This window comes from Crotalus tigris, unplaced genomic scaffold, assembly GCF_016545835.1.
Source record: "Crotalus tigris isolate CLP2741 ecotype Arizona unplaced genomic scaffold, ASM1654583v1 scf7180000019011.417310, whole genome shotgun sequence".
Lineage (NCBI taxonomy): Eukaryota > Metazoa > Chordata > Lepidosauria > Squamata > Viperidae > Crotalus > Crotalus tigris.
The window spans coordinates 78,363-212,533 of record NW_024097325.1 but is presented as its reverse complement, the minus strand read 5'-3'; the positions used below and the strand labels follow the sequence as shown (position 1 = coordinate 212,533).

Sequence of the window (134,171 nt, the reverse complement as noted above, 5' to 3'; positions counted from 1 at the left end):
TGAGCAACAAATATGCCTGTTAAATCACGGGTGACAATGTGACATTCAGTAATACCTAGTGTCCTCAGAACTCCCCAATTAACTAAACAGAATGTTTTTTAATGGGTAAAATATAAATGCAAGACATTAGGAGTAAGACTGCCAAAACCATATGACAGTGAATTCAGGTCCTTTTTTAAAATGAACTCTCGTTGTCTGGTGTTGCGGCTTCCCAGAAGATCACATCACATTACTGCTAGCCTACTGTGATATTGTGTAACTGTAGCAACCCTTCCCCGCCCCCCCCCCTAATCAAGAGATAATTTCCTCTTAGCATGACATGTAATGTGTGGATAATGATCTCAGGCAAACCTGGATTTGCAAAACAGAATCTCTGCAAGGGGATTTATGTATTTATATTTTTAGTCCTTATTTCCATTTCTATGGCTGCCTATCTAAAGTTGCAGTTCTTGTCTGTTTGAACTGCAACTGAAAACACGCTTGCATTTCTGCAGCTAAATTCCAAGTGGGTCAACAAGACAGCTTTGCAAATCTTCCCTCCCCACACACACACACAAACTTGAATTTAGAAGTGCAGCTTTTATTCTTTAGGTATGCATTATTGTAAGGCTTTGTCACACAGACAGCTAAATATTCAGACTGGATGTGGTATTTTTGTCCAACTACTGAATCTTACCCAAGGACCTGGGATAGTCAGGTTTGATGGTAATATTATGGTTCATTGCATAATCAGACAGATGTTCAGACTGAATTTGGAATTTTTATCCATCTATCAAGTCCTTTTCAAAGGCCTGGGATAGGCAGATGTTGATGGTGTTAGAAGTATCCTTGCAGGATATAAACTGTTCCGATTAAAGCTGCCTTTTGCAATTGACTCATGGTGAATTTGTCAATCAGTCAATTGTAAAAGATAGCTTTACTGAGTGAGGGAAGGGCAGAGATTTTGAAAGTATTCAGCACATGCATTTAACCAGATCCAGTTTGGGACTCAGGAAGAAGTGAATCTTCGGTAAATCTGATTTTCTTTCCAAACAAAAGTTGTTATTATTATTATTTTAAACTAACTGCTAATGCAGGAGTGTCCAACTGCTGGCCTGCGGGCCGGATGCATCATAGTGAAACTGCACCCACCGCATTGTGGGCAATGGCAAAAAAGTAACAATATGTCATGACATGTCACGTGACGTTGCGAGTTTGACACCCCTGTGTTAATGTGAAGAATCATCAAACAATCTTTTGAAAGTGTGCAATGCCTGTACAACTGAGGGGATGTGCAAAAGAAAGGCTGCTGGGGAATCCAGGAGTCAAAAGGATTTGAAATCTGCTTTTCAGTGGTTCAGGAAAACAATAGGAAGGAAGCTGGTTTGAATTGCCTGCTTGGTTTTTTATGAGTCTGGCCACCAATAAGTGTCCAGTGTCCATTACCCTGCTGTTCTCTTTTATAGCTAGGGGCTGGTTGCTGTCCTTGTGTTTGCTGGCAGATAGTGTGGGCCGATGTGTGGTATCAGTGCATCACAGCACAAGTGTCATCTTTCCCTCTCCAAGGGTCTTACATATCAGGTTTTAAGGCCCTGGGGAAGAAGAGGAAGGAAATGGAAAAAGCACTTGACTTCTGGAATATCTACACCAGCCAAGACCCACAACTTGGTCCTTCAGACAGGAAAGTAGTCATTGTTTCAATGGTTTGACCCAGCTACTGGGGCAGCCAGCAGCTTGTGCTGGGTTGGTCCACAGGAAGGAAATGTGGAGCCTTTTGTCTGGGCAGTCCTAATCTTCTCCATAACAACACACCATGTGAAAGGGAGAGTTTTTGTCACCTCTGTTCAGTCTTTCCGGTCACAATGAGGAACACTGGCACAACAGTCATGACAACTGAACTTCCAGCCGAGAAATGAACTGCCTTGCAGGCAAGAATTCATCAGGAAAAATCCATCTGAGTTGAAAAGGGTTTCCTTACAAGGTCATTGCTTTCCTTATTTTCCCTTCCTCAATCAAGTCTAGCCAGCAGTGTGCTGAGCTGCCAAAAAGGCCAACACAGTGCTGGGCTGCATTAACAGAGGGATAGAATCAAGATTACATGAAGTATTAATACCACTTTACAATGCCTTGGTAAGGCCACACTTGGAATACTGCATCCAGTTTTGGTCACCACGATGTAAAAAAGATACTGAGACTCTAGAAAGAGTAGAGAGGAGAGCAACAAAGATGATTAGGGGGCTGGATGCTAAAACATATAAGAAACGGTTGCTGGAATTGGGTATGTCTAGTTTATTGAAGAGAAGGACGAGGGGGGACATGATAGCAGTGTTCCAATATCTCAGGGGCTGCCACAAAGAAGAGGGAGTAAATATATTCTCCAAAGCGTCTGAAGGCAGGACAAGAAGCAACGGATGGAAACTAATCAAGGAGAGAAGCAACATAGAACTAAGGAGAAACTTCCTGACAGTTAGAACAATTAACCAGTGGAACAACCTGCCTCCAGAAGCGGTGAATGCTCCAACATTGGGAATTTTTAAGAAGAAACTGGACAGCCATTTGTCCGAAATGGTATAATGTTTCCTGCCTGAGCAGGGGGTTGGACTAGATGACCTCCAAGGTCCCTTCCAACATTATTATTATTATTGTTGTTGTTGTTGTTATTGTCACTTTATTCTTCTAGAGACCCTGCAGATAAATAAGTCTGGTTTGTATGAGCTAGCAAGCTTTGCAGTTAAGGAGGGACTTGGATCTGTTTTTGATTTGTCCAAGGGGCTTAATATACACCTTTCCATGGCTAAAGAGATATCAATTGGTTTGTAGCTACAGCAAAACATTTATTACTATAGTTTTCTCCTCTGGCTATAGATCTGACTTTGGAAATGAGAGAAGGAGAAAACCATTAATGGGAGAGGGGGAACTTTTGGAAAAGGATGTGCAAGCCTATGAAAGACAAAAGCATGAGAAACAAACTCAGAATTATTCTGTCATGATTGGGTTTTCGTAAAAGGTACGAAAGGGAGAAACTCTCACAGTTCTGTTTTTCTGCCCCAGGACAGAAAAGGACAGTCACAGAATTTCTGCTCTGCCCGTTTCTTGACCTTGTCTACTTTGAAGGGATGTGTGTGGAGGGGTTGTCAATAGTGCCACAATTTCCCAAGGAAAAGACTCTCCTGTAAAAATAACTGGAACTTGAACTGGGGATCTATAGCACATTACAGGTAGTTCTCGACTTACAACCATTCATTTAGTCACTTTAATTTACAACCATTTTCACACTTAAGACCATTGCAGCATCCCCATGGTCACATGATCAGAATTCAGATGCTTGGAAACTGGCATGTATTTATGACAGTTGCAGGATCTCAGGGTCATGTGATCTCCTTTTGTGACCTTCCAACAAGCAAAGTCAATGGGGAAGCCAGATTCACTTAACAATCATGTGACTAACTGAACCACTGTAATGATTCACTTAACCACTGTGGCAAAAACAAAAGGTCATAAAACGAGTCAAAATTCACTTAACAACTGTCTTGTTTAGGAACACAAATTTGGGGCTCAGTTGTGGTTGTAAGTCAAGAACTACCCATAAATCCAACATTTTGTTGGGGGAAAGGGGACAGTACAAATCCATTTCTTTCGTATCTGTAAAACCATCCAAACTGGGGGTGTTGACTTGGGAGAATCCAAACAAAGTGTGATCTCTATTCCATTCCTTATTGGCAGCTAGGCCAGTCACTTGAAACATGACTGTGTGTGTGTATGTGCATGTATGTATTTGTGAGATTCATTACCTCAAGGAAAGGCCAGGCAAGATGATAGAAACCTCTGTGTGGGGAACAAGGAGGCTATGAATTCCACTCAGAGAGGTAGGCGATGGCTGGGAACTCAGAGCGTGGGTAGCTGAAGCAAGAATCAGACTGAAGGAGTTTGGAAGCCAAGAGAGATGCTTGTCACTTGCCCCTTCTTTATTGAGCAAGCTGGGAAAAATGTCTAGCCTACAATTAGCACACTGTTTCTTCCTCAAAACATGAACAACAACGTGGGCTGTCTTTGATCCCTTCCTTTCCCTAATGGAGAAGCCCAGATTTTGCTTATGAACTTTAGGGCTTTACCCAGAGGCTTGTGAACAGCTGCTTGTGAAGACCCAGTATCCTTCAGAAGAGGCCAGGGTGGGGTACATTACAGCCCACATCCAGAGCCTTGGTTTTTATCCTTTGGGCTCATGTGAAGGATGGATTCAGATGAGGAGAGGCAGGTTGGGAGAACTTGAATGGTATTTGGGGAGCGGGGAGCTTTCCAAGGGCAGTTACTTCATCTTGCTATGAGTGTATCACCCTCATGTGTTTTGGGTTCTAGATACAGCCAGAGATCTCCCCCAAATGCTGAAAATCATGAAAAAAAACCCCATATTTTTTGTTTGAAATATAGTCTGCAGCAGGGCTGCATGAATGTTCTGAGTTTCTATTGGGGAGCAGTTGTGACATTAACTATTCAGTGCAGGACATAATAGTTTTACCTAATACAGTCCTTGGTTGTATAAACAGAGGCATAGAATTTTGTTCAGTCTAGTTCCAAAGTACAGGTAATCCTGAACTTACAACCATTCATTAAGTTACAATGCCATTGAAAAAAGTGATTTATGACTGTTTTTTACACTTATGCCCTTTGTAGCATCCCCATGGTCATGTGATCAGAATTCATGTGCTTGGCAACTGGCATGTATTTATGATGGTTGCAGTGTCCCAGGGTCATCTGATAACCTTTTGTAACCTTCCAAGAAACAAAGTCAATGGGGAAGCCAGATTCATTTAACAACCATATTACTAATTTGGCAACTACAGTGATTCACCTGTGAATCAGAATCAGAATAGAGCTGGAAAAAGACCTTGGAGGTCATCTAGTCCAGCCCCCTGCTCAAGTAGGAGACCCTATACCATTTCAGACAAGTGACTGTCCAGTCTCTTCTTTAAAACCTCCAGTGATGAAGCAAGCTGTTCCACTGGTTAATTGTCCTCGCTGGTGGAAATTTCTCCTTCCTAACATAAGAATGCTTATAAAATAGGACACAAAAAAAAATAGCAAAAAAAAAGCTAATACAATCCTTGTTTGTATAAACAGAGGCATAGAATCAAAATCATGTGAAGTATTAGTATTGCTTTATAAAGCCTTAATAAGGCCACACCTGGAATACTGCATCCAGTTTTGGTCACCACATTATAAAAAAGATGTTAAGACTTAGGAAAAAGTGCAAACAAGAGCAACTAAGATGATTATAAAGGCCTGGAGACAAAAACATATGAAGAATGGTTGCAAGAATTGGGCGTGGCCAGTCTAGAGAAAAGAAGGATTAGAGGTGACACGACAACAGTATTCTAGCATACTAGAATGCCACAAAGAAGAGGGGGTCACCTTAAGTTCCAAAGCACCTGAAGGTAGGACAGGAAGCAATGGATGGATACTAATCAACGAGAGAACCAACCTAGAACTAAGGCAAAATTTCCTGACAGTCAGAACAATTAACCATTGGAACAACTTGTCTTCAGAGGTTGCTATTAAGCTAAGCAACTTTCATATAAAGAACAGTTGCTGGAATTGAGTGTGTCTAGTTTAATGAAAAGTACGACTGGGTGACATGATAGCAGTGTTCCAATATCTAAGGGGTTGCCACAAAGAAGAGGGGGGTCAATCTATTCTCCAAAGCACCTGAAAGTAGGACAGGAAGCAATGGAGGGTTACTAATCAAGGAGAGAACCAACCTAGACCTAAGGCGAAATTTCCTGACAGTCAGAACAATTAACCAGTGGAACAACTTGTCTTTAGAGGTTGTGGGTGGTTCATCACTGGAGGGTCTTGAAGAAGAGGTTGGACAGCCATTGGTCTGAAATGGTATAAGGTCCCTGCTCGAGCAGGGAGTTGGACTAGAAGACCTCCAAGGTTGCCTCCAGCTCTATTCTGGTTAACTATCTCACGTAGCAACAGAAATTTTGGGCTCAATTGCAGCCATAAGTTGAGGACTATTTCTACCTTCTCTTGGAAAACAAAGCTTTGAAAGGGGACTCTGACTGAAATGTGCTTTCGTATTAACTGCTTTCATTTCAAGGGGAATTCACAAGAAGGAGGTGAATTAGCAATCTTGCTAAATTACTTCTGAGTAAAACATAAGAACTGCAGATCAAGCATTTAACTTTCTTCTTCCTGAGCTCTTTCCTTTCCTTCCTTTTTTTTAAACAAACAAAACATCAAAAAAGGGAAGAAGAAAAATAGACCACACTTAAAAGCAAAAAGGAAAAGAAAGTTTTTTTCTTCATAATTTTGTTAAAGATAATATTACACAAATTAAACTAACACAACTACATGATGCAGAAATATATGTTTTTTTTTTTAAAAAAAATGTGTGTTTGCATATGGGCTTGTTACACACAATACACACACACACACACACATCGATTTAGAAATAAATGCAAATATTTTAAACATCCAAATTCAATATTTCTAATCACAACATATGTGCAGAAGGGGACAAATATTTAAAGTAAGAGTTAATCCTTATTGTTATTTTTTTTGTGAGCACACTGGTACACATTAAAGATGAAATTCTGTTGTCGGCTCTCAAAAGTATACACATACATAACACACATACAAACATGCTATATACACACATATGTATATACCTACACCCTTACACATAAATACATATAAATACATACTAGATAGGGGAACCAGATTTGCATATGTGTACCTTGATTGCAAGGGTGCTTAATAATAATAATAATAATAATAATAATAATAATAATAATAATAATAATAATAACACCAGTAATAATAATAATAATAATAATAATAATAATAATAATAATCCATCCTGTGACGATACCTGTAATACCATCAAACATCCACATCTGCCTATCCCAGATCCTGGGTAAGGACTCGATAGGTAGACAAAATGCCAAATCCAGTCTGAACATCTGGCTGGCTGTGCGATGATCAATAATAATAATAATAATAATAATAATAATAATAATAATAATAATAATAATAATAATAAGAAGAAGAAGAAGAAGAAGAAGAAGAAGAAGAAGAAGAAGAAGAAGAAGAAGTTGGAAGGAACCTTGAAGGTCATCTAATCCAACTCCCTGCTCAGGCAAAAAACACTATACCATTTCAGACAAATGGCTGTCCAGTCTCTTCTTAAAAGGTTCCAGTGTTGAAGCATTCACAACTTCTGGAAGCAGGTTGTTCCACTGATTATTTGTTCTAACTGTCAGAACATTTCTCCTTAGTTCTAGTTTGCTTCTCTCTTTGGTTAGTTTCCATCCATTGCTTCTTGTCCTGCCTTTAGGTGCTTTGGAGAATAGCTTGACTGCCTCTTCTTTGTGGCAGCCCCTGAGATATTGGAACACTGCTATCATGTCCCTCCTCGTCCTTCTCTTCATTAGACTAGACATACCCAATCCAGCAACCGTTCTCTGATGTTCTCTGATGTTATGCTATGTTTCATTCCAGCCAGAGGAATTTCCGACATTTTAAGTACTGTTGATCCAATATAAGATACATTTTAATTTTTGAATATCTTGCAATAAGAAACCTGGTCACTAACAACAGGAGTTCAATTGGTTTCTTAAGTTGTCTCACTTTGTACGTCTTCAGAAAATAAGTGCAGGAAACCAACCAAAAAAAAAAATATATAATATGCAAGCTTGTTGGATAATTTTCCTAGTTTGCTCAAAAATGTTCTGATCAACCCAAGTAATGGGACATTGCCACCAAAGTTGATGATATGTACCAACATGACTATCACTCTCCCAATACTTTCTATGGAGGTACAATTTATATAACTGTATTTTTAACTGAATGCAAGATCATCTATGAGTTATAGGTAGTCCTTGAGTTACAACCGTAATGGAGCCTGCCCATCATAATCATATCTCATGATGGTCATAAATGCAGACCAGTTGCAGGGAGCTCAGAGTACAGGCATGAGATCAATAGTCAGAACTTTGACTCTGGGATATAAGTACCTTTCAGGTAGGTCTACTGCAGTGGTTCTCAACCTGTGGGTCGGGACCCCATTTGGGGTCGAACGACCATTTCACGGGGGTCGCCAAACAATGCAGTCCGCCATTTTTTCCCCCTTTTCCTTAGCTGTGCTACTCCCTTTTATTCTATTGGCTTTTGAAAGCCAATAGAATAGACTCTCTTGAATAGAGTTTAATTCTGTGGGCTTTCAAAAGCCAATAGGAATTGTCCAGGCTGTCTCTGCCCTGCTGAGCCCGCCAAAAGTCCCATTCTGCAAACGGTGCTGCACCAGTTGAGTAGTCCTTGACTTACGACCGGTTGGGGGTTACGGCATTAAAAAGGTTGAGAACCACTGGCCTACTGGAACTTTGAACGATTGCTAAGGGACCAGTCATAAGACGAGGACTATTGTATTTCCATTCTTACACCATGGTATGCATAGCCATAGCCATAATTTTCCTGCACTCTATTTCAGGAATACTGAAAGTTTTAGTCTACCTAACTCATCTGAAAATCAGCAAGTCATAGGAAGGAAGTGGCCAAAAATGGCTGACAAGTTCAGCAATGGCGAGAGTTGCCTCGTCTTTTTTTTTTTATTAAAAGTTTTTTATTTTTTCCATGTAAACATTAAAAAAAAAATACAATACAATTGGCAAGCTGAGAAGCAATAATTGATGGACAAGCAAAAGCATGCTTCGAACCTGACATTATTCGTGAAAGAAATTACAAAAGAAGGGATTCAATCTGAAATCAAGAAGTGTGATAGAAACCATTACTGGAACTCCAGCTTGAATGTCAGAAGGTGAAACAAGGTATACCCATTTCTTGAAAGTTGGTATGCAACAAATAAACAAACCCCAATTTCTAGGCATGAATCTTACCATCCATTGGATGCTGAACCCAGATTTATCCTGTTCTTAAACCTCAGCTCACCTTTCCACACTTTTCCTTTTAAGGAGCTCAAGAGGAATATCAGCCTGGGCTTCCCATGACAGAAACCAGGTCCAGACCTGCTGATCTCCAGCAGAGCAGATGAATCACATGCCTTTCAGACATTGCCCTGGGACTAAATCACCCAACCAAATAACTTGGTGGGTGCATAGTTGTCATTGTTTCTCACTGAAAGAATCTTCTAGCCTTCTGATATCCTGCTTGGAACTAGTCAAACCAGTTCTCCAATTCTTCAGAACATCTTTAGATGATAGCTACTTCCTACCGCTGGGGGCAAAAATACCATAGGAATGCAGGTTATGAAAGAGACAAGTCTACCTCTGCTTTTTTACTCCTCCTTTGTCTAAATCTGTTTGTACTATCTAGGAAGGATGACTCCAGGGCAAGAATCAAGAAAGTAAGGGAAGGAAGGTGCAGAGAAGAGGCAAGAACGTTGCACTGAATGTTGCACAGATGAGATATATATAATATAATAATAATATCCAGATGAGATCTGCCCTGCAACGGGATGAGGAAACAGGCAGAGAATGATATTCAAAGGAAACAAGTTTTAACACAAAGAAGTCAATGACCCATTTAATGAAGAGAGAGAGGCTCTCTGTGCATGCTCAGGATCCTTTCTTCTTTTCCATTGCTGCAGGCACTTCAAGCTAAAGTTGAATAGGGTGCCTCAAGGGAAAACTCACAGGGAATTAATTCTCACAATGCACTGCTTTGGGAACAAGCCAGGCTCCCTGTGGCATAGGTGTGTCCCCAAAACTAATACAATAAAGTGGGTTTAATTGCAGAGTTAATGAAAATCATGTTCAATGAATTAAAGGTGGAGAAAATGATTCTCCCATTTCAATTAAAAAAAAGCTCCCCATTTGGCCTATAGACCCACATCAAGCTTGCAGGAGTTGGATGGCTGCTTGTTGTGATTCTCAGCTTTAGGACAAATGAAACTGGGAAAATGGAAAATGAATTTTTTTAAATTAAAGTACAAAATCTGAATTAAAGATGAAGAAAAGTGATAGAAAGTGTAAGAAAAAGTAGAAATAAAGGAAAGGAGAGGAAAGGAAGTTTCTTATCTTCTTGACAATGGTTATAGTTGTCTCAAAGTTTACACCATATTTTCTTTCTTTTCATAAACTACTTTTTAATCTTCAAACCTGTATATCACGTTTATTTTTCTCATTTTTTCAGCAAACAGTCCATAAGGGATTTCCAGGCACTAATAAATGTAGTTATTGATCTTTATCTAATCAAACAAGTTAATTTTGCCATTTCCTTTGTGGGATGTCAAAGTTTTTCCATTTTTTATGCATATAGTAGCTTCTTAGGGGTAATCTTCCGTGGCTCTTTTCTAATTGACTGCCCATTAATCCCAGCAAAAAAAAAAAATCTGATTTTAGTTGAATATTGATCATTATATGTATTTGAAACTAAAATTTTCTGGGTTTTTTTGAAGTCCACCAGGTGAGATAAAAATGTTCCCCACATTTCCAACATGAATTTGACAATATCTTTATACATTCTGGACAAGTTTTCTGGAGTCATATACTTCTCCCACACTGCCCACCTTCTCTCACAATCGGTGAACTTTTTCAGAGGTGTAGGCACAGGGCTGTAAGACTCCATCATGATTCTTTTACAATAGTACAGCTCCGATGGCCATATTGCTGGCATCAGCTTGAATCACAAAGGGTTTCCCTGGACAAGGATGCTTTAGGACTGGTTCAACCACAAATGGTCTTTTTAAATTCTCAAAAGCAGTTTGACAGTTCATAGTCCATGCTAGCGGCTGGCCCGATCGCAGCTTCCCCCTATCTTTGCCTGTTTTCAGAAAGTCTGTGAGGGGTAAAGCAATTTCAGCAAAGGAGGGGATGAACTATCAATAAAAGTTGGCAAATCCCAGAAAGCTCTGAGGCTGTTTGTGAGTCTTTGGGGATAGCCATTCTGTTACAGATTTCACTTTAGCCGGGTCCATCTCAATGCCCTCGCTGGAAATTCTGTAGCCAAGATAATCTAGTGGGTTCTGATGGAACTCACACTTTGATAATTTAACATAAAGTTTGGCATTCATCAGTTTCTTTAGCACTTCTCGCACTAGTTTTACGTGATCAGCCATATTTGTGCTGTATATCAGGATGTCATCAAGATGCACCAAAATTCCTTTGTATAAGTGGTCATGTAGTACCTGGTTGATCAGCTGCATGAAGACAGCTGGAGCCTCCTGTAGTACAAAACGGCATGACTTTAAATTGATAGGTCCCCATGGGACAGTTTAAAGCAGTTTTCCATTCATCTCCTTTTATTCTTACTGGGTAATATGCCTCTCTCAGGTCCAATTTAGTGAAGACACTCCCCTTCACCAGATGTCTTAGTAACTGCTTCTGTTCACAGCGTTTAACTCTTTATAGTCTACGCAGAGACAAAGCGACCCGTCTTTTTTCTCTTTAAATAACACTGGAGCTCCCACCTGAGATTTAGTCTGTTCAATAAATCCTCTCGCTAAGTTCTAGTTCACATACTGCTGCATTTCCTCCGTTTTGAGGGGGGTCATGGCATACATCCTCAGCCATGACATACATCCTTCCCCCTGATACAAAGTAACAAAGAGCAATTCCCACCCCCAATAAACTGTTATAAATCACATTCCCCAATTAGCTTAAAGGGCTTTCTCCTTAGCTCCACAGCCCTCCAAAATGTTATCAGCTTGTCCTCGGGTTCCCACTACAGTGTTATGTTATGGCTAGCTGAGCTTACATTCCAATCTCCCCCCTTCTCTGCTGCATCTAATTTCTAAAGCAAGGAAAAGCACGTTAAAGGAATAGAGAAAATGGCTGCATTTTCATCAGTTGTCAAAGCAGGAACATCCAATATTAGCAGTGTTGACAACAACAACAACAACAATAATAATGTTGGAAAGGACCTTGGAGATCATCTAGTCCAACCACCTACTTAGGCAGGAAACCTATACCATTTCAGACAAATGGCTGTCCAGTTTCTTCTTAAAAAATTCCAGTGTTGGAGCATTCACAGCTTCTGGAGGCAGGTTGTTCCACTGATTAATTATTCTAACTGTCAGGAAATTTCTCCTTAGTTCTAGATTGCTCCTCTCTTTGGTTAGTTTCTATCCATTGCTTCTTGTTCTGCCTTCAGGTGCTTTGGAGAATAGCTTGGCTCCCTCTTCTTTGTGGCAGCCCCTGAGATACTGGAACACTGCTATTATGTCATCCCCTAATCATCTTTGTTGCTCTTCTCTGTACTCTTTCTAGAGTCTCAACATCTTTTTTACATTGTGGTGACCAAAACTGGATGCAGTATTCCAAGTGTGGCCTTACCAAGACTTTGTAAACTGGTATTAACACTTCATGTGATCTTGATTCTATCTCTCTGTTAATGAAGCCTAGCACTGTGTTAGCTTTTTTGGCAGCTGCAGCATACTGCTGGCTCATATTTAAGTGATTGTCCACTAGGACTCCCAGATCCCTCTCACAGTTACTACTATTGAGCAAGGTACCACCTATACTATACTTGTGCATTTGATTTTTCTTGCCTAAATGTAGAACCTTACTTTTTTAGTTTCCATCTGTTGCTTTTTGTCCTGCCCTCAGGCGCTTTGGAAAATAGCTTGACTCCCTCTTCTTTGTGGCAACCCCTGAGATATTGGAACACTCCCATCATGTAACCCTTAGTCCTTCTTTTCATTAAACTAGACATACCCAATTCCAACAACCATCCTTTGTTGCTCTTCTCTGCACTCTTTCTAGAATCCCAACATCTTTTTTATATTGTGTTGACCAAAACTGGATGCGGTATTCGAAGTTTGGGGTTACCAAGGCATTATAAAGTGGTATTAACACTTCATGTGATAGAATTCACTAGTAGAATAGAATCATTAAAGAAAGGATGCAAAAGGAGGGACAGAATGAAATGTGAATGACAAAAATATTTATTTATTTTTAATATTTATTTATTTTATTTATTTATTTTTAAATTTTAAATAAATCAATGAAATGGTTAAATTGTCCCACAGCCAGTTGTCCTGTGGCAAATTGGCCATGGTGAATTGGTTGTGGTGGATTGGCTGCAGAGACTTGACTACAGAGAGTTAGCTGTGGTGAATTTTCCCTATTCCACCTGAGAATACCATGGGAAGTCATGAAAACAATAGGTTATTGAAAAAAATCAACCCAGATTTCTCACTCTAGGCACAAATGACCAGGCTCAAATTCTCCTACTTTAAATATATGATGTGAAGATCCATCTCTCTGGAGAGGGCAGTAGTGCTAGGAAAAGTGGAAAGAAAATAAGAAGAGGACACCAGCAGCAAGATTAATTGACTCAGTTAAAGTTGTGACCATTGAGAGACTTGAAATAACATGCCAGGGATAGATTGTAATAGAGAGAATCTACAGTATCTACATAGTCACTTGGAGTTGGAAACAACAATGTCACATTATGAATTATATCAAAATCTCCAACACAATCAAAGGAGGAGAGGTTAAGTGAAGATTGAATTAATTTGGGGGGAGAGGCTATCATTGCTCTAAAAAGGAAAACAGAGTAGAGGTAAACAGAACAGAGATGAGGAGATGGTAGAGGAGGTAAACAGAATAGATCTTGTAGCAATTGAGCCATATTCCTTACAAACAAATTTTTGCTAATCTCTTCTCTCCATTTGTACATTTTCCACCAAAAGGAACCAGTAGTTTTCTGTAATTATCTCTTGGAGCATGAGCAATTGACCTTAGGGAGGGTTTATTCAGTTCATCCTGTTGATCCAAACTACAGTGCACTAACAGATGAAAGGACTTTGTGTGTTTATGCATAGAGGAATGAAGGAGAATATTTGTAGAATCTTTGTAGTTCGGGGTTGAAATGAGGAGTCCTTGGTGCTCTCTGAGCTTGGCTGTTTTCTTGCAGATGTTTCATTATCCAAACTACAAAACATCATCAGTGCTGATAATGATGATGATGATATCTACTTTGAGTAATGAAATGTCTGCAGAAAAGCCAAGAACCAAGGACCACTCATGATCAAGAATGCTTCAACCCTCCAGGTCCATTGGAAGGAGAGCAAGGGGAAATGACACATCTTAATCCAGAACTTCCTGGATGAGGAGATTCCCATCATTTGCTCAACTTTGACTCCCACCTAGCCCATGTCTCGACAGGCTCAGAATGGCTCCATGCCGACAGTGTAATGAGTCTTTTGGTCCTTGGCCAAGCTCTTAATACAATTTGCTCAATGTTGTGTTTATTGACCAGGCTGAGTGTTGACGTACAGTATATGTATAGGCATGGCAGTGGAGAAAGGCAACATGCTGAATGTGGGAAAGGACTTTGGGAAAGGAAGAGGAAGTTGAGAAATAGAAAAGAAACGAGCAAAACTCAACCTAGAAATATAGATCCTTCCATTTCAATCAGGCAATGAAGCCATTCCCCATTTCAGCCTAGGGCTGCCTTAACATTTTGCTTTTTTCTAAACCATGGTGACCATAAGGGCATTGTGTTAAATTTTCAGCTCAAGCAACATCTTTTACAGAATATTGGAGAAAACACATCTGGTGGACTGCATATGGTGTTGTTGTACAACATGGTTTGATTATTTTTAAATTGAAAAATCCAAATAAAGCATGAAGAATGCTCTAAAGGTCAAAGACAGAATGGAAAACATAGATCTCTGCTATGTCTCTACAGTTCCTGGAGGTTGATTTGCTAGGTCCAAAATCAAGAATGTCACATCGTGATTCTTCCAACCTGAGTATAGGAGATGACCAGCCTAAGCCTGAGGGAGGGGTCAAATGTATCATCAGTCATGAGTTCCTTTGCGCCTACAAGAGATCTAAGTCCAGCCGACCTTGAATTCCTTTTGATTCTTATTTATCACCAATTTGCTTTGACTCCTTAGTAGTTCAGATTCTTGTAGAGAGTTTAAGCTTGCCATAAATCTTTATACCCATATGAACTGCCTGGATCTTCTGATTTCCCTGGTGCTTAATACTGAGTTATTTATTGTTTCACACCTATAGGCAAAATCTTGCCAGACTGAACATTCTACTATCTGCATTTACAATATACTCTATTAGGAAAGGGCTATCTTGACCATCTTTCTCTAATACATAATATCTGGGTGAGTTGTCTCTTACTCCTCTAGAAGGTATGCCCTTCCTCCTGAGAATTCACCTCCCCACTGCATTCCAATACAGATTTTTTTTATTAAACAGTATTTTCCCAGCTATCTATCTACCTATCTATCTACCTATTTATCTGTCTGTGTATATATATGAATGCACTGCCTTTACACCAAAGTGGGAGAATCTGTGGCTCTTCACTCAATCGTGAACTACAACTTCCAGCAATCTGGTGGTGAAAGACATTGGGAATTGTAGTTTGGAAAGATCTGGGGACTCAGAAAGATCTGGAAGCAGAGGCAGATATTTCCAAGGTCTACCTTCATTGGCATTGTGTCATGACTCAAAGGGAAGGGATCCTCATCCATTTTTGTGCGTGCTGGCTTTGGAACTTCAGTACCTTGGCGAGGAGTGTCCATCGTAACTTCAAAGTGACCAGTCAGTAAGCAAGGACTACTTATAGGAGTAGGAAGAAGACCAAGAAGTAATCCAGCATGACAGATACTGAAGCTGAAGCTCAAATACTTTGGCCACCAAATGAGAAGAGAGGACTCATTGGAAAAGACCCTGATGCAGTGAAAAATTGAAGGCAAAAGAAGAAGGCAATGGAGAGGATGAGATGCAATGGGCATGAATTTGGGCAAAGTCCAGGATACAGTGTAGGACAGGAGGGCATGGCATACTATGGTTCATGGGTTCATGAAGAGTCGGACATGACTTAGTGACCAAACAACAAATTCCAGCATGAACTGGGCCTTCAGTTAAATTTACAGCATCTGAAACAGCTTCCCTCCTGTCATCCTGGTGACCCCTAGATATATTCAGATTAAAACCTCCACAACTGCATACCAGTTGCAATTGGTACCAGGTTAGGGATGGATAACCTAAAGGAGTGGTGGCGAATCTATAGCATGCGTGCCAGAGGCGGCACTCCGAGCCCTCTCTGTGGGCACACACGCTCTGCCCCAGAGACGGCAACCGTCCCTCTTCAATCAGTCGCCCGCTCACTGGCTGATGTCCCACATGGCAGGATGCATCTCAGCACCCATGTGCTCGCTGGCCTCTGTGTGCAGGGGCCGATGGTGTCAGGCAGTAGTCGCCCCGGCTCCTGCCTCACCTTTGCCTGTGACAATGGCACCCCTGCCCTGCCTTGCCTTGCTTCGCCTTACCCCACAGGACGAGCCTCCTGCCCACCACCCCACCTGCCAGAGACCCCCTGGATCTCCCCCAACTCTGCCTGGCCCCCACAGATGTCCCTCCCCACAAGCAACATCGAGGTGATCACACCCACATTGGCCACACCCACCCAATCTGCCATGACCACCACAGCCATGCCCATCCAGTGGACCACGCCCACCTGGCACCCGGCGATAAATAAGTGGGTTTTGGGTTGCAGTTTGGGCACTCGGTCTCTAAAAGGTTCGCCATCACTGACCTAAAGGGCATACTTAATTAAATAACAAGATCAGATCAGGCAGAGCAATGAGCTCTCTGTATTAATGAGGTATCTCCCTGGACAGAACATAGGATGATTTTGATTTATAGAGGATGCACAATAAAATGCTTTTGTCAAGCTGCTGAGAAGGTTTGGCTGTTGGGACTCCTAGATTTCTTGATAAAATGAAAGGATAATTAAGTTCTTTTTAATTATAGCAATGTGTCTCCGAATAGCTTCATATGCCTCTTCTTCAGCCTGTGTAGCTCTTTGAACAGACAGTAAGAATGACTGATGGAGGTTTCCACTTTTTCATATCCAGCCCAAACTTTTTTTTTTCTTGATTCTTTCCTAACAAAGCTAAGGCTGAGATCCCATTCAGCACTATCCCACCAAGGATGCTTTCTATAGAACGTAGAATCGTGGGGCTGGAAGGGACCTTGGAGGTCTTCTAGTCCAGTGGTTCTCAACCTTTTTAATGCCTCAACCCCCAACCGGTCGTAAGTTGAGGACTACTCAACCGGTCGTAAGTCGAGGACTACTCAACTGGTGCAGCACCATTTGCAGAAAGGGACTTTTGGTGGGCTCAGCAGGGCAGAGACAGCCTGGACAATTCCTATTGGCTTTTGAAAGCCAATAGAATTAGACTCTATTCAAGAGAGTCTATTCTATTGGCTTTCAAAAGCCAATAGAATAAAAAGGAGTAGCACAGCCAGGGAAAAGGGGGAAAAAATGGCAGACTGCGTTGTTTGGCGACCTCCGTGAAATGGTCGTTTGACCCCAAATGGGGTCCCGACCCACGGGTTGAGAACCACTGTGCTAGTCCAACCCCCTGCTCAAAGCAGGAAACCTCATACCATTCCCGTCCAATGGTTGTCCAATCTGTTTTTGAAAACTTTCAGTTTTACTAAATAAATATATTTATTTATCACATTTCTACACTCCCCTCATTTTACCAAGGTGATTCTGGGTGGTTTGCAGCGAAAATAATAATTTTTAAAAAGCTAGATGAAGCATAAATCTCCAAAACCACTTTAGAACCAGAGGAGAGATCTGTGCAGTATCTCTGAGCATGGCCAGAATACTCCCCCCCATTGCTCAGCAATCACAAGGGAGGTTAGGAGCAGAGAATGGAATTTAGAAGCCCAGGAAAAACAAGAGCATCCTCTTCCTCTTTCGCTTGGTCCTTTGTAGATTGGCACTTTCAATTTTAACAGTCCAGAAGGATCAGCCAGAAGATAGCCAAAGTGGAAGAATGTTTTTTATTGTGATTGAACTGGGAAAGGGAGGGGCAGGAAACACACCACTTCCTTCTTTTTAATCTGGCAGTTTTGCAATGAGACGGGGTGGAGTAGGAAATTAGACTAGCAAAACCATGGTGGTGGGGGGAATAGCTAGGAGGGTTCATCCCTTTATCACAAAGGACCACATGAAGTCGAAAGTCCAGATGCAAATAAGATTGACCAGATGCAAAAGCAGGTGGGGCAGACTTGTTTGGTTCCTTATTAAGGAGAAAAGAAAAAAATTCCTTCAGGTTCAGTCTGGAGGCTGCTACAGTTTATTAATGTAAGGGTGGACAACAGTGCTGGTAAGATTGATAGGCTGATTCTCTGGATGTTTTTAAAGAGAGTTTCAAGTTTCTTGTCCTCAAGGTTGAAAAACAAAATAAGAAGGCAAGGAAATGCCTTCCGTTTCTAAATTTAATTTGCACGTAGGTATAGTTGCTTTTTCTGGACAAAGGAAACATGAATTTATAGGAGATTGAAATTACAGACCAAGTTGCCTTCGTGCCAAAGATTTTAATGCCAGATCTCCTTAATCCAAGTCCAATGTGTGTCTGTGTCTGTGTCTGTGTCTGTGTCTCTTTCTCTCTCTCTCTCTCTCTCTCTCTCTCTCTCTCTCTCTCTCTGTGTGTGTGTGTGTGTGTGTGTGTGTATGAATGACTTCAAGTTAGTTTTTTGACTCTTGGCAACTGCCTGGACAAGTCCCTGCAGTTTTCTTGGCAAGGTTTTTCAGACATGGTTTGCCATTGACTCTTTTCTAGAATGGAGAGTGAATGACTGGCCTAGAGTCACCCAGCTGGTTTTGTGCCTAAATCAGGACTAGAACTCAGGATCTCCCAGTTTCCAGCCTGGTGCCTTAACTGCTACACCAAACCGATTCATTCTTCTTAACCTGTCTCATTTTTTCTGCAGCTTTATCTTCCCCTCTCCTCTTAGGCCTCCTGGCTACTGAACTGGGGTAGCAAAAATACGTCTTGGATGTGTGCCCCTTTCTAGTGATGGTTATTGTCGGAGAATAGAAATTCTGGATCCAGAAATGCAGGCAAAGCTCTCAAATTCCTCTAGCCCTTTTTACAAAGCAAACCCTGGGGCACAAATCCAGCATCTTCTTGGAAACTTGAGAAAGTGCAAAAATCACTGTGCCCTTCCAACTGCAGTAAAAAAAAAATTGGCAATGGCTTTGGTGCATTGGAGAGCTGCTGTTGTCTGTACTGGGAATTAAACTGGGGGACAATTTAAGCAAACTGTGCTGTGAAGAAGGGATGACAAGTGTGAAATGACTTTAGATGTCCAGCTCATTAGAGGCTCTAAATTTTTCAAGAAGTTGCTGTCTCCTTTTGGTCTCATTACTTGCTTCTTCTTTAATGACTTCTAGCTGCTGACGCTCCTGTTACCTTCTCTGGATTGACCCTTTTCCTGCCAATGGATTCTCAGTGGAATTGCAGTCCATAATGATCCAGTAGCTTGTCTAGCCTAGATTGCATTTAGATTTTATTGACAGGAAAGAAGGAAGGCAGGAAAAGGAACTGCTGGCTTTGAAATTTTGCCTAAAAACAAACCAAGATCCAAATAGATCAAGAGGACTAGAATTCTGAGGAGAGGAATCAGGAATGGGAATTGTATTCCTGGTTCTCTAACTTGGCTGTGGAAAACGAAGTGGGAGATATGCATCTGCTGAGGGCACAAAAGACAAAATGGGAGAAGGTGTGCAAAGGTCAGCAGAATAGCGGAATAGTAGAATAATAGAATTGAAAGGGACCTTGAAGGTCTTCTAGTCCAACCCCCTCCTCAGGCAGGAAACTCTGTACCATTTCAGACAAATGGTTATCCAGTATCTTCTTTAAAATGTCCAGTGTTGGAGCACTCACAACTTCTGGAGGCAAGTCATTCCACAGATTAACTGTTCTAACTCTCAGGAAATTTGACCTTAGTTCCATGTTGCTTCTCTCCATGGTTAGTTTCTATCCACTGAATACAAGATACTTGAACACTGCTATCATGTCACCCCTAGTCATTGGCGGGATTCAAATATGTGAACAACTGGTTCTCTGTGAAGATGCCGCTTCCAGAAGTCCATTCTGGGCTTGGGCAACAAAAAATTAGCTACCGGTTCTGCCGAAGTGATGTGAACTGGCTGAATCCTACCACTGCCCCTAATCCTTCTTTTCATTAAACTAGTCATCCCAATTCCTATAACCATTCTTCATTTGTTTTAGCCTCCAGCCCCCTAATCATCTTTGTTAAAGCACTTTTCACCTATAAGATAATAAAAATGACACACTCATTCAGTCACTGTGATTTGCGTTATCATGGTGCTTGAGGGATGACATCACTGCAGGCATGTTGTCATTTTGGCATCACTCCTCTTGGCTGCAGACACCTCTGGCAACAATCTTGTTTAGAAAAATAAACACCGAACTTTCTTTATGTCTGTGTGCACTTATCTCATCCTGTACAGCCCTGGAAAAGAGAAAACAAATAGAATTGACAGACAAATAACTTTTAAATCATAACAATGTTTTTTCTAAAGTTATAATACTTCCATTTTTAAATTTGTTTATTTATTAAATTTTAATCCTGTTATTCTTTCAGCAGTTCAAGGCAATGTATGTGGTACTGTTTCCATTTTTCCCCACAACAACCCTATGAAGAAGGTTTAGCTGAGGGGGGTGGAATCAGAGAGAGAAAACAAATCTGTGTGGCTGGCAGTGAGATTTGACAGCTGACTGTGAATCAGTACCTGGCTCTCTCTATTTTATAGTTCAACATTTAACTTGAATCCATTATTCTGTCTCCTGCTCTCTGGAATGATGGCAAACTGGTCTTGATCTTCTTCTGGAGGTCTTGCTTCTGGGACATTGTCCCTCTTTCTTCTCAAGGGTCAACATTTAGTCTCATCTTTTCCAGTCCTGTTTCTAGCTCTGCTTTATTGTCCTTCTTTGGACATTGTAGGAATCTATTCTGTCCATATTGTCTGAACATATAAAAGGATCCCCACCACTGCTCTGAATTTTTGGTTCCACTATTGAACTGCTCCTATTTTTAGACAATTGTTTCCACTAGTCAATGGCATTTTGCTCTCTACAGAAAGAGGAGGAACAGGAGGATTGGGTATACATGGAGAAGGGGAAGGAGAAAGAAAGAGATAGTGAACAAGGAAAAGGAGAAAGGATAGAAGGAGAAAGAGAAGAAGAAGCAAATGGAGACAGTTTATGAGGACAAGGATAAGAAAAAGGAGAAGGAGAAGTTTTATGAGGAGAAGGAAAAGAAAAAGGAGAATGTATTCGAGAAGGTTTATGAGGAGGAGGAGAAGAAGAAGAAAATATACAAGGAGAAAGAGAAAGAGAAGGTGTACAAGGAGAAGAAGAAAGTATATGAAGAAAAGAAGAACAAAAAGGAGGAGATACTCCAAGGTGAAAGCAGTTTTCACCAATCACATATTAAAAATGACATGCTCATGGAAATATTTTGAAGAAGTTTTAAACTGAAGTCTTTGGGAGAAACACATTCATTCGCTTCAGAAGTTCCTTGGGTGACTTTGGATCGCTTACTCCCTTTTCATATGACGATCTCCAGAGATGAACTTGGAGAAGAAATAGGGCAATTAGCAAAAGATGATTTAAGTCTAAGAAAGGAAAAGAAATTTAGAGTGATTCTGCCTTTGCTCCAAGGCTAGGTTTTTGTTCTTAACAATCTATTTCAGTAAGTTCCACTATTTCTTGTGGAGTCTGTTTCCTGAGAAGGCCTACTTTGTAGGGCTGATGCTCCCCTCAACCTACCTCACAAGGTTATTGTTCTAGGGAAAAAATAGGAGGAGAGAGCACTATGAAAGAAGGGGAACGACATTATCTGAAGTCTGGTATGGCCAAGGATGACTTCAGTCTGTCATGCTCCTGGGTGGAGGATAAAATGAGGCAATGAAATGAGAATAGAAAAAAAACGAAGAAACTGTCAGGACATGTTTATAGAAAAGGACCTTTATTGGCTTATTTCTGTATATTCTTGTAAAATGCATGCAGAGACATTTCCAACGTGAAAAACAACAAAATATTCCTTTGGGCCATTTTGGGGGCTTTTTCTATCGCTTAGTAAGTGTTCTTTATTGTCCATTTTATAAATTGTCAAAGACATTTACACTGTGTAGAAGTAAGAACATATGAGAAAGAGAAAATAAGTTAGGTGGGGGGGTCTTAGAAATCAGATTGTAGACTAAGGCCAGATGAGACTTTAATTAGAATTTTCACCAACTTTTATTTTACTTTGCAGGGCTGTGGGAGGCTACAGCCCTGAAGGAAAGTGATTAAAAACATAATTAAAAATATGTGCTTATTTACAACACAATTAAATTTACCAAAGCAATCTTTTAAATCTTTCTGTTTATCTTACACCCACACACCCTCACTCAGGATGCTTCTAGGAATGGTAGCTTCCTTCCTTCCTACCTACCTACCTTCCTTCCTTCCTTCCTCCCTCCCTCCCCTTCCCTCCCTCTTAATTTAATGATGGGGAAATAATGGAAAATAGACTTTGGATATGATTTGTTTTTTGTTCAAAATGATTTCCTTCCTTCCTTCCCTTCCCTTCCCTTCCTTCCTTCCTTCCTTCCTTCCTTCCTTCCTTCCTTCCTTCCTTCCTTCCTTCCTTCCCTTCCCTCCCTCCCTCCCTTCCTTCCTTCCTCCCTTCCCTCCCTCTTAATTTAATGATGGGGAAATAATGGAAAATAGACTTTGGATATGATTTTTTTTTTGCTCAAAATGATTTCCTTCCTTCCTTCCTTCCTTCCTTCCTTCCTTCCTTCCTTCCTTCCCTTCCCTTCCCTTCCCTCCTTCCCTTCCTTCCTTCCTCCCCTTCCCTCCCTCTTAATTTAATGATGGGGAAATAATGGAAAATAGACTTTGGATATGATTTTTTTTGTTCAAAATGATTTCCTTCCTTCCTTCCTTCCTTCCTTCCTTCCTTCCCTTCCCTTCCCTTCCCTTCCCTTCCCTTCCCTCCCTCCTTTTCTTCCTTCCTCCCCTTCCCTCCCTCTTAATTTAATGATGGGGAAATAATGGAAAATAGACTTTGGATATGATTTGTTTTTTGCTCAAAATGATTTCCTTCCTTCCTTCCTTCCTTCCTTCCTTCCTTCCTTCCTTCCTTCCTTCCTTCCTTCCTTCCTTCCTTCCTTCCTTTCCTTCCTTCCTTTCCTTCCCTTCCCTCCCTCCTTTTCTTCCTTCCTCCCCTTCCCTCCCTCTTAATTTAATGATGGGGAAATAATGGAAAATTGACTTTGAATATGATTTTTTTTTGCTCAAAATAATTCCCTTCCTTCCCTCCCTCCCTCCCTGTCTGCTTTGGAAAAGTAGAGACTCGTGCTGAAAGGTTTGTTTTGGAGTCCTTCCCTTTCTCCCATGCCAGCTGTGGTTGGAGAGGAAAAGGTTAACATCGGCAGGCACTCTCAGATTCAGGGACTGGGCTGGGCTTTGGGGAAGGCAGAGTTCCTGCCAGGGCAGAAAGAGAGAAGAACCCACTGCTGAGTCAAAGAAGTATTCTGGCAGGCAGGCAGGCAGATGTGAGCATACCATGAGATCAGGTGAGGCATTGAGAAGTAAGTTTGGGCTTGTGAAACCTTTGTTGTGGCAAAGAAGAGAGGAGAATTCTTGACTTTGCCTGTTTCATTCTGGTGATGAGCAACCAGAGAATCCAATGGTAAGGTAAGGACCTCCTCTATGCAATAAGGGGCACAGGGCTGCTGCTGATATACCTATATTTGAGAGAGGGAGAACTGACCCAGGATTTTGTGATCAATATTTGCTTACCAGAATGACAAAGACTGAGTTTGGCTGAGTTTGTTTTGGCTTAGCAAGGAGCTTTGATCTTCAAGGGAATGAGAGGGGCAAAGGAGTGTCACAGTATTTTACGTTTGGTCAGTCCAGCTAAATGTGGGGATGTCTGAATTCAGGTCCTCATTCAGAGATAAAGGTCCCTAGACAATCTACCACATTGGGTTGTAAGAAGTTTTTAAAAGTTGTCTATGTGGGAAAATCTCAGAAGAAGGTAGGACAGAAATTCTGAAGTCTGTTAATTCGAGAGGTGGGGAAGGAATAAATATATAAGATTCCTACTTTTAGGGGGTATTGATTTATTTCACCTATGCAACATTTATCTCCTTGATATTGTTTTTTCCTCTCTTTTCTGGACTCTTTCTGCTTCTCTGATTTCCCTGACCATCTTTTCTGTAGTTTTTTCTCCCTTTCTGTGATTCTCTCCCAACAATTTTTGAATCTGATTTAAAACCTACTTTCTGTCCATTCCAGTCTGAGCAGACTTTCCTCCAGAGATCGATCAAGTTGGTGAGAAAACAGGAGACGATCCCTTTGTCATCTTCTTCATTCATGAAGTTTTAGAGATGAATTCACTAAGGAATATTTTACACCCTTAATCAATTCTAAAAATGAAAGAGGTTGTGTTCAGAAGTACTCATTGAGGTTTCTTAATCTTGGGGCATTGTAGTGTAGTTTCTAAAATAAGGGGGGGGGGGAACTTGTAGGGTATTTAACTTATTTTTTCCTTGATACCAGAAAAACAGAGTGGAGATTTACTAGAAAGCTGGTTAGATCTGCCTGCTAAGTCATTTGTGTTTTATCTCTCCCCCCCCCCCAAAAAAGAGGAAAACAAACATTTCTAAAACTGTTTTTCTGGTGAAGGAAGCTGTAGCCCACAAAAACCTATGCTTTTTAATAAATCTATTAGTTGGAAAAGGCCTATCAGGCTCCACCATAGATTAAAACATCTGTTTCACAATGTTCAAGATGTCTCCCCACCCCCCCAAAGAACTGAGGCTAAATCCCAGGAAAAAATCTTATGACTTGGGATGGAGAGAGAGAGAGAGAGAGAGAGAGAGAGAGAGAGAGAGAGAGAGAGAGAGAGAGACTGGGGGTGGGGGGAGAAAGTTATTGGATGCATCTGATACATCTCCCCTGAAACATCACTTAATGATGTTCAGGTGTGCTATGACTACAGCCCTTGTGGTTTGTTCAATAAACCACACTTAAGCAATATGTAAATCCAGCCTAAACTTCCTCGTATTACAGCTACTTCAGCTGCCTGTAGCTTCATCTTGAGCTGGCAGAAAGGCTTTGAGGTGGTAGCAATGATAAGCAAAAAGAAAACAAAACTTCAGAAGTACAGATTGGGCTGCTTAAGATAGCAAAAATATGCTAAACGCCTACAAGGCAAACACTTTGGACCACTTAAGTAAATGGTGAGATATACTCTGTAAGATTCATTCAAGTTCTAGGAAATAAATCTGAGTGTTTAGATCAACTTTTAAACAAGGAAAGAACTTCATATATATACATACATACATACATTCATACATACATACATACATACATACATACGTACAACAGAAAGACGAAAATGCAAAAAGGGGGGGGAGAAAAATAGAAAAGGAAAAAAATAGCACAAAAGATTTATAAAGAAGATCTGATCCTTATAGCAGTCATAAATACATTACAGGTAGTCCTTGACTTAAAATAGAACATTTAGTGACCGTTCAAAGTTATAGCAACACCGAAAAAAGTGACTTATGACCATTTATCATACTTACGACCATTGCAGCATCCCCATGGTCATGTGATCAAAATTTAGAAGCTTGGCAACTGACTCACATTTATGACGGTTGCAGTATCCTAGGGTCATGTGATCCCCTTTTGCGACCTTCTGACATGCAAAATCAATGGGGAAACCAGATTCACTTCACAACCGTGTTACTAACTTAACAACTGCAGCAATTCACTTACCAACTGTGACAAGAAAGGTCATAAAGTGGGGCAAAACTCATTTAACACTCAGCAACAGAAATTTTGGGCTCAATTATGGTCGTAAGTCGAGGACTGCCTGTATGAATTTACCTTTTATACCATGGTTACAACACAACTCTCTTCTTTCCATAATCAATCCTATCTAATCATCAAAACTATAAATCATTTTTTTTTCTCTTTCAGGCAAAAGTCTGTAAAGGAGTAGAATAGGAGAGAACTTTAAAGGCGGCCTCAATTAATCTTTAATCGCAGTCTCTCCGTCTGTTGTTTTCTTATCTAGTTCTTTCTGTTTTACATTTCCAGCACTGAAGCTACCAACGTGTTTTCTCACATTGGATTTTGCTGAAACTACTGTTGAAATTACTGCTACTTCTGGTGTTTTGACTGCCTTCTTATCATCTGGTTGAACTCCTCTGCTCTGTTGTGACTTTTCTTCTTCCTTGAGAGTTTCTGTTTCCCAGTTACTGGACACCATGGCCTCTAGTGGATGTTGGAATTTTTCATATCTAATGGGTCAAGAAGAGGATGCTTGCTCACCATGCTGACTCCTGTGGTTGAAGAGTAAGTGAGACCGTCTCCAAAGTGGGACTTCAGTGAGCCATGCCCTGCCAGCGTCGTCCACGGGCAGCCAGTGACACTCCTAGAGAAGACCTCTTCTATCAAACCTATTATTGCTTGAGCCAGCAGTACCCTCTGATTCTTCTTCTCTTGGTCATCGTACTGAGCATCTGTGTGGCTCTCATTGCTACCACCTTTTGCAGTGGTAGGGTAAGTTTGCAATTAAGAGAGCAGAGGAGGAGGGTCTGGTGTCTTTGGAAAGAAGGTCTGTAAGATCCAGTGTTTTAGGAGCAGAAAGAACAAAGAGAAGACCTTTCTGGAGGTGCAGTCATGTAGAAAGTCTGCATTTCCCTTTGATTCTTGGGAATCTCCACTGAAATGAGCAGGAAGCAAGTGATGATAAAAAAAATGCTTCCCTGCCTAGGAAATGGCTGCAAGTTTTTCCAGGCAATTGTGGGCTGGAAAAATAAATGAATAATGAATGAATAAATAGATCCAAGTCACTTTTCCCAGCTTTCCCACCTTCTTCCCCAGGAAAGAGATAAAAATAGAGGAAAAGAATAGAAACAGTTGGGACGACCATGAAAAAACTGCCCATCCAGGAAAATGCAGATATTAAGAACTGCAGAATTTGATCACGGTATCATAGAATTGTAGAGTTAGAGGGAACATAAAGATTATCTATTAGAGGTTTCTCTGCAATATGCTGGAAAACTACTTAAGTTATCAATGAAAGATGGTTGTCCACCTTCTTAAAAACATTCAGACATAGAGAGCCTACAATCTCCATGAGTAAACTGTTCCACCATTGTACAGAACTTAATTTCAGGTTTTTCCTTATATTCAAATGAAATTTAGGTGGCTGTAAGTTTTATCTTTAAATCCCTTAGTTTCTCTTTATGTACCTGAACATGGGTATCGTGTCTCTTCTCAGTCTTCTTTTCTCCAACTTGAACATCTCCAGTTCCTTCAGCCTGCCTTTTAGAGATTGTCAAAAGCCCCTGTAATATATTTGCTGCCCTCCTCTAAACCCTTTGGAAAGATGGCCCCCTAAGTGTGGGCTTTACTGGTGCTAGAGAGGAATAATGACTTCACATCTCTTTCATACAATGCAGCCCAGAATTATGATATCTCTTTTAGCAGCTCTTGATAAACATGGCAGAGAGGGATGTTTGCAAAATTATGAATGGCTAAGAGTCAGATATCCAGTAGAATGGGGGGGGGGGGGATCAGGAGTCTGATAACACATTTTCAGACTTTGTTAATCAGAAAAGGTGCTACCAGACTCTTTCTGATGTTTTTGTCACTGTAAACTAATTTGACTCTTCTATGATACCTTTAATGGAATGGCGTCATCATCCATTTAAGGATGATGTTTCTTGAGAGTTCCAGAATGGACAAAGAAAATCTAAAAGTGTCACTATTCACCATCCAAGCCTCATATATATAATGTCATTCCAGTCTTTGGCCTGAATTCAGACTAAAACAGATCTAGATAATGGTTTCTTACAGAACCCTTGGAGTGTTCTCCCATCAGTTTCTTGATAGGTTTCCACCCAAAGAAGAGATTGGAGATCAGGTTGAAGAAAAGGGATAGTCTCCTAGAAGAACTGGGTGAAAGAATGACTTCTTGGGGAAGAAGGTGCACTGATGCCTTCAAAAAGTAGGTCATCATCCACTCCTTCAGAGAAGCATCCATCACAGCTCAAAGCAGCCCCTGCTGATTTAATTAATTAAATTGTTGTTTTAAAATCTAATTTAAATTTAATCAAATTGAATTTCTTTGTCCTAAAATCTTCTATTTTGAGAAGATCTACACCAGTTGGCACCGCTATTGGAGAGATTTGGTCTTCAGATTTTATAAAAACTTGCTGGGGCAAGCCCCCTGCAGATTGATGGTTCTGACTAGAGACCTGAAAAAAGATTGTCAGTTATTGGTTGCTGGGTTGCCATCTGGAAATTTAAAGAGCCACTGTCCTAATTTCATTGCTCTGTGAATTATCATTTTTTTGAACTAAAAAAACCCCACCTGTCTTCATTGGACCACTAGTTCTTGGGTTGCTATAATCCATATATGTTTTTTGCAATCCCTGGTGAGGATTTTCTCTGCCTTTTTAATTCCCACAACACTGTCCTATGCCCTAGGATATCAAACCATGAAGTAGGGCTGTATTATATTGTCCTTCTCATCTTTCCTATAACCCATTCCTTTAGCATCTTATGACTATCACTTTGCTGTTTGTATCTTATGATTTATGTTCGTTGCTTTTATTTAGTATCTTATGACTATCACTGAATGTTGTATCTTACAATTTATGATAATTGTATTGTATGATTATGATCATGATTTATCACTTGTTGGTTGTATGTACACCGACAGCTTATGCATTGGGGACAAATTCTTGTGTGTCTAATCACACTGGGCCAATAAAGAATATTCTATTCTATACTATATGCTTCTCCCACCAGTGGTCCAGTGTTCCAGTGACACTCATTTCTCTGAAATGATATAGGGTCTCCTGCTCCAAGGTCCCATCCAACTCTGTTATTCTGTTATACATGAGGGTCGAGGATTGCAACCAGATTAACTGAGGCTGTTTTTCTTCTCTTCTCCAGGATTTCTCCTCCAACTTGGCTTTCCTGATTACATTATTCATCACTCTGCTTATCTTCAGCCTCATCTTGGTCTTTGTGTGCATGGAAAACATCTTCCAGAGATGCACCCGCCTCTTCTCAGCTGTCATTTGGACTTGCCTGATCACAATGGGTTATGTATTCATCTTTGTTGGTGGAGTGGTTTGTGCTTGGGACCAGGTGAGGCACCAAGGTTGGGTCGTCTGCTGCATAAATATAAAAATGGGGAATGAGCATTTACAGAAGAAAGCTTTTTTTTAGGATCAAAGCCAATATATTGGATGATCCCAGGGAAAGGCATCTGTGAAATTTGTGTCATGAAATAAGATATCACGATATCACGACATAAGATCTCCCTTTTTCTGTTTGGATCACAGTGAATACAGGAAGTCCTCAACTTACAACAGTTTGCTTAGTGATCACTCAAAGATACAACAGCCCTGGAAAAAAGTGATTTGTGACCATTTTTCACACTTATGATCATTGCTGCATCCCCCACAGTCACATGATTTGCATTTGGATGCTTGACAACTGACTCACATTTATGACAGCTGCAATGTCCTGGGGCATTTGATCCCCTTTTGCGACCTTCTGACAAGCAAAGTCAATGGGGAAGTCAGATTCACTTAACAACCGTGTTATTAATTTAACAACTGCAGTGATTCACTTAACAAATGTGGCAAGAAAAATCTTAAAATGGGACAAGACTTACTTAACAACTTTCTCACTTAGCAACATAAAGTTTGGGCTCAATTGTGGTTGTAGGTTGAGGACTACCTGTAGAAATGTAAGGGACATCATGCTTTTTTGTCCCTGGTGCCATGCCCACCTTGCTTCACTGTGTAGAGCTGACAACTCCAGTTGTTCTGCAAGGACCTGGCAGTGCTCCCCAAGTTCAATACATAAATTTACACCTCTTCCAAAATTTGAATTTTTCTGTGAATACAGTTTGTATCTAGATTTGATGGAATGACTAAGGCAGAGCAGATTCTCAGTTTTGACTCAGTCTATTATGAATAGACTATTATGAATGAATTATGATTTTATTTGGTGATTTATACTGTGTTAAACTCAGGTTTCTTGAGATTTTTCCTAGGTTCAGAGCTTAATAGTGAAGTTTGGTTGTTTAAAGTGATATATTTAATCATTCATAATTAATGAATAATATGGTAGAAAATTATAAGCTTGTTGACATTTTTAAATTCCTTGTTGATTCCTTGGTGCTTTATGCTTTTATTCTTTTGATCTGTTTTCTATTTGTGTTGTGTCTTCCTGAAAAAAAAGTTTAATGAAATAAATTAAAGGGCTGGCTAGAACCCACACCCACACAAACACGCAAACTGCCAGATGTTGGTGCTTCTTCGTTTTGGATTTGCTGCTCTAGAATGCAATTACACTTCTGTTTGTTTTGATGAACAGAATTATTTGTGTATAAAAAGGCAAAATGCCTCTGTTTAACAGTTCTAGCCAACATTTCCCCCTGATTTCAAGTTTTTCATTAGTTTTAAGCACAGAGAGTTTTTCAGAGAGAGTTTTATAGAGGGTTCCTTTCCTTTCCTTTCCTTTCCTTTCCTTTCCTTTCCCTTCCCTCCCCTTCCCTCTCCTCCCCTCCTCTCCTCTCGTCTCCTCTCCATATATGGAAGGGATTAGAAGGGAAACATTGAGATTTTCAGAAGGGAGAGAGAGAGAGAGAGATGAAGAACTGCCAAATTATTTAGGAAATTAGTGTTGTCCAGGGAAGAAATCAATTAAATATAATTCATGTATTGGGAGCTGGAAGATCTCTACTGCATTCCAAGCTAGAATCTTTGAAGAACCACTTCAATTTGCATTTATTCTACCTGTATGTTTTCTTGATATGACTTCTTATGGAAAGTTGACTGGGATGAAATGTTTTTCTCCAAGGTCTCCTTCTTCCTCTTCATAGTCTTCATTGTCTACACCATGTTGCCTGTTGGTATGAAAGATGCAGTAATTGCCGGTGTAGTAGCTTCTCTCTCACACATCATAGTTCTGAGTATCTACCTCTCAATGGGCCACAGTTCACATTCACAACTGGCTGTGCAGGTAAGCCTACCCATCCCATCTGGACAAATGGGTTATCTATGACATACCTTTTCAAACAGATTTTTCCTGATTTATCCCAGTATTGTCTGTTTCCTTCATTTGGATTTCTTGGGTTCTCTCCAGGAGATACCATGTTACATTAGCTTAATCACATGGTCTCCTTGTCAGCTCTGAATTACACAAGAACAAATCTCAAATTGAAGTTTGTATTCCACTGAATGGAAACTCAAAGGCATTTAACTGAAGTTTGTTCTAACTTTTGATACAATGATATCACAGTGCAGAAACATCCTAATCCGCCCATACCTTAGCCCAGTGCTTTTCAAACTTTTCACCCATTGTACCACTTTTAGCATACGGCAACATCCGAGTACCACCAGTTGCCTAGCAAGGTGTCAAAAACTTGATGACCCCCCCCCCCAAAAAGGAAAAAAGTGATAAAGTACAGATAGTCCTCGATTTACAACAGTTCGCTTAGTGACTGTTCAAAGTTACAATGGCACTGAAAAAAGTGGCCCCCCAAGCCATAGCCTGCCCGCTCGGCAGCGCTCTTCCTCCTGTCTGAGGTTTTCATCATTGTGAGCATTTCTGTTGAGGATTGGCCATGGGGGTGGGGTGGGGGGTGTTTGGTTTCTATTCCCACCGTCTGCTGAGTGGTTGCAGCAGGTTTTGGTCACTTCACATGACCCTGGGACACTGTGACCATCATAAATATGAATCAGTTGTCAAGTATCTGAATATAAATCATAAGACCCTGGAGATGCTGCAACATTCCAGCTGATCAGCACTTCTTCTGGGCTCAGTGGAAGCGCCAGGATCAATGCTGCTTTCCAGCTGATTGGTGCATCTTCAGGGCTCAGCAGAAGCACCAGGATCAGCACCGAGCTCCAGCTGGAGCCTGGCACTGATCCTGGTGCTTCCACTGAGCCCTGACAGCTCCGAAGAAGCGCCGATCAGCTGGAAAGCGGCACTGATCCTGGTGCTTCCCCTCAGCCCTGACAGCCCTGCAGCTGCAGCCATCTCTCGCTCAGGCTTGTGCAGTGCTGCCACTGGTTCAGCTCATTCCCCTCTCCCGCTACCACTTTTCTAGGATGGTCACGTACCATCTGCCAGGTGCCAATGTACCACAGGTGGTCCCTGTACCATTGGTTGAAAAGCCCTGCCTTAGCCAACTCCTTGTCCATTGTAGGAATCCAATCCTAGAGCTTCAGAGGGAAATGACTGACCAGGCTCCTGGGTGATTTATTCAGGAAGAACCTTAAAGTGCCCCAAGCTGTTGTTTTTATTTGGCAAATCACTGCTTCATCAATACGTTTCTTATAATGTTCATCCAAGTGGGTCTCTCTTCAAGTAAAGCCCATCTAATTTAACCTGCTGGATTTCTCTACACTTAAAAGCCCATCCAATTTAACTTGCTGTTTGGAGCAGCAGAGAAGATGAATAGTTCCTGGACTTTTTCCTATCTGCACTGCCATCCTCCCATCGCAGTCCTGATTCACTTTGTCTTTGTGTTTGCTTCCAGCAATTGGCCAATCTAGTCATCTTTGTCTGCGGTAACTTGGTGGGTGCCTACCACAAGCATTTGATGGAGGTGGCCCTGGGAGAGACCTTCCATGAGACCTTCAACCTCATTCAATCTCGAGTTAAGCTGGAGTCAGAGAAGCGACACCAGGTGAGTGTGGAAGGTACTATGGAGAGAGAGGCACATAGGGAGAGATGTTTACTTAACTATAGTCACTCTTGTTGGATCTTGAAAAAGCTAAGCAGCTTAGACAGAACTTTTTTCCATCTGAAGAAAGGCTCTGTCAAATAGAGATTGAGAAATGTTTAAGATCTGAATTAACACAACTCAGCAGAGAGTGGATTAATGCTGCCTCCACCTAAGATCAGTTCTACATATATAAGGAACGGTTGCTAGAATTGGGTATGTCTAGTTTAACGAAGAGAAGGACAAGGGGGGACATGATAGCAGTATTCCAATATCTCAGGGGCTACTATAAAGAAGAGGGAATTAAGTTATTTTCCAAAGCACCTGAAGGCAGGACAAGAAGCAACGGGTGGAAACTAATCAAGGAGAGAAGCAACCTAGAACTAAGGAGAAACTTCCTGACAGTGAGAACAATTAATCAGTGGAACAGCTTGCCTCCAGAAGCAGTAAATGCTCCAACACTGGAAGTTTTTAAGAAGAGACTGGACAGCCATTTGTCTGAAATGGTGTAGGGTTTCCTGCCTGAGCAGGGTGTTGGACTCAATGACCTCCAAGGTCCCTTCCAACTTCACTACTATTACTATTACATCTGTGAGATGGGTTCCACAACTCATTCCATTGATGCTTTTTTTCTCCCCACCTTCTTTTTCCTCCTAGGAACATTTGCTCCTCTCCATCCTTCCTGCTTACATTGCCTTGGAGATGAAGGCCGAGATCATTGAGCGGCTCCGGGATGGAGGCCAGCCCCAGCGCCAGCATGAGAGTGCCAACAACTTCCACAACCTTTATGTCAAGAGGCACCAGAATGTCAGGTACTTGATTTGAAGGCATCTGAAACGTGGAAGATTGCTTGGTAGGACTTTTATGGTTGAAGGAAGAGAAGGGTGGTGAATTTGGAGGAGTTGCTAGTCCTCCCTGTAGATAATGCTTTGAAGCATTTCTCCTCTTTCCTTTGCCATTCTTCCCCCACAGCATCCTCTATGCAGATATTGTTGGCTTCACACTTTTGGCCAGTGAATGTTCTCCCAAAGAGCTGGTGTTGATGCTCAATGAACTCTTTGGCAAATTTGATCAGATTGCCAAGGTGAGTAATGGTCTCCCTCCCAATAATCAGGTAATCCACAAAGACTATGCATACCTTGGTTACATTCTGTCTTTAACTACCTTTGGAAAGTATCTGGAAGTGACAGTTGGTACAAAATATGCCCTCTGATTTGGATATCCTATTGATACCCTTGTTGATATCCTATATGATGACCTCATGATGAGATGCATGGCAAACCAACCAACCAACCAAATGCCTGCACTCCAAATTCTGTGCTGGATGCCAGTGGTTTTCCTCAGCACAATTGCAAATACAGGTAGTTCTCGACTTACAACAGTTCATTTAGTGGCCGTTCAAAGTTAAAATGGCACTGAAAAAAGGGATTTATGACTGTTTTTCACCCTTACAACTGTTGCAGCATCCCCATGGTCACCTGATCAAAATTCGGACATTTGGCAACTGACCCATATTTATGACGGTTCCAGTGTCCTAGGATCAGGTGATCCTTTTTGCAACCTTCTGACAAGCAAAGTCAATGGGAAAACCAGATTCACTTAGCAACTGCTAATTTGACAACTGAGGTGATTCACTTAACAAATATCACAAGAAAGGTCATAAAACGGGGCAAAATGTGAGCCAAGGTGGCTCAGCAGTTAGAGTGCAGTACTGCAGGCCACTTTAGCTGACTGTGTTCAGCAGGTCAGCGGTTCAAATCTTACTGGCTCAAGGTTGACTCAGCCTTCCATCCTTCCGAGGTAGGAAAAATGAGGACCCAGATTGTTGGGGGCAATGTAAATATATATATTGCTTACTAGTGTACACCGCTTAGAGAGTGCTTGCACTTAAAGCGGTATATAAGTCTCATAAATAAATAAATAAAATTCACTTAACAAATGTCTCACTTAGCAAGCAAAATTTTGGGCTCAATTTTGGTCATAAGCCGAGGACTACCTGTATTGATTTTTTAAGCAGCTTGGGCTTCACTAAAAATCTCCTCCCATGTTACGAACCTGCCCAATCAGCAAGAACTACAAGAGAGACTGTTCTGTAGTTTTCCTCATTGTCAGATGCCCACCCTTCTTCTAAAGCTTTATTGGGCCTCTATTCTCTCAAAATTTAGAAAATTTTGTAAATCTGTAGACCTGTTATTCTTGGGGGTCTTCATGCCTACATTACGATTAATTTTAATATGTGGATTATCTTCTTAGATTCTATTTTAATTCTCAAAGTTTGTTTGCTTACTACCCTGAATCCACTCCAGAGTGATCTATAAATCAAAATTGCCAAAGTGACCAATGGAATTACATTTCTGTTTCCCCCCCTCCCCCCCAGGATAATGAATGCATGAGGATCAAGATTTTAGGGGATTGCTACTATTGTGTGTCTGGATTGCCTGTATCTTTGCCGAACCATGCCCGGAATTGTGTCAAGATGGGCCTTGACATGTGTCGGTCCATCAAGTGAGTATGAGAACTTCTCATATTGATAATGCTACTTTTTGGAAGGACAACATCTAGTTCTTTTGGTATAGAACAGGGGTTCTCAACCTTGGCAACTTTAAGACTTGTGGACTTCAATTCCCAGAATTCCTCAGCCAGCAAAGCTGGCTGAGGAATTCTGGGAGTTGAAGTCCACAAGTCTTAAAGTTGCCAAGGGTGAGAACCCCTGGTATAGGAAAAGCCCTTTGTTGTTGGGGAGACTCAGCTTGAAATCTCCACTCCACCATGAATTAAGACATAGAATAGAATAACAGAATTGGAAGGGACATTGGACGTCTTCTAGTCCAACCCTTATACCATTTCAGACAAATGGTTGTCCAATCTCGTCTTAAAAATTTCCAGTGTTGGAGCATTCACAACTTCTGGAGGCAGGTTGTTCCACTGATCAATTGTTCTAACTGTCAGGAAATTTCTCCTTAGTTCTTGATTAGTTTTCATTCATTACTTCTTGTCCTACCTTCAGGTGCTTTGGAGAATAGCTTGACTTCCCTCTTCTTTGTGGCAACCCCTGAGATACAGTAGTTATTTTTAATTAAGTTGGAGATACCATAGTTATTTTTAATTAGACAAAAGTATTTTGTAAGGATGCAGTGGGAGTGACATTAGAAGAGCTATCCTAAGTATGAGGGGATGGTCCAGTTGTAAACATAGCAACAAAACCACACTTCAGGTTACAAACAACTTGTCATTTTTGTTATGACAAAAGAGGCACATTATTCAATACATGATGGCAGGTTTACTGTATTATTTAACTTTAATTTAATTTAAGCACAAATGGAATTGAGGTAGTCCTCAACTTACGACTACCATTGAGCCCAAATTTCTGTTGCTGGGCGAGGGAGCTGTTAAGTATATTTCACCCCATTTTACAACCTTTCTTGCCATGTTGTTAAATGAATCACTGTCATTGTTAAGTTAGTAAAACAGTTGTTAAGTGAATTGGCTTCTTATTGACTTTGCTTGTCAGAAGGTTGCAAGAGATGATCACATAATCCAGGGACACTCTTAAATGTCATAAATATGAACCATTTGCCAAGCATCTGAATTTTGATCACGTGACCCACAGGGATGCTGCAACAGTCATAAGTGTGAAAACTGGTCATGAGACACTTTTTTTCAGTACCGTCGTAACTTCAAATGGTCACTAAACATATGGTTGTAAGTCGAGGACTAATGAAATGGAGCCTTCCACCTGACTTTTTGACTGAAGTGATTAAAATCTTAAAATCTTAAGAATCTTAAAATCACTCCAAAGGCTACTTGTGGTTATTACCTCAGAAGAAGCTATGTACCACTCTTGAACAGGAATGGAAGTACCAGATATTGAGGTTGCTAGATACATATACTGAGGGCCAGTTTGTTGCAGTGATTAAGGCACTAGGCTAGAACTGGGAGACTATATGTTCTAATTTAGTCAGCTGGGTGTCCTTGGGCCAGTCACTCCCTCTCAGCATTAGGAAGCAGGCAATGGAAAACCACTTCTGAAATCTTGCCAAGAAAACAGCAAGGACTTCAGACAGTCCCCAGGAATCAATAATGACTCATAGGTACATACAGCCAAACATTGTTATATCTTTTCCAAGCAGGATACAAAAAATTGTATGTCCATCATTCCATTGGTTCCTGTTGCTGCTAATGATTGCAGAGTGCTATATCTCTGTCTCTATCTACTTCCTGACTACTTATTAATCTACTGTAGATTGGTGTTTTTCATAGCAACTTTATGATGTGTGGACTTTAACTCTTGGAATTTCCCAGCTGTCATGCTGGGAAGTTCTCACATCTTAATGTTGTCAAGTTTGAAACACCCTCACCCCCCAAAAAAAAATCTAGATAAAAGTCTCCTTTGAGTAAGTGATGATGATATTGTCACCAGCAATTCCATGTTATTATATACCCAAGTAGTTCTCATTATACACAATTGAGCCCAAAATTTATGTTGCTAAGCAAGGCATTTGCTAAGCGAGATTTACCCCCTTTTGTGACATTTCTTGTCACAGTTGTTAATTGAATCTCTGCAGATGCTAAGGTAATAACATGGCTGTTAAGTGACTCTGGCTTCCCCATTGACTTTGCTTGTCAGAAAGTCACAAAAGATGATTGCTTGACCCTGGGACTCTGCAATTGTCAAAAATATGTGTCAGTTGTCAAGCGTCTGAATTCTGATCATGTGTCTGGGGATGCTGCAATGATCATAAGTGTGAAAAAAATGGTCCTGTTACTTTTTTCAATGCCGTTGTAACTTTGAACAGTCACTAAATGAACTGTTGTAAGTCGAGGCCTACCTATAATAGTACAGAAGTAGTTTGCCATTGTTCTAGTCTGGATTTTTGTTTTCTCTGACTTAATTTACCTTCCAGAGCTAAGATTTCCAACTATGAAGTCCAATTCTGCTTAGTTTTTGGATATCAGCCTGCATTGGCTGGGTGCTGCTATCCAATGAGCCATGAATATATAGAAACATTTTATAAACTTGGCTCAGATTGCTTAATGAAATACAACAACACTGTGTTACAATTTATTTTTCCACAGGAAGCTGCGTGATGCCACTGGAGTGGACATCAACATGAGAGTTGGAGTCCATTCGGGAAATGTCCTCTGTGGGGTGATTGGTCTCCAAAAGTGGCAATATGATGTCTGGTCTGATGATGTGACATTAGCCAATCACATGGAGGCAGGAGGCGTGCCAGGGTGAGTGGAAACAGAGGGTGAGCTGTATGCTCCCGACTATCACTGAAGGTGTTTATGTCTTTGGCTTAGCTTTGAATGTGGACTCTAGTGACTTAGATTCAGGTATCTGTGGGCAGGGGAAAAGGGGGCAAATGACACCACAACATGATGGGGTCACAATGTGAATAATACAAATTGTGCACTGTATCTTATGATACACAGGTAATCACTGTGGTTTCTACCGGATGCCAATTACATGGAAACAAATTGCAGTGAGCATTCCAATTATGTTTGTGTGCTTTTGACTATGGTTTTGTGGAGATTCTCAGTCATCGAGGTCATAGTTGTCTCAAAGGTACTTTTTCAAAAGGCAACTAGACTGTTTTTTTTTTTTCCTGAGGAAAGTGAAGAAAGTGTAGCTAGTGAAAGGGAAAATAAGAAGCCAGTTTAGCATCATTGTTTGTGGTGTCTCATTGTGAAATGGACAACTCTGGTTCAAGTATCCACTCACAGTTTCTTAAGTCCAAAGCCGAATCTACTCTGGGAGGCAGATTGCTGTTATTATACAAATAAGATAACCTTTATTGTCATTTTTTACTGTGGGCACACTGATACACATTAAAAATGAAATTCTATTTCCTACTCTCAAAAGTGTATACATACATAACACACATATAAACATGCTATATACAACATATGTATATACTTACACTCTTATATATAAATACATATAAATATTAAACACTGTCCATCTTGAACACATAGCAGAATGTACAGTGATTAATATTTATATGTATTTATATGTACATGTGATTGTTTTGGAGAATTTTCCTATGGAAGAATTCCTTCTCCAACACATGGTTTCCTTGGATAATTTTCAGTAATCTCCTTGGAAAACTGACCTCACCTTGGGTTAAAAGGACCAACCCTGGTCTTTTCCCAGATACCAAGAGTTGGAAACAGTCTTCACCTACTCTATCCTTCTTGATATATTTGAACCCAAACATCTTTATTCTACTCCTTGGATGGGTTTTCTCTCAGCCTCCCCTAAAATAATTGGCTTGAAGTGGGGAAGTGAGGTGATCCTTAACCGTTGTTTTCTGAGATAACCAAAGGAGAAGAAGTAGATGTATAGTGTGTGCTGGGAATAAAATGAAAGATGGTTTGTTGTTTACAGTCCCTGAGCTTCCCAAAGAAAGGTGAGATGAAAATATAACTACCATCTCCATCCCATCTCCTGGTACCATCTACTACCAGGGGTGGTGGTAGTAATATGATCTTGATGAAAGACAGTGAAGATAGATACAATTGATGAGAGGATGGGAATTATCTGATTCTGGAATAAATAACTAAATGTCCAGTTTTAGTATCTGCAAGGATTGTGGATTCCCCCCCCCCCCCCAGAACTCAGGGCTGTTGTTCTGACAAAAATTTATGAACAGATTAAAAGAATATTGGTTATTTCATTATAACTGTTCCAATAAAATAAGATATTTTTGTCTTTTCAAAGGCATTTGTGTCTTTGCTTCAAGGTAATCTAGCAAAATGATTGAGAACGCCTATTTGCATTTCTCAGAATTTAACTGAAATATATGGGCAGTGCTGCTCCCAAGAGGAAAAAAGAAGAATCACACAAGCTAAGGTTCAAATACAGTACATAAAATATACGAGAAATATATCTCAAGTAAATAAGATAAGATAAGATAACCTTTAATTGTCATTTTTTTACTGTGTGCACAACGGCACACATCAAAAATGAAATTTAGTTGCCCACTCTCAAAGTGAAACACATACATGACACAAACCTAAAAATACTATGAACAACATATGTACAAACCCACATCCCTACATATATGTAGCAAATAAATATTAAATACTGTCCATCCTGAGTATATAACGGAAGGAGGAAGCTTGAGAGTTCACAATAAAATCTCACAGAGATTTTATTTGACAAGTAGATTTGGAGACGACCCAACTAGATGTCCCTTTTAAATCAATTTTCCAATTGAATCCTTGAACTGACTATCACCACACTGACCTGATGATTTGATGTTTATTTGCTCACGCACATACATTTTTTTTTATTCTACTGGATAAATTAACTTTCAGAACTGCATGGACCTAGTTCAGAGATCTAGTGATTCATATGAACAATCTGTTTTGGGTTTGACCATCAATGAAAAATAGATTCTGTGCAGTGAACAGTAACTTCCTGACAGTTAGAACAATTAACCAGTGGAACAACCTGCCTCCAGAAGCGGTGAATGCTCCAACACTGGAGGTTTTTAAGAAGAGACTGGACAGCCATTTGTCCAAAATGGTATAGGGTTTCCTGCCTGAGCAGGGGATTGGACTAGATGACCTACAAGGTCCCTTCCAACTGTATTATTATTATTATTATGGAACATCGCACAGTCAGCCAGATGTTCAGACTGGATTTGGCATTTTGTCTACCTATCGAGTCCTTACCCAGGACCTGGGATAGGCAGATGTGGATGTTTGATGGTATTACAGATATCGTCGCAGGATGGAAGCAGTTCCTAATAAGGCTGCCTTTTGCAATTGACTACTAGCGAATTTGTCAATGCCAATGGTGTTCAAGTGGTGCTCCAGTTGTTTTGGGATTGCACTCAAGGAGCCTATCACTATTGGTACTACCCTTGCTTGCTTTTGCCACAGTCTTTCTATTTCTATTTGCAGGTCTTTGTATTTTGTTATCTTCTCCAGTTCTTTCTCGTCTATTCTGCTGTCTCCAGGCATTGCCACGTCCACTATCCAGACTTTTTTGTCTTTCTTATCGACAATTGTTAAGTCTGGGGTGTTATGTTGCAGGTGCTTGTCTGTTTGAATTCTGAAGTCCCAGAGCAGTTTAATTTTATCATTTTCTATGACTGTCTCTATTTTATGATCTCACCAGTATTATTATTATCAATCATCGCACAGTCAGCCAGATGTTCAGACTGGATTTGGCATTTTGTCTACCTATCGAGTCCTTACCCAGGACCTGGGATAGGCAGATGTAGATGTTTGATGGTATTACAGGTATCGTCGCAGGATGGAAGCAGTTCCTAATAAGGCCGCCTTTTGCAATTTATTATTATTATTATTATTATTACTATTATTATTATTATTATTATTATTATTATTATTATTATTTGTGGGCTATCTACTACATTTCCCTTTCAGGAGAGTTCATATCACAGAAGCTACCTTGTCACACCTGGGTGGAATGTACACTGTGGAAGAAGTTTGCTGTGTGCGAGATTCTTATTTAAGGGAGAACCGCATCAAGACTTTCTTAGTTGTGGATCCCAGAGTAAGGAGCTTCCAAATATCATTATAGCCCAGTAGATTAATTCTACATGATGCTTATTTACAATGTATATGAAAGTTGCATGGTTTGTATGGAGAAAATCCCTATATCCCATTCTGGTCTTTGCAAGAAATCATAATTGGATCAAAATGAATGTTAGAGAGCTGCCATGGCATAACGATGGCTAGATGGAACCAATATCACATTTAAGTTCCTACTTACACAGAAGTTATTTTTATCAATAGGGTTGTATATTTTCCCAATATTGTCTGCATCTTCTAAGCACAGTAAGGATGTTTAAGTATCTACAAATCTAAGACAAGTCTCAATTTTTCAGGGACAGCTATGTATCTCTGAGGTTCAGTTGCTATTCAAAACCCTACAATTTCCAAGTTGGCCTCTGGAGACTAGATGTTATTAAACTATAAATCCCAGAATCCCCAATTAATCTGTCCAGTGATGAGAATGCTGGGGACTGTAATTTAAGAAGTTTCTGAAAGTCACACAGCTTATTCTTGAGTAAAAATATTGGGCAATAGGTAGTGGGACAATCTCATCCTAAATCCCAGAGAAATATTAGATACAAAAAATAATCTGATTTTATGTATGCTGCCTTGCTGGGAGATTCTGCATGGTAATATTCTGACACCAGATTGAATTCTGGATCAGGCCAAAGGACCAGAAACCTTTTATTTTGCAACAAAGCCAGATGAGGTTCTTGGGGAATTTATCATTATCTCAGTTTTATAATCTGCTCTTGTGCAGCAGGATTATAGCACACAGAAATCCATGCAAAACTGGAGGTAGATACACTTTCATAAACAGGGTGGGATTTGCTACTCGTGAACCTTCCTTGCATTTTTGGTTTCTATGATGTTTAGGCTGAAGAAGAAAGCTCCAGTGACATTCTCTCACCTGCACCAGGTGAGAGCTTCATGATGAGGGCCTCTGTCCGGATGACTCGCTACCTGGAATCTTGGGGCGCTGCCAAACCCTTTGCCAACCTCAAACCTCTGGACAATCTCCCAGGAGAGTCACCAGGATTTGTTCGGAATAACCATTCGGTATGTCTAGCGTGAGGAACGCTTCTTTTGGCTACCCAACCAATTGATCATTGCTCCATTCTTTATAACTTGATAGGATTGGCACAAAATGTAGGCAAACTTGATGTCTGTGAATTTCAGATTATTTTACATTTTAGTATACTCTTGGACAGAGATATGTTTGGACAACAAAGGTGACAAACAAGCAAGTACTGGAGACATAACACCAGACATGTCTGATTGGCTCAAAGTTGACTCAGCCTTCCATTCTTTCAGGATCGGTAAAACAAGGACCCAGAAACAAGAGAAACAGTTCTAAGCCCAAAGTAGAAGCCAGAAAGAACCAGGTGCCTCATTAGCTGGTTAGATGCTTGGAAGATTTTTCTTTTTTAAAAAAGATGAGTTCTAAGTGCTCATCCAGATGCTACCTATATTATCTTTAACACTTACTATAGTTGAAGAATGAGCAAAATATTCCAGGCATAAACAGCTTTCCTGACTAGCTTCAGGTTGACTCAGCTTTCCATCCTTCTGAGGTTGGTAAAATGAGGACCCAGATTATTGGGGCAATACGCTGACTCTGTAAACCGCTTAGAGCAGTGGTTCTCAACCTTTCTAATGCCGTGACCCCATAATACAGTTCCCCATGTTGTGGTGACCCCCAAGTGGGTGTGGCCACCAATAAGAGGGAGTAGGACAGCTAGGGAAAAGGGAAAAAATGGCGGACAGTGTGGTTTGGCGACCCCCCGTGAAATGGTCATTCGACCCCAAATGGGGTCCCGACCCACAGGTTGAGAACCACTGGCTTAGAGAGTGCTGAAAAGCACCGTGAAGTGGAATATAAATGTAAGTGCTATTGCTATGTCACTGGAAGGAAAAAAAAAATCACAAAACTGCATCTCACTTATTTTGGCCATGTCATGTGGGAGATTCATTAGAGAATGCAATTATGTAGGGAAGAGTTAGCAGTAAAAGGAAACCAGGCTGCCAATGAACACAATATCTGGACTCCATCAAAGCTGACACACACCAGAGCATAGAAAACTTTAAAGCAGTACAAGATTGGAAGATGTGGAGAGACCAGGCCCATAGAATTGTCAAGAGTCAGACATAACTGAATGGATAGCATTATCGTCATCACATATATTACATATAAGAAATTAATGCATTGCACAATTTACAAAACCAGTGATTTATATACCAATTGCAAATAATACTTACGAGCAAAATCCAAAAAAAATTGTTGAGAATTTTAGAAATGTTATAAGAACAGGTGAGGATAAAAGAAAGAAAGATGACTGAAAACTGTTATTATAAACCAAATAACTCCAGTCAGTCAATCAATTCATGACCATATTGCTCAAAACTCTTTTTCCTTCCCCATTTGTTAAAAAAAACCCAGTTTTAATTCAGATGATGACAAACAAGAAAGAAAAGCAATCCATTACTATAAATTAAAATTTGTACTAAATTTGTGATGACTTTAAGCCAAAAATGTTATATTAATAGAACAGGTCCAAACAGTATGTTCCAACACCTAAACTACATCTTTAGAAACAAGCCAATTATAGCCAATCCATACAATATTGAACATTTATTAATAGAAATGAAGTAATATTTTCCAGTTTATTAATCTGACATATACTACACAATTGTTAATTCTGTTCTTACATTATTCTAAATCAGTGGTTCTCAACCTGTGGGTCGGGACCCCATTTGGGGTCGAATGACCATTTCACGGGGGTTGCCAACCAACGCAGTCCACCATTTTTTCCCCCTTTTCCTTAGCTGTGCTACTCCCTTTTATTCTATTGGCTTTCAAAAGCCAATAGGAATTGTCCAAGCTGTCTCTGCCCTGCTGAGCCCGCCAAAAGTCCCATTCTGCAAACGGGGCTGCACCAGTTGAGTAGTCCTCGACTTACGACCGGTTGGGGGTCACGGCATTAAAAAGGTTGAGAACCGCTGGTCTAAATGAAGAATGTCTGTAATGCATTGTGGTCCCCTTTTCTTTTTCTTTTTTTGCAGGATATCTCTTTGGGGTCTTTGACCGTGGAACGGTAAGAAGAAATATTGGTTTTAAGCCAGATTTTTCCAGCTTGATGCCCTCCAGATAAATTATGTAATCAGAAATAATCTTCTCCAGCTAATGCAATACGTCTGGAAGAAATCAAGTTAGAGAAGATTGCTTTGTAGATTGAAACAAACAAACAAACAAAAAAATGGATCAGTGACCAAATAGTTTGCTTTAAAAGGAAATTGAAAAATCTTATGAAATGACACTCTTTTCATTTGTGTTGGGGATCATGATGCAATTTGTAGATTCTAGAGATGGAAAAGCTAGCAAGCGCAAATATGTTAATAACAGTGACACAAAGGAGAATGTGTAGGAATTACAAAGGATTTGTGGAATTAATAACAGGTACCTTGCAAGGCTTAGAGGTTGATAGGATAATCCATGTTTGCCCAACTCTATAGAAGACTCAAAGATGCATAAAGAAATGTTAGAAAGTTTAGTGACCAAAATCTTGATGGACAAGCTAAATGAGCTAAATTTGTTTTAGGGTAGAATCTGAGTTCTATTAGCAATTCTTATTAGATCATTCTGAACATGTTTCATGAAACATGAAGAATCTTCTAAGACTTCTTCTCATTACCGTTTATGTACTGTGTTTTCCTAAAAATAAGGCACAATCGGAAAATAAGCCCTAGCATGATTCTTCAGTATGTTTGTAATATAAGCCCCACCCCAAAAATAAGCCCCACCCACAGATGGATGCATTAAGTACCTTATTTCCCTGAATATAAACCCTAACCAGAAAATAAGCCCTAATGCATCTTTTGGAGCAAAAAATAATATAAGACTTGGTCTTATTTTCAGGGAAACATGGTATTTATTCAATTTATATAGCCATCCATCTCACACATGTGGCTGTAACATCAGGGATGTTGAAGTAGTCTAAATCAGGGCTTTTCAACCTTTTCACCCATTGTAGCACTTTTATGATATGGCAACATCCGAGTACCACCAGTCGCCTAGCAAGATGTCAAAAACTTGATGACCCCCCCCAAAAAAGGAAAAAAAGTGATAAATTACAGTAGTCCTCGACTTACAACAGTTCGCTTAGTGACTATTAACAATGGCACTGAAAAAAGTGCCCCCCAAGGCACAGCCGAGCAAGACACCTGCCTGCCTGCCCATCCGCGCTCTTCCTCCTGTCCAAGGTTTTCATTGTTGTGAGCATTTCTGTTGAGGATTGGCAGTGGGGGTGGGGTGGGGAGGTGTTTGGTTTTTATTCCCCCCATCTGCTGGGTGGTTGCAGCAGGTTTTGGTCACTTCACATGACCCTGGGATACTGTGACCATCATAAATATGAATCAGTTGCCAAGCATCTGAATGTAAATCACAAGACCCTGGAAATGCTGCAACATTCCAGCTGATAGGCACTTCTTCTGGGCTCAGCAGAAGCACCAGGATCAGCGCCGAGCTACAGCTGAGCCTGGTGGTAATCCTGGCACTTCTGCTGAGCCCTGAGAGCCCCGAAGAAGTGCTGATCCTGGTGCTTCCGCTGAGCCCTGACACCATGCAGCTCCAGCCATCTCTTGCTCAGGCTTGTGCGGTGCTGCCACCAGTTCAGCTTATTCCACTCCCCCGCTACCACTTTTCTAGGATGGTCACGTACCACCTGCCAGGTGCCAATGTACCACAGGTGTTACCCATACCACTGGTTGAAAAGCCCTGGATTAGTGCTTAAACGGTAACCATCGGGAGATGGCAGAACTTTAACCTAGACAGACAATCAGATATCTACACAGTGTGTGTGTGTGTGTGTGTGTGTGTGTGTGTGTATGTGTGTACATATTTATGTATGTGAGACAACTCACTTCTGTCTTGTTGAATGCTATATAGGGATACATATCATATTCAGAAGGATTCATCATATTCAGAAGAAGTTTGAAGAAGTTTACCTCTTGTACGTTATTTGAATTAAATTCTCGAGTAGCCTAGTTTCTTCTCCACATTGGATTTCAGGTGCCGTGCCCCCAGGAGTCCAGATGAAGACTTGGAAGGTGTGGATGAGAAGTTTTTCCAACTGATTGAACAGCTGAACTCCCAGAAGTGAGTTTTGGGGTCAATGAAAAGACAATCAAGAGGTTGGATTGGTTGGGTAAAAGATCCTCCTTAGAGGTCCTTAGAGATGAAAAATGTCTCAACTTTCCAACAAAGGTGTCAGCTCCAGAACAAGTAGTACCAAAAGACATTGTGCTCCATAACACAAGCTCCACTCTTCCAACTTGGTGTGGAAGTTTGTAAGGGGTGCAGTTTGCATCGTGATGTTGCAATGAACATTTCCTCATTCCCTTATCATTGCAATTGTTGATATTTCCCCTCTGTGATTTAACTTCAAAACATTTTGGAGAAGTTCTAGCAATTATTGTGCTAAATTTCAGACAAGGAATCTCCAAAACATCAAAACTGGAGATAGAAAATTGTGTATGCTTGCTTGCTTGCTTCTTTGGCAAGGCCCAGTTTCAAAACAATCAAGGATTATCTTTAGCAAATAGGGATGAAGAAACAGGAAGGAACAAATATTATGGAGGGCATGCCTCAAGAAAGTGACAGTTGATCTGTGGGTGTGACATTTTTACACTATGGCTTTAATACACTGGAAATCTCAGTGAGTTGGGACATCAAGAAGTGTCCTATAGTTGAAAGGAAGTGGAACAATGCTCAGCAGAAAGGTTTTCTCAAAATCCTCACTCCATTTGTAGGCAAAAGAAATTTGATGGTCTATTTCTCTCTTTTTTTTTTCAGGGGAGGGGAGATTTCCTAACCTCAAGGGTAGGACTTCTTTTTTGCAAGGATAAATGTTCCACTACTGGAAATTAAAAAGCGAACAGAAATATGAGAAGCTCAGGAGATCATAGGCTTCCAGAATAAGGAGTATGTAATCAGAAGGGACCTTTGCAAATTTATATCCTTTAGCCATCTTGGCGTTAAAAAACCCCCACAATAATACCATAATCCACTGTGAAAATTCTCTTCTTCTTTAAAGGAATTGAGAAAGCAATTATTCCTTAATTAGACTGAAGAAGATTTATTAGAGCAAAAGGTCAAAGACAACTCTCTGAAGCCAAGTCTCTGCAGCCAACTTGTCATAGCCAACTCACTATGGCCAACTTGTTGCAGCCAACTTGTAAAAGCCAACTTACCAGGGATAATTTTTCATGGCCAACTCGTTGCAGGACAATTGAACACTGCATTAATTGTTCCATTCTGTTACTTTTATCATTGATGGCTTTCTTTGTTTTATAATTATTGGCCACAGTTCCACTGAAATTAATTTTACTTTTGTATTTGTTGAATTGTCCACTGGCATGTTGGCCATGGTGAATTAGCTTAGTGAGTTGGCCAAAGCAAGTTGGCTGTGGTGAGTTAGCTGTGGTGAGTTGGCCACAATGAGTTGGGTGTGGGGAGTTGGCCATGGCGAATTGTCCCATTCTGGACCAAGATACAACGAATTTGGTTGGGCAGCTATAGAAATTGAATAAATAAATATTATTTATTTTGTGGATGTTTTATTGTTTTACTCTCTTTTAAATTATTTTAAAGGTACTCCTTAATTACAACCACAACTAAGCCCAAAGTTTCTATTGCTAAGCGAGACAGGTGTTAAGTGAATTTTGCACATTTTATGACCTTTCTTGCCACAGTTATTAAATGAATCACTGCAGTTGTGAAGTTGGTAACACAGTTACTAAGTGAATCTGGCTTCCCCAATTTTATCAGAAAGTTGCAAAAGGTGATCCCGTAACCCTGGGACACTGCAACAGTCATAAATTTGAACCAGTTGCCAAGTGTCTGAATTTTGATCATGTGATCATATGAATACTACAACAGTTGTGAGTGTGAAAAATGGTCTTAAGTTACTTTTTTTTGCAGTGCATTGTAACTTCAAACAGCCACTAAATTAACTGTTGTAAGTCGAGGACTACCTGTAATTGTTTTAAAAATTTAAACTTGTAAGCTGCCCAGAGTCACTTAGTTGAGTTGGAATAGGATAGGATAGGATAGGATAGGATAAGATAGGATAGTATAACAGAGTTGGAAGGGACCTTGGAGGTCTTCTAGTCCAACCCCCTGCTCAGGCAGGAAACCCTGTACCATTTGAAACAAATGGTTGTCCAATCTCTTCTTAAAAACTTCCAGTGTTGGAGCAGTCACAACTTCTGGTGGCAGGTTGTTCCACTGATTAATTGTTTTAACTGTCAGGAAATTTCTCCTTAGTTCTAGGTTGCTTCTCTCCTTGATTAGTTTCCATCCGTTGCTTCTTGTCCTGCCTTCAGGTGCTTTGGAGAATAGGTTGACCCCCTCTTCTTGGTGGCAGCCCCTGAGATATTGGAACACTGTTATCATGTCCCCCCTTGTCCTTCTCTTCATTAAGCTAGACATACCCAATTCCAGCAGCCATTCCTTTTATGTTTTAGCCTCCAATCCCCTAATCCTCTTTGTTGCTCTTCTCTGTATTCTTTCTAGTGTCTCAACATCTTTTTTTACATTGTGGTGACCAAAACTGGATGCTGTATTCCAAGTGTGGTCTTACCAAGGCGTTATAAAGTGGTATTAATACTTCACGTGACCTTGCTAGAAAATGAATGAATGAATGAATGAATATTGTCATGGCAATTGATGGAAATCTCATTCTAGGTGTGCTTGTTCTCTTTTGTGTAGGCAATGGAAGAAATCCGAAGACTTCAACTGCATCACATTGTACTTCAAGCAGGAATCTCTGGAAAAGGAGGTAAACTATAAAAGGAGTGAGATTCCTTCTTTTTTGAATATCTTTTATTATATTCTTATAAGAGAAGCATAATACATTATATTATTTTGATATTGTGGTGCTTTTACAGTATTAGCTGGAGATTATTATAACACTTTGTTTAGATTTGTACAATTCAAGCTAAAAAGTTATTAAATCAATATTAACAATTATTTAAAATGATGTTGAGAAGCAGGTAAGCAGGAATTAAATAAATAATCTGGCGGAGAGGAGAATTCTATTGCAAAGGCATTTCTCACAGTGATCTAAAACCAATGTTTCTGTTTGCTGATGATTTCTTTCAATTTTCCTCTTTTTTAATTTTTTTTTTTTTGCAGTACCGGCTCTCGCCACTACCATCTTTTAATTACTATACAGCCTGCAGTTTCCTGGTCTTCGTTTCCAACTTTCTCATCCAGATCCTTGTTGTTTATAAGTAAGGAGAAATTGAGTGATAGGGAAGGGATAGCTAGAAGTGGTTCTGCCTGTTGAGATATGAATACTTAAAAATGTGGCAAAGCTTATTCACAGCATGCATGCGTAGGAGTGCAACTCTAAGGCCAAAAGTTCCATAATGCTCTATGGATTACAATTTTCAGAATCCTCTGGTCAGTATGGCCACAGGAATACTTTTAGTTCCACTTTTGTGGAGGGCACCAGCTTGGAGATGTTTGGAACTGAACATGTGGACTGAAATGAATAATAAGTTTGTCCTAGGTCACTCTGGGAGAAAATTATCAAAGGCCACTTTCCACTTGAAGATCTAGGTGACAACCGATATATGAGACAAAAAATGAATGGGTTTCTAGCTCTCATGGATGCTCAAGTAAATTTGAATCCATGATTTTGGCAAGACATGAACCAGCACAGAATGCCAGGAAGTCATTATTTCAGTGGGTGGTTCTTCTTCAAGATCAATAAAAGCAAAAGAGCCGAGGTGGTGCAGCAGTTAGAGTGCAGTACTGCAGGCCACTTTAGCTGACTGTGTTCAGCAGGTCAGCGGTTCAAATCTCACCGGCTCAGGGTTGACTCAGACTTCCATCCTTCCGAGGTAGGTAAAATGAGGACCCAGATTGTTGGGGGCAATGTATATATATATATACATTGCTTACACCGCTTAGAGAGTGCTTGCACTTAAAGCAGTATATAAGTCTCATAAATAAATAAATAAAAGTAAACATTGAATTACACAAATGCCAGCCAACTGGATTCCTCGTTTATTCTTTCCACCCAGAACAGAGGCATTGGGGATCTCCTATGGAATTTCTTTCTTCCTGTTTTTCCTCCTCCTTCTCATCTGCTTTGCTGGTCACCTGGCGGTAAGTCTCTGGAGGGGATACTTCAGAGGAGAAACTCATGGAGATCTTTAACCAGGCAATGAGTAGAGCCATGTTGAGGTGGTGTGGTTTTGTGGCTGTTTGGACCACAGCTTCTGCAGACAAATTTAAAAGATGCCCATACTCTTGGGACTGGTTGAAAGCTGTTTCTAGGATTGGATTTAAAGTTGTAATCCCAATGCAGAGCAAGTTCATTTTTGAGAGGTATCAAAAGTGTTTGAGGTCTCCTGTGTCTTCTTCCTTGAACTCAGCAGAGCTGAGGTGTGGGCACAATTCTACAGGAGAGATGTGAGTGAAGGGGGAAGTCATCTCTTACCCACAATCCATATTTGTCTTTCTTAGTTGAAAATACAAACAGGAAAGTGTGTAACTTTGGGTTTTCAGCTTCTACTTGAGAGAAGTAGTTTACAAAATCCCCACATAGATGTTACATAATCTGACTTAATTGTTTAAATGCTTCCACAAAGCTGTTATAAGGACATGGTTTGCCAAAGTTGATAAGATGCTCCCTTATAATTGGGTCCAAGGGAAAGACTAGGCATATGCAGTAACAATTATGTACATTAATTCATTGTATTTTTCTCTCTGTATTCTTGATTTTGATTGTATTGATGGGTACCAATAAAGGGCAATATTTGTAGCTGAAGGTTGAAATCAGGGGTCCTTGGTGCTCTCAGAGCTTCTTGCAGTCATTTCTGCTAGTCTAGACTAGCACTGATGATGTTATCTAGTTTGGATAATGAAACATCTGCAAGAAAACAACCAAGCTCAGAGAGCACCAAGGACTCCTCCTGTATTGATGGGTTTTGGCCATGTTTTTTAACGTGAGCTCCATTTTACTTTGTTTTGATTTGTTTAATGAAAGACAAAGTACAGTTCCCATACACAAACAAATATTAAAATAGTATAACCAATATGATCTTTTTGCTGTTGGGAATTATTATTCTTATTTTTTAAATAGATTTTTCAATGTCAGGAGAAGATTGATGGAGTAGTGAGAGAAAGGAATCTAAGATTTTGGCTCTATGGATGCTTATATCATTGTCATTTTTTCTTTCTGCACACAGAAATGTTTCCTGAAAAGCCCCAAGATCTTGTATTGGGTTCCATCCATCTTGGCCAATGTTTGCACTCAGCCATGGCTACGTGTTTCTTTGGGCATCATCACCATTCTTGTGGTTCTCACAATGTCAGTGTTAAACTTGGTATGTGGCTAGTGAATGGGAAGGAGAGAGAAATGGAATATTTGGGAGAGGAAGATTCAAGATATGTGGGAAGAACTCCTTGTAGCCCAAAACAAATAAAATTTTAATGTGGATCTGTCAGTCAGTCTTCATGGATGAAACAATGAATTGTATTAGCTACATGTTTATGGAGATTCTCAGTCATCCAGGGCATAGTTGTCCCAAAGATGCTGTTTCACAAGCAACTGGATTTTCTTGTTTTTCTTTAAAGATGTTTCACTTCTTGTCCAAGAATCTTCTTCAGCTGTTTTTCTCTGAAGACATTTCGCTTCTCATCCAAGAAGTTTCTTCAGTGTTTTTATTTGAAGATGTTTCGCTTCTCATCCAAAAAGCTTCTTAGATGAGAAGCAAAATGTCTTCAAAGAAAAACAAGAAAGTCCAATTGCCTCATGAAAAAGCATCTTTGGGAGAATTGTATTAGCATTTTTTTTCCCCAAAAGCAAAGTTTCTTCCAAGTTGTATTTGAATACTATATATTATATTTTTGTCATTGGGATCACAGTAGTTTGCCACTGCCTTCTTTCACGATGCTTTGTCAATTTCCCAGTCTTGCCTATACCTCTAAGACCTCCTGTTAGTCTTCCATCTAAGGATCATTCGGTCTAACCCTGTCTTAGCCAATGTTGCTAGATGTGCAATCAATTCAATCTGCATGGGGGTAAAAGAATTGATTCTCTTCCTGGCCTTTGCTCCAGTAATCTGAACCTAAAAGATACTGGAAGGGTTCAGGTTGAAGGAGTCTGGGTATCCTCCAATGTTCCTTCTGTGGCCATGGATAGAGGCCACTGTGGTATATTGCTTTTACCACATTGATGCTATTTCTGAGAAATAGAAAAGGGTTGTAGAATCTCTGGACAAATCTTAGTCATGCTTCTCTTCTGCTATCTAGTTCAGATCAGAAGATTTTCTGTCCCTTCTTCCCTTCTAATATGCTCTCTAATTCTGCTTTCTAGTTCTTTATGCCAGAGACCTCATGCTTTTTGAAACTTGAAAATTCTACCTTATCAGGCATGAATACTGTACAGGAATTCTCTCGGTTTAACTCCCTCTTCAGTGTGCCGGTAAGGTTGAGCTCTTTAATCAATTCTCTTTTTCTTTTCTTTTGATTAATGGACCTACCCATCTCACCAAAAACTTCTCTTCTTCCTCCTCCTGTTCTCTCTCTCTCTCTTTCTTCTCCCTCAGTATTATATCTACTGCTGTGTCCTGGGATTTCTCTCGTGTTCCCTCTTCCTTCACATGAACTTCGAGCTCAAGTTGACCATGCTGATACTTTGCCTTGTTGTCTACAATGTGCTGTTCCTTCACACCCATTCCTGGCTCTCTGACTGCTATGTCTCTCAGCTCTACCGTAATCAAACTGCACTCAGGTAATTAGCTCTCATGGAGGTTCCCAGAATAAAAGCAGAAGTAAAGACTACTAGTTATCCTTCTCTCTTAGTTTTCCTTCCCAGTTGCTGGGTTGGATGGACTTCCATTTTATTTTATTTTTTCATTTCAAATTTGTATTGATTTTAATACAGTTCAACAGTACTTATTCAACAAACGTGTTGTCTGAGTTTATCATTCTCTAATACAGATTAAATTCCTAATCCCTAATTCGTTTCTCCAGCCATAGATAAAATAAGTCCCAAATTTGAAAATATTCTGTTTCTTCTTTTTCTTTCAACCTCAGAGTTAGTCTGTCCATTTCTGCACAGTCTAATATTTTTTTAACTATTTCTTCCTCTGATGGTGTTTCTTCATTTTCCAATATTGTGCGAATATAATTCTTGCTGCTGTTATCACATGCAAAATCAAATATACACTTTGTTTATCAAGATTTTCTGGCATTATACCTAATAAAAAAAGTTCAGGTTCATAATCTACACGTTTCCCCAACATCTTTTCTAGCCAAGTATGTATTTTTGTCCAATATCTCTTTTTTTTAACACATGTCCATCACACATGATAATAAGTACCTGATTTACGATTACATTTCCAACATTTTCTGACATGTTTTTAAGCATTTTTACTAATCTTGCTGGTGGCAAGCACCATCAATAAAACATTTTGTACAAATTTTCTTTATAACAGGTTGACATTGTCAATTTATAATTTCTTTCCTACAAGTTTTGCCATTTCTCTAGATCTATATTGTAACCAAAATTCTTTGCCCATGTTATCATTATTTCTTTTACTAGTTCGTCTTCCATTTTCAAATTTAATAGAAAATTATGCATTTTCTTAATTAGGTTTTCATCAGAGGTTAGTAGTATCTGATCAAATGTTTTAATGGAGCATGATATATAAATGATGCAGAAAAGAACAACAGAAATGATAAAGGAGATGTAGCAACTTCCTTCCAAAGATATCATCATAACAACCACCAATTTAAGAGCTGGTTACAGAACACTATGCTTTGGGAGATATTTAAAGATCATGTATGTAATTATATGGCTTTAAAAGGAAAATTAGAATAATGCTCAGATATTAGTTGAGGTCATTGTCTCTGAAGGCTTCACAGAAGGTCATGATCCAAGAAGAATAGTATGAATATCCATTACTGGAGGGTAACAACACAAGTTTCTTGACTCAGGATCTGTTTAAGGATTTTCCCAAAACATCAGACTAGGGAACTGTTGGAAATCTGATTCTGGATTAGAAAGGCCATTGGTTTCATCCAAGAGATGTCTTCATGTGTCTTTACAGCATGGCTGCTGTAGAACTGACACAAATACTCTTGAGATTATGTGATTTTGTTGGTTTCTTCTGGATGTTCATCTTTCATGGATGATGAAGGAAGCATACCATTACATCCAAGAATTCAATTGGCTTATGGTAAACATTTGGGCCATGTTTAGATGAAAAATTACTTTGATATCAACAGTTCCTAGCAGACATGAATCACCTAAACTTGATTTCATTGAGGAACAAATTCAGATGATCAGGAACCACTTAGACATTTATCACATCATATGGATTTTAGCTGTAACTTGGGGAGTTGAGGTTATTCCAGACATTCCTATTTTGTTCTTTTTTTTTTTAGATGAGAATTAAGGGAAATAGTAGTCCTTAAATATATTATTTTTTTCCACACTTGGAAAAAATCTGATTCATAGCCTCAAGTTATTAAAGATTGGAATAGTATAGATAAAACATTACTGATTTATCTTGTTCATACAACTGCAAAACATACATATTTTTGTGTTGTAAAAAAACTTAAATGAAACAAACAAGCAAGCAAACAAAAATGATATGAAACATAAATGAAACTGATACTGAGAAAAACTATTGTGGTCAACTGGCCCTCAATTACAGAAAAAGGAGAAGTACAATCTCTTCTGCAAAATGGGCTATGCAAATTAAGGCATTCACAAGAATCACAAATCCCAGTAAGAGACTACTTTTTCCTTATCTTTCCCTGAGCCTATGCAAGTTCTGCTAACAATGATAGCGAGTGAAGGTTATATCACCTTGACTGATGGATGCCTATGGGCTTTTTTGTGTTTTAAAAGAGTACTATGCATGTTGCAGCAATGAAATGTTTCTTAGTTCCTCCATCTTTTTTTTTATCCATGCAACAATCCATTGTATTACTTGGCTGTGAAAAGAATGTGGGTGACCACAAGTCAAATCTGAGCCAGCAATAGAACATAGAATAATAAAGTTGGAAGAGACATTGGAGGTTTTCTAATCTAACCCCCTGCTGAAGCAGGAGACCCTATACCATTTCAGATGAATAGTTGTCCAGTGTCTTTTTGAAAGACTCCAGTGATGGAGCACTCATAACTTCTGAAGGCAAGCTATTCCATTGATTGATTGCTCTCACCGTTAGGAATTTTCTCCTTAGTTCTAGGTTGCTTCTCTCCTTGGTTAGTTTCCATCCATTGTTTTTTATCCTGCCCTCTTGTGCTTTGGAAAATAGTTTGATCCCCTAGTTTTTGTAAGAGCCTCTCAAATATTGGAACACTACTATCATGCCTCCCCTAGTCCTTCTTTTCATTAGACTAGTCATACCCAATTTCTGTAATCATTCTTTGTATGCTTTAGCCTTCAGCCCCCTAATCATTCTTGTTTCTCTTCTCTGTGATGTGATGTAGTTGCTGAAAAGGTAGATGCTATCTTAGGCTGCCTTTAGAAGAGAGGAGAGTTCAGATGACAAGAAACCATTGTACCAACTTGGGACAAAGCTCTGACTTCATTTGCAATACTGTGTCTACGTCTGGTTATCTTTAATTTATAGGAAAGATGACTGAAGGGAGATGTGATGGCCATCTTCAATTCTCTGAAGGACTATCACACAGAAGTGAGAACAGACTTACTTTCCATTGTCCCAGAGAACAGGACCATCAGAATGGGTCAGAGATGCTTTAGATTAGAAAATTCTGCACTGAACAGGAAGCTGGTCTAGATGACTTTTATGATACCTTCCAAGATTGTAATTCTATGATCCCCTGACCCTGACCACAGAATGGTCAGATGATTATACAATTTTATATGGTTGGTTGATAATTGTAAAAAAGGGAGTAAGACAAAGAAAGAGACAATGCAGACAAGACCATTTTAAAGCTTTAAAAAAAGAGAAAAAAATCTACTGGGAAGTGGAAAGATAAGATTTTTTTCCTTATCTTTCCTTTAACGTTGGTCCCTCCCATCAAATTCACTAAACTGAATAATATTTAATACAGGACTAGTCTGAATAAAGACCCAGCCTGTTTAGAAATGACTTCCCGTTATTTTGACAAAGATCATCTGAGGGAAGCAATTGGTATGGTAACTCCAGAGGAACATATTGTGCTCCAGAAGGTCATTCTAGAGAAACAGACCATGAATGATGTTCTCTTTAACTCCATTCTTGCAGGCCTGGGGTGCTGAAGGAGCCCAAGGTAATGGGAGCATTCTCGTTCTTCGTTTTCTTCTTCACCCTCTTGGGTCTGGCTAGACAGGTGAGTTCCCTCCAGTTCCCACTTTAATTCAGCTTGTGAGAGCTACTTTTTTGGCTGTTGTTGTTCAGTGCTCTCCATGTCTCATAAGCTTAGGGCTGGGTGACAATACAGAGCCTGCCCCATTTCTCATCTGTAACAGAGAGGAACTTCCTGGTAGGACCAACACAAGTACAGGATTGTCACATAAGCTTTGGGTTGGATGACAAATCTATATTTGCGTTGGTCCTACCAGGAAGTTCTCCTCTATTACAGATGAGAAGTGGGACAGGCTCTGTATTGCACTCACGAAATGCACCTTGGGGAAGTTGGTTTGGTTCAAATTGCAAGGCAAATTTCTCATCACTCTTTCAAAGTCACCTCTTCACATCCTGCCATCCTTTCCTTTTTTGTGGTTTGAGGCTTTGAAAATCTTTACTAATACTTGTCCACCAGCATTTGAAAGGCTGTTTCATGTGGTTAAAGTAGCTGTGTGTTTTACAGGAATCTTGCTTTATTTTCCTTATTTGTGAATGAGAGTTTTCATGCAGAGTGGTTTTTCCTGGAACCTAGTTTGGTTCATTATTCGAAAAAGTGATAATTTAGCCCCTCTGTTTTTCTCTTTGTAATTACTTTACTACTTAATAAAAAATGCAAATTCACCATATTGTATAGCACATTCACAATACATGAAACATTGATCCCTTATCTTGTGATGGGGAGGTTACTTCAGATCAGGGCTGTTGGAGGGTGTGAATTATCAATGGGTCAGGGATGAGTCATCAGCGAGAAGTTGGTGAGGGGTCTTGAGAAGGGGAGATTACATCAGGTCAGGGTCATTGGAAGGTGAACTGCTGAGGGGGGAAAGAGGGGGCTTGCCTGGGTTGGTGCTGTCTCCTGTTGGATGTGTGATTGATTTGGATTCTGAGGGGTTTGTAGGCTGGTTGTAGACCAATGTGTCTGTTGATGGAATTGCTTGTGGAGTGCCAGGCTTCAATGAACTCTCCAGCGTGTAGGTTTAGTGGTTGAGTGGTCTAGAGGTTATAAGGCACCAGGCTAGAAACAAAGAGTCTGTGAGTTTAAATCCCACTTTGGCCATGAAAGCTATGGGTGACCTTGGCCCGGTCACTTTCTCTCAGCCCAACTCACCTCACAGGGTTGTTGTGGGGAAAATAAGACAAGGAAGGTATATCAGCTATGTTTTCTGCCTTGAATCATTTATAACAGTAATAAAAGCAGGATATAAATTAAATAAGTGAATAAAGTAAAAAAAATAAGTTTCTAAAAAAGGTAGAAGAGAATTGGAGAGAAAAAAATTGTTTGATGAAGTGTTTTTTTTCCCCCCCTATGTCAAAAGCAGGCAGGACAAAATAATAATAATAAAGTATTTCTATACTGTGCTTCACATATTCAGAGTCTCATGGATTTATACTAAACTTTATATATGTAGCTGATATAAATATTATACAAAGAATATTACATTTCCCCCTGTGTTTGAAAGATTGGGAAGTGCTTATATTTTTCTATTAAGAGTTACAGTAGTTTCATGGGACTCATTTGATCACGGCAAGCAGACTTTCTATGGAGAGTCTCAATCTTTGCTTCTTTTTTTCAATGACCTGAGTTTATTTATGGTCCTGGGGATGGGGGATATGTGGTTTAAGTCCCTACTTTCCAGGAGTGTGCACTTTCCAATAAGTTAAGAATTGTTGGATGATGCTTATTATGTATTCAGTTAAAAAAACCACCAAGACCACTCCTACTAATACTGACAGGGCAAGCCACTACTATATAAAAATAAGAGCAAACCCCACACCATTCCAGTACTGATGATGTTATCTAGTTTGGTAATGAAATGTCTGCAAGAAAACCACCAAGCTCAGAGAGCACCAAGGATCCAAAAGTTCAACCTTGAGTTACAAATATTGCTATGTATTCAATGGTTTACACACAAAAAAAAATCCTCACTGCAAAATTGAATCTTCTTTTTCTCAGAATGAGTATTACTGCCGCTTAGATTTTCTCTGGAAGAAGAAGTTCAAAAAAGAACGTGAAGAGATTGAAACTATGGAGAATCTCAACCGGGTCCTGCTGGAAAATGTTCTTCCAGCAGATGTAGCTCAGCAATTCATTCGCCAGAACCGGCGTAATACGGTGAGCCTTGAAAGTTAATATCCACTAGTGATACCAGAGAGAGAGAGAGAGAGAGAGAGAGAGAGAGAGAGAGAGAGAGAGAGAGAGAGAGAGAGAGGGGTGAGGCTAGACGGGAAACTAGTCCACCTAAGAGTTGGCTGCTAAGATTTGGACCTTGAATTGAGTTGCAGTAACAAAACAGGTTACAGGTTCCATCATCTATGGAGCTACATTTGGCAGGGCCTTTTCTGTTGTGGCATCCACATTCTAGAATCTTCTTCCCCAGAGATGAGGTTGGCCTCATCGCTCCTGAGCTTTGACGGGCCCTCAAGACCTGGTTATGCTAGCAGGCCTGGAGACACCAGGGAACAGGTGAACTCATGATGTGGCTCCATTAATATTAACAACCTCCTGTCAATTAATCTCTTTTTCCTGTTTTAGTTCTGCTTTTATAGTTTGTAATGCTCTTAATAACGACCATATCATGATTTTAGATAATTTATTTGTTAAATTTATTTACTGCCCATCTTGTTTCAAAATGACTCTTGAGCGGCTTAAAACATTAAAACATTAACATTTTAATATTTAGAAAAAAATGGAAATCACAATCAAAATAAATTTATCATTAAAAGATGGGGAGGGAGGGGACAGGATGTATGGGGGGAGGTAGGATTGCCTCTTAATTGTTTATATTAATTGTCATGATTGTTTTGTAATTGTTTATAATCATTGTTTTATTTAATTATTTTATGGGATTGTTGTATGCTACCCAGAATCATTTTCCATGAGATGGGCAGCCATATAAATTTGGTAATGAAATAAAACAAAATGACAATAAAATAATAGAAAACTTGTTGGTGTGCTGCTGTGCATCATTTTTCTTACCTGAGTTGGCTTCTTGGATTTCTAGGCTGCCATGACAGTCATGAGACTGTTCCAGAACATCACCACTCAATGCATATTAAAAGGCATGCTCTCAATTTAGTTTTGAGTAGGACAATTATATCCAAAAAGTTGGGCCTTTTTTAGCTGTCTTGCAATGGTTAAGTTATCCTTCCTGATCTTCTAGGAAGTCCTAGAAGTTGAAGATGTATGTATGTACTGTGTTTCCCCGAAAATAAGACTGGGTATTATTATTATTGTTGTTGTTTTTGTTGTTGTTATTATTATTATTACTATTATGCCTCCAGAAGAGGCACCAGGTCTTATTTTGGGGGGGGGGGTCTTTCTTTTTTACTCACCTCTGGCACCGACAGCCCTGCCCAGCCATTCCACTTCTTCTGCGGCCTGCATTTTCCAGTCAGGCCTTTCTGGAAGGCCACTGCAGCCGAGTACTGAACTATGGATTCAATCCATAGCTCAGTTCTCGCTGCATAGGTCTTCCAGAACCGAGCTATGGATTGAATCCATAGCTCCATAGCTTGGTTCTTGTTTTCAGTGGCCTTCTGGAAAAGTCTGTGACTGAGAAATGCAGGCCTGGCTGCAGAAGAAGCTCCACACTCCCACCCTCACCCTAGCTTTTTTAGGTTTGTGCCTCACCCCAAAACTAGGGCTAATTTGGGGGGAAGGGCTTATATTAGGCCCACCCCAAAAAATCAAGCAAGGCTTTATTTTCGGGGTAAGCCTTACTTTTGGGGAAACACGGTTTGTATGCATGTATGTATGTATGTATGTATGTATGTATGTATGTATGTATGTATGTAATTTATTTGCGATCCATCTCCAGAACAAAATGACTCTGGACTAATTCCAACTTAATCCTTTCCTGGTTCTCTGTTTGTAGGCAGTAGAGTTTGAATATCTTTGGTGTAGGATTTTAAGGGTTGTGATTGCAGAATTTGGATGACCTTCACTCTTTCTCTCCAAGCAGGATCTCTATCACCAATCTTATGATTGTGTCTGTGTTCTCTTCGCTTCGATCCCGGACTTCAAGGAATTTTATTCTGAATCCAATGTCAACCATGAAGGGCTTGAATGCCTCCGGCTGCTGAATGAGATCATTGCTGACTTTGATGAGGTAGGGGGAAATAGAAGTGTTTGTGTGTGTGTGTGCATGTTTGTGTGTGTGCATATATATATTCTCATTCTTCTCTCTACGTGTGGATGTATGTGGATGTATACTCACACACATGCAGCTAAATATATACGCTTGCAGAATTTTTTAACATACTTGTAATACAGATAAATGCAGAGAGAAAGTGAGACAGATTTATGAACAAGCAAAAGAATGTGCTAATTTCATTTCATCTGCCAACAGAAATCCCTCTCAATTAACTCCAGTTCATATAAAAACTGTCCGAACAGTTTATAGTTAATATGTTCTCTCTTCTTTACGTTGGCCTCTTCCTTTCTTAAGACAGAGAAGTCATCATAATCAGAGTTAATCATACATAAGGAAAAACCATGCTTAGGTGTGCCATAATCTAATCAAAGCCAATAGGTGTCATGACAGCTTTGTTTATTTCTAGGAAATAGAACATATGAATAAATAAATAATTCATACATAAGGGATCAAATATTAGCCAATCACAGCCAGCAGCCACTAATTATTGAAAGTACAGTGTACCATCTCTTGAGTCATCAAGGGTTACAGTTAACATCTGGGAGGGCCCCGAGCTTTTTGGAGCTACATCATTTGTGGACTAGTCTGGAGTTTGAATGGAGAGATTTTTAGAGGATGGACAGGAATTTTCTTTTACTGTGATATTTCTTGTTTTGGACTTAAACTATATTTTTCAACTGTTTCCTACCACAAAATGGTGGAAACTGTGTCCCAACAGTGATGATCAAGGGAGGTTCTAAAGATCTCAAAAATATGGCTTTTAATTCCAAATTAAAATAATAAGATGTAGGATAGTGATAGGATTTAAGGCATCTATGATCTGGAGGAAGGTTAGCACAACACTAGGTTAGGAGGGAAAAATATTCCATAAGGTTATACCATTCTGATTAGTATCACATCAATAGGGTAAGCTCAGGTAAATTCAGAATGAAAAAAAAAGATGGCGATAGAAAGGAATTAGAAATTAAAGATGGCCAGATGGTGCATTAAGAAAACTGACATAGTATAGTTTTTCTTCAACTGAACTGCTTCAAATTGAAACTGAAAATGACAAATTGTTATTATCTTTCATTTGCCATACTGTTTGTAGAAAGCTAGTATTACCGTGGCTGAGATCTAGTTGAATAATCCCTACAATTGTTCGAATTGTAATTTGTGGAGCCCTTGGTCCTCTCTGAGTTTGGTGGTTTTCTTGCAAATATTTCATTACCAAGCCAGGTAACCTCATCAGTGTTAGAAGGGAATAGGCTTTTGTTACAATAAATTGTATAATATTTATTATAGAGAATTATAATTTCACTCTCAGAATTGTAAGAGACATCCCATGCTTGAAGATAACATCTGCCTGATTGGATCATCATCATACTTGAGACTCATGTTACAAATTCCCTGGGTGCATCTGACTAAATAAAATGCTAGGCTAAATAAATGATTGATATGCAAAAATGTCTTAGCTTTTGAATTATCGGAATAAACAATTTCCTGTCTTTCTTTTCATAGCTCCTTCTGAAACCCAAGTTCAGTGGGGTTGAGAAGATCAAAACCATTGGCAGCACTTACATGGCAGCTACTGGCTTAAATGTGGCAGCTGGACAGGATAACCAACAGGTGATATTTTCATTCAGGATGATTCTACTCATCCCGAATCTATCAGTGGGATTTAATGTTCTGTTTCCACATTAGCTTCTTTAAGTCTTGGTGCTTATTAGTTATCTCTTTTCTTTGTATGAATTGTTCGAGAATACAGGAATTTTTTTAAATTTTGGAATGGTTCCGTAATTTTGCTCTTCAGGATCCTGGGACATATGTTTGAAAGTATATATGGATATGAATGGAATGGTGTGATAAGTAATCTGTAGAGGACATAGGGAATGACCTTGAGGAACAGGAGAAAGAACCTCTCCCAAAGCAAGGATTAGATAAGGGGTGGTTGAGTCCAGAGCAGGAATGTAGCATCAGTAAACATCTCAGACTGGTTCTTCCCTAGGTTCACATGAAGAACATGAAGATAACGGAAGAGAGGGGAGAAGCTAATTCAAATTTGCAAGCTTCTGTCACTGTAGCATTACAAGAAAAGCAGTATGGGTAGTCCTTGACTTACAACCATTTGTTTAGCAACCATTCAAACTTACAATGGCACTGAAAAAAGTGACTTAAGAGCAGTCCCCACATTTACGACCATCACAGCATCCCCACGGTCATGTGATCAAAATGGGGGTGCTTGGCAACTGACATATATTTACAGTGGCTGCAGGATTCTGACAAACAAAGTCAATGGGGAAAAATGGATTCACTTAATGACTGTGATTCACCTAATAATTGCAATAATTTGTTTAACAACGGTGGGAAAAAAAGGTTGTAAACTCACTTGTGAAAGGTGTGCCTCCCTTGACAAGCCATTGCTTAGCAATGAAAATTCTAGTCCCACTTGTGGTCTTAAGTTAGGATTACCTGTACAGACTTACATAGCATTGGTTTCCTAGTCTGATCTAACTTGAAAAGTTCACTTTGACTTTGCAGTAGGAGAATAAGGGGAAAAGACATCTTTATTACTTTTGTTACTTGATCAACCCTAAGCCACTTTCTTCTTAATATTTATTTACCTGTGTGAATCTTTGTCCTTGTTTTTTTACATTATCTGTCCATTGACTTGTGTTGATACATCCATCTACATGGATAATTTGTGCAGGACACTGAGCGGAGCTACACCCACCTGGGAACCATGGTGGAGTTTGCCATGGCTTTGGTAGCCAAGTTGGACATTATCAACAAACATTCATTCAATACTTTCAAACTCCGTGTGGGTGAGTAATAGTAAACTGAGCGTAAACTAAGAAATTTCCTCTCTGAAACATACTTTGGCTGTGAAATCATGCTATGATGAAAGTAGAACTAATATTTTTAGAGAAAAGGGGAAGCTGGGGCACAAAAGGTGGTGGGATTCAGTCAGCAGAATCAGTAGCTAATTTTTTGTTGCCCAGGCCCAGAATGGACTTCCGGAAGCGGCATCTACACAGAGAACCGGTTGTTCACATATTTGAATCCTACCACTGGGTACAAATCTAATTATTTTTCTCCTGGAGCTGAGCTATGAAAAATGTTGGCACTGTTATACAAGTGTGCTCTCAAGTTCAGCTTATGGTCACTCACTCACACCCTCGGAAAATTGCCACACTCAAATCGCTTTCAACTGAACACTGAGGCACAAATGTTTCTTTAAAATACACAGAGACCCAGTGAATTTAAAATAACAGCAAACTTTTACTCATTATGAAGTATATTCATTTCCTCTTACACACACATACACTCTCTCAGCCACACTTATCCAACATCTGCCAAACACTAGCCAAAGGGACGGAAGACACCAAGTCTGGCATCCTAAAAGGACTCAAAGAGTGGGGAGGCTTCAGGACCCCTTGTATCTCCCCCTCAAGTTCTTGCTTTGTTGGTGGGGTGAGGCTTCTCATGCAGGCTCAACTCCCATATGCTCAGGTCCAACTTTTGTTCTTTTGTTTCCTTAATGACTTGCATCCTTTAATAATAATAATAGTAGTAAAGTTGGAAGGGACCTTGGAGGTCATGTAGTCCAACCCCCTGCTCAGGCAGAAAACCCTATGCCTGAGGGAGCTTTTCCTGCCTTTTGTCCATCCTACGTATGTGCCTTCACTACTTTTAGGTATGGTGGCTTCAGCCTAATCTCACAGCACTTGCTCAAACACCAACTGGCTTTTGAATTTTTAGCATGAAAACTTTTTTTTTTAAATTCTTATGTTACAATTGAATGAATAATGTTTTAAAATTTCACATGGTGCTGTAGGGGAATGTCCTCCTCAAAGCTTAGAAAAGGCACAAAGGCCAAAGACACTTGAATCAGTGTTTGGATTGCTGGAGTACATTCACTTTATGAAATGAAGTAATGAAGGAGATAGCGACAAGAATGTGAGAAGGGAATTGATTACCGTGTTTCCCTGAAAATAAGACCAGGTCTTATATTTATTTTTGCTCTAAAAGACTCATTAGTTCCCACCTACCTGCACCGCGCAGGCTTTGCAGCCCCGGAATGCACTGGCCAAGAGACCACTAGGCTGCAGCTGCTGCCAGACACCATTGGCCCCCATGTGCTCGCCACCTCCTATGCCAGTGATCCTCAACCTTTCTAATGCCGTGACCCCATAATACAGTTCCCCATGTTGTGATGACCCCCAAGTGAGTGTGGCCATCAATAAGAGGGAGTAGGACAGCTAGGGAAAAGGGAAAAAAATGGCGGATAGCATGGTTTGGCGACCCCCGTGAAATGGTCATTCGACCCCAAATGGGGTCCCGACCCACAGGTTGAGAACCACTGTCCTATGAGCATGCCAACGGTGTCTAGAGTTCTTCAGTTTACATATGGTACCTATCTATGGGCCAAAGGCGCCCGTTTGGGTACGGTATGTACAAATACTTATTTATAATTTTCCAGTTGGGTCTTATTTTCAGGGAAACATGGTAGGAAGAACTTATATGAACTTTTGACCTACCAGTACTTGTATCCTTGCTTAATTCAATCAAGGGCCACCATTAAACTCTGGAAATTTTTGCAGGTATAAATCACGGACTGGTTGTGGCCGGGGTCATTGGAGCTCAAAAACCCCAATATGATATTTGGGGAAACACTGTGAATGTAGCCAGTCGAATGGAGAGTACAGGAGTTTTGGGGAAGATACAGGTAGGTACAAAGCCTTTCTATGTGGTCTCCTTTCTATGTTTTGGATCCTAGGACTCCTGATTCTATGTTTGGAACCTTTCAAGAGATTTAGATGAAATAAACCTAAAAAGAAGGCAACTGGAGTTGGTAGTTGCTGAAACGAACATCTACTATGGTTTTTCTTCATAATAACAATATGGAATTCCTTTGTTCTTGTAATTCATGGATCAAAAAATGGGAGATGAAGACCTGCATATGTTTTTTTTCCCAAGGACATCTGGCTGAACTCTGCTGGAGACAGGCTGCCAGGTTATTGAAAATGTCTACCTTTGTCATGTGAAATAGTGATAGGAAAATGATCTTGTTCTTCTTATCCTAAATCTACTATCTCTGTTGCTTTGTTTAGTAAAATGTGATGGAAGTATATATTTTTTATCATTCTATTGAGGGATTTATCCATTAATTTAATTTTGTGGATTTCCTGATGCTCTCTGAACTTGCTTGCTTGCTTACAGATGTTCATTACCCAACTAGGTTAACATCAGTACCTCACTCAAAGAGAGTCAGATATTTCAAAGTTCAACTAAGTTATCGATATTCTGTTCTATCGAACCTTACTTTTTTGGATACAGCTTTTTGTGGCTTACATAGACCATTCTCTTAGATATGCATTTTTGTGCAATTTTTCCCAAAACATCTTTGGGACAAAAATCATTTTTTGGGAACCTTCATCCTCAAGACATTTTTGTGTGCTATATGGCTTTCCCCTACAGTAAATATTTTAATGTAGTTTTGTGCAATATATGGCTATTTTTGTAGGATATTTTTCTCCTCTTTCATTTTATTTATTTAGGAATCAAATTTATATGGCTGCCCATTTCACAGAAAGCGACTCTGGATGGCGTACAATGCAGCTGAATTTTTGGCTAAAGGTTTTTGAGCTGAATGCCAATAGATTCCAGTAATGTTATGCATATTCACATTGTGACTGATTGCATCAAGATCGACCACATTATTAGAGTAGGAGAGAAAATAATCTATGCCTTATGAAGAGTCACACACCCACTTGGAATCACATTTCAAGCATCAGGATAGTCTGGCCTGTTTCCTGGCCTTGTTTGCGGCCTTCATTAATGTTTGCTGTAGTTCAGCAAATCAGAACTGCATCAGTTCCTTGTCATCATTTGACATTTTGCAGAATAACCTAGATCAGGACTCTCCAAAATTGGCAACTTCAAGACTTGTAGACTTAACCTCTTAGAATTCCTCTAGACTGGCTGGGGAATTCTGGGAGTTGAAGTCCACAAGTCTTAAAGTTTCCAAGTTTGGAGGCCTCTGACCTAGACTCACTGTACTCAAGGAGCACATATGAATGGACTAAAGGTTGTTTACCACACATGCTTGCAAATAATAGAGGATATGCAAAGAACATACCACAAAATGGTCCACTTTTCAATTCAGATGAAAAAAACATTGTTGGGAAAGTACCCCTTCCCCCCAAAAAAACAGACATATCTTCTGCAGAATCAACATATGCCTAGTTTCCTGTCTTCTACAAGAAAGTTAAAAAAAGGACTTCTTCTGAAATGCATTAGAATTATTATTAGTAATTTCACCAGTACATCTAGCACCTCCAAAGTTCAATGCTTCTCCTTTGCTTTTTCATTTTCAACTCTAATTTAAACCAACAGCAATATAGTTAATCTCTCTGTGTGTCTTTAGTTGTCTTTAAAATCACAGTACAGCCATAACCAAGAGGAGCAAAATCTCCAGAGATATATTAAGCTCAGGAGATGTTTTTTTTCCATTTTCATCCTATCTTTAGCAACTGTGCTGCTAAAATTCAGGAGGGTGGGATCAGAAGAGTTCTACGGACTGCAGAAAGAGGAAGCAACTATTCCACTTATGGCTCTGGGTCTAATAATTACTTACGCCATTCTATCCCACCAAAACAAATCAATTTAATTTCTACATTAGTTTTACTTGCTTAATCTGGTTGAAACCAACGTGACCAAGAGAACTGATAGCTTGCTGAGCCCACTTTCATTTTTCTATTGAGGCACTTTATTTGAAAGTCTATGGAGATTCTCAATCATCTGGGTCATGATTGTCCCAAAGATGCTTTTTTTCCAAAAGGTAATTAAACTTTCTTGTGGGTTTTTTTCTTGAAAACATTTCGCTTCTCATCCGAGAAACGAAATGTTTTCAAAGGAAAAAAAAATCACAAGAAAATCTTTGGGATTTCAATTGAAACTTTTGACGTCTTCTTGGGCCAAGTAAAATCCAAACTATCTTCTCCCATTAATAAAAAGCTATGCCATTCAATTGGGAAAGGTACAGTAATAAATAAGTTAAAATTGGCGAATGAAAGAAGACAAAAATAGCTGTATCTGTATCTGAAAAGGTTAAATTGTGGCAACTGGACCAAAGTTTATTAAACGGAGACATTTTATTAGTCATCCAAGTAACTTCTTCAGTCAAAATGAAAAATTTAAATTAGGCAGAGAGTCATTGGGATATACTAACTCTTGCCATACCAACTGCAGGGGTTTCTACCCAAAATAGCAATAGCACTTAGACCAGTGGTTCTCAACCTGTGGGTCGGGACCCCATTTGGGGTCGAACGACCATTTCACGGGGGTCACCAAACAACGCAGTCCGCCATTTTTTCCCCCTTTTCCTTAGCTGTGCTACTCCCTTTTATTCTATTGGCTTTTGAAAGCCAATAGAATAGACTCTCTTGAATAGAGTCTAATTCTATTGGCTTTCAAAAGCCAATAGGAATTGTCCAGGCTGTCTCTGCCCTGCTGAGCCCACCGAAAATCCCAGTCTGCAAATGGTGCTGAACCAGTTGAGTAGTCCTTGACTTACGACCGGTTGAGTAGTCCTCGACTTACGACCGGTTGGGGGTCGCGGCATTAAAAAGGCTGAGAACCACTGACTTAGACTTACATACCGCTCCATAGTGCTTTACAGCCCTCTCTAAGCAGCTTACAGAGTCAGCATATTGCCCCCAACAATCTGGGTCCTCATTTTATTCACCTCGGAAGGTTGGAAAGCTTAGTAAACCTTGAGCTGGTAAGAACTGAACTGCCAAACTGCTGGCAGCCGGCAGTCAGCCAAAGTAGCCTGCAGTACTGCATTCTAACCACTGCGCCACCACGGCTCATGCATTGCAAATGTAAACGAAGACTCCACCATCTAGCTGTAGCTATATCGACCACTTTTACATTCTCCTTCTTTCTTCTCCTAGGTCACAGAAGAGACGGCTAAAGCTTTGGAGACATTAGGCTACACTTGCTCCCTTCGTGGGGTTATCAAGGTCAAGGGCAAAGGTGAACTTAGAACTTATTTTGTCTGTACGGAAACGGCTCGTTCTTGCTCCCAAGCACCGATGTTGAGTTAAACTTGTGGAATGAAACTGTGACTCATGAGGGTTGGAATTCTCAGTGAATTCCTCCTGGTACTTGGGGGGGGCAGCAAGTTGCTTATTTTAACAGACCTTTCTGACAGAAGAAGCATTTACCATGAGAATTAGGAGAAACAGAGCCTAAGGAGGTTCCATTTCGTCTTGTATGAGAAAATCTCTAGCTCGGTCACCACAGCAAACCCTTATTTAATTGTAATTGCAATTGGGGAGAAGTGAGCCACTAAGAACATTTGGAAATCCTCTTGAGAAGACAAGTTAGAACTTTCTCCTGATCTGAAGAAAGAAAGCTGCAATTCTTCAATCAACTTGGAGGCAATGGATCCTCCTTTGAGGATTTTCAGTGTTTTATATGTTTACTAATCTCTGGTGCTTGATGATGATTTGTTCACAACCTTCTTTCAATTTGGTCTGTACTGATATTACCAAACCACAACCATCATGTCCAGAAGACTTTTAAGTTCAAACAAAATTGAGGATTGGCTTCATAGAGCCTCTGAAGATAGAAAGCATAATTTGAGAATGAGGGCAGTAGAGAAGTCATTGTACTGGTATTATTGAGGTGTTTTCTAGTTGCATAGAGCTGGTTGGGTATTGACTCAAATATATCTGATGGAAGAAGATTAAGTTGGCAACAGAAACTGTACCATTTCCTGCCATTCTTTCTAGGTCAACTTCCTGCTTGATGACCCAGCAACACTTCTTTCTTTTGTGGTTTGTGTGTTTTGCAATGCTGGCATATGTTTGCCTGACCAAAATTTAAAAGCAGGTTCATGTGGTTAAAGGAACTGAACAACTAAGGGGATCTCCCCACTACCTTTCTTTCTTTCTTTCTTTCTTTCTTTCTTTCTTTCTTTCTTTCTTTCTTTCTTTCTTTCTTTCTTTCTCCCCCCTCCTCCTTCTCTTCTTCCTCCTCCTCCTCCTCCTCCTCCTCCTCCTCCTCCTCCTCCTCCTCCTCCTCCTCCTCCTCCTACTCCTCCTCCTCCTCTTCTTCTTCTTCTTCTTCTTCTTCTTCTTCTTCTTCTTCTTCTTCTTCTTCTTCTTCTTCTTCTTCTTCTTCACCTTTTCTCTCTCTCTTTTCTTAGTCACTTCACTAATTGAACTCAATGTAGAGTTGGAAAAAAAAAGTGTGGCAAATGTGTTTTAAACAATTGCAGCATAAACTTTATAAAAAAGATGAGCTTACAGCATGGAGATTTAATTTCTACATTGGTTTTAAAGCAGGAATGGAAAATTCATGACCTTCCAGAGGCTAATCTATAACTTCCAGCATACCTTAGCTAATGGTAAAAGGAAAATCTGGGAGAAGCATTGTCGGACAGTTGAAGGGTGCGACATTCAATACTTCCTACCTTTCTTCTCTTAAAATACCGTATTTAATATGTCAAGTCCATTCTGAGGATAAAAAAAACTGTTCCTGCCACATTGCTAAGTTCATGATTTGCTTTGGTGTTGCCCTGAATACTTAGGGAGTAAGCTATCCCTGAAATCTCCTTAGCTGAGATTTCCAGTAATTTACAATGAGTAAATGTAAAATCTTAGTTGAAATATATTGTAAGTTTTCCAGGAATTGTGTCATCCAGTGTCTTTTGCTGATGTAAAAGCAGGCCTTGCCAGAAGAAATGTCTCACTATTCTCTCTCTCTCTCTCTCTCTCTCTCTCTCTCTCTCTCTCTCTCTCTCTCTCTCTCTCTCTCTCTCTCTCTCTCTCTCTCTCTCTGTGTGTGTGTGTGTGTGTGTAAAAAGACTCCCCTTTACAACCAAAGCTGGCATATTTAACTTGTTGGAAAAAAATAAACAGTGTTATCTATTTTATTTGTACATCTTAAGTCACCAAGGACTTATTGGGTTGGTTTTGCGTTGCCTCTTTTCTTGTTAACATTTATAGGGTTGCAGACCTTTATACTTGGAATTGCAGTTCTTGGCCAGTTTTTTTTTTTAAAAAAATCATTTATTGGAGGGTGTCTAAAAGCTTTGCTTTTACCAGAAAAAGAAAAAAAGAACCCTTAAATGTTGCCTTAAAGCAAACAAATGACTTTTATAAGAACCTGAAGGGTGCGAAATGAAACATGTTATTTATTTAGAAAATTTATATAGCTGCCTACTCTCTCACAGCGACTTTAGGCAGCTTACAAGCAATAAAAATACAGTATAGAAAATAAAAATAAAACAACCCTCTCCCACCCACCACCCATCTACCCCCAGCCTTAACACACAGTCAAATGAGCCATCTGATGGGCTCCTTCACACTCTGGGTTCCCTATGCCTGCTTGCAAAAGCAAGTCTACAGGGCCTTACAAAGGGTACCAAATTGGGGTGAGGCAGTCTAATTTTTGAAGGGATGAGATTCCAAAGAGAGGGAGCCATCTTGGAGAAGGCCCTTCTTCTGTGTCCCCCCAGATGTACCTCCTTAAGGGATGAGACCCACGACATTCCCTGCCTCCCCGCTCTAGCGCGTCTGGTGGATGTGACCAGCAAGAGATGGTTCCTCAGATAACCTATCTCAAGGCCTTTAAAGGTGATGTACCCAGAAGCAAATTGGCAACGAACGCAGCTCCCACTGGAGAGGTGACACACGTGCACACTCAGCTCTGCACAAAACCATGTGGGCCGTTGCAGTTTGATTCCTGAAAAAAACTGCTCTGCATTCAATATACCTGTCCAGTATATGCAGCCTTTGCATGAATCTGTCAACTGTTCCACTCAGTCGTCTAGCAAAGAAAGACTCCTGGCCATTTGTTTTGCCAAGAGTATACTTTACTGAAACTAAAATGGTTACAGAAGTAGCGCAAACAACACCAAGGAAAGTTCCTTCTCTCTCTCTCCCCCAGCCACTATCCCCCAGTTATCTGCAAATGTCCAATCAGGTGCTTGTATATTGTTTAGGAAACAGGTACTCGGTTCCCAGCTTTGCATATCATTAGTTGACCTTGACTGGCTGAAGCTTCTCACAAGGCTCAGCTGGGTTTCTACCCTCCTCCCCTTCTTCCTTACATTTCAATCTCTCCCCTCCTCTCCTGGTGCTAATGTCAGGCTGTCAGCTCATGAAGTTTTGATAGATGAGATGCAGCCATGACAGAATTTCTGCTTGCTTCTTATAAAAAAAATAATTCTGCTGTGTCAGGCTTTAAATGTTCCTTCTGAGAATCTCTTCAAGATTACTACAGCAGAATAACTCACCTGCTGATGGAGTTAATCAAAGAATTTCTATGAACTTTGTGCATAACTCACATAAAAATCTGGGAGTTGACAAAAATATTTCTCTCCCCTCCCCTCCTCTCCTTTCAGAATGTCAAATTTCCAAAGGGCCTCCTGTGTTTGTTTAGAAAGGGAAAGAAATATTTCTTAGCTTTGATAAAACTGCAATATGCTGCATGCAAACTTGAGGGCTGTGCAGGGTTAGAACATAAGATAGTCCTTGACTTACATTGAGCCCAAACTTTCTGTTGCTAAACGAGACAGTTCTTAAATGAATTTTGCTCCATTTTATGACCTTTCTTGCCACAGTTGTTAAGTGAATGACTGCAGTTGTTAGGAATACAGTAGTTAAGTGATTTCCACATTGAGTTTGCTTGTCAGAAGGCCACAAAAGGTGATCATATAACCCCGGGTTGTTGCAACTGTCATAAATATGAATCAGTTGCCAAGTATCTGAATTTTGTTCACAAGACTGTGAGGATACTGCAATGGTTGTAAGTGTAAAAAATGGTCATAAGACACTTTGTTCAGTACCATTGGAACTTTGAACGGTCACTAAGCGAACTGTTGTAAGTTGAGGATTACCTGTAATTTGAAAAATATGTTTTCTGGTGCACAGGAAAGGAAAGATAAGGCCCTAACTGCAACTCTTGAATGCAGCTGTGTCTTGCCCCATGCAGTTGTCACGTGATCTTGGGGAATGACACGGCTGCTTTCAAGAGTTGCATTTCAGTATCTCTGTATTCTGAAGTACCTTTGTGGAATCAAAATATACTGCTCAAAAAAATAAAGGGAACACAAACGTACAGGATCCTATACGTTTGTGTTCCCTTTATTTTTGTGAGCAGTATACTATCCAATCCCAAAGGCATCACTGAAGGACTAAATGGGCTGATTATTTTTATTCAGGGTGTCAGGGCTGCCCCAAAGCTTGCTGCCAAGCAAAGAAGAAGATGGCAGACTAAGCTAGCAAGTTGCATCATGTTTTAGGGTTGTTTATGAGACAGGATTCCCTCCTCCCCTCCCTGAGGACATGATAGGTAGTCCTCAACTTACAACCATTCCTATAGCAACCATTTGAAATTACAACGGTACTGAAATTCTGGTCCCAATTGTGGTTGTAAGTTTACCTGTAATTTAGGAAGTGGTAGGAGGGTAGATCTAGTGGCCTAAATTAATCTGTTCAGCAATGGTTTGTCTCCTGCCTTTCCGCTTCAAAAATTTCAATTACTCTTAAGCAAACCTCTTATTCATAGTCACAAAAAGCAAACAAAAGGTTTGTATATGGAAGTCCACTATAAGATTCTGCTGCGGTGTTGCACAGTGAATGCACCCCAAATTTCAAATGTATGTGAATGTATAAAAGATGTATAGAACATGAAAAAAGGGAGGGTTTCCAGAAGGAATATTAACAGTAAACAAAGCATTAAGCACATTTTTCTTCTCTCAAGACAATTGCAAACTGATGTATAAAAACAGGGAGGGAAGCATTCCACAAAAGTTTTGTCAATTGACTTGAGAATGGAAAAAAGAGGAAACTGAGGGTTTCTGTTTGTTTAAAAGTGAAATTGGATGAACCCTGCTCTGATTTTCAAAGTATATATGTTAGAATTAGGGTAGAGACAGACTGTATGCAAGTTTGGTGTTTCATGGTCTCTAAAGGTTAACATTTAATGAACCCAAAGTCATTGATTCATCTTTTCACGTCTTCAGAGAGGTTTTCACAGTACTTGCAACAATCCTTGGGAATGCTTCCTAAGCATAATATTAAATTGTTTGTATGATGAAAGGCAAAAAAAAAAAAACCTTCATATCCCTGAAATTCCAAAAATTGCAGTCATGTTGCAGAATGAAACAAAAAAGAAATGAAACAGCCTATCTTGTACAAAACATCATTGAAGAAGATATAGAAGAATGTAAGAGAGATCATTTCTATAGCACTTCAGAAGACCTTTAAAAAACTGACAACAGAAATATGAATGTCCACTCCTGTGTGTAGTCTCAAGTTGACGAGAGCAACCTCAAGCCTTTTCCACCTTCTTGAACTGAACTACTATCTGTAGGGTTAGTAGACATAGTTAACGACTCGGGTTTCCCATTATTCAAGGGTTCTGTCTTGACATCCCGGTCCCGGATGGTGCCATGTTTTACGCTAGACATCTCTGAAGCTGTTCCTTCAAAGAGTTTAGCCATGAAACCAATACCAGATGATCGGATTAAGGAGCTCCCACTGAAAGTGTAAAGGATAGGGTTGACACTGCTACTGAAAAAGGCAAGGGCCACCAAAATGGGCCTAGCCATCTTCCCTGCTCTTTTAATCTTTGACGAGCCACTCCACAGACCAATCACATCTAAAAGGTTGACGATATGGTAAGGAAGCCAGAAAAGAGCAAAGGCGATCACAATGAGGCTAATGAGTCGGCTGGTCCGGCGTTTCTGGCGGAAACGGGTCTCCTTGAGTCGTTGACTAATCATCCCGTAGCTATAGACAACAATAACAAAAGGCAGCAGAAATCCAGTGATGGTTTCAAAGAGGTTATGGAAGACCAGCTCCTTGTCTTCTTGGTGACACAATATGCAGTAAGCTGTGCCGTTATGAGTAACCACTTTCCGGTAGAGGAGGGAAGGCGCAGCTAAGAAAAGACTCACCACCCAAATCGCCAAAACCAAAAGCCGGATGGTGCGCCTGGTACGGATTTTTTGTGAGACGAAAGGTTTGGAAATAGCCAGGCAGCGGTCAAGGCTCATGAGGGAAATGAGGGAAACGCTGGCGTACATGCTGACCCCACAGATGTAATAGCAGATTTGGCAGATGGCCTGGCCCATTTCCCATTTCTTGACACTTAAGAATCGCAGGAATAGGGGAGCTGTGAGGAGCACTGCCAGGTCAGCGATGGCTAAATGAAGAATGAGGAGGCAGGTGACTGTCCGCTTCTGAACCCAGCAGATGGCCGTCCACACCACGAAGGCATTGCCAGGGAATCCCAAGATGAAGGCAAGCGACAGCACCCCTATGCCTATCGATGCGCCTGCCAGAGGCTTGGAAGATGTAGCATTTTGGCTTTCAATACAACTAACCATGGTCCTGTTAGAGGCAGAAGGTGGAGTAGGCACTGTGAAAAAAGAAGAGAAGCAGAAAACATTGTTAGAATCCTATGTGCAGCTCTTTTCTTTTATCTTAAAAGCCTTATAGTTCTTAGCTTGTCAACAACTGACTGTAAATCAGTCCTCTACAATGATAATTTTTGGGCTTCCTATCCAAGAACATTCAAAAGAGGCCTGTGTTGGAAATATTGCCAACTGGCCTAATGAAGTGTCTCAAGACTTAACTAGAGGAAGAACTGGGAAAAGAAACAAAACTATCTCAGCTCCAAAATTAAGGCACATTCTTGTGCCCAATTATAGTGTGCTGTTTTATTGTCCACTAACATTAAATTTATATTTGAATGTGGTAGGGCTTCTATGATTTTTTTTCCCTGAAACTTCAAGGATAGCTTGTGTAAGGGTGAAGGGTCAGGGCCAACTCCAAGTATAAGAGCTCCTGAGACAGGCCTATCAAACCTAAGCTGAAAAAATCTGGATGACCACTAACTGGTGAAGAAAGAGAGACACAATAAATTTATCTTTACCAGCATCTAATGGCTGTCTGAATATTTGAAGTTCAGATGTGATAGTTCATATTGAGTAAGATAATTTGTTGTGGGTCATATCTCTTCTTGATAGGTTTTACAGCATTATCAGATGCTGGGGACAGACTCCTGTGCCAAAGCTTAGCATGTTAATTTCCCACAATTTTCTAGAGAGAGACTTCATCAAAGGAAATTAAAATTGACTGAGTGCTCAATATTGCCCAGAAGACTTCATTGGGAAAAGAAAATTAAAAATAAAAAAAAGGTTTGGGAAGCTAAAAGCAAGTTCTACATTTACTCCTGGGTCAAGGGAGATTGGATGCTGAGATATTTGTGGGGATAAATGTCACAGTGGGTATAAACATCTAATCTTACTGATTATTCAGGAGTTATAAGTATCCAAGTTTATAACAACAACAACAACAACAACAACAACAACAACAACAACAATAATAATAATAATAATAATAAAGTTGGAAGGGACCTTGGAGGTCATCTAGTCCACCCCCCTGCTCAGGCAGGAAACCCTATACCATTTCAGACAAATGGCTGTCCAGTTTCTTCTTAAAAACTTCCAGTGTTGGAGCATTCACCACCACTGGTTAATTGTTCTTACTGTCAGGAAGTTTCTCCTTAGTTCTAGGTTGCTTCTCTCCTTGATTAGTTTCCATCCATTGCTTCTTGTCCTTCCTTCAGGCACTTTGGAAAATAGCTTCACTTCCTCTTCTTTGTGGCAGCCCCTGAGATATTGGAACACTGCTATCATGACCCCCCTCGTCCTTCTCTTCATTAAACTAGACATACCCAATTCCAAAAGCCGTTCCTTATACGCTTTAGCCTCTGGTCCCCTAATCATCTTTGTTGCTCTTCTCTGTACTCTTTCTAGAGTCTCAGCATTTTTTTTTATATCATGGTGACCAAAACTGGATGTAGTATTCCAAGTGTGGCTTTACCAAGACATTGTAAAGTGGTGTTTACTTCATGTGATTTTGATTCTATCCCTCTGTTAATGCAGCCTAGCACTGTGTTGTCTTTTTTGGCAGCTGCAGCACACTGCTGGCTCATATTTAAGTGATTGTCCAGTAGGACTCTGAGGTCCCTCTCACAGTTACTACTTTTTTCACCATTGAATTTCATTTTGTTAGATAGTGCCCAGTGTTTAAATCTGTCCAGATCCTCCTGTATCTTAAGCCTTTCTCTGGAGTGTTGGCTATTCCTGCCAGCTTGGTGTCGTCTGCAAATTTGATGATTTCCCCATCTATCCCATAGTCCAAATCGTTGATGAAGATGTTGAAGAGCACTGGGCCCAGAACAGAGCCCTGGGGCACCCCACTACACACTTCCCTCCATTTAGATGCGGTTCCATTGAGGACCACACGCTGAGTATGGCCGGTCAGCCAGCTACAGATCCATCTGGTGGTGATGCTGTCCAACCCACATTTTTCTATCTTATCAAGTAGTAGGTTGTGATCTACTTTATCAAATGCCTTACTTAAGTCCAAGTAAATTATATCCACTGCATTCCCCTGATCCACTAATTTTGTCACTTGGTCAACGAATGCAATAAGATTTGCCTGGCATGATCTGTTTTTGACAAACCTACGTTGGCTTTTAGTAATGACTTTGTTTGCCTCTAGGTGTTCGCTGATTTGTTGTTTGATTATCTTTTCCAGAATCTTCCCAGGTATTGAGGTCAGGCTGATAGGTCTGTAATTTCCTGGGTCCATTTTTTGAAGGAAAGTTTGTAATCTGGTTTAACTGAACGTATCTTAAAGTAAAAATATTCTTTAAGAAATCACCTGTGGTATCTGGATTTTGTTTGTAGCAGCATGAACAGTAGTCTCGAGGTCCGGGTTCATCTTTCCACAACAAATTACATCCAAACAATGAGAGCTACATTTTCATTAACAGACTTATCCTGGGAGAATTTATTTATTTTTGTATTTATGTCCTGCCTTCATTATTTTTATAAAGCTACTAGACGAAATATGATGTAAATGTAACCACCTAGTGGGCAATCACCTGAATATGAGCCAACTGTGTGCAGCAGCAGCCAAAAAAGCCAATGCAGTCCTAGGCTGCATTAACAGAGGGATAGAATCAAGATCACATTAAGTTCTAGTACCACTTTACAAAGTCTTAATAAGGTCGCACTTGGAATACTGCATCCAGTTCTGGTCACAGTATTATAAAAAAAGATGTTTAGACTCTAGAAAGAGTACAGAGAAGAGCAACAAAGATGATTAAGGGGCTAGAGGCTAAAACATATGAAGAACGGTTGCAGGAACTGGGTATGTTTCGTGTAATGAAAAGAAGAACTAGGGGAGACATGAGAGCAGTGTTTCATTATTTGAGGGGCTTCTACAAAGATAAGGTGCTTTTCCAAAGCACCAAAAGGCAAGAGAAGAAACAATGGATGGAAACTAACCAAGGGGAGAAGCAACCTAGAACTAAGGAGAAAACTCCTAACGGTGAGAGCAATCAACCAATGGAATAGCTTGCCTTCAGATGTTATGGATGCTCCATCACTGGAGGCTTTCTAAAAGAGACTGGACCACCATTTGTCTGAAATGGTCCAGGACAGACATGTCAAACTCGCGACGTCACGTGATGTCACGGAATGTATCGGGACGGTTTTGTTGCCATTGCCAGCATGGGGTGGGCGCAGCTTCTGGATGACGCGTTCGGCCCGCAGGCTGGCAGTTTGACACCCCTGGTTTAGGGTCTCCTGCTGGAGCAGGGGGTTAGATTAGAAGACCCCAAAGGTCCCTTCCAACTCTATTATTCTATGCTCTATGTTCATTTTCAATTAAACAAAAGATGAGGCCTTTATTTATATTTTATTTCTTTCATAATTATTGCATTGCATTTCTATTGTTTTATTTTGTTGTACACTATCCAGAGTCAGTCAGAATTGAGTAAATTAGAAAAAAACTGATGGTAGTGTTGAAAAAAAAGTGACTTTACAACGAGTCCTTGCACTTATAGCCTCCTCAAATAATCAAAATTCAAGTGCTTGGAAACCAGCATGTATTTACAAAGTTTTCAGTTTCCTGGGATCATGTGATTGCCCTTTGCAGCCTTGCCAGAGGCTTCTGACAAGTAAAATCAAACTGGGCTCACTTAATGACTCCAGCAAAAAAGCAGCAATTCACTTAATGACTGCATCACTTAGTGACAGAAGTTCCAATCTCAATTGTGATCACAAGTTGAGAACAATCTGTTTCATCAACATTAAACCACAATAAGGTGCAAACCCAAGGTTCTCTCGACAGCAAGATGGTGGTATGCTGTTCACATCTGGTAGGGTGTCCTCATCCCATCATTCCAGGCTATCGTCCTAGCTTCAGTACTGCATACTGAACAATGCAGAATTGTTTTACTCAGCATTTTTAATTTAACAGGTTTTGATCTACTTGTATAATACTGCAATCTGTTTTTGTTCTTTGTTTCCGTCATACCTTATCAGAAGATTCTTCCTATGGGTAGGCTTCACACCCAAGTTGAAGTTTACAGTTAAATGATAAACAGTGGCACCCAACATCTCTGTGAGCTAAAAGTACGCAAACTTCTAGTTCTCCTATGGTGGTGGAGCAATTTCCTTTGCAGTTGTTACACAAATTGTGGGGCAACAATTTAATGAAGTGGAAATAATGGGAAGTAGACTTTGGATATGAAATTGCTGCTTAGAGTGACTTTCTTTCTTTCTTTCTTTCTTTCTTTCTTTCTTTCTTTCTTTCTTTCTTTCTTTCTTTCCTTTCTTCCTTCTCTCCTCCCTCCCTCCCTCCCTCCTTCTTCTTCTTCTTCTTCTTCTTCTTCTTCTTCTTCTTCTTCTTCTTCTTCTTCTTCTTCTTCTTCTTCTTCTTCTTCTTCTTCTTCTTCTTCTTCTTCTTCTTCTTCTTCTTCTTCTTCTTCTTCTTCTTCTTCTTCTTCTTCTTCTTCTTCTTCTTCTTCTTCTTCTTCTTCTTCTTCTTCTTCTTCTTCTTCTCCTTCTCCTTCTCCTTCTTCTCCTTCTCCTTTTCCTTCTCCTTCTCCTCCTTCTTCTTTTCTCTCTCCCCCCTCTCTTTCTTTCTCTCTTTCTCTCTTTCTCTCTCTCCCTTCCTTAATATGAAAGCAGGTAAAACCAAGTGGAAGGAAACATTATGGTTTTGTGATTTCCAGAAAAAAAGATGATGCATCCTTTCCCTGCAGTGAAGGTTAGAGTAACAGGAACTACATTTTTTAGGGCATGTAAAACCTTGGGTTTGTACCTTATTGTGGTTTAATGTTGATAGAACAGATTGTTCTCCAGTTGCATAACTCACTGATAAGCAACAACTCATCTGCGTACATCTGGAAAACTACTTGTGAATGGAATTGGGCCTCTTTGTTGGGAAACAATGGAGTTCAAAATCCTCATAGGTGATGTGAGAGTAACCTTCATTGGTCCCCCGCCAGAAACTTTGCTACCCCTATACTTGTTTGTTTAGATCGTGCAGGCTAGGGAATTCTGGGAATTGAAGTCTACTCATCTTAAAGTTGCTGAGGTGGAGAAACACAGGTTTAGATTATTTTAATTAGGTAAACTTGGAATCATCAGCATGCTGATGATACAGTTCTGCTTACCAATAATGATGATGATGATGATAATAATAATAATAATAATAATAATAATAATAATAATAACAATAATAATAGTAAAGTTGGAAGGGACCTTGGAGGTCATCTAGTCCAACCCCCTGCTCAGGCAGGAAACCCTACACCATTTCGGACAAATGGCTGTCCAGTCTCTTCTTAAAAACTTCCAGTGTTGGAGCATTTATTGCTTCTGGAGGCAGGTTGTTCCACTGATTAATTGTTCTCACTGTCAGGAAGTTTCTCCGTAGTTCTAGGTTGCTTCTCTCCTTGATTAGTTTCTACCCATTGCTTCTTGTCCTGCCTTCATGTGCTTTGGAAAATAGCTTGATTCCCTCTTCTTTATGAGATATTGGAATACTGCTGTCATGTCCCCCCTTGTCCTTCTCTTCGTTAAACTAGACATACCCAATTCTAGCAACTCTTCCTTATATGTTTTAGCCTCCAGTCCCCTAATCATCTTTGTTGATTAGGAAGATCAGGAAGATCTTCAGCTCCTCATCAACAGAGTCACAGAAATATCTGAAAAATACGCTTGAAACTTAACACCTCAAAAACCAAGATCATGGTCATCAGCAAACAACCTGTTAATTTACCACCAATAAATGCAGAAGGAATACCACTAGAAATAGTTGAAAGGATCACACACTTTGGTTCTAATTTACATGAAAGCTGGGACATGACCACTGAAGTAAAGACAAGGATAGAAAAGCTTGAACAGCATTCTTCAAAATGAAAAACGTTGTCTGCAGTCACGACATAAGCCTAAAACTGAAAATCAGGCTTGTCAGATGTTATATTTTTTTTCTATCCTGCTCTATGGAGTAGATAGTTGGTCTCTGACAGAAGGCCACCTGAAGAGACTAGAAGAATTTGAAATGTGGATTTACAGGCAGCTGTTACATATAAGCTGGGTTGACAAGATCAGAAATGAGGAGGTGATAAGCCGCCTGGGAAAGCCAAGAGAAATCATCAAAACAATTAAAGAAACGAAAATTAGAATATTTCGGACATGTGATGCGACACCCAGAAAAATACGGCATACTCCATTTAATCCTCCTGGGAAAGATTGAAGGCAAACGAGGTCCAGGCAGAAGAAGAACATCGTGGCTTCAAAATCTAAGGGACTGGTTTGGACAAAACTCAGCAGCACTTTTTCGTGCGGCTGCTGATAAAAACAGGATCGCCAACATGATCGCCAACGTCTGATAATGGATATGGCACAAGAAAAAGAAGAAGAAACTTGGAATGGTGGCATAATGCTGACATTCAGTGTAACTTTTCTTTACGGAAATGTCTGTGAGGCCCCAAGAACACCAAGAAAAGCTCTACTCTGCTGTTTATTTAGGAATGTGCTCACTTATCCAGAAAAATAAAGGGTAAAGAATATTCTGAAAGACCAGGAACCAGTGACAGAAAACTAGTCACCCCATCTGGTATGATTGCTGTTTTGGAACAGTATCCACAGAGTCGTTTTCATCACTGCAGTTGACCAAGTAAGAATGTCTTTGGGAATATGAAATTTGAACCTAAATTTTGAATGTGAGTTGGGTGACCCACAAGATGAAACTGCTGGAATGCAAATGCTCAGTTTTAATGGCCCATGTTTCTCCACAGTTACTTTTGTACAGGGTAAGAAAAGGGCATTATTTGAGTTACTTCAACTTCCTAACATTTGGGTGCCCTGTATTTTCACAACCTTAATTTGCTTCCATGAGCATAAGCAGAAGCTAACCTCATGTTTCCAAGGCATTTGTGGCTTCTCAGTACCCCTTCCCAAACCACTGATAGGACTCAGTTGCTGAAAACTTAGAACATAGAATAATAGAGCTGGAAGGGACCTTGGAGGTCTTCTAGTCCAACTCCTAATCAAGGAAGAGACCCTATACCATTTCAGACAAATGATTGTCCAGTCTCTTCTTGACAACCTCCAGTGATAGAGCGCCCACAACTTCTGAACTCAAACTATTCCATTGGTTGATTGCTCTAACCATTAGACATTTTCTCCTTAGTTCTAGGTTGCTTCTCTCCTTGCTTGGTTTACATCCATTGTTTCTTGTCTTGCCTTTTGGTGCTTTGGAAAATAGTTTGATCCTTGGAACACTACTATCATGTCACCTCTAGTCCTTCTTTTCACTCGATCGGACAATTCCTGCAACCATTCTTTGTATGTTTTAGCCTCTAACCCCCTAATCATCTTTGTTGCTCTTCTCTGTACTCTTTGCGTCTGAACATCTCTTTTATATTGTGGTGACCAGAACTGGATGTAATATTCCAAATGTGGTCTTACTAAGGCAGTACTAGGACTTCATGTTATCTTGATTCTATCCCTCTGTTAATGCAGCTTAGGATTGCATTGGCCTTTTTGGCTGCTGCTGCCAAAAAAGCCAATGCTTTGCTTTGCTCTGCTCTGCTCTGCTTTGCTTTTTCTTTCTAGAACCTTTTTTTTTCTTTTTTTCTCCTAGAATCTATTTTTTAAAAAAGAATTAAAGTTTAATCCTAGATTTGAAGTACCCTGAACTCCATGACATTTGATTCTCAACTGTTCGTATTTTTGGTGGTATCGAAAAAAAAAAAAGACTTCTGACAGGTCCTTGCACTTATGATTGTCACAGTGTACCTGTAATGATCTAATCACAAATAAGGCACTTGGCCACCAAAAATGTATTTATTATGTTTCAATGTCTCAGGATCATGCGATTGCCATTTGTGACCTTCCTAAGCTGCTTTCTAACAAGCAAAATCAATGGGGAAAACTAGATTCACTTAACAGTTGCATGACTCACTTAATGGCAAAAAAGATTGTAAAATTGAGCATGGTCACAGAATGATACATTTAATGACCACGTTACATAGTGACAGAAGATCCGGTCCCAAGTGGCTATAAATCAAGGATTAACTGTATCTGCAAGGAGTCTGAATCATTGTTACTGCAGAAGAATCACCACCAACAAAGCATTACACAAATTTAGAGCTGAATGTGCAAGCTTGCAGATAAATACCAAGCACCTTAAGTTTCATAAACTTTGTCACCATTCATTTAAAGGAAAGAAAATGAAGAACATTACTAAGTTTACACTGACCAGCTTTTTTTCTTCTTTCTTTCTTTCTTTCTTTCTTTCTTTCTTTCTTTCTTTCTTTCTTTCTTTCTTTCTCTTTCTTTCTTTCTTTCTTTCTTTCTTTCTTTCTTTACTTCCTTCCTTCCGTCCTTCCCTCCCTCCCTCCCTCTCTCTCTCTCACCTGCCTGCCTCTGAAAGAAGATTAGGGCCCATGTATGGACACAGTCATTATCCATCATGCAGAAAAGATGATGTTAGAAAGAAATAACCCCCAAGCCCAGAAAACGTATTGCGTGATTTAGTAATATACAGGTAGTCCTCAACTCACAACAATTCATTTAGTGACCATTTGAAGATACAACAGCACTGAAAAAAGGGACTTATGGCCAATTTTCACTCTTATAATCATTTCAGCATCCCCATGATCAAAATTCAGACGCTTGGCAACTAACTCGTATTTATGATGGTTGCAGTGTCCTGGTGACATGTGATCACCTTTTGTGACCTTCTGACAAGCAAAGTCAATGGGGAAGCCAGATTCACTTAACAACCATGTTACTAACCTAACAACTGCAGTGATTCACTTAACAACTGTGGCAAGAAAGGGCATAAAATGGGGCAAAACACACTTAACAGATGTTTCACTTGGCAACAGAAATTTTGAGCTCAATTGTGGTCCTAAGTCAAGGACTACCTGTCTATCATGTACATCACTTTACTTTTTCCCTGCTTAAGATAGGAGGCTGCATTGTAGAATGAAGAGGAGGAATAGATTACAATAGCAATAGCAATATCTGTTGCTTAACAATGGCAAATTCTGTACTTTGTGTTTCAATCTGTGGAACAGAATCTGTGCCAGCTAGTGTCAAGAATGTTAGGAGGACAAATTTAAAATTTTGGCTGATCTGTGAAAGGAAAATATCTCTTCTAAGATTATGGTTTGTGGAATCTGCAGACTCCTTATCTAAAATCAACAAGAGAATATAGTTTGTCCTTTTGGAAACCAGTTTCTCTCCCATGCCCATTTACACAGATTAACCAGATTATCCCCCACAAAGAAAGCCAAATGATGATTGAATCAGAACAAAAATATCTTCTGTGGGAGAGCAGAAACATCAGTTTTGCCAACTGCCTTATTTTGAAATTCCCCAACATTTTTGTATGCAAAGAAAGCACCACATTTTCCAGCAAATTGGAAGAAGCTTTCTAACTAACAGCTTCTCCAAGATGGAGATCACCCCAGAAAAAAAAGAGAGAAAAAAAATCTCTTTACATGCGATCCCTAACAAATATTCTCTTTCATTCTTTCTACACTGGGGATGTAACAAATATGCTCTTTTACCTATCAAACAAAACAAAACAAAAAACAAATACAAGCATAGCTGAAGTCATTGGCTGAGTGCATTGTGAAATCATGAGGTCAAATCAATCAGAATCTACTATTTTTTTTCTCAAAATCTTGGCTCTAGGAACATGGCCGTGGAAATGTGGAAGCAAGGAAAATTGCAGTGCATAAAACAGATCAAACCTTCCCTCACCGTGTAATTCATGTGGACTTTCACTATGTTCTGGACTTATTTATCTCATAAAATTGTCATGGGGTCAAATGAGAGAAGCCACAGACCTTTCTGGAAACTGGGAAGAAGGATAGGCTGTAAACACTACCATGATTTATTCATAACCCAACACTCCTCTTAAGGAGCACAATTCCTTGCCATCCCACATAGCTTCCAACAAGTCTTTGTTCAACTAAGCTTGGCTAAGAAGCCTTCTTCTTCTGGGGTTCCTTCTTGGTCTCTCAACCAGAAGCCCAGTGCACAATCCACCTCACACACAACTTCTTTATATTGAGTTGAGAATAACATGCTTACCCTTCAGTTTTCTTTCTCAGCTCTTGTTTCAAGCTTCTGCTTCTGTCTTGAGACCAGCCTCTCTCTTTTTGTCTTGTCCTTTGAGGAGTTTTTTTTTTCTTTGCTCAATCTCTTTTTTTGGTCATAGCACCTTCCACTAACTCAAAAAGGAAGTGATAGCAACTTTCAGAAAAGTTGAGTAAGAGACTTTAAAAAAAAAAAAAGTAAAAAGTGTTGAATTATTCTAAACACAGTCAGTTATTAGGATTGATTGGGTATATTTCTGTGTGTGTTTCTCTGTGTGAGAGAGTGTGAATGCTTATGTGCTTATATGCACTGATGTTGCATTCTTTTTTGCCCTTTTTGGCTTCTGAATTTCATGAACTCATGCTCCCTGTTTCTTTTCCTCTTTTTTTTTCTATTTTTTTTAAACCCTTAACATTGATACAGTGTACAGATGTACAAATACACAGTGCTTTTTTTCTAAAAAAAGGTGCCATAACTCACACATGTCATACAACTTGCCTTGCCTACTGTACAAGGTTCCATCCAAAAAAGGTGCCAGAACTCCATTCTAGGTGTTCTATGAGAAAAAAAGCCCCGTAAATACATATCCATAGAGATATATGCCCACTTCCCTCTTTAAAAATTACATCAACAGTACTCTATTTTCATGGAGGAAATCTATATTTGTGGTCTCTAGGAATCAAAAACAGATGATCAATCAATCACTTGCTCTGTGCTTGTTTTATTATTATGGTTCATCGCACAGTCAGCCAGATGTTAAGACTGGTTTTGGCATTTTTATCCACCTATTGAGTCTTTTCCAAGGACCTGGAATAGGCAGATGTGGATGTTTGATGGTGTTAGAGGTATCCTTGCAGGATGTAAGCTATTCCGAGTAAAGCTGCCTTTTGCAATTGACTGATGGCGAAATTGTCAATGCTGATGGTGTTTTAGTGGTCCTCTTCTTGTTGGGATTGATCTTTAATAATAGACAGTTATTTCTTTGTTCTCTGTCTTTATTTGTTCTCAATATTTGTGACAGCCAAACACCTTTTCTTCCAGTAGTTCTGCAGCTATTGGCCCTGGTTGCTAAGTCCTGTAACTCATTTTTCACCAAGAACTCCAATTCCTAGAATGATGTCTGACACCTCTGAAAAGACCTGTCCAGTATAGTTGACCCTCTGGCATAGCTCTCATCTTCCTCAGAGTACACAAGCCCCACAACCACATCGAGGTAGTGCCTCACTACTCCTTCTCCTTTTCCTTTACAGTGGAAGGGAGAAGCAAGCACATCCATGTAGTTTGAGAAATTTGGAAATGATTATATTATCTATAAACTTGACTCTAGAAGTGTAGACATGAACAGCTGATGGACTCTGTATCTTTTTTTCTTTCTTTGAAGGATAATAATAATAATAATAATAATAATAATAATAATAAGTAGTAGTAGTAGTAGTAGTAGTAGTAGTAGTAGTAGTAGTTGCCTCCAGAAGTTGTGGTTGTTCCAACACTGAAGGTTTTAAGAAGAGATTGAACAACCACTTGTCTAAAATTGTATAGGGTAATGGTGGCGAACCTATGGCATGCATGCCAGAGGCGTCACTCAGAGCTCTCTCTGTGGGCACACTCACCATGCCGTCCCTCTTCAACCAGCTGCATGCTAACTCTCTGAGGTCCCACATGGCTGGATGCATCCCAGCACCCATGTGCTAGCTGGCCAATGGTGCAGGGGCCGATGGTGTCAGGCAGCAGCCACCCCGGTCCCTGCCTCACCTTGCCCTATGACAATGGCACCCCTGCCCTGCCTTGCCTTACCCCGAGGTGATCACGTCCACCTTGGCCACATCCACCCCATCTGCCATGACCACCACAGCCACGCCCACCTGACACCCGGCAATAAATAAGTGGGTTTTGGGTTGCAGTGTGGGCACTCGGTCTGGGCCATCACTGGTATAGGGTTTCCTGCTTGAGCAGGAGGTTGGACTAGAAGACCTCCAAGACCCCTTCCAACTCTGTTATTCTGAGAGAAGCCTGAATGGCAGAGAACTTGGCTGTACAATTGACCAATATGTATACTAGCAGAGACAAAGAGAACTACATAAATCATATGTCATCCCCTCTGAAGAGCTGCAAGGCCCAGGATTTCTCATACAGAAGAAAGAGGAAGGGACAGGAGAGATTATGCAATGTGATAAGCAAGGACATTGATGCTAGGGACAGTGATAGCCAGTACATTAGTGGGATTTACAGGTTTAAAATATATGTCAGTAAATGTCTAAGTTACACAACTGAAATGCATTTATTAAATTTATATGCTGCCCATCTCATTCTGCAAAGTGACTCGATAGCTTACAATTAAAATCATAAATATAAAAATATTAAAAACTTTAGGTACAAAGATAAGAAACAAAAGGCAAGATCAGAATGGGGGTGACAAAGAATGTCAGCTGATGGGGACTAGAAGATGAGATTTTTCTGCAGCACCCCTTGCTCAGTGGCACATCCTCCCTTCAGAAATTAGAATGGCTTAAACCCTATTAGCTTCCTATAAAGCTTTTAAGACCTGGCTACGTCTGGGGTGCTACATGTGCTAGAAGCCCCACCTCCTAGCTGTATTTTAACAAGCCAGATGTCTTTCTTTGTATATATTCAAATTAGATGTTTTAAATTTTTTAGTGTTTTTATATTTTAATGTTTTTATTGTTTTAAGATTCTAACTGTAATATATGTTTCTTAATTGTGAGCTACACAGAGTTTTTGGCTGAGATGGGCGGCTATAGAAATCAAATATAATCAGTCAGTCAATCAATCAATTAAAAAATCAACCTTCCCTGTTTAGTCCACAAACTTCAAGACAAATAACAGAATAACATGGTTGGAAGGGATCTTGGAAATCTGAGAAAGCCCTATACCATTTCAGACAAGTGGTTGTCCTTTCTCTTCTTAAAAACCTCCAGTGGTGGAGCACTCAGAACTTCTGCAGACAAGTCATTTCACTGATTAATTTTTCTAACTGTCACAAAATTTCTTCTTAGTTTTAGGCTGGTTCTCTCCTTGATTAGTTTCTGTTCATTGCTTCTTGTTTTGCCTTGACAGAACCAGGTTTTAATGGCCTTTAAGAAGGTTGAAAGGGTGGGAGCAAATCTCCCTCAGGTTGCAAGTAGCCATAGGAGAAAAGGCTCTTCTTTTTCTTTAAACCCAGACAAAACTCCTTGACCAATTGGGCCCTCAGCTGCCCCTTCTGCCCGATCAAGTATGGTGGGCTGATACCACTGGTGTGAGTCGGTTCTTAAGATAACCTGATCCTGTGCCAGTGATGGCGAACCTTTTAGAGACCGAGTGCCCAAACTGCAACTCAAAACCCACTTATTTATTGCCGGGTGCCAGGTGGGCGTGGTCCACTGGGTGGGCATGGCTGTGGTGGTCATGGCAGACTGGGTGGGTGTGGCCAAGGTGGGCATGATCACCTCAATGTTGCTCGTGGGGAAGGATGACTGCAGGGCCCAGGCAGGGTTGAAGGAGATCCAGGGGGTCTCTAGCAGGTGGGGCGGTGAGCAGGAGGCTTGTCCTGTGGGGCGAGGCAAGGCAGGGCAGGGCTGCCATTGTCACAGGGCAAGGTGAAGCAGGGATTGGGGTAGCTGCTGCCTGACACCATTGGCCCCTGCACCATCATCCAGCGAGCGCATGGGTGCTGGGATGCATCCGGCCATGTGGGACCTCGGCGAGTTAGCATGCGGCTGGTTGAAGAAGGATGGTTGCCACCTCCGGGGCATGGTGAGTGTGCCCACAGAGAGGGCTCTGAGTGCCACCTCTGGTATGTGTGCCATAGGTTCGCCACCACTGTCCTATGCCATGAAGGGCTTTAAAGAGGATAACCATCAACTTGAATTGGATCCAAAAGAAAACATACAATCAGTGCAGCTCAGATAACAGTGATTTTTTGCACACTAAGGGTGGCCAAGACTGCACCAGCGCATTTTGAACCAATTGTAGTTTCTAAATACTCTTCAAGGGTAGCCCCATGTAGAGCACACTGAAGTAATCCAAATGCCAGAGCATGAGTGACTGAATGCAATCCAGAAAAGTGTGCAGCTGGCGCCCAGCACAAAGACATCAGAATGTTCTTATCTCCTCATTGCCTGAAAGGTTTTAAAGTTGATTTTTAGAATTAAAAGCTAATACTTTTCTTCCATGGTGCATTGGGTAGCATTTATGGAATGAAGGAGTGACCTCTTACAAGTTTGCAGCTGGTTTTTCCAAAGGGATGCTGGGACAGGTTCTGACACACATGATTGAATTTGTGAAGTGTGGATGATATGTTTGCACTTCTTTTTTTTTAACCTGAAGGAACTGTTTAACATATCTGAAAGGCAAAGTGTGAACTCTTGATTTATTTTTATTGGCTTATAAATCCTGCTTGTCTACACCCCTACTGCCGGCACAAGTGGTATGGGCCAGTCCCAGTGGGGAGAGATGGTCCCTCAAGTAACCTGGACCCCTGCCATGAAGCGCTTTAAAGGTGATCACCAAAACCTTGAATTGCACCTGGAAGCAGGCTGATAACAATGCAGCCCTGGGAGCAGGTGGTATTACAGGGACCATTCCTGCCCCCCCCCCAAAAAAAACTACCTGCGCTGCTGCACCACTGCACCCACTTTTGACAGTGAAGATCAGATCAGGAATCCAGTCACTGCCCAGATTGAGATGGGTGATATCTAAATCTGATAAATAAATAAATATCCCTGGAAGATCCAGGTCAGAAAATCCTTCACTGAACATCATAAAGCAGTTGATGTGGACATCAACTCCCAGAATTCCTCAACCAACATGCTGGCTGGGGAATTCTGGGAATTGAAGTCCATAAGTCTTAAAATTGCCAAGCTTGGGGACACCTGTCATGGGGCATCTGGACTGTGACCAGCTCCCTCTACTGGTATTCCATCACATCTTGGCTGACTCATTTCCTGTCCTGGAGACAATGTCCCCCCCCCCACCCCGCCACATTGGTTAGCCACAGCAACCCTTCACAAAGAGCTTTACAGCATTTCAGGGATTTGTTGCATCTGTGATGGGTGTGTAGAGATTCAGGCACTGTCGAAATAGCCAGGAGGGGTGCAGAAACTCCACCAAAAATGAAATACAAAAAAAAAAAAAAAAAGCTGTGAACTTCCCCTTCAAATGAAAATGTTAGTATTTATGGCTGGCAGAGAAAAAAAGAAGCAAGACAAGAAAAATCAAATCAGAAAACAGTGGGGAAAATAGCTTTTCCAAATGCACCACCTTAACACCTAATGTTAGGGCCAGAATGAGGGCAAAAACACATATTTTTGGGGGGGTCATCCCCTTCTTTTAAAATTTTATTCCCCAACAGGTTTTTCTTTTTGTATTTCTCAACCAGCATTGCATATATGCATTAGATTAGGATTTGTGCAGTGACAGTCTGATTCATTTAGGGCAGTGTTTTTCAATCACAAGTGACTGGGGAATTTTCTAGGAGTTGAACTTAAAGTCTTAAAGTTGTCACACTTAAGAAACACATACCTCAAAGTTGCCAAAGTTAAGAATCATTGTATGTTGATAGTTGTATCTTTGTCAGACCAGCATTCAAAATCACATAATCACCAGGTATCTCACAAACATGGATAGAGAAGTATTTTTTTCTGTTGCTACTGCTTCATGGCTGCTAATTCACCTCTGATGCTTCAGTTCACGAACAAACATCAACATTAATGGTCATGGCTTAATTGTCTATGAATTTTTCCAGATCTCCTTAAGACCAGCCAATGGTCTTAAGCAGGAAAGTATTAATAGATTTACTTAGGGGTGGGGAAAAAGAGCAAATAGCGAAGTTTATCGAACGTAAGTTTGTTGGTTGGGTTATATTGGAAGGAAAATTTTGTGTTTATTATGGATGAATGGTTGTTTAAAAGAAATATACACCTCAGCGTGGAGAAGATGGATAAATTACATGTAGAGTAAATAGAGTTGATATGAGATTAAAAAGTATTATTTAGATTATGAATAATTTTTAGTTTTTCAGTTTGGAATTGCTTATATTGTTATTTTTGTTTTTTTCTTTTTTATATATTTTATTTGCTTAAATTTGGTTTGTATTCGAGTTAAAGTACATTATTGATTTTGTTATTTGTATAGTTGGATAAGTTTATTTAGAATTTGTTTGTTTATTTGTAACCCTATAACCAGCTCTGGGAAGTGAGGGGGGAGGGAGGGAGGGAGGGGGTTATTTAGGGGGGATATTGTTAAAAACTTGTATAAAACTTTTCAATAAAAAAAGACCAGCCAATGGGAGGAAGTCTCAGCTGGTAGCAGGATTGACTGAGCATATCAAGAACAGCAAGTTAAACTGAGTTGTGTACGGTTTCTACAAGGATAGGGACCCATTAGAAAATCCTAAGCTAGACCAGAAAATTGATTAAAAAAAAAAAATAGAAGAAGGCAAGAATAAATCACATCCTTGTGAGCCAGCAGTATACTGCAGCTGCCAAAAAAGCCAACACAGTCTTAGTCTGCATTAACAGAGGGATAGAATCAAGATCACATGAAGTGTTAAGTACAGCTTTATAATGCTTTAGTAAGACCACACTTGGAATACTGCATCCAGTTTTGGTCACCGCATATAAAAAAGATGTTGAGACTCTAGAAAGAGTGCAGAGAAGAGCAACAAAGATGATTGGGGAAAGGAGGCTAAAACATAGGAAGAACAGTTGCAGAACTTGGGTATGCCTAGTTTAATGAAAAGAAGGATAGGGGTTACATCAGGGGTCTTCAAACATGGCCCTTTTATGACTTGTGGACTTCAACTTCCAGATTTCCTCAGCCAGTGTGCCTGGCTGAGGAATTCTGGGAGTTGAAGTCTACAAGTCATAAAAAAGTCAGGTTTGAAGACCCCTGGTTTACATGATAGCAGTGTTACAATATCTAAGGGGCTGCCACAAAGAAGACGGGGTCAACCTATTCTCAAAAGCATCTAAAGGCAGGGCTAGAAGCAATGGATTGAAACTAATCAAGGAGAGAACCAACCTAGAACGAAGGAGAACAATTAATCAGTGGAACGACCTACCTCCAGAAGTTCCAAAACTAGAGGTTTTTAAGAGGCGATTGGACAAGCAATCTTATCTGAAATGTTATAGGATTCCCTGCCTGAGCAGGGGTTGGACTCGAAGACCTCCAAGGTCCCATCCAACTGTTATTCTGTTCTGTTTTGGCCGAGAAAACTACAAGCACTTGCTTATGAAGTCATCAGCTCAGTTAAATCATACCATTTAATTAGCCTTTTCTCAGCTACAAATCTAAGCAGGATTTCCCGGGTTTAGGGGAGCATTTGAAAAGTCTAAGGTAGTTGACAAATTAGGAAGGGTTCTTGTGTGAGGCAGTCTGAATGCATTGATAAAATTCACAAGTATCTCTTCCCACAATTAAGCAGAGTGAATTAGGGTTGCACAAAGCTTCGCGGTGATGACACCACTTCAAAGTGCGTTCATAGAGCTACCTGCCCCCACCTATGTTGCTTTGCAAAGCAAGATGACTCTGAGACTTCCAGGAACAGAGTTTACCTCACCCCAACTTTCACAAGGCTGCTAGTTTTGAACTCTCAGACATTAATGTGTCACGAAACAGTAAGATTTCTCTGCAAGTTCAATTGAAAATCCCATTGAGCACTTGTTCTTGTTCAGCACAAAGGTACAGTTCCCTCCTGTAGACATGACAATTTAAACCCATTGCAGTCACTTCCCAACTCTCCCACATTTTAGTTAATATTATATTGGATCTTGACATCGTGGCCTGAGACATGCTAACCCTCAGCTTATTTCTTTGTGTTGGAGAAGGTCAAGAGAGAAATGAAGACTACATTCTTCAGAAGAACCATTTCCTCATCATGATCATCCCTCAGTGAGATGAACTTCATTGTCTGCCATGAAGCACACAAACAAGGTCTTTTATCTTGCTTTATCTTGTTTATTTTTAAGAGGCATTTTGGACAAATATCCTCACTGTAAAAATGGGTTGAATACATTTGTAAAAAAAAAATGCAGATCCCCTTACTATAATAATAATAATAGTAGTAAAGTTGGAAGGGACCTTGGAGGTCATCTAGTCCAACCCCCTCCTCAGGAAGGAAACCGTACACCATTTCGGACAAATGGCTGTCCAGTCTCTTCTTAAAAACGTCCAGTGTTGGAGCATTTACTGCTTCTGGAGGCAGGCTATTCCACTGATTAATTGTTCTCACTGTCAGGAAGTTTCTCCTTAGTTCTAGGTTGCTTCTCTCCTTGATTAGTTTCTATCCGTTGCTTCTTGTCCTGCCTTCAGGTGCTTTGGAAAATAGCTTGATTCCCTCTTCTTTATGGCAGCCCCTGAGATATTGGAACTCTGCTATCACATCCCCCCTTGTCCTTCTCTCCGTTAAACTAGACATACCCAATTCTAGCAACTGTTCCTTATATGTTTTAGCCTCCAGTCCCCTGATCATCTTTGTTGCTCTTCTCTGTACTCTTTCTAGAGTCTCAACATCTTTTTTACATTGTGGTGACCAAAACTGGATGCAGTATTCCAAGTGTGGCCTTACCAAGGCATGCACAAGAAAAGCATATTTGTCCTAGATAGGCATGCTAAATTTCAGTTATCTGAATTTTCCCATTAGCTTTGTCATTAAAAGGACACAAGGACAAAAATGGAACGTGCACATTCATTTGTATATAATAACCGGTTTATTGTTGTAAACAACCCAAGAGAAATATTGTTGGCCTATGTGCTTCCTGCATTCCTACTAGCTGCTGTAACACAAAGAGAGAGGTTGTCTGAAATGAAAAAAGATTCTATTTTTGGTTTTTACTCTCCTCCTACTCCTCCTCCTCCTCCTCCTCCTCCTCCTCCTCCTCCTCCTCCTATCTTAAAAAAGACAAAATGTATTTCTCTGCTTTTAGGAAAGGAGTATGTTGCCTGCAAGCAGATAATGAAAGAATTTATTGCAGACATTTTCCTGATTCCTTTTAGCATATCAGATGTCAGACTGCAATTATTCCACAATGAAAACATAATTTGTTCTCTTATCATAAACACACACAGTCAAGTCCATGTTTATATGCATATGCATGTTTGTGTGTGTCAGTTTATTCAACTATTAACTATTGCTTTTAATTTTGAGATATTTGAGAAATTATATTTATTTTTTTTCTCATCCAAATATTCCCTGCAAAAAACTGTAAGTAATTCTTAAGGAGGCTTGGGAGGCAGGCTACTGACATCCAACAATTAATGAACAATTTATTTACTAACAGATAAACACTCTGTCCATGCTAACGTCAACAACAGATCTTTGCTGTTTTCATAGGAGTCAAGCCTAATGCCTAGCTATGAAAATAAAAAACAGTTGTAAAATCAGTGTTTTGCATTTCTTCAAATGGATGTGACAAGAAGGGAAAAGTCATGAAACAAAATAAGGAAACAAAGAAATAAACAACACTTCCATTAACCTAGATACAAAGGGGAAAGTGGATGAGAAAAAATAGTTGCACGTATCATGTAGTGTAGAAATGTTACTGATGCTTTTATTTAAATCTCAGTTTTACACGAAGAGCAGGCAAGTAGCAGGACTGGAATTCATATTTTGCAGGCAGATGATCCTAGCTTCATTTCTTTAGTTGGTAAGATCTTTGCATGAAATTCTGAATAACTACCCAATCAGCATAGGCATATGCTGGAGGAACTGGTCCTGCCTAAGGCAGTTTTGTAATTTCTTGTGTAGTGACTCACTCTAGGAAATGTTATATGTTGTGCCATCGGTTAGCCTACAATTTGTGTCCTTGTCAACCCCATCACAATTTCCCAATAACTGCTGGTCCAGGTTCATGCATGGCCCAACTGCTGGTATTAACTCTTTGTCCAAGTTTTTCTGAGATTGAGACCTCCGTCCGAGCCCCTCGGATGCTCCCTCAAAGAACTGAGCAATGAAATTGGCACCCGAAGTCTTAATGAGGTTCCCAGCAGCAAAGACATAGAGCACAGGGTTGATGCTGCTACTCAGGAAGGCTAAGGCTGTGGCTCCTGCACGCCCACTCTTCCAGGCCTGTCCCAGTCGGTCTGCCATTTGCCCTGAGGTTAGATTGGAAGCCACCTGGATCATGTTGATGATGTGATATGGCACCCAGAGGACAGCAAAACAGATCACAATGGCCACGATCAGTTTCTCGGTCTGAGCCCCTTTTCTCTTCCGTACCCCCTTGAGGCGGACAAGAATGGCTGAGTAGCAGCCAACAATAATGGTGAATGGAATCACAAAGGCCACCACGGTCTCCATGGTGAAGTGGAAGATGGTCAGGCTCTTCCTAGAGTGACAAGGCTCACAAGTGAAATGTCCCCGTGTGGGTTCCTTCAAGACTTGGCGAAAGAAGAAAGCTGGCAGAGACAACAAAATGGCCCCCAGCCAAATCCCTATCAAGATCTTGACTACCAGATTCTTCTTCCGGATGGCTTGGGAATAATAGGGCTGGTTGACTGCCAAGCAGCGATCTGCACTCATGAGAGTGATGATGAAGATGCTAGCAAACATGTTGATGCAACACAAGTAGTACACTCCTTTGCAAATGGCCCAGCCAAACAGCCAGTTCTTGAAGATAAGGAAGAGGACGAAGAAGGGTGTCAGGAGAAGAACCACTCCATCTGCCACTGCCAAGTTTAGGACCAGAAGGCAAGTGACTGAGCGATGGCTTGGCTTCATTTTCCAAAGGATGCTCCAAATCACAAAGAAGTTCCCAGGTAGCCCAATTAGGGCAGCCAGGAGGAGAAACGCAATGCCAGTGATGCTGGAGGTTGAGGAGCTCACGAGGGTACTATTTCCCGATGTCAGGAGGCAATCATTGGTGGTAGCGTTCAGTAAATGGAATGGGGGTGCCCTGTAGGAAGGAAGATATGGAGAAGTTTCAGATGCCAAGAGCTGGATTATGCTTGCACCCCACCACCAAAACTCAATTTTGTTCATCATACTGCTTTCTAGCAATAGCAATAGCACTTAGACATACACTGTTTCATAGCACTTTACAGCCTTCTCTAAGTTGTTTACAGAATCAGGATAGTGCCCCCAACAATTTGGGTCCTCATTTTACTGACCTCAGAAGGATGGAAGGCTGAGTCCACCTTGAGCTGGTCAGGATCGAACTCTATGCAATGGGAAGAGTTAGCCTGCAATACTGCATTCAAACACATCTCATACTGCATTCTAACCACTGCACCACCATGGCTCCCCCAGTTGCAATGAGTCAGAGATAGACTGGGTCTCACAAATTCTAAGGTCTGGGGCATATTGAGCATGTTCCTTTCTTCTGTTTGCTTTTCTGATCACTGCTACCTCTCATATTGGCTTCCTTACCCAAATGAGTGATCTCTGATTGCTTCTTGAATTTTGCCTCCATACCTTTTACCTTTTGGGGGACACGATGGTAGCTCAGCAGTTAAGATATTAGGCTTGTCAGATAGAAAACTGACAGCCCAGGTTTTAGATCCGAGCACCACAAGACAAGATGAGTTCCTGTCTTCACCTCAGCTCCTACCAACATAGCAATTTGAAAGCATACAAAATGCAAGTAGATAAATAGGTACCACTATGGTGGGAAAGTATCAGCTCTCTGTGATGTCATGCTGGCCACATGACCACAGAAAGTGTCTTCGGACAGCGCTACCTCAATGGCCTTGAAACAGAGATGAGCACTGCCCCTATAGTTGCCAATGACTAGCGGAGTAAAATCTGCCAGGACGCCTTTACCTTTTTAAAATCCTGGCTATCGCACGTCCAGTAGCCATGAGTTTCACTACCTCAGAAGATACTGTGTGACTAATAAAGGAGAATATTTGTAGCTCAGGGTTGACATGAGGGGTCCTTGGTGTTCTCTGAGCTTGGTGGTTTTCTTGCAGACGTTTCATTTCCCAAACTAGGTAACATCATCTGTGATAGTGGCTGATGATAGCTAGTTATGGATAGTGACTAGCATTGATGATGTTACCTAGTTTGGGACATGAAATATCTGCAAGAAAACCACCAAGCTCAGAGAGCACCAAGGTACCATGTGAGGCAATAGGCATTCTATTTTATCTTGCTTGATTATTTCTCTGCCAATCATTTGCATTTGACAGCTGCAGAGTTCACTTACCATTTTCTCTCTATTTTTATTATCTTTGTCTGTTTTCTTCCCCATTTGACTAATATTTTAAGCCATACAGATATCCTTTCTGAAATCACTTTGGTGTTCCCACCTACAAAAGATGGTTCCAACAATTTTCTGAGTTTGCTATCCTTTTTGAAATAAAGCAATCAAAACCCAGGATGGTGTTCTGCCACTTTAGTATGCATCTAGCAGGAAAGTCCTTACTAAACCTGGTTATTTAATTTTCAAATTCTTTCCTCCTTAATGCCTGAATTTTCCATAGAAATTTTCCATTGAGTGGAATGTAGGTCTCTACCTTTCTGCGTCTCTCAAGTGAAATGCACAAATAAATGATAATCCTAACCAGAATCTGAATAAAATTTTTTCTTTCTTTCTTTCTTTCTTTCTTTCTTTCTTTCTTTCTTTCTTTCTTTCTTTCTTTCTTTCTTTCTTTCTTTCTTTCTTTTTTTCTTTCTTTCTTTTCTCCTTCCTTTCTCCCTCCCTCCCCTCCTTGTGGAATTTTGCTTTAATCTTTTGCATGTCATTGCAATCGTCATTATCATTATCTATAAATTAAGATTAACTGTGCCTGCCTGGATAGCAGCATAGACAAACAGACAAACAGATAATTATTTTCCTGAGTTCTTACCATACATTTCTGCTAATTCCTTTCATTTCCGAATTCCCAAACAGAACGATTCAAGGATTCCCCAAGTATCTCATACAATGGGACTGCTTCTTTACCTGCCTCAATTCCCTTCTTTTTCCTGCTTGGACTCCTGGGACTGCCACTTACACACACACACACACACACACACACACACACACACACACACACACACATACCCAAGTGAAAATACTCACATGGGGGATAGCCATCCACTTCCGGTCACAGAGGGGCCAGCGTCTCCTGTCTTCGCTGGATTAATGCCTTCATACCCAGCCTTTTTCATGCAAAGAATGCTTTTCTTACTGCTCTTCCTTCGCTTGTCCAGACTGGAAGCTGGAATGAGATTGAGTAATGGAAGAGCAGGGGAGTGTCAGGGAGGCTGGCTCAGTCTGCAGGCATGAACTCACACCCCTGGCTTCTCCAGGGAACCTCCAAGTTGGGACTTGCTGGAGGAAAGAAGACCACACCCCTGGCTTTTCCTCCTCCAACAAGTCCCAACTTGGAAGTTGAGCATGTATCTCTTTCCTTCTTTTTCTTTTCATTTTCCTTCCTTTCCCTTTCGGCCTTAGCCTTCGGCTCAGCTGTCAACCATCCTTTCCTGTGTCATCCCTTCATTCTCCCTCTGCCTTGCTTGAGAAGGAAGGACTTAAACCACAGAGCTTTATCTGGGGGAAGCTGATAACCAAAGCCATCAAGCAAGCAGGCAAGCATTTATCTGTCCTTCCCTCACTGTGCAGTTTACATGATGCAGTGGATGAGTTTTGCTAAGGTTTTTTTTTTGCAAAGGACCAATGCTATTTTTTTTAATACCCTATAGATACCATGACCATACATCCTTTATTATACAGAAAGTCCCTTATTTCAAAGAGCCATCCTTTGGATTTTTTTATTGCTTTTTTTCCCTCCAAACCTCACATTTGTTCTTTCCAAGTAGTCCTCGACTTACAACTGAGCCCAAAATTTCCATTGCTAAGTGAGACATTTATTAATAGCAACGGCACTTAGACTTATATACCGCTTCACAGTACTTTACAGCCCTCTCTCAGCAGTTTACAGAGTCAGTGTATTGCCCCCAACAATCTGGATCCTCATTTTATTGACTTCAGAAGGATGGAAGGCTGAGTCAACCTTGAACCGGTGAGAATCGAATTGCCGAGCAGCCAAACTGCTGGCAGTCGGCAGTCAGCAGAAGTAGCCTGCAGTACTGCATTCTAACCACTATGCACCATGATTAAGTGAGTTTTGCCCCATTTTACTACCTTTCTTGCCACAGTTGTTAAGTGAATCACTGCAGTTGTTAAATTAGTAACACGGGTTTTAAGTGAATCTGGCTTCCCCATTGACTTTGCTTGTCAGAAAATTACAAAAAGGGACCATGTGAGCCCGGGACACTGCAACTGTCATAAATACAGTATGAGTTAGTTGCCAAGCATCTGAATTTTGATCGTGTTACTGTAGGGATTCTGCAATGGTGCTAAGTGTGAAAATTGATCATACGTTACTTTTTTTCAGAGCTGCTGTAACTTTGAACGGTCACTAAACAAACTGTTTTAAGATAAGGCCTACCTGTATTTGGATCAATGAACTTTTAATGTACAAGTGGAACCACTTTATGCACTGTGTTTCCCATTGATGTGAAAAATATGGAAATGGAATTGTCTTTTTGAAATAAATTTACCTATACTGTTTGATTTTAGATATTTTTTATTAAAAATGTGTCTTTGTACAGCTTTTCTTGCTTTTGTTCTTGAATTTTCCTTTGTAAAGCAAAGTTATAAGCATAAACATTTTCTTTTCCTTATGAGCTTCTTTCAGATTTGCCATTTTTCAGATTTGTAAAAATACCAATACGAATAAGAGAGGCCATGGATGTGTCTGTTTGTCACCAAGAGGTTGACCAGTCACAAAGAAAAGCTTAAACAAAGTGGGTGATCTAATAATTGAAGGTCAACTGAAGATTTGAAGTCCCCTTTAAATCCAGACTAAGTCTGCAAAAAAGAAGAAGCATATTTTGAGGTAAAAAGGGGAAAACATGTGAGGTGTAAATAGGCCTGTTGGTAAAAAATAAAATAAAGTTAAAATACGCCCTCTCTCTCTTCTGCAGTATTAGCCCTACTTTCATGTAGGATCAGCAATAACTTCCCATTTTGTCCTTCTGCTCAGCAACAAAAACACATACTTACACAAACAAAAATGCAGGCCTTAACTGCCAATAGCTTCCCACTCCTGTGCTAAGTCATTGTTTGCTTAATCCAGAGTTTCTCAAACTTAGCAAATTTAAGACATGTGGACTTCAGCTCCCAGAATTCCCCAGCCAGCATGTTTACAATGTATAGTAGGGGTCTTCAAACTTGGCCCTTTTATGATTTGTGGACTTCAACTCCCAGAATTCCTCGGCCAGGCACGCTGGCTGAGGAATTCTGGGAGTTGAAGTCCACAAGTCATAAAAGGGCCAAGTTTGAAGACCCCCTGATGTATAGGTTTACCAAATCATTCTGAATCAGAACACTAGAAAACAAATTCTCATTTAGTGCAATATATACATTTACACACAGGTTTGTTTATTTGTTTATTTGCTTGTTTGTTCATTCATTCATTCGTTCATTCATTCATTCATTCATTCATTCATTCCTGTGAGCCAGAAAAGAGTTGCTCTTCTAATTTTAGATCACCATAGGCTGTACTTTCCCCTTTATTGAGAAGTAATATGGAGCTGCCAAATTTTATAAGGGGAAAGCCATACTGGTTAAGTTTGTGTCTGAGCTGGCCACAAATGCGCTGAAAGTTTGATGTCTCTTATCTCAAACGCTGAGCTTGAATTTGATTGAAGTTTCAGAAGTAGAGTGAGTATTATAGATGTTTCATTTTTCTTTGCTGCTACTGTAGCTACTGTACTTTTACAGAGCTCTTGGGACAAAAATGTTAACTTAATGGTACTCACGAGGGAGAAAAACAGTCTTGACCTAATTAGAAAGTCCATCCTCTCCAGTCAGCTACTTCAGGGATCCCAAACTTGGCCACTTTAAGACTTGTGGACTTCAACTCCCAGAATTTTCCAGCCAACATGAGGAATTCTGGGAATTGAAGTCCACAAGTCTTAAAGTGGCCAGGTTTGGGATCCTTGATCTACTTCCTAGCATTAGCATCATGCAGGAGGCTTCCCAGCAACAAATAATAATAATAATAATAATAATAATAACAACAACAACAGCAGCAGCAACAACAACAACAACAACAACAACAACAAAAATACTGAATCACTCAGGACATGGCTATCAAACATCAAAAACATCTACCAGACTATCCCATCTCCTTTACATGGATGATCTGAAGCTGTATGGAAAAACATCATCTGAAACAGAATATATACTTGAGAAGTATATATCGCCAAGATATTGTTATGGAGTTTGGCTTGGACAAATGTGCCACACTTACTATCAAACAAGGAAAAGTAGTGAAAACTGAAGGAATCAAGATGCCCCACGAAAATAAGATTAAGAGTCTGGATGAGGAAGCTTACTACATATACTTGGGTATCCTTCAAGCTGACAACATCAAGCACACTGAAGTCAAGAAAAAGATTACAGGTGAATCCATCAAGAGAGTGAAGAAGATCTTAAAGTCCAAACTCAATGGAGGAAATACCATAAAGGCAATCAACACCTGGGCAATTCCAGTCTTAGGTACACAGCTGGAATAGTGGACTGGACTCAAGCAGAACTAAAAGCAATGGATAGGAAGATCAGAAAAATAATGACAATGAATCATGCCCTTCACCCAAGCAGTGACATTGACAGACTTTATCTACCAAGGCAAATAGGTGGGCGTGGAATGCTACAAGTACATCAGATGGTTGAAGAAAAAAAAATGGCTTTGGAAGAATATCTGAAGAATAATGATGAAGATGCACTGAAATTAGTATATCAGGAAGGCTTACTGATTACTGGAGAGACCAAACTGGCCTACAAGAAAGACCAAATGAAGAAAAGAATAGAAGCATGGGAAGACAAAGCACTACATGGCCAATACATTAAAAAAATAGCTGGGAAAGCAGATATTAACAAGACCTGGCAATGGCTAAGAGCAGGAAAATTGAGGAAAGAGACCAAGGGACTAATTCTGGCTGCACAAGACCAAGCCTTAAGGACAAATACATATAAAGTCAAAATTGAGAAGACAGCAACAGACAGTAAGTGCCGCCTATGCACTTACTCTTCTCTGTACTCTTTCTAGAGTCTCAACATCTTTTTCACATCATGGTGACCAAAACTGGATGCAGTATTCCAAGTGTGGCCTTACCAAGGCATTGTAAAGTGGTATTAATACTTCATGTGATCTTGATTCTATCCCTCTGTTAATGCAGCCCAGCACTGTGTTGGCTTTTTTGGCAGCTGCAGCACACTGCTGGCTCATATTTAAGTGAATTGCCAATCGCTTGTCCCAGGTTCGTGGGGCTCATTCGAGCCGAGAGAAGCCTCGTAGGGGTGGCGGAAGGTGTGGGTGACCTGTTGTTCTGTCGTTGGTGGCGACTGGCGACGGGAAGAGGGTGAAACTCAGAACCGAGTGGACCGGGAAGAAGGCGACCAGCAATGGCCACCGAATGACTTGACAGCTGGACCGAGCTAGTGAGGCAATAGCGGAATGACGGTGTATCAGACTTGACTTGATTGATTTTCCCAAAGCTTTCGTGAGTAGACTCGGAAGACGCATTTAAAGGGATAACTGAAAGCAAAAGCCTGGCAGAAAGAATGCCGGAGTAGCAGTGAGGAGGCAGCGAGTGAAAGTGGCAAGAAGAGTGGCTGGAAAGGGTCCCGCCAGGAGGAAGCCAGGAAGCACGGATTAGAGACTCAGAGTTACCTTAAAGGGACAGTAATTAATTTTAATTGATGCTGAGCACCTGTCTGAGATTCTTGACTTTTGGCTTTGATTTTGATTTCTGAGCGGATCGGCTGATGAAAAGGTGGCTTTTTTGGGAAGGAATAGTGATTGAATGACAGGAGGAACTGGACTGGGACAATGACTTGCAACTCTGAAAGGTGCTTGCCGAGGAGATAGCTGGGGTGACTATATGGACTTATAAAAACGGAATGGAGTGAGAAGAATGAAGATAGAAGATAGAAGAAGGGGGAAAAAAGAAGAAGAAAGGGAACTTAAGAGAGGCTGAAGGGCAGTTACTACTATTGAGCAAGGTATCCCCTATACTATACCTGTACATTTGGTTTTTCTTGCTTAAATGTAGAACCTTGCTTTTTTCACCATTGAATTTCATTTTGTTAGATAGCGCCCAATGTTCAAGTCTGTCCAGGTCTTCCTGTATCTTCTTTTTTATTAAAAATTTTATAAAATGTTACAGTATAAACCCCTCCCACCCCTTCCCCACTTCCCAGAGCTGACCACGGGGTAATAAATAAACAAACATAATCTATCTAACACAGTGGTTCTCAACCTGTGGGTCGGGACCCTATTTGGCGTCGAACGACCATTTCACAGGGGTCGCCAAACAACGCAGTCCGCCATTTTTTCCCCCTTTTCCTTAGCGGTGCTACTCCCTTTTATTCTATTGGCTTTTGAAAGCCAATAGAATAGACTCTCTTGAATAGAGTCTAATTCTATTGGCTTTCAAAAGCCAATAGGAATTGTCCAGGCTGTCTCTGCCCTGCTGAGCCCGCCAAAAGTCCCATTCTGCAAACGGTGCTGCACCAGTTGAGTAGTCCTCGACTTACAACCGGTTGAGTAGTCCTCGACTTACGACCGGTTGGGAGGTCGCGGCATTAAAAAGGTTGAGAATGATTGATCTAATATAAACCAACTATACTATCAAACAAAACCATAACACACTTTAACTCCTTTTCAAAATAAATGTTAACAAATTAAAACACAAATAATAATATAATTAAAACTATTAATAATTATCTAACATCTACACATATGCAAGATAATACTTATCAATTTCATATTTCTTTTGAATATAATCAATCCATCTTCTCCAAACCATAATGTATTTTTCTTGTGATTAATCCTTCAAGTAGGCGGACTGTATCCTAAGCCTGTCTTCTGGAGTGTTGGCTATTCCTGCCAGCTTGGTGTCATCCGCAAATTTGATGAGTTCTCCATCTATCCCCTCATCCATCTCACTTCCCAAAAAGCCACCTGTGAAGTTCTTCCCCAAATTTATTCCTTTCTTTAAAGAAAAGCCTCCAATGCCATTTTTATTTTCCTCTTGAAGACAGGTTGCAAAAGGGCAGGTTTTACATTGGATCCTAAATCCCGTACAATTTCCCCTAGTGAACATATTCAAGTCCACTCGCTGTAGATTGGCCAATTTTCCGAGATGAAATGGACAATATTTTCATAACAGTGAATCTAACTGGAAATTACAGTTAGTCCTTACAACCATTCGTTCAGCCACTGTTCGAAGTTGCAACAACATTGGAAAAAAAGTGACTTACAACCAGCCTTGCTCTTACAGTGGTTTACCCCATCCCCACAATCATGCAACCAACTTTGGGCACTTACAACAGTTGCAGCATCCTGGAATCACATAATTGTCATTTGCTGGTCTAATAGCTGACTGTCCAAAGTGTGATCACGTGACTATGAGGGGGGGAGACCAACAGTACATTGAATCTAGGTTGTAAGTAGCCCCTGAGAGGTTTGTCATAACTTTAAATAGTTGCTAAGCAATTGGTTGTAAGTCAGGGACTTACCTGTAGCTTCCAGTTAGGTTCACTGTTGTGGAAATATTGTCCATTTCATTTTGGAATTTTTCCGAGACAGGTATTTTGTATCTTTGTCATATTCACCACACTAGAGTTTTGTTTTGTTTTTTTAAAAAAATATCAAACAGAAAGATATTGACATGGGAAAACCCTGGTTTATTTAAAAACAGCAGCAGAAGTAACAGCCACAAGAGCAACTGCAGCAGGAATTTGCAAAAGTCCAAACTTCTTGCTGAGATTTTTCATAGGTTTTTGAGAAACACCGAACTGCAGGATAATCTCAGCTGAAAAGGCAGGGATGCAAAAATATCTCAGTTTTTTTTTTGTGGGGGGGGGTAATTGAAAGGTGAAAGGCATTGTATTTTGTCTGATACATTGGCTGAAGCACCTGAGGAAGACCATCAATTCAACAACACTTCAACCAAATAGAAGCTGATGTGGTAGACAATGGTCAGATGTTCTTTAAGTCTTCTGAAGAGGAGATCTGTAAAAAAAAAAAAAAGGAATAGCTAAAGATTAGAGTTAGTCCATTTAAGGCCGCAAAATCACAATCAGGCAATGCTTTGGAGGTATCGGTTTGGTTGAGATAAATATTGAGAATACATAATACTGTAGAAGAATTGACACAGGGGGGCATTCTTGTAACAGCCTGTGGAAAGCTCAAAGGCCAGGTTTGAGGAGACCACCATTTCCTGTTGCTTATCCACTATCTAGTAAGAATAGAATAGAGCTGGAAGGGACTTTGGAGGTCTTCTAGTCCAGCCCTCTGCTCAAGCAGGAGAACCTATACGTCTCAGACAGGGGAATGTCTAGTCTCTTCTTAAAGATCTCCAGTGATGGAGTGCCCACAATTTCTGAAGGCAAACTGTTCCACTGATTGTCCCCACTGTCAGGAAGTTTCTCCTTAATTCCAGGTTGCTTCTCTCTTTGATCAGTTTCCAAGCATTGTTTCTTGTCCTGCCCTTTGGTGCTTTGGTGACCCTCTCTGCCTTGTGGCAGCCCCTCAGATACTGGAACGCTGCTATCATGTCTCCCCTATTCCTTATTTTCTTTAGACTAGCCAAACCCAAGTCCTGCAGCTGTTCTTCGTATGTTTTAGTCTCCAGGCCTTTGATCATCTTAGTTCTCTTCTCTGAACTTTTTCCAGACTCTCAACATCTTTTTTGTGATATGGAGACCAAAATTGGCTGCAGTATTCCAAGTGTGGTCTTACTAGGGTTTTATAAAATGGTACTAATACTTCATGTGATCTTGATTCTATGCCTCTGTTTATACAACCCAGGATTGTATTAACTTTTTTGGCTGCTGCTGCAACCAGTAAGTGGACTATCCAAGATATATGATGGAAGTTTTATATAGGCCCTCAAATCTCAGCCTCGAGTAGACCTCCCTGTCAGGTACAAGAAGTCAGGAGCCAGGATAGAGTTCAAAAGTTCAGGTAGTCCTTGACTTATGACCACCACTGAGCCCAACATTTATGTTGCTTAGTGAGACATTTGTTAAATGTGATTTTTTCCCTCATTTTACTACCTTTCTTGCCACAGTTGTTAAGTGAATCACTGCAGTTGTTAAGTCAGTAACAAGGCTATTAAGTGAATCTGGCTTCCCCATGGACTTTGCTTGTCAGAAGGTTGCAAAAGGTGGCCACATGACCAAGGATACTGCAACCACCATAACTAGGAGCCTGTTGCCAAGCATCTGAATTCTGATCAGGTAACCATGGGGATGCAGCAATGGCCATAAAATGTGAAAACGGCCACGAGTCACTATTTTCAGTGCTGTTGTAACTTTGAATGGTCACTAAATGAACTGCTGTAATTTGAGTGCTACCTGTACTACAAGTATAATTCATGCTACGCGTACACAAAAATCTGAACCACTAATGGTCAAGGCAAATTGGTGCCAGATATCAATGGACTTCAAGGGAGGCTGGACTTATGTCTCTTATAGAGGCATAGAGATGCCAAACTGATGACACTTTTGACCCTGCCTCTCAGGCTCATCTTAGTCATCTCCTACATTCCCTATTTTAAACTTTGTTCAAGGAAGTAGACTGTTGACAGAGGTTCTGCTCCTTCTCCTCATCATAATAGAGCCTATTATGACATCTTCAGATTGCAACACAACATCTGGGGTCATGCTTACAGTTAAACAACTGTCCAAACAGTTGTACTGCAGAAATATCAAAACTCAGACAATTGAATCATGTTGTGAACTTAATCATGCAAGGAAAGGAGTGGGAGAGAAAGAGTAACCAATGACAGAACTTATTCCTAAGGTGGGGCAGGATAAGAACATGCCTCTGAATTGGCTGCAGGAGCCAAGTCTTACCCTCTCCTGCTTTAAGGCCAAAGATGGAAGAGAAAGAGAGAAAAGAGAGAGAGAGAGAGAGAGAGAGAGAGAGAGAGAGAGAGAGAGAGAGAGAGAGAGAGAGAGAGAGAGAGAGGGAGGGAGGAGGGAGGGAGGGAGAGAGAGAGACACTAAGTATGCCATGAAGACTTTTCAAGTCTTTGCCACAAGGATTTATGGAATATCAGCCACTTCCTGGTGGTATAAATGTGGCATTCTCCACATCAAAGCTAATATATTTGTCTTCAAAACCCTGGCCAACCAAGAGATGGCAGCAAAGAGATTTTTCTCAGCCTTTTTGGTGCCACCAATGCCATTCAGAGATTTGCAGCCTAGACCTTTTTGACCCAGTTCCTGTGATTGTGCCCTTCTAGTGGGCCACCAGTAGAGATTTGACTCAGTGAGTAGCTGAATGGGTTTAGATATTGTGGGAATGGGAACATTGTCCCTGTGCTCCATCCTATGTCATGCTATCAAGGCCAAAATTTAAAAGTTTCTAAAGACTTGTTTCTAGTTTAAGTACATCATAGTGTCCAAAAGAAGAAAAGTAGGATCCAATTTGTGTCGGTCCCCAGGACCAGAGGTTTAGTCTTCTGAGCTTTTGGACTCATGCCGGAGCCCATCCTCTGAGAACTTAGTACAGAGAAATTTGCTGAGGATGGGCTCCAGCACAAGTCCAAAAGCTCAGAAGACTAAACCTCTGGTCCTGGTGATAGACCCAGATTGGATCTTGCAACATTATACTGGGACACATATATTTGCCTTCCTTCACAAGAAAACTAGGCCTTAAAATACTGTAGTCCTAGATCATTAAAGGCAATGGTGGGCTACCTGACCTCAGGATCACATACAGAATCATGGATGTAGTTCCTAAAACTATTGGTAGCAACTATCCTGGGTGGAGGAAGTCATCTCAAGGAACACACTTAATTTTTTTTTTTTCATGGTTTCACCAGTATCTTCTCTGGCCTTTTTTCCCACTTTTTTTGGAATATGCCAATCTTTGCAAAGGTCAGATTTATTTCTTGAGTCAAGAAACTCCTGATTTAAGTCCTTAATGGGACAAAACAGGGCCTTTGGGTGTTGTCCTACAGTCCCCATCATCCTTAGCTAGGCCTCGTGATGGGATAATGGGTACTAGAATCCTTCTTTGTTAGGAAGAAGTCATTGAAGAAGATTGAGATGACTATTCTGGAGATTTCTATTCTTGTCTCTTCCTGGCTGTGTAAATCCCACCTTTGTCAATTCATCTTCTCAAAGGTACTGATCCCTAAAGAGAGTATCTTTCTCGCAGTGCCCCCAGTCTGCCTTACCTGCTTCTTAAAGAAATACAATAGGAGGTTAAGAAGATGAGACCATTGATGGTGAAGAAACTCCCACCGACAGCCAACAATCGAACCCATCTGACGCCTACATTTGAAGAGAGAAAAGAAGTGCTGATTGTTTTTTCAACACAAACTTACCACATCCTCGCATCGCTTGATAAACAGGCAAGCATTCTTATTCAGAATCAGATTAGACTGATTATTTTTGGCTTTTTTTCTATCAAACAGTGCTTATTCATCATTCCAAAAGCAGCTTTAGTGAGCTCCGTGGTCTCTCTATCATTTTTGATCTCACAGCAATCTCCCACACCTTCTAGGCACCTTCTTGTTCTCTGGGCCAGCAGCATGTTCCAAAGGTGGTTTTTGAAGAGGCAACTGGCCAACCTTTGTTTTTTCCTTGAAAACGTTTTCGCTTTTCATCCAAGAAGCTTCTTCAGAAATGAAGAATTTCTTCAGAACTGAAGAAGCTTCTTGGAAGAAGAAGTGAAAACGTCTTCAAGGAAAAACAAAGAAAGTCCAGTTGGCCTCTTGAAACAGCACCTTTGGGACAACCATGACCCAGAAGACTGAGAATCTCTATAGATTTTCAGTAGCATGTCAGAAGAAAAAAAGAACATGGGATCCCTAGAAGCAACATTACCTAGCCTTTCGAGGAAAACTGGATTGCTGATCCTGGAAAGAACGTTTCTTCCATGGAGATGCTGAGCATAGGCACACCAAACGGTCCCTACATACTTGTCTTTTGCATCATTTAGACTGTATGTGCTATTGACTTCAGCCTTGACCAAGACAACCATTTTGTCTCCAATGAAGCGAAACTGCTCAATTTTATTAGCTTCAGGTGGAGCTGAGCATTCCAGGGTGATGTTCTTTCCATGGTTGAAAATCCTGTAATTCAGAGATGGAGCTGATGGGGCTGCTGAAAAAAAAGAAAGAAAGAAAAATACATGTTCAGCACTGGAATGTCTTCCTTGCTTTTTAGCTTCTCCTCAAGGGCAAATAATGAACATAGAACAATTAGAAGGAACCTTGGAGGTCGTCTACTCTAGTCCAACCCCTAGCTTGAGCAGGAGACGCTATTTAATTTCAGACAAATGGCTGTCCAGTCTCTTTTTAAAAACCTCCAGTGATGGAGCACTCAGAACTTATGGAGGCAAGTCGTTCCACCGTTTAATTGTTCTCACCATCAGAAAATCTCTCCTTAGTTCTAGGCTGCTTCTCTCCTTGGTTAGTTTCCATCCATTATTTCTTGTCTTGCCTTCTGGTGCTTTGGAAAATAGTTTGAACCCCTTGTCCTTGCAGAAGCCCCTCAAATATTGGAACACTGCTATGATTCTATGTCTTTTCCTTTGTGAGAGGAAGGAATGAGATGCCCATTTTCAGTCTCAGTTTTACACATAGTAATACTAACTGGATCATCTTATATGACCTTGCCTCAAAGGTGCTTTTTCAAGAAGCCACTGGGCGTTCTTTGTTTTTCCTTGAAGACATTTCACTTCTCATCCAAGCAGCTTTTCCAGCTCTGAAGTGTTTCTTGGATGAGAAGCGAAACATCTTCAAAGAAAAACATGGAAGTCCAGTTGCCCCTTGAAAAAGCAGCTTTGGGACAACCATGACCTGGATGACTGAGAATCTCCATAGACATTTAGCTAACTTAGGTGAACTAGGTATATTATTCCTTCAAAAACCCTCTTAGAATTCACTGCATGGTGATTCTCACAAAGAAGTCAGGTTAATTAAGAACAAGTAATTGTTCTTGTCCTATCTTAAACATCCCCTTGAAGGGACGTTTCTTATCATATAGGCCAGTGGTTCTCAACCTTTTTAATGCCGCGACCCCCAACCGGTCGTAAGTCGAGGACTACTCAACCGGTCGTAAGTCGAGGACTACTCAACTGGGTGCAGCACCATTTGCAGAATGGGACTTTTGGCAGGCTCAGCAGGGCAGAGACAGCTTGGACAATTCCTATTGGGTTTTGAAAGCCAATAGAATTAGACTCTATTCAAGAGAGTCTATTCTATTGGCTTTCAAAAGCCAATAGAATAAAAGGGAGTAGCACAGCTAAGGAAAAGGGGGGAAAAATGGCAGACTGCGTTGTTTGGCGATCCCCGTGAAATGGTCATTCGACCCCAAATGGGGTCCCGACCCACAGGTTGAGAACCACTGATATAGGCAGAGCGAGCATGGAATTGTTACAAAACCCAGCAGCGCTTTTGTGAATGACGACTATTAGCAATTATCACTGGCTGCAGCGATTCCATTTACCTTTTCTCTGAACTTACGTTTGCTAATCTACCTGCCTCCTCAAACATGAATTGGCATGCACAAACAGAAATGCAGATGTATGAAAACATGCTATAATTAAACAGACTTGGTTATATTTAAATAATCTTGCAGCCAGTTGTTGTAGTCTTGAAACTAAACCCATGGAAATTCAGTAGTTTCCTTCATATGCCAGAGCTATTCCTGCATGTGTATTTTTTTTAGTTCTTTCAAGAAACTCAGTCTTGGGGTTCATCTATTACATTGAGCCATAATTTAAATAAAGAGGTTGGTTTAGCCATAAATGTGGTTTGCCATTTTCCGATTCAGTGTCTTGTCTGAATATCTTGGCCCATGCTAATGTAGAAGAGTGTTCTATAGGAGATCTAGTCTAGGAGCTCTGGGCTCTGCAATGAATCTGGAAGGATGCTGGGATGAAGAGGGTGTGGACCTGACAGTTTGGGAGATCACCTGATAAGAAGAATACACTCTCTATGCTATAACGTCTAGCCAGCTGAGTTAACAGTTGAGAATGCTAACATGGGCAGTCCTTTGAGATAGCTGTTAGAGAATATTTCCTTCCTTCCTTCCTTCCTTCCTTCCTTCCTTCCTTCCTTCCTTCCTTCCTTCCTTCCTTCCTTCCTTCCTTCCACCTTTCCTTTCCTTTCCTTTCCTTTCCTTGCCTTGCCTTGCCTTGCCTATTCTTTCCTTTCCTTTCCTTGCCTTGCCATTCTTACTTAAGACTGTTTTTTACACTTATGACTGTTGCAGCATCCTCATGGTCACCCGACCAAAATTTGGGGATTTGGCAAATGGCATATATTTATGACAGTTGCATTGCCCTGGGGTCATGTGATCACCTTTTGTGACCTTCCCAGTGGGCTTCCAACAAGTGGAGTCAATAGGGGAAGCCATATTTGCTTAACAACTGCATGAATCACTTAGCAATTTTGGGCTCAATTGTGGTCATAATCAAAGACTGCCTCTATATCTATCTATCCATCCATCCATCCATCCATCCATCCATCCATCCATCCATCCATCCATCCATCCATCTCTCTATCTCTCTATCTATCTATCTATCTATCTATCTATCTATCTATCTATCTATCTATCTATCTATCTATCTATCTATCTATCTATCATCATCTCACCATCATCTATATCATCTACCTTCCTAGCATGGCCTACAGCTGCAGGATTTGTTGGTGGTCTTCCTTCCAAGTACCAAGTTACTTTGGGGAAACAGTAGTTTAGTAAGCGGGGAAAAAGTCAATATAAAGTATAAATGTATGTTTTGCTGCCATCTGGTGATCACAATGTGCTAGTACAGCTTCATCTTTCACAACACAGGTTCTCTTCACAGCAGACAGACACAGAAACCCACCCATGTACAAATTATATATATAATGTATCTGTCTGTCTGTGGAGAGAACCTGTGTTGTGAAAGATGTAGATGTACTAGCACATTCTGATCACCAGATGGCATATGTATCTTTAGTTTCCTTTAACCAGGAAGCTATTTGCTAATATAGAAACTTATCACTCAGAAGTTCCCCATAGCAGATTCTTTTTTCTTCTTCTCTCATTTGGTTGACTGGTGCCCTCCCTTCAGCTAAATACAAAAGTAAGCCTTTACAGCATAAAATTCTCACCACTGTCAGAGTTCTAGAATTTTAAAAAATGTCTTTATCCAATAGTCCTAAAAGAAAAATTTCTGGTTTCCATTGTAAGTCTGTTGTAAGGTTAGGGTTATCTATCTATCTCTATATGTGTATGTATATATATATATATATATATATATATATATATATATATATATATATATATATATATATATATATATACTGAAAATTGCAGCGTTAAAACAGAGATTAATATATATACACATATATACGCACATATATACACAAATATATAATATAGAAAATCTCTTTAAGGTTTTAAGACAATGCAAATTTCAATCATTTAGTCCATGGATTTTCCGATTGCTCCAGCATTATGTTATAACCAAAATTTCTTGTCAATTGAATCATACGGTATTTAACTTATTCACTTTAAAAATTCATCTAGTATTTACTATTTTATATAAATAAAAGGTTGATACTATAATTCTATCTTACTGCACCAAAAGATGTTGGAAGTCACTGCTTTTTATTTATTTCTTTTCTTTCCCTCACTTCATTTCCTTTCCCCACTTCCCTTACCCTTTCCTTTTTTTCCATTATCTTTATTTTATTTGCCTTTTATATTGAAAAAATAATAATATATATAGTCTTTATCTTCTCTGCAGTATTTCCAGGCTAGATAAGGTTTATATAAAGAACAAGGAACTTTAAATAAATTTTCCCCAAGCCTTTTATTAAATGAACTTGTTTATTATTTTATATGTACATGCTGCAGCAAAGATGTTTAACCAGTTGGTTGCTGCTAGCTATGTTCTTATTGTTTATAATTTGGGCCCGATTCAGTGTTTCTTGGTTTTGTTGGAAGTCAGCACCTAAAGAAGGAAATATTTGGGAGGATATTAAAAAAAGGCAGATTATTATATTTCCTTGAAGGAATAATGGAGAAAAATCTTAGGCAGAAACCAATCCCCAGTCTCCTTCTCCCAAGCAGCCCAGATTTTAAAAATGCAAATTTGGTAATTCATTCAGGGAAACTGGGGCAGGAAGGCTAGAGCTGAGGGGATTAGAAAAACAAAGATTCCAAGGACAGGAACATGACCTTTAGGACATAATAGGATTAACCCACCACCATTAGAATACCAAAAGGGCACACTAAAGGTCAAATCAAAGTACATTGCACAGGAACAGGAACAACCTGAAATACAAAACCCAAAGAAGGTATAAAAACCCACCCACTCCCAACTGCATTTTGTTAGCTATCCCAGAACCACATGCTGTTGGTTCTATTCTTCAATACACAGAACGTTCTTTCCAAACAGCCTCCATTTTATTTATTCCCAGCTTGGATTGGACTTGATGATTTTTCTTTCAACAGTTTTAAACTTCTTACGAAAGAAGTTATGATTTTACCATTTTACAAACTGCTTTGCCCCAAGTTTCACCCCCAACCATCTTCTCTCCAGTATTGTTGCAGCAAATGATGCAACAGTCCCAAGTTCCTTCTGCAATTTTGAGTCTAGAACCCCAGGCTGATCTGTAGAAGCTCAGCAAGTTTGCAGCTACTTAATCCTTGGAGAGAGACCGCTGTAAGATTTTAGGCTGTGGGCTTGCCTGAGGAATAAATAAATAAAAAGTAAAACAAACACCTCTAGATAAAAGCCATTGTGGGAAGAATCCAGTGAAAGAAATATTTGGGGGAATATTAAAAAAGCAGAATATATTTCCCCAAAGGAATAATGGAGAAGATCTTAAAAAGACAGAAGCCAGCACCCAGAAACCAGCACCAGCCCCTCTCCCCCCAAGCAGAAACAAGGCAGAGGCCAGCTTTTAGAAATGTAGGTGTAATAATCCACTCAGGACGGTTGGAGCCAGGAAGCTATAGGAAGACAAAGACACCTAAAATCTACATACCCCCACCCAAATTCTAAGGACAGCAGACATAATAGAATTAACCCACCAATACCAAAAGAGCACACTCAGACCCAGGTCAAAGTACATGACACAGGAACTACAAAGCCTCATACAGGAACAGGAAACAACCTCAAGAGCCCCAGAAGGTATAAAAACCCACCACTCCCTGCTACATGTGATCAGTTTTCCCAAAGCCATCTTTCTGTTTGGCTCTCCTCTTCATAAACTGCAACCTTCTTTCTAAAGCAGTCTCCAATTTGTTTATTCCCAGCTTGGACTGGACCCTGATGAAGATTTTTCTTTCTACACCATGATGAGCCCAATCTACTGCTCGGTGCAGAAACCCAGATTAAAATATCCCAAACAGCCTCTGCTTGAGAACACACAACAGAGGAGAGCCTGCAGGATCCAATCTGGGTACATCACCAGGACTAGATGTTTAGTCTTCTGAGCTTTCAGACCTTTGCCGGAGCCCATCTTCAACAAACTTCTCTCTCATACATTCTGTTAGAGAGGATGGGCTCCAGCACAAGTCCAAAAGACTAAACCACTGGTCCTGATGACTGACCCAGATAGAATCCTGCAACATTATCCTAGGACACATATATTTGCCTTTTTTTTTTTTTTTTTTTTTTTGAGAGGCAAGCCTATCATCTCTCTGGTCACTGACTACCACTAACTCTTCTTATTGTTAGAATTTTAGTAACATTCAGTCAGTGCCTACTTTTCTAGAAGTGCATAATTAACATTCAGTCTTTGCCAAGCTTCTCTCTCCCATCTCGTCTGCCTGTCTATGGTGCCATACTCTGTGGCCCAGTGCTTTTTTGAAAAGTATAATTGTGTGCCTAGGAAATAAAACCAAAACAAAGGGATTTTGATGGTGCAAAGGGTGCTACGGAGGCAAAACCCATTCTATGTCTTCTGAGAAAAAGGGGTGCTAAGCTGGCTATATGACTGTGGGCTAGTCACTCTCTGTCAGCCCAGGCCACCTCATAGGGTCATTGCTGTGGGGACAATAGGAGTTAATTATGTTTGCCGCCTTACGTTATTTGTAAACATAATAAAAGCAGGATATAAATCAGATAGAAAGATGATATAGATGGGTAATAGATAGATACAGTGGTGGGATTCAGCCAGTTTGCACCAATTTGGTAGAACCGGTAACTAATTTTTTGTTGCCCAGGCCCAGAATGGACTTCCAGAAGCAGCCTCTACACAGAGAACCAGTTGTTCATATATTTGAATCCCACCACTGGATAGATAGATAGATAGATAGATAGATAGATAGATAGATAGATAGGAGAGAGAGAGAGGGAGGGAGGGAGAGAGAGAGAGAGAGAGAGAGAGAGAGAGAGAGAGAGAGAGAGAGAGAGAGAGAGAGAGAGAGCATTGTCTCCTGGACTACAATGGGGAACATAATGTCGTAGTTCCTTAAATTTCTCAGCTGATTTCATGAAAATGGGAGAACTGACTTCACAGAAGCTTCCTTATACTCTTCAGGATTATAATAAATGTGATCTACCATTCACTTGGATGCTGGTGGTGAGACTTTGATCCGACTGAACCTCCCTGCCTGCTTCTTCCAGCCAATATGCACAGCTGTAATTTCCGGTGCTATTCATCTGTGTCTGAATATCCATTATGCCATCTCTGTAAGCGTTAGGGGCCGTTTGATGAATCTGTTGCCCATCTTCTTGGAAGAATCGGTAACCTTGCACCATCGAGTTTCGCAGCACGGTCAAGTTCCGAACAGCTGAGCAGATCAACCTGATTTCATCTCCTTCATAATATTCCTGGTACACAGGCTCCACAGAAAGTGTGGGTCGAGTTAGAAGCTCTGCAATTAAAAACAAAGCAATTAAATACAAAAGGCAATTAAATACATAAAAATTAGACAGATCCAGATGGTTGAGTTATCAAAAGCCAGTTTCAAAACCCAGGCTGAGATCCAATCCAACTAAACATTATATTTTTATATCTATATAGTGTTGAAGTGAAAGATGAAGTGAGGAAAGCCAAGGCTCAAAATGAACTAAGGCTTGCGACCAAAGTCAAAAATAACAAAAAAAGCTTCTTTTAACATGAAAAAAACAAGAAAAAAGTGAAGGAAATGATTGGTCCATTATTGGGTGAAAGTGGCAAGAAGGTGACAAGCAACAGGGAGAAAGCAGAACTATTTAACTCATTTTTTGCATCTGTCTTTACACAAAGGGAAAAAACACACCAACCTATCAAAAATAGTGCCATAAAAAACAGAACAGAAACACAAGTTAAGATAGGCAAGAAAATGGTAAGTGAGCACCTGTGTAGCCTAGACCAGTTCAAATCGCCAGGACCAGATAAATTACACCCCAAGATTCTCTAGGAACTGGCACAGATGTGATCTCAGAACCACTGAACTATATTTTTCAAAGATCCTGGAGCACAGAGGAACTACCAGAGGACTGGAAAAGAGTTGATGTAGTTCCCATCTTCAAAAAAGGGGAAAAAATGGACCCAGGAAATTACAGACCTATTAGCCTGACCTCAATACCTGGGAAGATTCTGGAAAAGATAATCAAACAATGAATCAATGAACACCTAGAGGCAAACAAAGTCATTACTAAAAGCCAACACGGGTTTGTCAAAAATAGATCATGCCAGACAAATCTTATTGCATTCTTTGACCAAGTGACAAAATTAGTGGATCAGAGGAATGCTGTGGATATAATTTACTTGGACTTCAGTAAGGCATTTGATAAAATAGATCACAACCTACTACTTGACAAGATAGAAAAATGTGGGGTAGAAAGCACCACCACCAGTTGGATCTGTAGCTGGCTGATCGGCCGTACTCAGCGTGTGGTCCTCAATGGAATCTCATCTACATGGAGGGAAGTGTGTAGTGGGGTGCCCCAGGGCTCTGTTCTGGGCCCAGTGCCCTTCAACATCTATATCAATGATTTGGACGAGGGGATAGATGGGGAATTCATCAAATTTGCAGACGACACTAAGCTGGCAGGAATAGCCAACACTCCAGAAGACAGGCTTAAGATACAGAAGGATCTGGATAGACTTGAACACTGGGTACTACCTAACAAAACGAAATTCAATGGTGAAAAAAGCATTTAGGCAAGAAAAACCAAATGCACAAGTATAATATAGGGGGTAACTTGCTCAATAGTAGTAACTGTGAGACGGATCTTGGAGTCCTAGTGGACAATCACCTAAATATGAGCCAGCAGTGTTCTGCAGCTGCCAAAAAAGCCAACACAGTGCTGGGCTGCATTAACAGAGGGATAGAATCAAGATCAGGTGAAGTGTTAATACCATTTTACAATGCCTTGGTCAGGCCACACTTGGAATACTGCATCCAGTTTTGGTCACCATGATGTAAAAAAGATGTTGAGACTCTAGAAAGAGTACAGAGAAGAGCAACAAAGATGATTAGGGGACTGGAGGCTAAAGCATATAAGGAATGGTTGCTGTTGTCTAGTTTAATGAAGAGAAGGATATGTCTAGTTTAATGGAGAGAAGGACAAGGGGGGACATGATAGCAGTGTTCCAATATCTCAGAGGCTGCCACAAAGAAGAGGGAGTCAAGCTATTTTCCAAGGCGCCTGAAGGCAGGACAAGAAGCAAGAGATAGAAACTAACCAAAGAGAGAAGCAACCTAAAACTAAGGAGAAACTTCCTGACAATTAACCAGTGGAACAACCTGCCTCCAGAAGCGGTGAATGCTCCAACACTGGAGAATTTTAAGAAGAGACTGGACAGCCATTTGTCTGAAATGGTATAGAGTTTCCTGCCTGAGCAGGAGGTTGGACTAGATGATCTCCAAAGTCCCTTCCAACTTTACTATTATTATTATGTTTGATTTATATGATGTTGATGTTATATGATTGGAGGGGCTGAGGGTTTATTGTTTTCTTATATGGTGTTCCCTGACCATATACTTGAATTGGGTGGCCTTATAAATCTTATAAACTTATAAAGCAAATCTGGGGAACTTCATGTATTATTCAGGAAAGTTGCATGATAGTACAGATAGTCATACTTAGTGATTGCCTCATTTAGCAACAATTTTTACAGAACTTTTCAGGTCTGTAGAACAAAGGAAAACTGAAGACAGATCATAAGCAATGGGCAATGCTTCATTTAACGACCAAGTTACTCATCTCCATTGTAGTTGCAAAATGAGTACAGATAGTCCTCGTCTTACAACAGTTCATTTAGTGACTTTTCAAAGTTACAACAGCACTGACTTACTACCAGAGTTTTTTTTCTAAAAAAAAAAAAAAAAAAGGTGCCGGAACTCACACACATCATACAACCCGCCTTGCCTACTCTACAAGGTTCCATCCAAAAAAGGTGCCGGAACTCCGTTCTGGGCATTCTATGAGGAAAAAAAGCCCTGCTTACTACCATTTTTCACACTTACAACTGTTGCAGCATCCCCATGGTCACGTGATCAAAAATTCAGACACTTGGCAGCTGACTCATATTTATGATGGTTGCAGTGTCCCACGGTCCTGTGATCACCTTTTAAGACCTTCTGATAAGCCCAGTTAAAGGGGAAACCAGATTCACTTAACAGCTGGATTACTAACCTAACAACTGTGGTGATTCACTTAACAACTGTGGCAAGAAAGGTAATAAAATGGGGAAAAACTCACTTAAGAAATGTCTCACTTAGCAAGAGAAATTTTGGGCTCAATTATAAGTTGAGGGCTACCTGTATAAGCAAAATCTCTCTTTGCTTTTGAAATGATAAAATTTGCACATTGGTTTAATTTTTTTTAAAAAAAGTGTTCAGAGGTAGCTCAAAGATAAAACTTAGCAAAAAAAATCTGGTTGCTAACAAACAAGATCATGCATCCAAGCAGGAAAGCTTACATAATTAAAAAGCAGCCAAATTGGGAAACACTTGAATTTACTTTCTGACTTGTCAGCAATCTTTAATTTGAGAAGTAAGAGTTGGATCACGACCACTGCTAGTCGGGCGTGTCCCCCCCTCCTTTTCTTCAGAATTTCCTACTATTTGTGATACACAGGAGACTGGGTAGACCTCAAGGATGACTCAGAAGAAGAGTTTCATACTTTGGCTCCTTACCAAGCCAGTTCCTCTGCTACTGATTTAAGCAGCCCTTTTATTTTCACTTTCAAGGCGAAGCTTGGGGAAAAAAAATAAGATAAGGCTGCTTGAAAAGTTTCGTGACCTTTAATAAATCCACTCCTTAAAGCAGCCACTGTTCTTTTCTAAGGCTTGCAGAAGCCTATAAAAACATAAATAGCAGCGAAGTGCTTGTGAATAACCTAAAGAAACTTTTGAATTATTTTCTAAGCATGCAGGAATCTTCGGTTTTGCACCTATGGCCTCACACCAGTGAAGGCTCAGACTGCCCACTGATCTGCTGTTACAGTTCTGCAGAGGAATGATTGAGTCTGTCATTTGTACTTCTATAACTGTCTGGTTTGGCACAGCAACCAAACGGGACAGGGACAAGTACTTCACTGGATAGTTAGGACTGCAGAAAAAACAATTGTAACCAGCTTGCCTTTCATTGAACAGCTGTGGTAGCGCAGTGATTAGAATATTATTATTGCAGGCTGATTGTACCCATTGCTAGTAGTTCGATCCTAATTGGCTCAAGGTTGACTCATCCTTCCATCCTTTTGAGGTCAGTAAAATGAGAATCCAGATCATTGGATGCAATATGCTAACTCTGAAAACCGCTTAGAGAGAGCTTAAAGCACTATGAAGTGGTATAAAAGTCTAACTGCTATTGCTATTGAGGACTTGTATAAGAACATGATGGCACAGTGGTTAGAATGCAGTACTGCAGGCTACTTCTGCTGACTGCTAGCTGTCAGCAGTTCAGAAGTTCGAGTCTCACCAGCTCAAGGTTGACTCAGCCTTCTATCCTTCCGAGGTCAGTAAAATGAGGATCCAGATTGTTGGGGGCAATATGCTGACTCTATAAACTGCTTAGAGGACTGTAAAACACTGTGAAGCAGTATATAAATCTTATTGCTATTGAGGACTTGTATACTTCACGGGCCAGAAAGAGGGCTGAGAAAATATCTATGAACCCCTCACATCCTGGACCTAAACTGTTTCAACTTCTCCCCTTAGATTGCTACTGTAGGGCATTGCATGTCAAAACAACTAGACACAAAGAAAGTTCCCCTCCATAACTCTGATAAACATATAATTCCCACAGCACTGTCTTATGCCTATAAGGATATTTACCCATGTAGTATTACTATTATCCTTCTCACCTTTTCTATTACCTACTCCTCTTGGTATCTTATGACTATCACATGCTGGTTGTATCTTACGATTTATGATTTATCACTCTGTTGTTTGTATGTACACTGAGAGCTTATGCACCGGAAACAAATTCCTTGTGTGTCCAATCACACTTGGCCAATAAAGACTCGACTCTTCTCTTCTCTTCTCTTCTCTTCTCTTCTCTTCTCTTCTCTTCTATTCTATTCTATTCTCTCACAATAGTTGTCATTTAAGCCCTTCTCTCTCTCCAGACATTTGATATTGGTGATGGCAGTTTGTTCAATTTACTAGAAAAGTGAAGAATTGCAGATTTAAAAGCAAGAATCCCATCTCGCGGCGGCGGGGGGAGGGGGAATAAAGCAATGTAAAATGTGTGTTACACACTCCATTAAACACAAATGAAAACATTCTAAATGAAGACCCTGCATTATTTTAGATTCAAAGATAAGCAGTGTGCAGAGAGGCATTTCCTGAAACTCCTTAAAACAAGCATGTCTTTTCCTGGGTTGCAGCTTTTCGCTCTCCTCTACCTATTTTTATGTGTTGTGATAGAACTTCTGATCTTCCATTGTATTTATTTATTTAATGTAGTGGTTCTCAACCTTTTTAATGCTGCGACCCCCCAACCGGTTGTAAGTCGAGGACTACTCAACCGGTCGTAAGTCGAGGACTACTCAACTGGTGCAGCACCGTTTGCAGAATGGGACTTTTGGCGGGCTCAGCAGGGCAGAGACAGCCTGGACAATTCCTATTGGCTTTTGAAAGCCAATAGACTTAGACTCCATTCAAGAGAGTCTATTCTATTGGCTTTCAAAAGCCAATAGAATAAAAGGGAGTGGCACAGCTAAGGAAAAGGGGAAAAAAATGGCGGACTGCGTTGTTTGGCGACCCCCGTGAAATGGTCGTTCGACCCCAAATGGGGTCCCAACCCACAGGTTGAGAACCACTGATTTAATGTTTGGCATCATAACAAAGATTTGACTGAATCCGGCTGGTGAAAAGGCATGGCTCCTTTAAGAAGTTGCTAGCAAGGTCTCCATGAAGCCTTTCCCTGCATATTTTGAAGCATATGTTTTGCATGAAATGGAAGCTTGATTCTAAACAGATATTTCCAATGTTTTTAGTGTGAGCTGAATCGGTGTGACGTGTTTGAGATATAAGGGAAATATTGTTAACATAATTAAGAAATGGCCAGATTTGATTTCATTTGTTGCATGCATTTAAACTCGTTGCTGTTAGCAAAAGGAAGGAATTCTCTATTACGCATTGAAATGTTTGTATATAGTGGAAAGAACTAAATTTTCTCCACTTTTAAGTATAGCGTTTGTGTGATGCAGATCCTGAAACATGGGAGATGATTTTCAGAAGTTTATAAGGTAACAAGTAGGATAAAATGAGAGAGATCAACAGCACAAATTACAGAAATTATAGGAATGGGTGGTTAGAAGATGGAAAAAGCAAAAAAATAAAATAAAAAATAAAATAAAATAGAGAGAGATTTATTGCACATGTCAAGATTCTTATCATTAACTCAAGAACGGTTTGGTGAACAAATATTTCTTCCTTCTTCCTCCCATTTTAGCAGAAGGGAGTTGTTTGTTAGAAAGCTTTTGCAAGTATGACTGAGTTAAAACAGAAAAGAATAAGCCAACATTTCTACTTCCACTGATGCAAGAAACAAATCATCAGTTCTTGAAAAGACTTGGTTTCTGTTTCTTTATACTGCAGATAAAGATAGAACAACCAGAGGTGAATGTTTCACTCTTGAGCATCACGAGTTGGATGAATTTGTTTTGCCCTTTGTGATCCATGAAACATACACCAGATGTTGTTGCTTGTCCACACAAACTCCTGTTATATGTCAATAGAATGCCCTGATGTCTTGGATCCATTCATTGGCATGGATGGGCAACAGGTCAGAAAAATCTTAAGGTGGGGAGAGCAACCCTCTTTTTCAGAACTGCATGGGCATGAAGCATATAATATATTTTTTATCTTAACCTGGCTGAGTAATAGTGAGTTAGTTTCTAGTTTTCATCCAATTCCCTGTAATCGAGAGATGTCTACAGAGATTCTCAGTCATCCAGGTCATGGTTGTCCCAAAGGTGCTTTTTCAAGAAGCAACTGGACTTTCTTTATTTTTCCTTAAAGATGTTTTGCTTCTCATTGAAGAAGCTTCTTCAGCTCTGATTGAATGGTAGAGAATGGAAGGATTTATAGTCCTTGCAGTCATCTGGTCATTAGTACTCTTTTTGAGAGTGGTTCAGGACACTTGGAGGTTTTTCTGTGCCCTCAGGGCCACCTGAATAGTGCAAATGGGGTGTGGAACCTTTTGGGAACTGCTGAAAGTCCCAACACAATTACAACACAATCATTTCAGCCAGTTCCAAAAAGGTTCCACACCCCATTTGCACTATTCAGGTGGCCCTGAGAGCACAGACAAACCTCCAAGTGTCCTGAACAACTCTCAAAAAGTACTAATGACCAGATGACTGCAAGGAATATAAGTCCTTCCACTCCCCACCATTCAGTCAGAACTAAAGAAACTTCTTGGATGAGGTATTCATCCTTTTGGTATATTATGTGGATGGATGGATGGAAGGAAAGAAGGAAGGAAGGAAGGAAGGAAGGAAGGAAGGAAGGAAGGAAGGAAGGAAGGAAGGAAGGAAGGAAGGAAGGAAGTAGGAAGGAAAACTGAAACGTTACCTGCAGATGAGTATACTTGGGGCACAATATGAAGCAAAGCTGCAAAAGAATAAGAAATACATAAGAAACTTTTTCATTAAGGATTACCAGAATTTCACTGATTTACACAGCAGTTTTTACATAGCTACTTAGAAATACATTCTTAATTATGTAATTGTTTCTTTTAAAATAATATTAATGTACTGCAACTAATGAAGAAAACTAGATATACATTCAAGGAATGTACAAGTTCACTTCAAATGTAACAACTCCCACCATAAGTTAAAAAGAGAAGAAAAAGGAGAGGAGGGAAGAAAACTAGATGGTTTGTTAATTATTTTATCAATGAATAACTTCAAAAACCTTTTGGATGGATTATTCAAAAGTCCATTGGTTAAAAAATAAATCAAACCATAACAACCCAATCCTCTCAAAGGAATTAAAATGTTGATGGACAATACATAACAACAGTTCATTGCTGCAAAGGAGTAGCTGAATTCAACAGATCTTCTCTGTGCAATGTGCCTAGGATTGCAGTATTCCTCTGAAGCTGTATTGTATTTATTTAAAACACATCATTTAGGATTATCACATGTTACATATTTCACATTATCCCGGGTATCAAAGAGAAACGAATCTGCTTTCTGCTGTTAGCAAGGTTGTAACATCAGGTGCCTTGAAATTCCAGTGTTGACCAATTTTTAATCTAATCCTTAATGGTACTACCTCTACATGGAGGGAAGTAAGCAGTGGGGTATGAAAAGGTTCTGCCTTAGGCCCCATACTCCTCAATATCTTCATAAATGACTTAGATGAAGTAATAGAAAGGGAACTCAAATTTGCAGATGACACTAAGCTGTCAGGAATAGCCAACACCCCAGAAAACAAGCTCAGGATACAAAAAGATTTTGATAGATTTAAACAATGGGCCCTATCCAACAAAATGAAATTTCATGTGGAGAAAGCAAGGTTTTACACCTGGGCAGGAAAAACCAAAGGTACAACTATAGATTAGGCAAAACCTGGCTCAAAAACAGTAATTGTAAGAAGGATTCCTATTGGACAATCATGTTTGAGTCAGCAGTGTGCAGCAGCAGCCACAAAAGCTAATACAATCCTTGGTTGTATAAACAGAGGCATAGAATCAAAATCACATGAAGTATTAGTACCGCTTTATCAAGCCTTTGTAAGGCCACACCTGGAATACTGCATCCAGTTTTGGTTACAAAATTACAAAAAAGATGTTGAGACTCTGGAAAAAGTGCAAAGAAAAGCAACTAAGATGATTAAAAGCCTGGAGACTAAAACATATGAAGAATGGTTACAGGATTTGGGTTTGACTAGTTTAGAGAAAAATAGGACTAGGGGGGACATGATTGCAATATTCCAGTATTTGAGAGACTGCCACAAAGAAAAGGGGATCAATTTATTTTCCAAAGCACCAGAGGACAGGACAAAAAACAATGGATGGAAACTAATCAAGGAGAGAAACAACTTAGAATTAAGGAAAAACTTCCTAACAGTGAGGACAATTAACCAGTGGAACAGCTTGCCTTCAGAAGTTGTGGGTGCTTCATCACTGGAGATTTTTAAAAAGAAACTGGACAGTCACTTGTCTGGAATGGTATAGGATCTCCTGCTTGAGCATGAGGCTGGACTAAAAGACCTCCAAGGTCCCTTCCAGCTCTGTTCTGATTTTAAAGGAAATTCACCTATGCAAGCTTCAAAGCTAATTCACAGAGACCTTGTAAATGTCTTTTGCTCATAAAAGGGTACCCAGGATGCATCTTTATCTGCAATTTTGGCAAATCAAAGTTTTCATTTTAATAAGAATAATGTGAGAGCAGAAATTTAAAAACAAAAAAACAAAAACAATAAGAGTTGAAGATCAGAAGAAGAGGTAACTCACTTAGCATAGGGACAAGGCCAAAGGCATCCATGATGAGTGAGATGAATCTTCTTCCAAATTTTGATTTGGAAATTAAGGTCTCTCAGAAATTACTGTTCTTCAAAGGCCATGCTTGAGTATCTTGACTTCTAAAATGAACCTTCTCCTTTGAAGCAGATCATCTAAATGTCTTCTATGGGAAGTCCACAGACTAATCAAGGGAAGCCCATTCTTGCACAATCACTCTGCGAAGAAATGCTAGTCTTCACAGAAACTCAGCCACAGATCTACGGGAATTTCTTTGAAGAAACAGAAAACTTAAATCAGAGATCTCAGCTCACATTTTGCATTGCTTATCTCATCAACAATCCTTTTTTGATCTTATGATTATTTAATATCCTGTCCTCAACTCACAGGAAGAAGTTGCAGACATTTCTGTTTGATATAATAGATGCTGATTTAGAGGACCTCAGAACAACATATTTTAGACCAAGGTCCACCTGAAAGAGCACTGTGATGGGTAGCTGAGGTTGGCTGGAAAGCCCTGGACAGGACCCAACCTGGAAACCCTGTGGAGTAGGAATCATACCCCCAAGGTATTTTCATCACCTGTTCTCAATAGACCTATCAGGAAAATTCAACAGAATAGTTGCTATGAGTTTTACACAACTCACACTTTAAAAGAATTAGAAGTGTTGGAAAACTCATGTACTGCCAACAAGCAAGACTGTATTTATCGACAAGCTTATTTTTTGGTTTAGGGTCTATAAGTGTGTTTGAGCCATCATTCCTTTGTTCCTGTATATTTGATGTACTTTTTATTCATATTGTTTTAAAGCAATCCATTCCTACCCCTGATTCTTTGGAGAAAGTAGATGATATATGCAGTGGAGGGATTCAAATATGTGAACAAATGGTTCTTTGTGTGGATGACGCTTCTGGAAGTCCATTCTGGGCCTGGGCAACAAAAAATTGGCTACAGGTTCTGCTGAAGTGGTGCAAATCGGCTGAATCCCACTACTGGATATATGGTTACTTGAATAAATAATTCTGGGTGCTAACAAGAAGAAAAGACAAAAAGGAAATATGATAAAATCTTTCTCCACAACATAAAAAAAACAAATGCAAAATAATTATGATGCAATAACCAAAACTGTGTATCTAACTCACATATCTAATTCTAACTAACTCTTATAGCATTACTAAAATCAGAGGCTGTCTATTAAAATAATTTTCCATAGAATTGTTCAAAGGAGAAATAAAATTGCAACTCAGAATATGTTTCATAAGAACGCTGAAGTCTTGAGCTTCTAAAATACATTCAAAGAAGACTGGTACAAGTTTTCATGCTTGAGCAGAGAATAAGAAACTGCAGCCAGTTAACATAAATGTTAATATTTCAGATATTAATTCATTTAAAGAATGAGAGACATCAAAATACATCATACAATCTTGACTGAGAGTTATACCCAAATTTCTTGACCTATATTCATTAAATTCCTTGAGTTAGAAATATTGATTCAATAATATCTTGATTTACTTTTAGCTTTTTAGGCCCAGTACTCTTTAACATCTTCATCAATGATTTGGATGAGGGGATAGATGGGGAACTCATCAAATTTGCAGATGACACCAAGCTGGCAGGAATAGATAACACTCCGGAAGATAGATTTAAGTTACAGAAAGATCTTGACAGACTTGAACATTGGACGCTATCTAACAAAATGAAATTCAATGGTGAAAAATGTAAGGTTCTACATTTAAGCAAGAAAAACCAAAGGCACAGGTACAGTATAGGTGGTACTTTGCTCAATAGTAGTAATTGTGAGAGGGATCTCGGAGTCCTAGTGGACAATCACTTAAATATGAGCCAGCAGTGTTCTGCAGCTGCCAGAAAAGCCAACACAGTGCTAGGCTGCATTAAGAGAGGGATAGAATTAGTGGTGGGATTCAGCCAGTTCGCACCACTTCAGCAGAACCAGTAGCTAATTTTTTGTTCCCCAGGCCCATAATGGACTTCTGGAAGCAGCATTCTCACATGAGAACAGTTTGTTCACATATTTGAATCCCACCACCAGATAGAATCAAGATCAAGTGAAGAGTTAATAGCACTTTACAATGCCTTGGTAAGTCCACACTTGGAATACTGCATCCAGTTTTTTTCACCACGGTTTAGAAAAGATGTTGGGACTCTAGAACAGGCATGTCAAACTCACAATATCACATGACATCATGCAATGTATCAGGACTTTTTCCCCATTGCCAGCAGTGGGCGCGGTTTCAGTGTGATGCATCCGGTCCGTGGGCTGGCAGTTTGACATGCCTGCTCTAGAAAAAGTGCAGAAAAGAGCAACAAAGTTGATCAGGGGACTGGAGGCTAAAACATATAAAGAACAGTGGCTGGAATTGGGTATGTCTAGTTTAATAAAATGAAGGACTAGGAGTGACATGATAGCAGTGTTCCAATATCTCAGGGGCTGCCACAAGAAGAGGGAATCAAGCTATTCTCCAAAGCACCTGAGGGCAGGACAAGAAGCAATGGATGGAAACTAATCAAGGAGAGAAGCAACCTAGAACTAAGGAGAAACTTCCTGACAGTTAGAACAATTAATTAGTAGAACAACCTGCCTCCAGAAGTTGTGAATGCTCCAACACTGGAAGTTTTTAAGAAGAGATTGGACAATCATTTGTCTGAAATGGTATAAGAGTTGGATTAGAAGATGTCCAAGGTCCCTTCCAACTCTGTTATTCTCTTCTATTTTTTTTAGAACTTCCAATGTTTTTTTTATTGAAAGTTTTTTAAATTTTACAAAACAAATCCCCTCCCCAAACCCCCCCACCCTCCCATACCCTCCCCCACCTCCCCAAACCTCCCAAACCCTCCCCCAACCTTCCCAGAGCTGAGTACATGCTTAATTAAAATTTTTCAGAAAAAGAAAAGAAAAACTTAAAACACATATAAATCCTAAACAAATCTAAATACATTAAATTAAATAGGTTATCGTCTCTAAAAAATAATAATTGCAATCATTAAACACATTATAATATACTCTAAACATTTTCTACTATCATACTTATATTATTATCCATCATTCTGTATAAACTCCCTCCAAAACACAAATTTAAACATTACTTTCTTTGAATATCTATACCTACAATATAAAATCTAATCTCTCCCTCTTTCTTTATCCTAGAACACAAAAATAAACATATAAACCTTCATTATACCATTAAAACTAAATACTCTTTGAATACTTAAACTAAATACTTAAACCTAAACTTCTTATCTAAGATTTTCATTCAATCTCCATAATCTTCTCTCCTATCAAAAAAAAACCTTAAAAGACATATAAATCCTAAACAAATCTAGGTACATTTAATTAAACAAGTTAAATAATAATAATAATAATAATAATAATAATAATAATAATAATAATAATAATAATAATAATAATAATAAAACCCCAATCATTAAACACATTATAATATACTCTGAACCTTTTCATATCATACTTATGTTATTATCCATCATTCTTTATAAACTCCCTCCAAAACACAAATTTGAACATTACTTAAAACATTAGAATTCCCTTATACACATTTAAATCTTTACCAATAACAAATTCCATCCACAATAAACACATTCCTTATCAGTCTCTCTTGTCCATAAACCATTAAAATTCCCTTATACACATTTAAATCTTTACCAATAACAAATTCCATCCACAATAAACACATTCCTTATCAGTCTCTCTTGTCCATCAACCTCAAAAGAAGTGCTTTGAAAACTGCCCTTAAAGCTAACTCCAAAAAGTTTGTAAATCTTGCTTCTCCCACAGACTCAGTACTCTTTTGAATACTTAAACTAAATACTTAAACTTCTTATCTAGAATGTTCATTCGATCTCCATCCTTGTCAGTCTCTCTTATCCATAAATCTCGAAAGAAGTGCTTTGAAATCTGCCCTTAAAGGTAGCTCCAAAAAGTTTATAAATCCTGCTTCTCCCACAGACTCAGGAGCCAATACTTGTGAGGCTTCCTTAAACTCCTTCTTCTGTTGCTCTTTTTCTTTACGATTATATGTTGCAGGAGTTGTCCTCTGCTCCTTCATCTCGACTTGTTGAGGCCCCTCAAACTGAGATTTCCCATTTTTCATTAATATAGGCTCTTCGGACTGCAATTCTACCCTTAAAGGTTGCTCCAAAAAATTTATAAATCCTACTTCTCCTGCAGATTCAGAAACCAATAGTTGTGAGGCTTCCTTAACCTTCTTCTGTTGCTCCTTTTCTTTACAGTTATATGTTGCACAGGTTATCCTCTGCTCCTCCATCTCAACTTGTTGAGGCCCCTCAAACTGAGGTTTCCCAATTTTCATAAGTATAGGCTCTTCAGACTGCAATTCTACCTTCTTTTCTTCCAAAGCTTTAAACTTAATAGATGGCGATGAACATACCCCCAGGACCGAAGTATAAAAGTCTTTTGCTTGAGAAACAGTATTAAGTCTATAACATATCCCCAGGTAATTCACCACCATTCCAATCGGAACATCCCATCTGAACAAGATTCGTCTCTTTTTAAGTTCATCTGCTAAAAAAGCAAACTCCTTTCTTCTTCTTAAAATTTTAGATGGGATCTCCTTTAGAATTATAACATCTTGTGAAGCAATTTGAAATCTCTTCTTATAAAAAGCTTGTATAATTTCGTTGTGCAGGGATCTTTTCCCAAAGTAAATTACCACATCTCTTGGCAAATTCTTTTGCACTGCCACCACAGAGTTAACTCTAAATAATTTTTCAATTTCACTAAATATTTCCTCTTTTTCTCTATTCAAAATCACAGCAAAGTCCTTTGCAACCATCTCTCTCAGATCTCCTTGCACAGACTCTCCCAAACCTCTGATTCTTAAGGCATATTCCATTTGTCTATATTGAAGCATAAGAATCTCATTTTCCATTTCTTTTTCCATGCTTTCAAATTTTCCCTCCATCAATTCCACTTTTTCAGTTACCTCTTCTACACGAGAGTTCAGCTTTTCAAGAACAGAGGCAACTCCTTTTAGAGCCAAAACTATCTCTTGCCTCAAAATCTTATTATTTTTCTCTAAAATCTCTTTCATTTCTGCCCTAATTTGAGATATAACATTTCCCATCATATCTTGCAAATTCTTCACAATTATTGGCTGTGCCAAGGAAGAGGGTGAAGCTATTAATTTAGGTTATTGCACTGATGATAACACCGAAGAAGAAACCACCTTAGGAGCTGTAGGAATTACTGGACGCTTTGGAGCCATCTTAAAAAAAATCTTTACTCCTTCTTAAAAATTACAAACATTAAGCAAAAGAAAAAGAGAGATTAAGTCCAAAAAAATTCAAAAAATCCTTCAAAAGGAGATCATTATAACAAAAAAATACTGAACGCTTTGGAGCCATCTTAGAAAAATCTTTACTCCTTCTTAAAAGTTACAAAAATTAAACAAAAGAAGATTAACTCCAAAACATCAAAAAAATCCTTCAAAAGGAGATCATTATAATAAAAAGAAAGGAGTTAAAAAAAGAAAAGGGAAGAAGAAAAAAATAATTAAATAGAAAAAATCCATTCCATTTTTTTAAAAGTACAAAAAGCAAAACAAAGAAGTTAAACAAAAATAATAATGCTTCTAAAATCCAAACCCAACATCAAAATCTAATCCACATTCCGTTCCAATCATTAAAAAAAAAGGAAAAGGATAAAAAAAAAAACACCAAAAAGCCTGCCGATCACCATTCTACCTCCCCCCCCCCAAAAAAAAACGAAAGGCTTGCCGATCGCCATTTTACTTTCCCTTTCAACAAAAGGAAAAAAATAAAAAGAGGGAATATAAAAGTAAAAGTAAATCTTTAAACTTAAAATCCAAATAAAATCAAAGAAAGCAAAAGCTAAATCCTCTACTCAGCTCTGTCCGCCTCTAAAAAAAACCTCACCAGATCACTTTAATCACGGAGGTGGTTGCAGCGGCTTGTTTTGTCCCTAGGGACAAAAGCAGCTGGGAAGCGGAGACAGTCTGAACTCCGTGGGAGCACTCCTCTCACCCCCCCAAAAAAAGCCTTGGGGGTGCATGAGAGTGGCTCTACCACTATTCAGACAATCCTCTTCCTCCCCCCTTTGCCCAGGAGGGGGATTTTGAACCGCTGAACAGCTGATGGCCGCTGTTCATAGCGATTCAAACACTTACCCAGGAGGACGGCTACAAAGTAGCCGCCATCGCGTGCGCAGATCCACTGGAAGTCCAGAACTTCCAATGTTATGTTTTGAGATTTAGGAGACATGGTAAAGATGAACAATTTTCAACTTTTTTTGTGGCTCTTTCCTCCAAATTCTCTTGTTTTCCTCTTCCAAAGCTAGTTTTGTTTTGTTTTTGTTTTTTAAAAAAACCCTGCCCACTTTTTCCTATAGAGTGGAAAGTGGTTGAGATGATTCTATATGATCTAAACTGAGCAAGTTTGGACTTATTTCCTTGCTTCCCTCTAAATCCTTGCAATAGCATGATTGCTTAAGCAAAGATAATACAAAAATAGAATTGGAAAATATCTTGGAAATCTACTAATCCCTCATGCCATCTTAGGTAAATGGGTGTCCAATATTTGCTTTAAAACTTCTAGTGATGGAACTTCTTTGAGTCCAGGAGGAAGGTTGTTCCACTACTTCATAGTTCCCAGAGTGAACTATGAATCCACATTATAAAAAAGATATTGAGACTTTGAAAAGAGTGGAGAGAAGAGCAACTAAGATGATTAAGGGATTAAAACATATGAAGAGTTTGGCTAGTTTAGAGAAAAGAAGGGACTAAGAGTGACACGATAGCAGTGTTCCAATATTTGAGGAGCTGCTACAAAGAAGAGGGGGTCCTCTTATTTTCCAAAGCACCAGAACGCAAGACAAGAAACAATGGATGGAAACTAATCAAGGAGAGAAGCAACTTGGAATTAAGGAGAAACTTCATAACAGTGAGAATAATTAATCAGTGAAATAGCTTGCGTTCAGAATTTGTGGGTGCTTCATCACTGGAGGCTTTTAAGAAGAGTCTGGATAACCACATCTGAAACGGTATAGAGTCTCCTGCAGGGGGAGGGAGGGATTAGATTAGAAGACCTCGGAGGTCCCTTCCAGCTCTATTCTGTATTGGCCTATTGAGGGAAAATGCTCCTTAGTTCAAGTTTAGATCTGTCACTGCAAAGTTTCTGTGTATATTTCTAGTTGAACACTGACACCTTGTGGTATTACTAGCAAAGTTTTCACTACAGAAAATAGTGCTATTGTGTATACATTTCTGGTCCAACACTGACATCATGTGGTACTAACTAGTATTTAATGTGTGCCAGTGTGCACAGTTATTGGAGAAAGTAAGAGTGGGATACGATGCAAAACATGGGTATGTTAAAGTGAAGGAGATGCCCCATTTACAATCATTTAGCTGATTTTGTCCTTTTTTCTTTGTTCTCTGCCTTTCAAATTCCTACCTTTAACATCCTGTTTGAAGGATAGAAGAGAAAATTGGTCAGTATTGTAACAGACCAAACAGATTTATTCTTTACAAATGGACTTACAAATAAAAAGCAACAAGGAGGATATTAAAAGCCATATCCTAAGGATATAGAAAGTGAAATACAGGCAATAAATACAACGTTCCCTGTTACACATTTTTGTACTGAATGTAAAATGATCTAATATATATGTATATTGGTATAAATCTCTCAACATTCATTTAACTTACTCAAAATTCAGTTACGGCACTAGATATCTCCATTAGCAAATTTCCCAGGGTTTGAAATTTGGAAACTGAAAATAATGGAGAATAGAATAAGTTTATTCTGTTGTTTCTCCCCAAGATATTCAGTCTTTGTCTAAAAGGCAGGAAATTCTAATTCTTTTATACTGCACTTATTTCTTTTTCTTTATTAGTTGCTCCCTGCGATTCAGATCAGGTCTTAGTAAAATCACATAGCATTTGGGGGAAAAGATACAACTTAGTAAGCCAGTGCTGGAGACCAAGATAGAGAAGACCTCCATAATTACCATCTATTTTCCTTTGATACTCATGTAAGTTGGAACAAAGGAGACCCAGACACTGCAGAAGAGCAACATGGTAAACGTGATGAATTTGGCTTCATTGAAACTATCAGGTAAGTTTTTGGCTAAAAAGCCACAAAGAAAGATACAATGGAAAGGAAGCCCATATATCCTAGAACACAATAGAACGTTTTAGTTGAACCTTCATTACATTCCAGCACTATCTCTCCCTCTAATGTGTGCATGTCAACATCTGGGAATGGTGGTGAAGATCCTAGCCAAATGGTCAAAATGCCTGCTTGAACAAGGGAACAGGAAAGAAAAATGAAAATTGGCAGTTTTCTCCCCATCCATTTATTCATCTTGGAATGCGGTTGGATGGCCAAAAAAGCCAGGATCACCATGATGGCTTTTGCTAATATGCATGAAGTTGCCACTGAGAAGATGATGCCAAAGGATGTTTGTCGAAGAAGACAAGTTATTTGAATAGTCAAAGAAGAAGAATGCACAAAGAAGGAGAGAATTAGGGATATAAGCAGACTGTAGCTGAGACTTTGGTTGTTGGCTTTGACGATGAGAGTGTGCTGGTGTTTAATAAAAACTCCTAGCACAAAAGATGCAGTCAGTGAAAGGGAGATAGCAAATGAAGCTGAGGTGATCCCTAAAGGCTCTTTATAGGAGAGAAAATGTATAACTTTAGGAGTGCACAGGTTTCCCCCATCTTTTATATAGTGATCTTCTGGGCAACTGACACAGTCATCCATATCTGAAAAAGAAACAAGTGAAAAATCTTAGTCATGGATCTTTGCAGCCAAGAGCCTTGAGATAGTTTGGTAATTGGTTCTATCAGACACTGGAAAAGAAGATGTTTTCTGCTTTAAAGCAAGGGTCAAAAGGTTGTGATGGAAAGAAGGTCACTTCCATCTGTCAATGATCAATGTCAAGTGCTGGGGAAATCAAGTTCAAATGAATATAAGGGTTTGTTGCAAGCTTAAGCTCTCTACAAGAATCTGAACTACTAACAGTCAAAGCAACTTGGCAGTAGATAAGAGTCAATGGAATTCAAGGTGGGCTGGATTTAGATCTCTTGTGGGTGTGAAGGGACTCGGGACTAATGATGCATTTGACCCCTCCCTCAGGCTCATCCTGATCATTTCC

At 39.9% G+C, this 134,171-nt stretch overlaps 4 protein-coding genes across 8 annotated transcripts; 1 reads left to right on the top strand and 3 right to left on the bottom strand.

The window, feature by feature from the left end:
- Positions 1–23,244: 23,244 nt before the first annotated feature.
- On the top strand, positions 23,245–69,673 carry ADCY4 (adenylate cyclase 4). 4 transcript variants are annotated; one of them, XM_039358357.1, is made up of 26 exons: positions 23,245–23,477; positions 25,898–26,362; positions 28,769–28,966; positions 30,692–30,853; positions 32,376–32,525; positions 33,219–33,373; positions 33,534–33,645; positions 34,939–35,066; positions 37,638–37,796; positions 40,962–41,091; positions 41,970–42,152; positions 44,157–44,188; positions 46,162–46,248; positions 48,862–48,931; positions 49,288–49,385; positions 50,184–50,268; positions 51,354–51,491; positions 52,484–52,591; positions 52,716–52,900; positions 56,374–56,458; positions 58,430–58,588; positions 60,438–60,584; positions 62,130–62,237; positions 63,319–63,433; positions 65,213–65,337; positions 68,570–69,673. In XM_039358357.1, exons 2-26 carry the CDS (start codon positions 26,195–26,197, stop codon positions 68,720–68,722), a joined length of 3,240 nt encoding a protein of 1,079 aa, XP_039214291.1. In that variant the 5' UTR covers positions 23,245–23,477; positions 25,898–26,194; the 3' UTR covers positions 68,723–69,673. The 4 variants fall into 4 exon arrangements, with proteins under 4 accessions (XP_039214291.1, XP_039214289.1, XP_039214290.1 ...); XM_039358355.1 differs by having other exon boundaries at positions 23,245–23,482; XM_039358356.1 differs by having other exon boundaries at positions 23,248–23,361.
- A 3,109-nt stretch (positions 69,674–72,782) lies between these two features.
- On the bottom strand, positions 72,783–85,213 carry LTB4R (leukotriene B4 receptor). The gene is made up of 2 exons (XM_039358359.1): positions 85,114–85,213; positions 72,783–75,053 (listed from the first exon to the last, which is right to left on the bottom strand). The coding sequence occupies exon 2, from the start codon at positions 75,019–75,021 to the stop codon at positions 73,942–73,944; it is 1,080 nt and encodes a 359-aa protein (XP_039214293.1). The 5' UTR covers positions 75,022–75,053; positions 85,114–85,213; the 3' UTR covers positions 72,783–73,941.
- Positions 85,214–94,642: 9,429 nt separating this feature from the next.
- LOC120314854 (leukotriene B4 receptor 2-like) lies at positions 94,643–98,545 on the bottom strand. 2 transcript variants are annotated; one of them, XM_039358362.1, is made up of 2 exons: positions 98,121–98,545; positions 94,643–96,011 (listed from the first exon to the last, which is right to left on the bottom strand). In XM_039358362.1, the coding sequence occupies exons 1-2, from the start codon at positions 98,207–98,209 to the stop codon at positions 94,874–94,876; spliced, it is 1,227 nt and encodes a 408-aa protein (XP_039214296.1). In that variant the 5' UTR covers positions 98,210–98,545; the 3' UTR covers positions 94,643–94,873. The 2 variants fall into 2 exon arrangements, with proteins under 2 accessions (XP_039214296.1, XP_039214297.1); XM_039358363.1 differs by lacking the exon at positions 98,121–98,545 and adding an exon at positions 97,906–98,052.
- Positions 98,546–104,780: 6,235 nt separating this feature from the next.
- LOC120314853 lies at positions 104,781–125,197 on the bottom strand. The gene is made up of 6 exons (XM_039358361.1): positions 124,990–125,197; positions 123,102–123,140; positions 115,644–115,958; positions 108,960–109,238; positions 108,308–108,404; positions 104,781–105,129 (listed from the first exon to the last, which is right to left on the bottom strand). Exons 1-6 carry the CDS (start codon positions 125,018–125,020, stop codon positions 105,108–105,110), a joined length of 783 nt encoding a protein of 260 aa, XP_039214295.1. The 5' UTR covers positions 125,021–125,197; the 3' UTR covers positions 104,781–105,107.
- Positions 125,198–134,171: the final 8,974 nt, after the last annotated feature.

Bases quoted from the DNA above. Each gene is read 5' to 3' on its own strand.
- ADCY4 (XM_039358357.1), top strand. From the start codon at position 26,195: ATGCCCTGCCAGCGTCGTCCACGGGCAGCCAGTGACACTCCTAGAGAA. The intron at 33,646-34,938 runs GTGAGTAATGGT...CCTCCCCCCCAG, and splicing joins AATTTGATCAGATTGCCAAG to GATAATGAATGCATGAGGAT. The intron at 35,067-37,637 runs GTGAGTATGAGA...ATTTTTCCACAG, and splicing joins GACATGTGTCGGTCCATCAA to GAAGCTGCGTGATGCCACTG.
- LTB4R (XM_039358359.1), bottom strand. From the start codon at position 75,021: ATGGTTAGTTGTATTGAAAGCCAAAATGCTACATCTTCCAAGCCTCTG.
- LOC120314854 (XM_039358362.1), bottom strand. From the start codon at position 98,209: ATGAAAAAGGCTGGGTATGAAGGCATTAATCCAGCGAAGACAGGAGAC. The intron at 96,012-98,120 runs GTGAGTATTTTC...TCCTTCCTACAG, and splicing joins AGTGGATGGCTATCCCCCAT to GGCACCCCCATTCCATTTAC.
- LOC120314853 (XM_039358361.1), bottom strand. From the start codon at position 125,020: ATGGATGCCTTTGGCCTTGTCCCTATGCTAA. The intron at 115,959-123,101 runs GTAACGTTTCAG...TTTTAATTGCAG, and splicing joins CCAAGTATACTCATCTGCAG to AGCTTCTAACTCGACCCACA. The intron at 105,130-108,307 runs GTAAGGCAGACT...TTTTTTTTACAG, and splicing joins TGTATTTCTTTAAGAAGCAG to ATCTCCTCTTCAGAAGACTT.